This window comes from Barbus barbus (genome assembly GCF_936440315.1).
Source record: "Barbus barbus genome assembly, chromosome: 10".
NCBI classification, from domain to species: domain Eukaryota; kingdom Metazoa; phylum Chordata; class Actinopteri; order Cypriniformes; family Cyprinidae; genus Barbus; species Barbus barbus.
This window is the reverse complement of record NC_136738.1, coordinates 18,124,965-18,239,746: the sequence shown is the minus strand read 5'-3', so window position 1 is coordinate 18,239,746 and position 114,782 is coordinate 18,124,965. Positions and strand designations below refer to the sequence as shown.

The 114,782-nt window shown below is 36.2% G+C and overlaps 6 protein-coding genes across 22 annotated transcripts; 3 read left to right on the top strand and 3 right to left on the bottom strand.

Annotated features, from left to right (window-relative positions):
* Positions 1-5,098: 5,098 nt before the first annotated feature.
* On the bottom strand, positions 5,099-6,394 carry LOC306875614 (NAD(P)H dehydrogenase [quinone] 1-like; the record flags this gene model as incomplete). Its single annotated transcript, XM_079426300.1, has 6 exons — positions 5,099-5,398; positions 5,518-5,619; positions 5,721-5,834; positions 5,910-6,040; positions 6,140-6,307; positions 6,391-6,394. 6 exons carry the CDS (start codon positions 6,392-6,394, stop codon positions 5,099-5,101), a joined length of 819 nt encoding a protein of 272 aa, XP_079282426.1.
* Positions 6,395-6,895: 501 nt separating this feature from the next.
* LOC306875697 (leucine-rich repeat flightless-interacting protein 2-like) lies at positions 6,896-45,080 on the top strand (the record flags this gene model as incomplete). 17 transcript variants are annotated; one of them, XM_079426393.1, is made up of 27 exons in its annotated part: positions 7,114-7,605; positions 20,720-20,806; positions 27,294-27,311; positions 27,601-27,657; positions 28,696-28,740; positions 28,991-29,041; positions 29,208-29,240; positions 29,578-29,646; positions 29,731-29,772; positions 29,938-29,997; positions 30,979-31,056; positions 31,226-31,255; positions 31,941-31,997; positions 33,091-33,168; positions 34,173-34,208; positions 34,323-34,448; positions 34,943-35,014; positions 35,463-35,633; positions 35,876-35,968; positions 36,105-36,197; positions 36,447-36,539; positions 36,818-36,941; positions 41,502-41,551; positions 41,639-41,759; positions 43,460-43,539; positions 43,650-43,754; positions 43,863-45,080. In XM_079426393.1, exons 1-27 carry the CDS (start codon positions 7,516-7,518, stop codon positions 43,968-43,970), a joined length of 2,067 nt encoding a protein of 688 aa, XP_079282519.1. In that variant the 5' UTR covers positions 7,114-7,515. The 17 variants fall into 17 exon arrangements, with proteins under 17 accessions (XP_079282518.1, XP_079282517.1, XP_079282520.1 ...); XM_079426394.1 differs by lacking the exon at positions 33,091-33,168 and having other exon boundaries at positions 6,901-7,605; XM_079426395.1 differs by lacking the exon at positions 30,979-31,056 and having other exon boundaries at positions 7,111-7,605.
* Positions 43,758-79,419, bottom strand: LOC306875699 (uncharacterized protein). The gene is made up of 25 exons (XM_079426400.1): positions 79,225-79,419; positions 69,134-69,263; positions 68,525-68,692; positions 65,362-65,499; positions 64,874-65,025; positions 63,997-64,100; positions 63,652-63,844; positions 62,682-62,813; positions 62,410-62,553; positions 61,938-62,076; positions 61,705-61,858; positions 61,459-61,595; positions 61,125-61,236; positions 60,266-60,329; positions 55,607-55,813; positions 55,346-55,491; positions 55,133-55,251; positions 49,660-49,784; positions 48,863-48,960; positions 48,119-48,255; positions 47,499-47,623; positions 47,236-47,381; positions 46,869-46,971; positions 46,323-46,459; positions 43,758-45,796 (listed from the first exon to the last, which is right to left on the bottom strand). Exons 1-25 carry the CDS (start codon positions 79,237-79,239, stop codon positions 45,676-45,678), a joined length of 3,246 nt encoding a protein of 1,081 aa, XP_079282526.1. The 5' UTR covers positions 79,240-79,419; the 3' UTR covers positions 43,758-45,675.
* Positions 79,420-88,656: 9,237 nt separating this feature from the next.
* On the bottom strand, positions 88,657-94,521 carry LOC306876112 (tRNA wybutosine-synthesizing protein 5). Its single transcript, XM_079427048.1, has 8 exons — positions 93,634-94,521; positions 93,404-93,558; positions 93,252-93,321; positions 92,697-92,741; positions 92,406-92,543; positions 90,441-90,528; positions 90,193-90,309; positions 88,657-89,587 (listed from the first exon to the last, which is right to left on the bottom strand). Exons 1-8 carry the CDS (start codon positions 93,712-93,714, stop codon positions 89,301-89,303), a joined length of 981 nt encoding a protein of 326 aa, XP_079283174.1. The 5' UTR covers positions 93,715-94,521; the 3' UTR covers positions 88,657-89,300.
* Positions 94,232-101,007, top strand: LOC306876113 (m-AAA protease-interacting protein 1, mitochondrial-like). Its single transcript, XM_079427049.1, has 5 exons — positions 94,232-94,563; positions 96,008-96,079; positions 96,190-96,316; positions 96,575-96,728; positions 99,530-101,007. Exons 1-5 carry the CDS (start codon positions 94,261-94,263, stop codon positions 99,606-99,608), a joined length of 735 nt encoding a protein of 244 aa, XP_079283175.1. The 5' UTR covers positions 94,232-94,260; the 3' UTR covers positions 99,609-101,007.
* LOC306876111 (GPI inositol-deacylase-like) lies at positions 100,761-114,400 on the top strand. The gene is made up of 26 exons (XM_079427047.1): positions 100,761-101,007; positions 101,660-101,813; positions 102,077-102,240; positions 103,317-103,488; positions 104,332-104,492; positions 104,630-104,682; positions 104,805-104,871; positions 104,940-105,045; positions 105,167-105,225; positions 105,325-105,408; positions 106,129-106,178; positions 106,399-106,450; positions 106,533-106,610; positions 106,789-106,864; positions 108,150-108,223; positions 108,446-108,497; positions 108,582-108,648; positions 108,778-108,883; positions 108,964-109,002; positions 109,094-109,278; positions 109,437-109,664; positions 110,571-110,706; positions 110,943-110,993; positions 111,084-111,298; positions 111,473-111,577; positions 112,260-114,400. Exons 1-26 carry the CDS (start codon positions 100,876-100,878, stop codon positions 112,399-112,401), a joined length of 2,808 nt encoding a protein of 935 aa, XP_079283173.1. The 5' UTR covers positions 100,761-100,875; the 3' UTR covers positions 112,402-114,400.
* Positions 114,401-114,782: the final 382 nt, after the last annotated feature.

The following is a 114,782-nucleotide window of genomic DNA, read 5'->3' as shown; positions in this document are numbered from 1 at the left end:
CTTGTGGCAACAGCTGACGTTTGAATTACTCTGGATAAACTTATCCAAAGTTTCTTTGGTCATGCCCTCGTCTGCTTCAGTGTCAAGGCCAGGAACAGGAGATCACGTCATCTCTCTGAACAACTCATTCAATTAGTTTAGAAATAATTTTCATTCAGAAATTGCAAGAAAATTTCACAAGTAACTCAAAGAAATGCCAAGTAACACTAAATTAAACATTGCATTTTTAAGTAGTAAGACATAAAGACATAAAAAGTAAGAAATAAAAGTAATTTTCCATGTTTTCAATGTTTTTCTTCCATGTTTCAATGTTTTTTCCATTAATCTTTGTTTTATTTACAGCTTTGAAAAAAATATTTTTTTAAAAGGATATAAAATGGCCTCTTATTACTCTGTTTATATATTTGAAGTTGTTTTTCCCAAACATAAAATATCTCTATTCACTTTCTTAGTCTATTAAGTGTTTTACATCTATTGTGCATTTCCTAGAAGCTACAGTTTTTAACATATTATTTCTAAGTACATTATAATTAATCATGTAAGTTGGTAAGGAATGTGGTAAAGTGGATTATGTTTTTATGAGGTGCAAAATATTTGTTTCAGGCAGAGGGAGCTTGTTATTAATTTAGCTTTTATATGTCTGGGACTTTTCAGAGACTAAAAGGGAGAAAATTAAAAACAGAATGGGTGGGTACACTGGTAGTCCTAAAGACATAATGGGTTTTTTTACATTACAAACAGTAAGCAAGGTGGACAGTCATGATGCTTCTGTGTTTCAACATTAAAATATAATTACAGTTTCTAAAACAGTTTCAATTGATGATTTAACTTTCAATGGGATGTTTGAGGAATCCAAGTTTTAATTTCACAATTACGGCTTAAACACATTTCCCTTATTTTAACATTGTATTGTACAAATATGAACTGGTGACCTTTGAAGTTTTCACACATTAAACCAGTAATTTGTTACATCATTCCATTATTTATATTACTTTTGGGAAAGCAGGAGACATTTACAGTGGTTTGATTGATCAGTTTCTCTCTGGCCAGTTTTAGTTCAATTGTTCTACAGCTCCCCGACCCTCAACAGCTCACTATCTCTAATTGGTTGAAAAACAGCTCAGCTGGTCATATAATATAACCAAGAGGAGCTCCCATGGCAGCAATTTGCTTAAAGTCTTGGTATTTGGTTATACAGGCAGATGCTTTTCTCAAAAGCACTAAACACACAACTCACACTTCATCAGAGTGATGAACAGTACCAGAAAAAAAGTGGCTCTCAGTGTGTCAAAGAAACATGCTGGATGTGGGATGTGTTTGCACTGTGTTGCATGTGCAGATATTGAAAACTGCAAACTTCAATTTCTAAAGAAATAACACACATTAACATAAAAAATTTGGGGCCAGTAAGATTTTTTCAGAAAAAAAAAACTTTTATACAGTAAGGATACATTAAATTGATCAAAAGTGACAGTGAAGATATTTTAACATTTAATTCAAAATATTTCTATTTTAAATAAGCACTGTTCTTTTGAACTTTCTATTCATCAGCATGTTGATTTCTGAAGGATCATGTGACACTGAAGATTGGAGTGATGGGTTAGGATGAAAATTCAGCTTTGTATTACAGCCATTAGATTTGAAAAGACTGAACATTTGATCTAATAATTGCAGCCATGATGAGCATCGTAAACTTCTTTTAAACAAAACCGTAAACTGTACAGTAGTGTACAAAAAGTAATTTCAAGTTTCTTTTAAATATTTAGTGTTGCATGTGCACAAATGGAGTTTATTATCTTAATCTCTTCATTCAGCAAAAACATCCTGTATTTCAGCACACTATTGCTGTTCCATGAATTAACTAAGATCACGCATTCGGGGTGTACATCAAAAAACATCTTTCGCCTCCAGAAAGAAGCACGGCAGTGAAATATGCACATGTGGTGAGTGCCATCGTGTGAGGAAAACAGACTTCAGGCCATGCCATTGTGTTCCAGGTGGTTCCAGTTTCAAGCCTCCCCAGTGTGCATTCTCAGTGCCATGCAGGGCTGAATGCAGTGTGGGGGATGGACCAGCACTCCATCTGACATCAGGAGCTCATGTGCTGGTTATGTTAACTCAATGATATAGATCATTGGAGATGGGAATCTACCCCCCCCCCCCTCCCCCTCCCCCCTTTATTGTGTTACAACTGTGACCACATAAACTTTTGATTTTTGGTCGAGATTCATTGTATGGAAAATAATTACAGAATATCTTCTTTATTGTTCAATAGAAGACAAAAATCAAAAAGTATGGAACACGAGGGTGTGTAATTGATGGCAGACTTTCATTTTCTAACAATAAATAACTGAAATAAGTGAAAACAATAACACTTCTCGGAAGAAATGTTTCCATTATTTGTCAAAAATGTTCTCATCTTTTGTGCATTGAATAATACAAATTACAAATTTGGTATGGCTGTTGTCACTTGATAAAAGATCGAAAATCACCATCAGGATCTATTAAATGAAAGACAGTGCGTAACTTTAAATGACTTCATCTAATAACCCTGTGGACAGAACCCAAAATCATGTCAAGTTTCCACATTTTTCCCAGAAGGACAGTCTCTTTAGCAAGGAAGCTCCTTTGATTTACCGCAAGCACATGGTGGAATACTGTGTGCCGTTTTGAAGTCTCTAATTGGCTCCTTGTTTTGGGTCATGGAAACATGATATAAGTGATTCCTTCTGGATTGTGCATTGAAAACTCAAAACAGAACAATCCCATCATGTGCTTTACATCTAAATCTAAGATGTAATGTATCCATTGTCAATAATTGATCAATTTTGACAATCAGTTTAATTCTATTAGTGGTCTCAGGAAAAAATGAACATCATGTTTTCCAAAAAATTGCAGAGCTCACAAAAAGCCTTATATTCAGGTGCATTAAGGTGCATCACTTAACATGTGAACTATTGTTATATCTGTTCTGTTTTATAACTAACGAATCTATCAATTGTGACTTTCAATATTTATTAGTATTGCACAGTTCTCTCTAAAACATCCTGTGCATTTAAATGCTAGACTTGCTTGTGGTCTGCATGTTAGAGTTTTAAAAATGTCTGTTATGGACCGGCACATCAGGAAAGGTGTGGTGAATGCAAAAACTGCAATACGCCCAGGAGACTGTGCATCAAGACTGTCACCTAAACCACAAATGCTCCCCTTGCAGAGCCCACATACACCGTCTTGACCTGTCAACTTTTCTTTTTCTTTTTTTTGATGAAACTGAGCATTGTTTAAGACTGTGAATTTTGCAGCAAGTCTGTTTTGAAGTCCATGACCATTGCTTAGTGAGAGATCTCTACCAAGCAATATTTATTCCTCTCATTTCTTGTTTAATGTTATCGGGAATGTGGTTTTCCATACAGTTATTTAAAATATGGTTAAAAAACAACAACTTGTGAACAGGGTCAGAAGATAATTTGTTTAAACCATATGTCAACAGAGTCATCAGAGTTTAGCGATGCATTCCAGCATGTGTCAGACAGACGATGACTTATAATCTACTCAAAACTGAAAATAGTTCCTAAAGTGTATTATTACATTTAAGCATTTAGCAGAAGTTTTTATCCAATGCAACTTACAATAGAGGGACCAAGCAATTCATCACAGAGACAATAATATTCATAATTACAATGCCAGGTTTAGTATAAAGCCATTTCGTAGTTTTTTGTTTTGTTTTTTTTTGTTTTAGATATACGATTTTTCTTTCTCTCAGTTTCAGTAATGTTAGTACTTCAGTTTTAACTTATTTTAAGTTAGTTGCCAGCCACCATCTATTTTTTTTCATCTAATATGTATATTTTATTTGAATAAACACGGTTTTAGTTAACATTGGTCTTGAATGGTGCATAACCACACCTTGAACCTGGGATATTTTAGCATAACCTCAATGTCACCACAAGAGGTCACTATGCAGGCCTGAGCAGTTTTTCTGTCTAATAAGGAATGTTTGTAAAGGAATACTGAACTGCTTACTGCACAGTATACACTGCTTTTAATAATGGTATGCAAAATACCACATATAGTATGTAACGATAAATTAAACTGGTAATATGCTACACTGGTACTACATGATTACATTTGGCATATGGTTTATTCTTCACACTAGAGCTGGAAGCAAGAAAACTAAACAAAAAGTAAAATATACTCAGTTTCTGAGATTGCATGGCTACCGGTTTCCAGATTACTCTTGATTACCATTAGGATCTGTTTTAGTTTAAAGTACAAAAATGCTGCCGGATTTCAAAGCATTATCTACAAACATCTGCTGAAGAAGGACATGCCCCTGAGGAATTTCCACAGGAAATCAGTGCACAGCTGGGACAAATACCCTTCGGAGAATAAATGAATCCAATTTAGGAGCCCTGAATAAATGTGCCATATTAAGGTGCTGCTTGTTCTGAAACCGAACAAACACATTTGTTTTTTATATTTGGGGCCTTAGAACTGCTTTGATAAAAGTCCCTGGGGGGGTGGGGGAGAGGCCACTGAAGGAGCAACAAAAGAGAAAACCTTGACTAAGGAGCACAAAATTAAACTTCTGTCTTGGTTTCCAAAAGCCCCAATATTACAAAAGTATAGCTCACAAAAAAAAATAATGTCATTTGGTCACCTTCCTGTTGCCTCAAACCTGTAAGACACTGGTTAATCTTCAAAACAAAGTCAAAATTTTAATGGACTCTGAAATGTCTGTCCCGCCGTTAAAAGGCTAGGTAACCAAGACCGAAAAGAGCAAAAGGCAATCAATAGGACTGGAGCAGATAATCAAAGGCTTGTCGATTTTTTTTTTTTTTTTATCTAAACTCAGGTGTCATTCAAAATATCTTAATTTCTGACGATTAAACAGTTTCTTGGGTTTTTGAACACCACGGGTGAGCAAACGGGTGCACCAACCCTACAACTTAAGATTTAAAAAAAAAAAAAAAAAAAAAAAAAAAAAAAAAAAAGATTTACAATACTCATTCAAAACAGACAATTTATTCAGGTCTACAACTCAGCTTTGAGAATGTTAAACAGACATGGCCACATGAGGGCAGCATTGCATCAGGTCTCACACCCCAGCTTTCATCTGGTTGTGGGGTGGCAGAGGTTTCTCCAGGTGGTGACCCACGGTGAGACCAAAAGGAGATTCAGCATGTTCCTCCTGGACCTCAGGCTTCAGCTGAAAGCCTTTCCCCTTGTCGAAGATGTCTGCAGGTGGGAAGGTGAGAGGTGCCTCATTTAGGAGACCTTGAAGACGAGCACGCCAGCCTTCCAACAGTCCTTCACGAGCCTCAGGAGAGAGATGTGTGGGTGCCCAGAAGATCTGTGGAGCAAGGACCTGGAAGCCACAATAGTTGAGGACACCATTCTGCAAAGAGAGGAAACAGTGCAGAAGCTACATGTTTAACTCAATTCACTCTGCATTCCAGGGTTCGTTGCTTTGTGCAAGGGACAAAAAAATAAAATAAAAGGGGATGATATTCTTACTTGAATTGGCCACAGAGTAACATTCATGTCTCCATTGATCCCATTGGAGCTGAACATGGTCTCATGGGAACCAGTAGTGAAGGATAACATGGCTTTCTTGTCCTGACATGAATTAAACACTCAAATTAGACCAATATTAACAGCCCATTCGAGTTTAATTAAAGAGCAGCCAACATTTGAGGTTTATGATGTGCAGGCCTCACCCTGAAGATGCCCTCACTATAGCGCTTTTCCAAAGTGTATGCATAACCAAGCGTAAGAGCACGGTCCATCCAGCCTTTCATGATGGCAGGAACAGAGAACCAGTACATGGGAAACTTCAAGAAATTGACAAATGGTCAAAGACTAACAAACACCTAAAAAGGAGAGCGAGAAAAAAAGGGAGGTCATACCTGAAAGATAACAAGATCTGCGTCTTTTATTTTCTTGTGCTCATCTAAGATATCAGAAGCTAGTCGCCCCTCCTGCCAGGCCAACATGGTCTCATTTCCATAACAGAAATGCTCTGGGTTCTTGACTGCTCCTGAGAAACAGAAAATAGTGCAATTATGGCCACTAAGCTCTGATAAGTTACTAGTTCTTAGTTTAATATTTTCTAAACAAAACACGACCTCCCACACACCAGTAACATCCTCCTTTGTAGCCGTGGCCTTGAACTCCATTTCATACAGATCAGACACAAGCACGTTACAGCCCTGTTTCTTCAGCGCGTCCACAGCAGCATCTTTAACAGCCGCATTGAAAGAGCCTGCGCTCTGGTGCGCGTAAACGATCAACACTGTCTGTGCAGCTGAAAGAGAACATAAACCGAAGACATTTAATCTAAACGTTGCGAACAAAGGAAAATTTAAATAACAACAAACAAGAACGTACCCATGTTTCTCACCTACAGGACTCAAAACAGCCACTAAACACCAACACAACTGTGAGTGTGAACTGTGACCTGTGTTGTTTTAAAGGGATAACCACCTGTGAACAGCTGAATCATTTTACTGATCAATTAGTGCTGGCAGGCCATCCACAAACATTTACGACAAAAAAAATAATAAAATAAATAAATGAATAAAATTTGTTCATGTTTTTTCAACGGATTAATTTCTTTTATTTCTTGTATTTTTTAAACAATTTTTTACAATAAACTTGCATCGCAGGTTTACGTTTTTACCACTAGATGTCAGCATGCACCAGCTGAAGCTACGTGCAAGTTACATCTATAAAACATACGATAAAAATGAAAAATCGAAATTGATTTGGTAAGTCAATTTAGATAACTAGTTGTTTTATTAACTAACTTTTCTTTCTTTATGGCCGGGTAATGTAGCCTATTTGGCAACAATTTTCTGCTGAGAAAATAACAGCTGTTTTGTCTCCTCATCTTGGGGCAGTTTTTAAATGGGCAAGGATGGAAGATTTGCATGAGACCACGGTTTGAGACCAGCAGTCTGGTTTATAAGACTATATTTTCCCTCTGCTGGGATTTTTGTAATGTAAAAGTTTATTGCGAAAGGTGCACGTGTATGATTTTAAGAAGAGCATGATAATGTTTCTGTTTTTAGCAACAGATTAAAAATAGCGTGCGAGCCCTCAAACCCCCCCGACAGACTCTGAACTAAAGCAAGTGAAGAAAAGTTTTATCTCTGCTGTTATACTGACAATCACGCTGTTAAACGGCCCAACTTTCTAAGCAAACAAACTCTAGATCATTTACAGCCATTTTGGCAGCTCCTTCGAGGCGACACGTGTGTCATAAAACGCGTTTGCGCTCTCAGTACCGGTGACTCTTCAGTCTTTCGCAGTACAGCACTAGGAAGAGTGCAAAACAGACGGATGTAACACAATGAACCGAGTAGTGAACGACACGACGTAGCGTTGCTGTTTTTTGGTTTGAGTCAGAAACTTTCATTTTCTTATGCCTTTTTTGAAGGAATATTTCTCCTAAGGATCGGTTCTCACGCGTAAAGGAGCGTGTTTCTCAGAAGGATTTATTAAAGGTTACCAATGGGGTCTCAAGGGCCAGGACGTAAAAGAACCCCCAGCAAAAATGGGTTGACTGCTGAGGAAGATGCCCTCAACGTAATCGCAAAAGAGGTAAATTAATCTCCTAAGGGTTAAACTAATGTAATGATCTTGATTGCAGATCTGCGGGGTTAAACTCCAGAGGAAAAAACATGACAATCGCATGCTTCTACATCCTGAGTTAGTTTGTTTATTAAACCAAAGAGCATACACAGTTTCACGATTATCTAATTAACATAACAACAGTCTAACTAAGGTAAAGTCCTCGTTTAGGCTCACCAGGACCTGTATTATTTATAATATTATTATTTTTTACAACCTGTAGATCATTTCCTCTCCTGCTAGTCAAGTCTGCTTCCTCTCTGTTTGTTTTTAGTACCTAACTAAAAGTTTCTGTGCTGTGTTGATCAAAGCTGTTGTTTTATTGTATCATGGCAGTAGGCTAATGTATTTGAAAGTGCTACCAGTCTGCAACATAAGCTGGGTTTGATGTGCTGGAACAGGTGCTGGGTTCATGGTGGAGAAAACCTTGATTAGACTGCTTAGGAAGTGATTTTGGCCCAGTTAGGTCTTCAGCAGATGTATAGCCTATGATGTTTCTTCATTGTAGACCCATAGTGAACAGCAATTACTGCATGTGAAGTGCACGTGTTTTCATAGACAGTTAAACTGTAAATGTAGCAAATGTTTCATTCTATTAATAGTAAGAGTCTCTGTTTGACACATCATGCTCAGTAGTTGGCAGGAGAGAGGCCTTCTCACTCTACTGTCTGCATGAACTGCTTTCTCCGTTTGAAAAGTGTGAAATACAGTCAGAGAAGCATGTGTATATTTGTGTGTATGCATGTAAACATGTCTCTGTGTTTACATGATTCATTTTATTTAATGTGTGATTTTTAGGCGAACTTCTTGGTATGTGAATGCATAATCAATAAGCTAAAATGTTTTATAAATAAGTGACAGAGGAAGTGTAGAACTCTGTGGCTGTTGAATAATCATGTGCAAAGTATTTTTATATTCTCATTTTCAGCAACAGGACAGGCTAGCTATTTTTTTTTTTTAAATTGAAAGTTCCCTAACTTAATATTTACCCATTTTAAATGCGCAGCTGTAGCACACTACCATGTGCTCACTTACGAGTTCATCTCTTGTAAGTGAGCACATGGATAAAGAGATATTCAGGTGAAACACCCCCATGTTATCAAACGTCCAATCAGGAGGCAAAATTCAGTTTCACATTTGCATAATTTTAGCATGAACGCTAAAAGTTATTTTCTGATCCAACCTGTTTCTCTTGAAATTGAATTTTTTTGCATAGTTTTTTTGTGTAGTCCCATGTGGCTTTGCAGCAGAGCTTTTGCAAATTTAAACAGCTAGGTCACGCAAGGTCTTATTAGAGCTTCTCTCTGAGCAGGTTTAGTTTCAGTTAGACGATGACGAGATACTGTGGTTTTAACCGTTTTTATTAGTGCTTGACACAATTTCAAGCCTGCTGTAAAGTTTGAATGCCTTCACAAATAAGCTACTTATTTATCTGTTTCTAGGACTTTTTTTAGAGCCATTTTATCATCTTTCAAGTGCCTGTTTCATTATTTACTTCCAGTGTTCCATTGTACCACCTTAACTTACGTGGTACCTGCGTTTGTTGCTGATAGGCTGCCGTCCAACACTTGCTGGTCTCTGACAAGCTGGTATGTTGGCCCTCATGTGTTCAATGATTCTGTAATAAGAGCTTTAAAAATAGAAGGCCCTAAGAGACCAGTTGTTAGTGCAGCTTCAAGACCAGACATGAAGTTTCAGTGGGGCATTACAATGAGCAGAAGTAGGGAACAGAGGCATCTGATAATGGATGCAGTGGAAACACATGCTTATCTGCAACAGTAATCCTCCGTGGCTTGTGCTTTTCTGGTGCTCTATAATGTAGCTAAGCTGTTAAATGTAAGAAAGGGCCACAGCAGAACATGAGTCAGTGAAGGATTTCCTGTAAAACAATTTCAACAATGGCTGCTCAACACTTTGATTCAGTGTTCTGTTTGTCTTTCTACATACACAGATGCACATTGTGGAATCTGGTAAGACAAACTCATGTCATAAATAGATTGTTTTCAGCTGTATGTGTTTGGTTCATAATCACATTCCCTAAAGTTTTGCCACGTACTAAAGTTTCATACAACAACAGTCCACGTTTGACTAGATAAGGCATTACATTTTTTTTTTAAAGGCAGGCCAACACCAGATAAAGGTCTATGACGATTCATGTTGATATGTGTTCTTAACACAGTTTGGGTATAAATCCCATAACTTGTGTCACTGTAAATGCTGATTACAATGGCACCAATTATGGAATTCCAGGCAAAACTGTTTAAGTATACAGTATAAAATGTATGTGAATGCTTTCAGCCAGTACCAAAAGTCACAGAAAAGACATTTATAATGTTACAAAAGATTTCTATTTCATGTTAATGCTGTTCTTTTAACTTTCTATTCATGAGTCCTGAAAAAAATGGTCATGGTTTCCGCAAAATGTTTAGCAGAACAGTTTTTTCTGAAATTGAGGATAATAAGAAATGTTTTAAAACCCCATATCAGAATTATTTGAATAATGACTGCTGAACATTCAGTTTTGACATCAGGAATATTGTTTTATAATAATCTAATACATCTAATACATTTAATTATATTTTTAAATATAAATAGAAAATTGCTATTTTGATTTATAATAATATTTTACAATATATATTTTTGCTTAAATAAATGCTGTCTTAGTAAACGTAAGAGACTTATTTCAAAACATGAAAAAATCAGTAGGCCCTATTTTTTTTAAACCATGCATGTCTCTGACAGATGTCACTTGAACAAAAAAAACGTTTCCTGGGAAGTCACACTCTTTTCTGTGATACCCCTGTTCTCTGTAAACAGCACAATAAATAAATAAATAAATAATAAAGAGTCATTGGAACACCCTGTGCTTTTCGATTATTTTTATCCAGAAAACTAGTCAATTAGAAACGCACTGTTTGTGAACCATTTTGCATGTCTCGCCTGCTTACTGTTTTAGGAAGTGATTCATGGAGTAACTACCCTGTCAGTCTGTGTGATTGTGTGTTTGAGTCAAACATGAGCAAGACAATGGCTTGTCAAAAGCTCATTGGTCACTGTGACTTGCCAGTGTTATTTCAATCAAGACGAGTTCATTTTAAGTCTTTAGAGCAATTAACTCGCTAGGAAGTTGAGCTGCTGGCACGACTGAACCCTTGCGTGTAAAAGAGGCTGGGAAATCGGCTAGTGAGACAGATGCAAGTTGGCAGTCTAAGCACCAACTAGATGCAAGTCTAGTAAAAGTGGGTAAAATGTGATTTAGAGAATGACTCGATTGGTAACTTTATAATGGTTTAAAACAAATGAAGCACTTTTAACTGATGTAAGAGTAGTAATAATTAGCAGGAAGTAGCATGGATAGTTCAAGCTGTTAATAGTGTCAGCTTGCCAGACTGAACTAGTGTTCCCTATTTTATTGTCTAAAAATAAAGAGCAGATATATGTACCGTTAAATAGTGTGGGGTCTGCAAGATTTTATTGTTGTTGTTGCTGGAGATCAAAGGTGACAGTAAAGAGTTAATTGCTGTTTTTTGTACTTTCTATTCATCAAAGAACGGTTTCCACAAAAAATATTGAGCAGCACAACTGTTTTCAACATTGATAATTATAAGAAATGTTTCTTTAGTGCTAAATCATATTAGAAAGATTTCTGAAGGATCATGTGACGCCAAAGACTGGAGTAATGGCTGCTGAAAATTTACAGAATAGATTGCATTTCAAAATATATTCAAATAGAAAAGAATGAAACAAATATTTCACAATATTACTGTATATATTTATAATTTTACTGTATTTTAATCGAATAAATGTAGCCTCGGTAAGCATAAGAGACTTCTTTCAAAAACATTAAAGAAATCTATACCAACCCCAGACATTTGAATGTTAGTGTGAACTAGCTGTTATTGTCCTGTACATTTCTTATTGCTAACAGTCTCAATACTTCAAAATATTATCATAAACTCATTCTTCATTCGTTGGCACCATTTACAGTGTCATCCAATGACTGAGATGGTTAAAAGCCGATGAGGATGCCAGGTTAGACTTTGCGCTCTGGGGGGTGTTTAGATGATTAATCAGAGCTCAGACTTTGGGTTTCGGGATGAGAGCTGTCTGACTGTTAATCTTAAACTCATTGCCCTGAGCAATGATTTTATAGTTCCGCATTCAGAAGAGTCCTCCTGATATCAAAATAAATGATCATGTGCCCTCACACATAAATGGTTTTATGAATACCGAGCACAGAAGCACATTAACACCTGCTTATCACCGGTCCGTGACAATCATAACATTTATCTGCCTCGCTCAGGATTAAGCTCTGAGCAACTTGAGGGTAAACTTGCACTGGACTGTATTCAACAGCTCCCTATTCATGTGAATTTTCTTCAAGAGACTTGTTGCAGAACTGTTGATACAGGTTGAAGCAAGACACCGTAACCAACTCAAATAATGTCTTCACACTTAAGTCAGAGACCTTTTTCATATGCTGACATCTTTCACCAAGAATGGAACCTCTCCATATAAGGACAAGGATTTAGAAAGGGTTTTCTTCCTTTTTCTGATGTCACCAATGGGCCGCTGAAGTTTATCAAAATTGCTTTCCTGTTTATTCTCTGCTGTTGGGACACATCCCTTATGAAGGAGTAATGCTGAGTCTATATTTTTTGTGCTCTTGATGCTGATTGGTCAGGATATTTGTGTATAACCCATGGTTACTCTGATAACTTCTTAAACTTCTGTCATGCGTTTCATGACCAAAAATATTGTCATTGTCTGTGTTACACTTTCTGTTGATATCAAATGCAAGATTTTACTTGGCATTGTGTATGAATATTATTTGTTCTTGTCACAAATTGTTTGGTTATTTTTACACTCAAAAATTAGTCATGGCATAGTTTATCATTAGGTTTTAGTATTTTCATCTATTTGATTTGATTTTACTTGAATATTTTTTTCAAATTGTTTAGCATAAATCTGAATATAATCAGTTATTGAGTATGAATATAGCTGTAGAACAAGTAAGATTCAATTAGTTGAAATGTATTAGATTTATTGATAAGTATAGAAACCTGGTTATTTTGTATTTAAAACACATTGTTATAGTACTTTTACAGAAATCTCATTCTTTTTTCATTTATGTATGACTGCCAGACATTTGTCCCATAAAGTTTAGTCCAAATAGATGAAATTTTCAGGTTAAAATTAGTACTGTCAAACGATTAATCGCATCCAAAATAAAAGTTTTTGTTTACATAATGTTTGTATACTGTATATATTTATGTATATATAAATGCATACACATGCATCAATTTAAGAAAAATTTTATGTTTATATATTAAATATATTTATATATGATATAAATTATATGAATGTAAATATTTTCAAAATATATGCTGTATGTGTGTGGATTCATATATACATAATAAATATACACACACACACACATTATGTAACCAAAGACTTTTAGTTTGGATGCGATTAATCGTTTGACAGCACTAGTTAAAATACATGCATCCTAAAGGATTATAAGTATGTTTTTAGTGTTAGTTCATTTGGATAAAAGTGTCTACTGAAGGCATGGTGAGCCTTTACATGCCATTACATTTTGTTGTTGTTCTTGTTCTGTAAAGTTACGCTCAGGATTACGCTTTGAGCAACTCTGAGAGAAAATTTGCACAGAGAGAAAATGGTCCCTTTTTCATGATTTATTAACTTGGTGTACAAGGTCATGTTGTGGATTTTATTCTGATAAGACTGTGTGCTAAAGTGAAAGGAATGCACATTCAGTCTGATTCAGACTGCTCTATGGTCTCCGATTAGCCACTTGGCGCAAGTTGTTGCTTATTTGACAAATGTAGGTGTGAAACAGCTTAATGTGTAAAAATTCTGTAAAGTTGCAAGGACACTGCTCATTCCTCTGTACAAAGTAATACAGTTCATCTTCTGTTTTTACACTGAGCTGGCTTCAGCTGACTTTGCCATTTCATTTAACTTAAAACATGTTCATGGGCCATATAAGATGCTAAAATAGAAATGTTATTATTTAAATTTTTTGAAAAATAAGTAAAATAAAAAAGAACTTGATTAAAAAAGTACTTTTGTGAATTTTAGGATATCACATAAATGTAGGATAAAATTGGGAACAGGCACAGCAAAAGTGCTTTACTTTCTTCAGTCTGTTGAATTTGTCAGCTCTGGTCGCTGACTCATACTCTTAGGGCCAGATTTACTAAACAGGGCAAATTAGCTTTAGAGCACAATTCCATTAGCGTCGATGGGATGGGAAAATTCTGCGGGTGATTTACTGGCAATGTGCACATTAAAGAACACAGACGCAGCTAGAGCGTTTCCGTAATGACCAGCGCAATCTACCAAGAGCAGCGCAAATTACCGCCTGCTTTATGACATGCTTTTTTGGGGGCGTTAAATAATGGCGCAAATACCAGTAATTTGATAGGGGCAAACGTTAGTAAATCATTTTGCGTGATTCATTTGAATTAGGGGTGTTCGATATGACTATTTTTGATTGTGGGCGATAAAATTGTCTCCACGATCTGCTTTTGAAGAAATATCGTAGTATCGTGCTACAGCCCACATTCTATCAGTTACAGTTGGCACCACCGTCTCTATGTATGGTACTATTTTAACATCAAAAGATGGTTTGCGCTAGCGCAAGCTGTTAGTAAATCTGGCCCTAAATCTCTAAGGAAATCTACAGCATTATTGGCTAGTCAGTGTAAACCCAGTTCACCCTTAACCATTTTTTTGGCCTTAAATCAGAGAGCACATTGAATGACATTAGAAACCAAAGAGCAGTAGATGAGATGCAATTTCACCTTCGACTCATCGCCATCATGCTCTCTCTCACTCCCTCATTTCAACAAGCTGGAGTTTCTCTCACAGACTTGTTCTTGCTCTTAAGTAACTCTGTGGTCAGTGAAGCAAGTGTTCTGTGTTGGCCAAGTACACTAGGTCATATCTTTCTGTGAAGAGCTGCTTCTGTGCGCAGTCATCTGAGACGGGCACGCTAGCATCTCTCAAAACATCACCCTGCCTCAGGTTTCTCAGGGTTTAAGACTGAAGTGTGGCATTTCTGAGTCACTAGCGGCATCTAAAGGGATTGGCAAAATTGGTGAATGTGTCGTATCAGTTATATCATTACTTCTGTATTCTGAATCTTGCATTCGATGATGACACACACAAACCAGGATGAAGATGAGGGAGCTGACTTTGAGAGAAAAGCAAGCAATTTGGATGCTAAAAGAAAAGAGGAAGTCAGTTATAGCTATAGCAAAAACAAAGGGCATGGAGAAATCAAGAGTTTGGAAACCACCAGCAACCAACAACTACCTGATCGGCTGAGAAAACAACAGTAGTTGATGACCGACGAATATTAACCCTAAAAGAAGTGTCTGTAAAATCACCAACAACTTCCAGAAAGCTGGGGTGATGCTCTGACAATCTACTGTCCTCAGGAGACTTTGACACAGAATTACTGATGCTACACAGCATATATATATATACACACACACACACACACACACACACACACACACACACACACACACACATATGCACATCAGCTACAATTGTTTTTTTATATATAATGTCTTAGTTAATACTTGTTCAAACAATCACTTTAGCAAAGTTTGTACTATTTTCAGCTTTTTTTGAAAAATAAAACTTTTGTTTGGTAAATAAACTGTCATTAAAATGTTAATCTAAAAATATATTTTAAAATAAAGAAACAAAATAATTTAAAAAGTAAAGATTCTGAAAGTATTGAAGGAGATCCAATAATAATTCAAGTAGTAACAACAAATGATATTTTATTATGATATGATTAATATCATGTTTTTAAATATATGATATGATTAATATCATGTTTTTAAATATGATGGTTTCATTCTAAACATGGTGATTATCTCTAATATGGACACCCAACATAATTATGAATCTAACCATGTCAACAAATGGAAAAATCAGCCATCTATTAATTATCTATTTTTCTATTATTAATTATTTATAAATTATTTATATCTATTATTTAATTACTGTGTGCCTTTAGCACCAACAGCAGGGACACTTTTTACCCCAAATGCCATACTTTTACATATTCTTTCGTTATTTAAGAACTGTTGCTTTAATTCTTAAACAAAATTTAAATCATAAAGAAGACCTCTGTCTCAAAATATATGCATTCATTTTTTCTCATTTGATATTTAAATCTACAACATTTTAAAAACATAAAATATTAGCCTTTAGCCCCGTTGTACTCTATATATCGCTTTACTTGAGTACTGTATGCATGCAATTTATATATAAAGCGGTGCGATAATGTACTATGCATTTTTAGCTGTTTTACATTTTTGGGTCAGCTATCACATTAACTTAGAAAATGTATGTTTTAATTGTCTAAGGTTTATATTAGATATGATGTATAACCACTAAGTAATGGTCACTTAATCTTATCTTTTTTTCTTCTTTTTCTTTCCCTCCCTTTTTTTGTCATAATGTTTTCCATGCTCGGAATGACCCAAATTTATTTTCCTATTTGTTTTTGTTTTTTTATCCCTACATGGTGATTTCTTTTTTGAGAAAGCTCAGATTTGATATTAAATTCTGTCACAGAACCCAGGGACCTGCTAAAATATGCACCCACCACACACAGATCAGACATTGTTTGGTTTATGTTTGACATGGAAGGCTGGCAGGATTTATGTAAGTGTTGATATGAGCTGACCAGAAATGTGGCAGACATCTCCAGTGATCTCATATGTTCCAGTCTCTGGCTCTTACATTAGTACTCAAGTAAGAAAGACTGTTTATGTCTCATACTGAAGACCGTTAATACAGTGTACATGGATGGCAAAATTATACACATTTTTAATATTGAGCTTTCCACATTTAGATGAAATAAACTGCCCAGGGACTCTCTTGGTTTATATAAGTCATAGTTTTGGAGTTAATAATGTCTCTTTTTGAATGTCAACATTCTTAGTAAATTCTGCTTCCAGAGTCCTGTCCAAAACACACTGAACAAGGAGCAGTTGAGGGCCTCAAGTCAGTTGTGTTGCGTATCTTCGGTTTGTTCCTTTAGCTTTCCGTTACAGCTTGTCTGTTAGCAGTCCAGATGATTAGCTTGTACCCGCTCAGCCTGGCATGCTGGAACAAGAGGCCGTGGGAGAGAGAGATCTGGCCAGCTTGGCATCTCCTTCTGTGGTATTTATGTCAACAGATAAGAACTCTGGGCTCAGATTGTCCTGGCATTCATCAAACTCCCAGGGATTCCTGAATGACAGGCTTGTCCTGCATGTCTACCTTAAAAGGTACCAAACAAGGTGTTTTAGTAAACCTGTCCACAATCATCTATCTGAAAAAAATCCAAAAACACAATAATTCTTCAACTCTATTGGTTAAATTCTAAGGGGCTATTCACACAATGTTTTTTTTCACATTTTTGCTTGGACATTGCAAGGCCTCCAGGCACAGTTGAAAAAAAATGAAGAGTAATGTGCAAGATGCTGCAAAAGGCACAAGTGCAACAGTCAATCTAGCATATCAACATTCAAAAACAATTGAAAAGTAGCACTGTGGAATAAGTGAATGTGTTCTGTCTGAACAGCTCCTAAAGTGTTGCATGAACAAATCTCTTTTTCTAAGCCCTGTTTTCAACCTAAATCTAAATGAAGTGGAGATACTCATATTTGTGATTTGGAAAAAATGTCAGTAGAGCAGCCCTTCATCAGAGTTTCATACATTAACTAATGGCAATGATTGCCAATGGCAACTGCTAACTTTTTCAGATGCTGCATCCATGAAAACATAGGTGCTTCCCAATTTGTGTATTTATGCACTATTCTATGCCATGTTTCAGTGTCAATACTAGTGTGAGTAATGTTCACACACTATGAGGGGGAGGGGTTATTAGATTGCAATGCTAGATGGCACTCTTAGATGGTAGAGTGCATTTTAGGAGTGCATAGTTTAGTGCAGGGGTCGGGAACCTTTTTTGACCAAAGAGCCATTTGTTTAATTTTGGTTAATGCATTTTTCCAAAAGAGCCAAAGAAAAAAAAAAAGTATATGTGTGTGTGTGTAACTGAACACGCACTTTGGCCACTACAACAAAGGAATTGCTGATCTCTAGTCATGTCTAATATTTTGTAATTGATAATTTTTTTGGTAAAGGGTGAGACATCTGGCGAGCCACATGATTTTTGTCAAAGAGCCAGGTGTGGCTCGTGAGCCATATGTTCCCGACCACTGGTCTAGTGCATCATTTGTGACACAACAGACTGTGTACATCCAAGATAGGGCCGTATCTATTACTTAAAAAAATTGCACCTTTGAACGGCACCTTTATTTAAGTCTCGATTTGGTAACTGCTGACAATAACATCATGAAGTAATGTATTCTGTGGCCAATTAGAGCAATTAAACAATTAATTTCTATTCCAAAAAAAAGGTCACTACCAGACAGCAGTGGAACTAGCTCTTCATTCCCGTTGAGAACATCCACGTCACAGAACTTTTATTAAATTAGAGCATTTTGGGTTTATTGATAGAGCCTGCTCCATTTGGGTCATTAAAAATAGCTGTTGAGGAGACAGTGAGAGCAGAGAGGTGTGTGAAATAGGCCAGTTTGTTTTCCACTTCTGCGATAGGAGTGTGTAAATGGTCATGATGGGGGAAAATGCAGATGACCCAGGCTATCATACGCTTACCGTGACTGATATCATGGTGTACTTTGATAACTGCAAGAAGGTAGGCCTTAATATGAGTATGGGATATGATAAAAGAGCTGCTTGTTTTAGTTCAGAGGGGATGAATAGTGCATGTTTTCTTTAAGAATTCTAACCTTTTAGGTGCCTATATGCACATTTTATGTTTTGTTTTTTTGTTTTTTCTCTTGTCAAAACGCTTGTTTTATAGGTAGACTGACATGTACTTCAAATGATTTGGTTCAGTAATATGAATGATTATCTTGTTCATGTAAATCATATTGTGTGCACATGTACATGCCCTCCATATCAGAAAGCAGTGATGGGCGTTCATACGATCAGTGGTTTGTTCTGCTAAAGTGCAGGAAGGGTGTGATGCAGGCTCGACTGTGAATGACTCAGCTCTCTGATTTCCTGCTATGGTCAAAAAAGGCATAGTTTTGGTTACCCGGTTAGTCACGCTGTCATATAAAGTGCATTCATTCCTGAAAGTTTTCTGAAGACTCTATTACCCTAAGAGGTTTAGTTTAAGTGTGGCTTTTTTCAAATTAAATATTATTCAGCATTTTCAGCACAGTCAAAGCCCTGTTGGGTGGTAACTGTTATTTTAAAGAAGCATGTATGCATAGGTGGATTGCTGTGTTTGTGAAAATCATATGTTGACATTAGTGAGAACCTGTTAGAAACATGTTTGGACAGCTGCTTAATTGCTGGGGTTGGCTGTAGTAACTTTGTCCTGGCAGTTCTTCTACACTATTATCTGCCTTCATTATAACAGTACTAACAAGTTCAAGTTGAGCGTTATTGTCATTCCGCTACATGTGGGGACATACAGTGGAATGAAATGTCGTGCCTCGCAGGACCACGGTGCTACATAAATACAGACATACAACAATGAAGTAAAAAAACACTTTAAACCTATACACAACTAACCTACTAACACAACATAGTCACACATTTCCAACGGTCATACAATGTTTACAACTGTAGTGATATTCAATATAAAGGTGTTTCTTGAATTCAGATTTGGATGTTTAATTCGGATGTTGAAGGTCAACTGCACAGCACCACTCATTAAGGATGAGAAAGGTTAAATATTCCTAGTTTATTGTCCTCTGTTGTCCTGTGTTGCTGTTTTAATTTGATTATTTGAATAGTGCTTTGGTTCGCCAACATGGAAAATGTATTTTCAAGTGTGATTGTTTCAATTACTTTCTATATACTACACTACCTTTAAAAAGTTTGGGGATTTTTATTTATTACTTTATTTATTTTTGAATGAATGAAATTAATACTTTTATTTAGCAAGGGTATATTAAATTGAACCGGAAATACTATGTAAAAGTTTCTCCTTCACTATTAAATAATAATAAAAAAAAGTTTCTAAAATTAAAAGCAAAATTAGGCCATCACTTTCTGTGAGAACTACTACAAGAAGTGGTTGAAGCTGTGGAAATATTTATTTTGGCAAAATATTTCTTGAGCATTGTTGCTGGCAAAGGGACACAAGACCTTTGTGGTGAGAAACAGCTGCTTCCTTGGAAAGTTGTGAGACTGTGTTCAGGACGGAAGGCCTCAGTCTGAGACATTAAGATATTATCTGACATTTACTCAGGAACAAGTCATTATGGATTTTTCCAGCAGCTAACAAACACAGGAATTAATTTGAAATCTTGCATGCCCCTTGGAATAGTAGTTCCACTGTTTTAACACTTTCCTCTTAAAACATAAATATCAATACTTTGCTGTGTTTTTAGGAATGTGTGAGTGTTCCAGTCATACCTCTGGTATAAAGATTACTTGTAGTACAGGATTGGGGGGAAAATAGGCAGATTTCAGTTGCAGACGTGGGAGGATAGTGTCTATGATGAAATACTTTTTTTTTGGGGTTGTTGCACATTTTGTGGCGTCATCTGCAGGAAGGAAGTGTGTTCTCTCTCTCTCCTCTCTCTCTCTCTCTTTCTCTCTTCCCCTCATGCCTTACAGGGAGTCTCTTCCTTAAAAGGACTTTCAAAGTGTGTTGAATTAAAGTCACAAACACACACATACATACTCATGTAAACAAACACATTCATAGCATGTGCAGTCTGAGGAGTATACAGTTACAGTACATAAAACCTTATGATGGGGAGGAGATGTATAAACAGGTTAATGTAATCATGTAACCTAGGAAATGTATATATCCTGTGAACCTCCTGTTGAATTTACATTACAAGAAATTTAATAAGAATTAGTTTTTTTATGTGTTGATTTAACTTCCTCTTTTTTTGTGTGTGCGTGCATTTACTACAGTGCTCATGGTCTCTTGGTTATGGTTTAATGACTTTACCTCTCTCTCTTTCTCTGCTTCCCCATCTGCCCCCTGCAGGCTGAAGCCCGTTTGGCAGCTAAGAGGGCGGCCCGTGCAGAAGCTCGTGAGATCAGAATGAGAGAACTGGAGAGACAACAGAAAGAGGTGAAAAAACACAATCACTTAAGGCTGAAACTTAGCCCTTGGCATTGCTAAATGTGATGTTGGTCTTGATTTTCTATCGACTTTTACATATTGCTTTGCAAGTCTCATATTCTAAAAGCTATAATATAATATATATACATCTTTATAGAAACTGCATTTAATTATTTATTGATTAGGGGGCTCAGAACATCTTCTAACATGACAGTGTTGTCCCAGTACATAGATGTTTTGACATGCCCACCAGTAACATGTGACCCTATCCTGTAAGATTGAGATTTGAGGAGGTTTAACTTCTGGAAAAGTCCCATCCCCATGCGCTTACCTGCTTAACTCCATTCTGTTCGTATACTGGATATGTCCTCTTTCACTGGTGTCATAATCACAACACCTACTAACAAGCATCTCAACCTGCATTAGTAAAGTAAACAACCTGCATTACACAATGTGTTGAAACCTTCCAATACAGTTCAAGAGTGTGTTGAGCTGTGGGCCTTTAAAATTGGTGTTTTTGAAAACGTTGTCGCTGATAATATTTATCCAGTCTTGGCCTTAGTTCACTCAAAATATTTTTAAGGTGTTTTCCTATTGAACTGCCAGCGGAAAAGCTTTATCAAAACGGAATCTTTCTTATGGTTTTGTTCACTTGCTTCTCCACAACACTGTCAGCCGATTATGTTCAATTTGTTTAATCTTCATCATGATTGTGGGCTCTGCGCTTTGAAGGACGTGTTTTGGCTGGGTAATGGGGATCAGGGTCAGTTAATCACCCCCTGGGTCAGTTAATTCTTAAGACCTTCTAAGAACCCATATGAACTTAAGCATTTGTTCAGCTAATGCTCAGAAATATTACAGGTTACATGAGCACTTTGGGGTCTTTACAAACTTAAAGACCTTAAACAAACTTAAAATTATTCAATGTTAAATACAGCTTAAGGTAACCCAAAAAATAACGCTCTGTCTTTTACTCATCCTCATGTCTAAATCTGTATGACTTTGTCATTTTCAGAACATGGAAGATATTTTGAAAAAAATTCAACTGCCAGTACAATGGAAGTCAGTGGGGTCCAATGTTTTTAAGACCCCATTTATTTTAAGTGCATGGACAAAAGAAAAACAAATCCCTAAGACATTTTTCAAATGATCATCTTTCATGTTCCACCAAAGAAATAAAGAAAAGAAAGAGGTTTATCTATGAAAATAGTATTGACTCAGGCCCCACTTTGTAAGTGTACAATGACATGATTTAATTTGATTAGGTTGTCTGAGGAATTTGTTCAAATAGCTTAAATGACACTCATGAAAAAAGGCCTGGACTTTATGCTAATTTTGTTGTAGTACCCTGCAGCTTTACAGCAGGTTTTGTACTTTTACCCCCAATTCTGGCTCAAGATTACAGGTCATTCTCAAATCCCTGCTACATTACAGTTACTGTAAGTCTTTACAAACAGACTTTATAGATGTTGAGTAGGGCTGCCACTAACAACTATTTTTATTTCGATTAATCTAACGACTAATTTTTTCGATTAATCTAAACGACTAATTTCCCGCAAAAAAACCCAACAATTTTACTTAAAAATATTTTATTAAACCAAATGAAATCTAAATTTCTATTAAATCCTTTTTTAAAGCAAAAATGAAGTGCAACAGAGTGCAAGAAGCAAGTGTCCATCTCATAGTCCAAATCACAGTTCAGTATTATAGTGTGAGAATGACAACATATCCATGTGTTCTAGTCTACTAATAAAATTATAATCAAAAAACACTTTTTAAAGAAGTATTTACCTGAAATATTATTTACCAGAATTTATTTAGATGAAAAATGTAAATGTGCAGTATTTCTGAAAAAATACTTTTTTAAAATATAAAATCAATTAATTGGGGATGTTTTTTATTATTAAAATTTAATGGAACAATTAAAATGGAATCCAGAAAATAATGGAAAATAGAATTTGGTACAGATAAAACTGTAAAACTCAATTAATTAGGCTTTTTGATTAATAAAATTTAACAAAATAATATGTTAAATATTTTTATTTATAATTATTTATAATCTTTTTTTTTTTTTGTGGTAATAAAAATGGATTTAAGTGAGCAATAGTTTTTAAAATGACTTAAAGTACATATATAATAGCAATGATGCAATAATAATTACTTCAAATAAAGTATCAAAAGCAAGAAATCATATGGTTATATTGAACAAAACTGTTAAAATACATAATGTATTATAAACAATAGAGCTAATGGAGATTACGCATAACAACAAGGCCTGCAGGGGCGCCGACGGCCTGATGATTATTTTTACACATTACTGTTTAATATTGACCAAGCAGCATTTAATTCAAATGTCCACTTAATCTTTAATATTTGGCCATTTCTTTAGGACAGAAATACTACAGCCGCTGTAATTACATGAATATGTGGATATCAAACCGTCTAAACTCAGAGTGAGGGTTTGAGCTTTTATTTTGAAATCACAATGTATTCTCCTGTGTTTGAGTAGATTTATAAATGATTTACCTCACAAACCTGATGAAATGGCGTGCGTTGCGTTCCTAGATGAAGGTTATAATAAACCCAAACTCACAACAACATGCAGAGATGAGTTTGAGACGCTCCACATGTAAATAAGTTTCTGTGTACCTTAGGGATTACCATAATTTTGGCTTCGGTACGATACCAGAATGTAGTACCTCGGTATCGATACTAAATCGATAGCATAGGTGACAAATAACCAGCCTCAAAAGATAAGTGAATTAAAAAAATATATTATTAATAATAATAAAAACAGATTCATATATTAATACCTTTGTATCAAACTGTAACAAAAAACCTAAAGGGAACATAGGTTACATTTTGGAGAAAAAAAAAATAGTCTAACTGAAGTAATAAGATGAAAATATATTAAAATCTTATCTTTTCAGTGCAAACACAGTGCAAACTAAATGTCTACTAAAAAAAAAAAAACCTACCGGAAACATAGGTTTCATTTTGAAGAAAAAAAAAATAGCACTGAGGTTGCGCAATTGATGCAACACATGTTGCTTTATTGTAAAGTGTTATTCTAACAGTCCAAGTAATATTCAAAATCATGTTATTATTTCTCTCTCTCAGATTGTTTTCAGATTTCAGACTCAACCAAAGAAAAAGCATTAAATATAAATCTCACTCTCTCACTTGCTTCATATTAGCGATCAGCAGCGCGGTAGAAACATTCCCTAAATATCATTGATACTAAAATTAATATAGCAAAACTCTTGCTCAATTCATATCCAATTAAAATTTGATTGTATGAAATGCAAGTGCATGTATTACGTGACCAAAACTTCACTGATTCTAGCGTGTCTCACACGCACATTTGCGCTTACTGTATTACATCTGAATGTGCGTTGGGCAGATGTAAATAATAGGTCAAATCAAATCTGAATTTGTGAATGATGCACTCACCTGTCGATCTCTTAATTCTTTGAAAAGATCAGGATGAGCAAGCGACAAATGCTTAAAAAGATTTGATGTGTTCCTGTGGCAACATGATTTAGGCCTATAGCAACGCTTGCATAAGGTCAGTTCCTTCACCTTTGTCATCTGTTTTTTATCCAAAGTAATGCCATATTTCACTTCTACTGTTCTCTTTATTTATTAATTTTGGGTGCACTGAGTTTCATCTGTTTGATCCATCGCGTTGTTCTGTTGTCACATTTATCAGTTGCGCAGCAATTTGGGAAGCACTGCCACCTACAGGTGCATTTTGCAACAGCAGCGTATGAAATACCGAATTGAGCAAAATGATGATATCGTACCGTTTGAAATATAATATATACCGGTATTTTTCCAGTATCGGTATACCGCGCATCCCTAGTGGAGCTACTGTGAACGGAGCCGCTGTGAGAAGCACGTGCTTAACCTACACGCATGGAAATAATTAAAGAGCATATACTGTGTGAACTGCATTGCATATAATTATTTAATTAAATCATTGCGTTTGTGAATTCACAATTATGCTTAATTATGATTTTTAAATGGGTTTAATATATCATGCAGCCTTGGAAAATAGTCTAATAATGTGTTTTATGGATCCTCGTCCGTGAAATGCGCCACTTCCGGTATTTTGCCGGTTAGTCGACACGAGCAAAATGAAGTCGACGATTTTTAATAATCGACTAGTCCCGACGAATCGTGACAGCCCTAATGTTGAGTTATTAATTTGTTTTGTCAGGCTTTTGGTACTATAAATGTTTGTTGCCTAAATGTTCCCCATAGTAAAGAGAGCTGGATTTAACGAAATGGCGACGTTTGGTTCCAACTCATGGATATGCGTATGGTTAATTCTGGGTAATTAGTGTTTATGCACTGTGACTGTTGATGCTGGTTTGCTACAGCTGACTGCACACAGTAAATGGGACATGAATGGCATGGCTTCAGTTGCATGAATTGTTAGTTGCATAAAAGTTATAGATTCCTTAAGATATTTAAGGACATTTGATTCAGTGCATATGAATGAAGTTGCTCAGGGTGCTTCAAAGGTAAATGGACAACCAGAAACCCACACTGTGATACCTGAGCTCAGACGCAACAAACTTATGTAATGAAGATAAACGCAGCCTTTAAGCATACCTGGGTCACACTTGAGAGATTAGCTAGCATTCAGAGTTAAGCCCGGTATGATCAGGAGGTGTGTGTGAATGTTAAGGGTGTGTGTTTTGTGGCATTAAATCTCCAGCCAAGTCTTTAAAAGTAGATTATGAGCTTTCAGTTGTTCCTGCAGTGGGTTAACAGATTCAGTTCCCACTCAGTTCTCACTATCTGGCTGTGATCATTATGCTGATCGCAAACACAATGACTCAAGATTGAAGACGCTGTGACATGAAATCGATCTGGAGTCTTAATCCAGACTTTGTGGAGGTTTGGATTTTATGGCAGACTGTGTCTTTGGAATCATAGAAAGTCTCTGACCCCCTCAGTCCTGAGGTAGATGGGGACTCTTTGAGACTATCAGAACGGCCTGCAAGCGATTAGTGCGTAGAGGGGCTAGGGAAGTGATCAATGGGAGACCCCAGACCCCTCTGCTGAGGAAGGTGAGCTTAAATTTACTAGATGAGCATGGAAAGATAAGATATTACTGACTTAAATGTGTTAATAATTAAGTAATAGATTGTTTGATGCATTTGATTTTCTGTATTAGTTTAACTATCAGGTGATCTGATGAAGTGTATTTAATTCTGGTTTTATTTGTTGACTATGATCTATCAACTTAATGAAGAGTTCTGAAACGGTGTTGTGCTAGTCAAAAGGTTTAGTGTAGGTTCAATCAAGGGTGTTTATTGAGTTTGTGCCAGATGCAGTTTGCATGCCATGGTTATTTATTAGAAAAATTTTTTTTTGAAGAACATGGTAACTTTTCTTCTAAAACCCTAACAATTTCTTAGTTTTTTGGCTAATTCTGTGAGAGTGCAGAAACAAAAGGGTATTGTTGTTGTGGGAAAGTCTCTAATTTGATACATAAGGTGTTAAAGGTAACTCGAAGAAATAGGTTTTGTTACAGGACTGGATGAATAAACACACAAAAACTGGAGCAAATACTCCTAGGAAAACCAGTTAGGTGAGATTCTGTAGGTTTTCAGCAAGTAAGAGTGAAAGTGTTTACTATTGCACTGTGTAGTTTAGAGTATATAATAATTAGATTAAAGTTCTTGATTAAATTATCAAAATATGCAACCAACTCTTAAAGAGATGTCTTTTTCTAGCTAGAAAACTGCTTTTGTATAGGTTTTATCTATTAACAGTGTTTAGTTGTCATTAACAGGAGGTTAGTACATTTGTTAGTGTTAAAATTTACTGTGGTGACCAACCCATAGTTGGATATTTTAAGAATCTTCAGTTTATCTGTTGATGTTATTTTTACTTGAGGAAAAATAATGGACAAGAACACGTACAAAAGTGTATTAGTGTAAACATAACTCTGATACTAGTCCAGTGCTGTTCATTGGTTTGATCATTAGTGGACCAAATGAAACCTTAAACATCAGTGGAAAGAATCCAGTTACCCCATAGACCAGATCACAAGACCCTCTGTGACTCTTGAGTGTTCTCAGATATCTGAACAGTTGCATGACATAATTCAGATGCTTTTTAACTCTGTGTGATTTTTAAAATTCCTGAATGACAATTAATTGATGGCATTGAATTTTGCTGCTTGTTGATCCACTTGACCTTCATGTGTTCTTTGAGTCAAGTGTGTGAACTGCTGTTGTCTTCTCTAGCTGTAAGCTTACCTGTAAGGCCAGGTAACATGGCACTGAGCTGACAGATTGTTAACTTTAACAGCTTTCCCTTTTCGTTCCATTATCTTTGAACACACACTCTTCCACTCGGTTAGCTCTCTTTCATGTCAAATAATCAGTGCCCTCTCTTTTTCCCCTTCCTTTCCCCATCTGGTGGCTTTTTTTCCTTTGCTCATCTGATCCTGTTTTGCTGGCCTCCTGTGATGTAGATTTATCAGGTGCAGAAGGTAGGATCTGATGCTGTAGTTCTACTGTACACAGTCAGGAAAAAGGTACAAAGACTGTCCCTAGGGTGGTGCCATTTCAAATGGTACATCTTTGTACCGTATTTACCACTACAAGGTGCATATTTGTGCCTTAAAGTGTACATATTAGTACGGGTACCACCTCAGTGACAACTTATGAACTATTTTTTCTGAAATACTGCACTTTAATTCCTTTCCTTCTGTTGCATTCTTGTTACATGAACTTCCCTTATTTTTTCTCTCCTCGTTTCTGCTGCATTTCTCTTTTTAGAAATACTATGGACTGGATAACTTGGACAACAAATGGGGGGACATTGAGCAGTGGATGGTACATTCGCTGTTGAGATTTTGTGCTTTTCCTAGGCCTGTAGTTTCATCAGCATGCGACTTTTAAACGATAGGGATTGCAATAGAGGATGTGTTCATGTTCTATTTGTTAATAATTAACATGTTTGATGTTGGATATCAGGGTTGCATGTCTCAACACTAGGTCAATACCACTACATGATTAGCATTTTCACAACTTTTCAACAAATAAAATAAAACTTTGTTCATATGTTTACTAGCATTGTAGATATTTTAATATACACTAACATTCAAAAGTTTGGAGTCAATATTATTATTATTTTTTAAATGATTTTGAAAAGACTTATCAATGCTGCATTTATTTTATAAAAATACACTCAAAACTGTAATATTGTGGAATATTAGAATTGGAAATATTTATTATTATTTTAAAATGTGGTTTTGTGATAGCAAAGCTATTTAAATACAGCAGCCAGTTTTCAGTGTTACATGATCCTTCAGGAAGCATTCTAATATGCTGATTTGGTGTTCAAGAAACGTTTATTATCAGTGTTGAAAACTATATTTTTGTATATTTGTATAGGCTTTTTTTTATGAACAAAGTTCAAAAGAGAAGTATAGATTTAAAAAAAGAAAAAAAAAAGAAATCATTTGTAACATTATAAATGTTTTGATAAATTTAAAGCATTCCTTCCTGAATAAAAGTAAAAATAAAATATTACTGACCCCAAGAATGTCAATGTGATTGAATTGCAGCTTTTCACATAAAAAAAAATAATTTTATTTTTGGTCTTGAGTTTTGTTTGTTTTTTTGTCTTGTACCTGTCCTTAACATGATTGCTCTTGCATCCGTTATTACTGATTTGCATGCTTGCTTTGCATAAACTGCTCAGTCTTGCTTGCTGAGTCTTGTGTGTCTATCTCTTTTACCATTTCTCTTCTCTTCTCTTCTCTTCTCTTCTCTTCTCTTCTCTTCTCTTCTCTTCTCTTCTCTTCTCTTCTCTTCTCTTCTCTTCTCTTCTCTTCTCTTCTCTTCTCTTCTCTTCTCTTCTCTTCTCAGGAGGACAGTGAGCGATATACACGTGTCTCACGGAGACATGCTTCGGTTTGTACCTTTTGTCTTTTAACTGTATATCCTCCTAAACCACTTCCACAAGCACTTCTCACACAAAATATTTCACAAGTTTGTCCTTCAGAAGGAAAATACACTTGGATTTTATTCCAAGTTAAATGACTTTAAGACTTATTTTGGAGCTCACTGTACATATTGATTTGCTGTTTATGTGGTAAATTTTATGTCTTCTAAATTTTGCTTACTGTGGACTCCATCTAATTTTAAATTTTTTTTCATCAAGGTGTCAGATGATGAAGAACGGATGTCAGTGGGGAGCAAGAGCAACATACGGGTCAGTATCAGTGTAACTGTATACGTAGTTTATTTCAAACCTTCTGTGTTGTCAGTTAGAGTGTTTGTTGTAGGTGTATATGTGTGTGCTCGCTGTGTGTTGTCTAAGGTTATAAAACAGTCCAAAATGTTCTTCATGCTGATGGTGGTTTTGTTTGTCTGGGCAGTTGGATTTGGATGCGGCGGGTGCTTATGGCGGGGTAAGAATCTCAGGGTGGGAAATGTTTCTTCAGGCACGGATGTTATGTCATTACTTTCAGGTTCCTGTTAAATTAAAATGAGCGCACATTTGAGTTTTGTTTTTGCACTGTGGTGTGTTTCAACTAAGTATAGCTAATAACTCATGCTACATTTGTGATGTTTTGAAGTGATTCATCAACATTACAAATGGGGGTGTGTCTGTCTTCTGGATTTGATCAAATATGACCATATGAGTCTCTGAAGTGTCTTTATCTTCACCTGCATGTTCACAATCCAGTATTGAGCAGTTAATTCTGCAGTTTTAATCCTACTTCCATTTCCCACCATCCTGTCCAGCTTCCCCAGGCCTCCTCCTATCACTCACATAAGAAGTCCAAGAAAAAGAAGAAACATTCTTCCAAAACCGTACGTTCACAGCGCTAATGCACATCACATGTATGTTCCGTAAAAAGAAGATGTAATATTAATCACGACTTGTCTTTCCCACAGAGCAATGGCTATGACGATGATCTCAGCCCATTGTCTAGTCGGGTTAGTGTGATGATGGTGTTTGAGTATAACTAATATGTTGGTTCACCTATTATGACATCCAGGAGGCTGTTTTTTTAATTCATGATGCAGTAGTGTGACTAACTCAGGTGTGATGTGTACAAATCAGTGGGAAGATTGTAAACTGGACTCTATATTTGTGCGCAGAGCTCCAGACTCAGTGATGAGAGCAAAATATCTCGCTCCTCTAGACTTGATCGGCAGTCGGTGGGTCTCAATCAGACATCGCTTTGTGTGATTAACATGAATGATAAATATATCTAACATGAGTGGATGATTGCCACTGTCTTTGAAAAAGCATGATGGATTTGTTACAAAATAACATGGTGTTTTTTTTGTTTGTTTTTTTGAATGATAAGCATTGGCCAAAAAGTGTCGCCACCAACACCAGGACTTTTAATTTTATATTTATTTATTAATATTACACAATCAAGAAGTTGCTATCTATAGTATAAATTTATAGCTTCAATTTTTATATGCAAGTTATTTATTTCTAATTCGGTAAATGTTATGTAAAATAAATAGAATTTTTTGGAGCATTGTATCACTTTCTAACGATAACAGCAACAGCCTTTTTTTATCTATATTGGTTGACCACTAAAAAACACATTTTTAGCTGATTTGCTGGTATCCCAACCTGTTCAGGCTGATCTGGTTTGCTTGGTTTTAGACGCTCAAGCTGATAAACCATCATGCCAACCAGTTTGGCGGACCAGCTAGAGCAAATAAAATAACCTGAAGAGTTTAGGATTTGGGTAGTTACTTGTAAAATAGTAGATGTAACATGACTAATTAGTATGTGTTTCTATGCAACAGTTGTATACATGTGAATTGTAGCAAAATGAATGAATTTTCACACTAATTGTTTTACCCTAGGTAGTGTTAACATCTTTTTATCTCCAAATTACACTGCCAAATATACGAACTGTGCAGTCTTAACCCTGGGTAATGTCTAAACCGTGCATGTGCAGCATGAAATAAGATCATTATTGCAAAAATGTTACATAAATTATCCTGGGTGTACATTTTTCTAGTGTGAAAAGCCCATTTAGTACCATCCCTGACCTCAGCTGGCATGATGCCCCTGCATTGCACATTTTTCTCCCTCCGTCACTCTGTACATCTCTCACGCTTCTGTCTTCATCAGTTCATAATTCAATCGTCTACATTATTTCCCCATCATTTTAGAAAACCTGCTATTCATCTGAACTGTACAGCAGTAGTTATTCCTCTAAACATCAAGCCCCTTCCTACAATGGCTACCAGGTCTGTCATCTTCATCCGCTCCTTCCATGCTGCTGAATATCTATCCACTGATTAAATCCCCTCTTTCTGTTTTCTTGTATCATTTCTTTTTCCCTGTCATGTCCACCTTTTTTGTAGTTATTCTCCCTCTGTATTTGATTTGAAATGTTCATCTCTCCTGTCTGTTTAGCTATCTTTGCTGCACAGCAGGAAGCACAGGGTTTGTGTTTCTCCTCATATTACCCTCTGCCCCACAGCACTTCCTGTACAATAATATGTGCAGCTCTGTACACACGTTTTGAATACTTTCACTCTCACTCTCATTCACAGCAGGGCATCTGGGGTTATTAGATCTAGGACTGAACTAACTGCTTGTGCTTTGACTTGTAGTCTTTAAAGATGAAGTGTGTGATGGAAATTTGTGTTTTTGTTTAATTGTTTTTCCAACCAGACTTCCCAAATACCTATTATAGTTATTTTACAATGCTTCTTTCCTGGTAGATATTGAAAAATGTCAACTTTTTTTTGTGTGTGTTTTAACCAATATTTTGTGATCCTGTGATTTTGCTCTAAATTTTACATCATTAGCTAATTAGTCAGTTTATGTTTTAAAAGGGGATTAATCCTATGAATACCAATCTCAGCATATTAAACTGGGATAAAAATTAATAAAAATATTGAAAAATTACACGCTTCACCTTTAAAAAAATCAAATTGAACAAAAATCAAATGACGTGATCATCTGAACGTGATGAAAGACTATTGATACACTGTGCATAAAGTAAAATTGAGACTGTGGAGAGAGTTTGCATGCTCACTTGCACAGAGTGGTTATGGGTAAGACTTCAAGGCATGTGAAGGTGATAAAACATTTTGTTTTTCTGTTTATATCTGTCCGTCATCAGGGCTCTGTATATGAGGACAGTCTCTACAGTGGCTCTCGACGCTTCAGTGCTCGTGCTGTAAGAATGATAGAGCTAAACTGTAAATGTGCATGAAATTGTACCCTATTAACCTGTGGATTCAGTTCCCTAACCAACAAGTGTGAATTTTTTTCTTTTTAATTTGTAATATTCTCTCTTCATAATAATTAATGCTATAATGCCACACAAGATATTACTTGTGTATGTTTGAACACATTAAACACACAGGACTGTATGTGATTTAGAAGCTAATGCAGGTCAAAAATGGTTTGAAATGCTTTAAAAAAGGCTTTGAATGTGTTTTGTTAATTCCAAAAAGCTAAGAGTGCTTTATATTTACATTTACATTACCTTTACATTTAGCAGATGCTTTTATCCGAAGCGACTTACAAATGAGGACATTAGAAGCAATCAGAACCAACAAAAGAACAACAACATGCAAGTGCTATGACAAGTCTTGGTTAGCCTAACGCAGTACACGTAGAAAGGTGTTTTTTTTTGTGTGTAGCTGACAATCTTAACATTGTCACATGATATTATCTTTTGATAAACATCAACATTTTTGGTTAAAATTGACATGAATGTTTCAAGGAAATTGTGTATTTTAAGTGTTTTTACATATATTTTAGCAATCATCATAAACTATATGTAAACTATTATATTTCACTAGTTGGTTCAATCGATTTGCCGTACCACAGAACCATTTAAAAAGTACAAATATAAAATTTGGTCTCTCAAATTAATAAATGCATGTATAATCTTAAGAAATGAGCAAAATGCAGTTAAAAATCATTTTAGATGCAGTATGTTACACACATTTAAATGTCAGTTATTTCACGTCAAGCTTGGTCTCTAACAAAGGTTGTGTAAGGCATTGACAGGCATGTATGTTGTCAAAGTGGGTAGTTTTCTACCAGCATGTTTTCTGTTTGAAAATTTGTACTGCTTGTAGATTTATATTTTTACTTTTTCTTTCTTTCTTTATTTATTTTTTGAGAATCTTACAGATGTGCGGTGACTGTATCAGGCCTGAAATGTCTGACAATCTCAAATCCGTTTTGTGTACGTCGTCCCTCTTGCTCTGTCTCTCTGATTCGTCACATTCTCATAGTGTGTGTGTGTGTTCCTCTAGTCCTCTGAATACAGTGGTTTCCCGGGCCCCAGCTCTAGGACTTCGTCCAGAGCAAATTCTGCGTGTGGAAGTCCAGTGGTGAGCAACTTCACGGTCACTGATGCCCAAGTTGCTTTCTCAGTGACCGATTCAGTTACAGCTACAAGCATCCAGTTCATTGGTGCTTTTGCTTTTAATGTCTCATAAATCATGCACTGTGTGAAATCGATTGTTGATGTTTCTAGCTAAATCGGTGAATGAATATGCTTTTAGTCTCTGAGTTTAATTGCTTGATGTTCACCTTATTAAGTGGGGTTGAGTTACTTTAACAGTGTTAGAAAGGACATCTGAGGTGATGTGTGTGTTTGTGTGCATTCTTTCTTTGGGTGCATGCAAAAAACCAACTGTTAAACTTGGACAGTTGAGACTTCACAAATAGCTGAAATACCTCTCGCATTGATATTAATTGCTGCCATCTGATGGTTTCCAGGAGGACTGCAGCAGCTCAGTGGCTAGTTTTATGCGCAGCTCAGCTAGTATCAGTGGCCTCTCTAGAGACCTTGACCGTGTGGTTATTCCTGACCTGCCAAACGTTAATGGGAGGCTGTCTATGGTATGAGAGTGAAATCTCCAGGATCATGTGATTTGTGGTGGTTGACGCCCTGGTTTAAATTGTGTGTGTTTATATGCATAAGCAGTGGCACGTTGAATTGAGGTGATGGTCTGCATGTTAGATGGTCAGAGGTCAGAAAAGTGGTTATGTGCAGAAAACCACAGAATTCTGATGCTTGATAGAAATTTCTAACTGTTAATATTATAATTCAAGGTTATTTTTAAAAGACATATTTACAGCACCCTGTTAATTGCAGAATTGCTTGATGGTTGCATATTGATTATTGATCAAATACTATCATTGTGGTTGGAATCTTTTCAGCTTGACTTGGGCTGATTTTCTTCCTCTAATGAGAAAAACATTTTTTTACTAACTTTTTTGTGTTAACAGCATATCTTCAAGGAACAGCATGAATAAGAATGAATGAATAATAGACTCAGTGGCTTGACTCGATATTCTAATGACTGTGTATCATCTTTTTTATTTACAGGCTGATGACAGATCAGAGCGAGACTACTTGGAAAAGGTTTGTGATTTTTAATTTTTTTTTGCCAAATTGTTTCTTTTTAACCATTTAACCATATTTTCATGATTAACTCTATAACCAAGGGATATGACCTATGACTTGCTGTATTTTTAGGGATCTTCACGAGCATCGACTATTTCTGGTGCTACTCTTACCTCTCTGGGTGGGACGTCCTCACGGAGAGGAAGTGGAGATACATCCATCTCTGCCGACACAGAAGCATCCATAAGGGAAATCAAGGTGTGTGTCCTGATCTCTTTGTCTTGTGCCAGTTTAAATTTACGCAGCAGGTTTATAGAACCACATGATATCATCCCATGATTTCATGGTGTGCTTTTGCTGTTTACATACTGTAGCATAGTATATTTTATAAATATATTTATTTATAATGTAATTTAGTCTGATAAGAACTGATTGCTCATTTTCATCACTCATCTTGCTCACAGAAACAATTTCCATTTTCTTTGTTGCTCAGTCCTTTTCCTAGTGATCTGGCTGCCAACAAAGTCTCAGCTCGAATCATACACACCTGAACAATATAACTAAGATGTTTGTGCGTTGAACTCTTCAGGAGCAGGACTGACCATCTTCTACGATCTGCTTGACTGTTATTTTCTACAGCTTTGTACTTGTTTATTGCACAGTAATTCATTTGAAAGTCTGGTGTTCTTTACCCTTCCATTGCTCTTCCTCCACTGCATCCGTTATCCTTCCTCCTCATGCTTTTCATTTAGGAGATACATGAGCTTAAGGATCAGATTCAAGATGTGGAGTCAAAGCACATGCAGAACCTCAAAGAGCTCAAGGTACATGTCTGGTAAAGGCAGTGCCTGTTAAAATCCCAGCGAGAACCTACTTTGTTTGAGTTATATATGACAGTGCTGGCAAATGAACAACAAATTTTGTGCTTTTTTTTTTTTTTTAACCAGCGAGTGGCTGATCAGAAACATGATGAGATGATATGATATTAGTCTCTGGTTCTTATCTGGCTCTCATCTTGCATGTTTATATGTCTATGCCTGCCTCATTTGCTCTGCCTTGCTTCCGTCTTTGACTTTATCTTATTCTCCAAAACATATTGTTACACATCCCTCTTCATGATTTAGTTTGATTCGATTTTAATTTTAAGGAGAAATTTAGTTTAAAATTGTGTTCAAGACTGATGTAGAGGTTGAGGTATTGTAATGCATGCACAGACAGACGTGTGTTTGTGAGTGTTTGCTGGTTTTAATTGTGTTGTCTGACTTTTTAAAGGATTCCCTTTTGGAAGTGGAGGAAAAGTACCGTAAGGCCATGGTCTCCAATGCACAGCTGGACAATGAGAAGACCAATATGATGTATGAAGTGGACACTTTGAAAGACTCTTTAATTGAACTGGAGGAGATGCTCTTTGAAACACGCCGTGAGCTTGAGGAAAAGTGTAAGGTCTGTACAGTAAGGTGTGCATTATAAGACGTTGCAGTAATGCTTTGTTGTAATACGTTGTCGAACCACTAATAATTGTTAAAATAGTAAGAGCTTTTAATTGGAAATATTATTTGTAATCTTTTTGTCATTTTATGATTGAAATAGAATGGTGTAAAAATGACATTTTTGTACTTTAATCTCAATCTTAAATATTCAACTTAAAGGGTAAAAAAACCACTAAAGGCAGTTTTATATTTTAGGACCTTGAACGAGAGAAGCATGCTCATAGCATCTTGCAGTTTCAGTTCAGTGAACTGAAGGAGACGTTGAAACAGAGTGAAGAACTGCTGACTGTGAGTATTGTAGTATTTATGTCTCTGTGCTAAAACCTGTCTTTTTCAAATGCTTGGCTTATCTACCCATCTGCTTTAACAGCTTTTCTCCTTTCTTCATCTTTGGTCTTCTTCCATGCACAATACCTCTCTATAGGAGATCCGTCAATTACGGCTCAAGCAAGACGGCTATGTTAGGGAGATTTCTGACCTCCAGGAAACTATTGAGTGGAAGAATAAAAAAATTGGGGTATGATCCCTCAGTATCCAACTCCTTTAAAAACTGTATTTGTCATTACCTTCACTGTAAGAGAATTAAAATGTTATCTTTCAAACATATAATTGTAGATTAGCTAGATTCCACATCTGTTTCCTGCTACAATCTGTCTGTCATTGCCAAACTGTTCTTGTTGTCTGCAGCACTGATGTTTTCATTGCTTTCACCTTCTTTTTCTCCTCTTCGCCGCATCTTTGCCAAATCCCTTCTGGTGCTGTTCAGGCATTAGAAAGGCAGAAGGAATTTTCTGATGCCATTCGAAATGAGCGGGATGAGCTTAGAGATGAGGTTGTTCAGCTCAAAGATATTTTGAAGGTATTGATACTTTGCGTGGTGAAACTATGGCTCACTCTTTTCTCATAAAATTTTCCTAACGAAAAAGCTTTATATTAATTTTTAGTAATGTACAGATGCTAAGATCCAGACGAGCCTGATTCATTAACACTCAATCTCTGACTGAATGAACAGAATCATAATCATATTATCTACAAATACATGTTTAAAAAGAAGAAATCTAGGTCCAGTGGAACTATATTTAACCTGAATTTGTTTTTATAATAAGTATACTAATATTAAACTGTTTTGCTGTCCAGAAACATGGCATTGTCCTTGGACCCGACTTGGCCACCAATGGAGAAACAGAGGAAGACGTCGGAAAGGCTGATCAGAATTCTCAAACTGCATCAGCTGAAATCCGAGAGGGGAGTAGTGTACTAGGTAAGCTGCTTTTCTTAGCTTCATTCATTGCATGCTAACATGTTTTAGCTTTGACGCTTTGCATTTTCAGCTTGTACAGCTCAAGCCAAGTCTAACCAAACTGCCTGTTTCAAATACACCATCACATTAACATCTCTCACCTTTTTCTGCTTCCCTGTATCCACTTTGCATATACCGCTAGAATGAAAGTTATTTCTTGAATCCATATTCCAATACTCTGCTGGATGAGTGTTTATACATTTGCTGAAAAAATGTCATCATCCTTGATTTTAAAATCAAGGGAAGGATTTGCAGAGTAGTTTGTTCAGTTCTTGACTTTACTTTGGGGTTTTCTTCTTTGGGACATCCTTTAAGACTTGATTTGTATGGGTTTAAGAGCTTTGCCATGGAGTCTTTTTTCGCTCCTTTCCCTCTTTCTTTTTCTTCTTGCTCTAAACATTTGCCAAATATTCAATGGCTTCTACAGACTTTAACTACTGACACCTCAATCATCTCCCAGGCACTCATCAGTTGAAGGTGTGTAAAGACCAGCAACAAAAAGATTTGGATGATGGGCTACCAGGGAATCAGCAGTTTCCACATGCCCCCTTCAGTTCTGCAAACGCACCTTTAGAATCAAATGAGAATGGAGACCTTGGGGACCAAATGATTCGGGGTGTAGGGCAGCTTGAGAATAGACCTGAAGAACCTCCAAGTTCTGTTGGTGGTGATGAACTCACTGCAACAAGACCCAAGGAGGAGATCAAATCTGAGGCACATATACCAGAAGATTCAAGAGGGAATACAGTGGAATTAGAGTGCATTGTTCACAAGGATGGACATTTGGAGACAGATCAACAAGAGAGTGAATGTGTCAAACCTAGTCAGGTCATCAAAGAAGAAACTCATTTAGAGTCTGTCTCTGGTTCTGTCCATGATGAACCTGATAAACCTGGTGAAACTGTGCTTGATGATGAACCTGATAAACCTGGTGAAACTGTGCTTGATGAACCCAAAGAGGAGCCTGTAGAATCATCTCAAACAGAGAAGCTTGCCAAAACCCAAGGTGCCAGTACTTCAAATAAAAAGAAGAAAAAGAAGAAGAAAAACAAGAATAAGAATAAGCAGAAACAGAGTGACAAGCAAGAGAATTACACAAAGATAGATGACAAGAATGAAACGGTTTGTAGTGAAGACAATCCAAACCAAAAAACGGAAGGTGATCTAGAAGGAAACCATCAGGAGCCCTTAGGGAATGATATATCTGAAACAACGATGAATATAGATGTCCCACATGATGCTAAAAGAACCAGTGAATTGGATGGTATCGAAACGACAAGCACAAATACAAATGCTGATGATGTTCAAGATAATATTCTATTAGTTACAGATGAAGCTGATTTGGCAGGAATTTCTAAAACAATCTCAAATTTGGATTGCCCCGAATCTAGCAATGGCATCCTTTCAGATAATCTATCCAGCAATGTTATCTCTAACCATGCAAACATTATTGATGAACACACTGCAGATTCAACAAATCCTGACTCTGAAGCTGTAGTCTTTAGCTGTGAGCTTTTATCTTCAGAAACGGAGACTTCACTGCCTCATGAACCTTCTGCTCAGTCCATGGATGTTGTTGAAGTGGTTGTTGAGTCCACCAACTGCTCTGATAACATGGAGAAATCTTCATCGGTAGACATGAAGGAAGTGAAGAGTCATCTGAACTGTGAAGTGGAAGAACAGGAAGAAAATGCCCAGAACATTGATCAAGATGCTCATCCCGCTTCCCCTGTAATGGAGAAGGTGGAAAATGAAGCTGAAAGGGTAATCCAGGAACAACCTATTGATCAGCCAATGGAAAACCAACTTCAAGACAGTATTGGAGCAGGATTGAACCAGGAAGAGATTGAGAGGCGAGATGAAGTGAATAAAGAAAACCTTAAAGTGCCTACTGAAAAAGTGTCTGATACTCAAGACAGTATTGGAGCAGATTTGGACCTGGAAGAGGTTGAGAGACAAGATGATCTGGATAATGAAAACCTTAACGTGCTTACTGAAAAAGTGTCTGATACTAAAGACATTATTGGAGCAGAATTGGACCAGGAAGAGGTTGAGAGACAAGATGATCTGGATAATGAAAACCTTAACGTGCTTACTGAAAAAGTGTCTGATACTAAAGACATTATTGGAGCAGATTTGGACCAGGAAGAGGTTGAGAGACAAGATGATCTGGATAATGAAAACCTTAACGTGCTTACTGAAAAAGTGTCTGATACTAAAGACATTATTGGAGCAGAATTGGACCAGGAAGAGTTTGAGAGACAAGATGAACTGGGTAAAGAAGACCTTAAAGTGCCTACTGAAAACGTGTCTGATGGAAGCCATGTTGACAACATTCCTTTAATTGAAACACAGGTTCAGGTTGTGCATGAGGATCACCTGTCTCCCAATGAAGAAATTAAGGAATCAGTTGGAGAGTCAGATTATTCTGACCATGAACCCAAGGTAGAAAAAGATGAGGAGGAAAGAGCAATCCAAAATCAGCTTGAAGTGCAATTGCCTGAAGATGAAGAAGACCTAGTAAAGTCAGATGTGGCTGCTCAGGAGCTCAAGGAAGAAGATGAGGAAGAGGAAGATGAAGGAGAATCATTTGATTTTGATGAAATGGATCTCGAAGCATCATCAGATGCCCCTCTAAAAAACTTTCTAGATCAGCCAAAAGAGGAAGGTACTATTTTCAAAGATGATGTCCAAGAAGCAACCCAGGAATACCAAAGCAATGTCACTGATGAGGACCAAATCCAAAAAGAACATCTAGAACTTGCAGATCAGGAATCAAAGCCAAAGGAGCAGAAAGTTGATGGACAAGACACATACAACCCACAAACAACAACAGTTAGAGAAGGATGTTTGACAGAGGACAGCCAAATCAGCAGTGACGTCAAACCTAATGATCAGCAGCATGATAATTCTGGAAATAAAGAAGATGCATTTGAGGAGCATCGGCAGGCATCAGAAGATGGGACTCTCAGTGAAGGAGTTAATCTGATCTCAGAGATGGAGACCAGAAATGTAGGCCACGAGATGAATATTTCCATTCAATACGAAAACAAGGTGTCAAGTATTTCAGGAGATCAGGAAGTTGAGAAGGAAACCACAGAAAGAAACAAGGAAGAAGAAAGAAAAGAATCTAAAAAAAGTGGGAAAGGGAAAGGGAAGGGCAAGGGGAAAGAAGAATGTAAAATGTCTTAATAGACAAGGACATTGCTGAGTCTCTTCTCAGCATCTTTGATTGAAAAAGTAATTTGCACTTATCTAGGTCCTAATGAAATAATTTTGGGACCATTACTTCAGAGAATCCTAAAATAGCCAAAGTTATCTAACAGTCAATCCCAATTATCAGTCATTGCATCTTTTTCAGCAAACATTTTATACATGTTTTACACCTGATTAACAATACAGAATGAACACTTGAAAGTAGTTCAAACAGTATTTAAAATCCCAAAACGAATTACTCATTAAATTCTATCAGTAATGGGTATAAAGTGTCATATTTATTATGGATTTTTACATGAGCATGAATAAAATGTTTCTCATACTATAATACAAATGATCAGCTTTCTGTCTATGCTGCAGTCATGTTTAGCAACTTCTTAATTTTGGTAACAAAGGACCTGTAATGTGTTTTGTTTAAATGGGTGTTATGTTGTTTACAATTGTGGTAAATAAGAAATGTTATTGTGTGCCAGATTTATTAAACGTTCCTGTAAGGATTTGACTGGCGCTTTGAAGTTACGTTTTGTTTTTACATTTCATTTGAGATACGATTGGAAAAAAAAAAGGAAATATTTTATTCTGTTTGGTGAAGATGGTGTTGGAACATTGAGACAGTGTTTAAGTGAAGCATGTATTTTAAATAAAACTTAATTAAATGTATATGTTTTACACTATTGTTTGAGTTACAGCAGAAATTTTAGTCAGTTAATTTCCCAGCTGACTGAATACATTTTTATTGTATAATGACAGAGGACATTTAACTGCTTCAGATCAGATTGACTTATTTTTAAGTCATGAAAGTTTTATTTTTTAGGACATGAGTGTTACACATTCATTGCATCACAAACCTCAAGTAAGCTCACATGAAAAACACTGTCATGTAATAGATGTACAAATTGAGCAAACGTTAAGAGATTTTGACTACATGAGGCTGAAGCCTCTGAGGTCACTGAAGTTTCTGCATGTTGTCCATCCTCATCCTTCACATCCCAGCATAGGATAGCCTCACTTTTTGCATGCCCCGACTCCTCACCCTCCATGCATTTGGCTCCTCCCACCCCTGGTATGTGAAATCTTTCCCGTCTAACCTTGGAATTTGTTTTAACATGAGAATGTAATATTTGTATTATTGCAAAAGACATGTTTTAGATGTTTAACTGTAGTTGTTAATGTATGAATGTTCCAAAAGTGGTTATTATACTGAAGTGGATATACAGTTGTTTTTCCAAAAAAGAAAACAAAAAAAAAAAACCTGCAAGAAAAAAAATGTTGGTTGTTGTCTAATCTGTTGAACTTGCTTTTCAGAAATTCGCTTGAGAAAACTGGTTGATGAGAGGGAAAACTTAATAGAGCAGGTGCGCTGCTGGCAATTACAGTATTTACATTTACTTTATCTTCATTTTGTGCCATTACAAGCATGATTTTCTGTTTTTTCTATTCAGGTTAAGAGATTGAGAGGTCAGCTTGAGCAAAAGAAACAGAACAATGGTATGGAGGATTCGTCCAGCTCAGAGGGAGATGTGCTGGAGAACGGTGGTGACTCCAACATCATGGATATACAGAGTAAGAATCTGCCTGCACTCGGTCAGCTTCAGGGAAAAAGTTTTAGAAACTGTCTTCAGCTCACAATGTTCATTACATTGTTAACAATCATTTTGAACTGATTTGGTTTATTACCAGAGCACATAAGACCCTCAGCCTCAGATGTTGAGAAATGTGGTCCAGTGTCCTGACATTTTATCCTACCCACCAGGTTGTCCTACCAGGCCTTACTGCACATGAATATTGTCATTTTTCTCACGCTGAACAACTAATTGCTCTATTTGCATTACTGCAAGGATAGGTTTAGGGTTGGGGTAGGTGTAGATGTTAATAAACCATAATTTGACTAATAGCATTTTTCATTGTTGTACTGTCTACTGTTTTAATGGGAGGTAGCAAAATCGACAAAACACCGGGTCTTTTAGTTCTGCTATCATTAAAAATGGCTGTGGTCACTCTCATCTTAAAGAAACCTGGACTAGATTAATCCGTTCTGAATAACTTAAGACCTATATCTAATTTCCCTTTTGTTTCCAAACTGCTTGAAAAAGTGGTTGCTTTGCAGCTACAAGCACATCTCTCTACCAACAATCTTCTTGACCCCTAGCAATGTGGTTTTCAATGCAGGCCACAGCTCTGATATAGCACTGCTAAACATTACCAATGACCTTTTAGTATCTGCTGATTCTGTCTGTATTACTGTTCTTATCTTGCTGGATTTAACAGTAGATTTTGACACGTATCTCATCATAAACTTATTTCTCAATTATCAGCTATTGGCATCACGGCTACTGCTATGTTTTGGTTTATATCATATCTCTCGGATAGACTTATTTTTATTAGTGTTCAAAACTTTAAATCGTCATCTTGTTCACTCTCTCAAGGTGTCCCTCAAGACTTGGTTCTTGGACCTCTCCTGTTCAACATTTATTTGCTTCCCCTTTGTCAAATTATCATTGTCATGCTGATGACCTGCAAATTTACATATCAGGTTGCTCCGCCTCTACTCTTTCACTTAATTCACTAAATGCCTGTATTGCTGACATTAAAATATGGTTACATAGCACATTCCTAAAACTAAACAACAATAAAACTTAGTTTATTGTATTAGGTCCACCATCTCTCTTGAAAAGTCTGAACTGAGTATATCCATTGATGGGGCCTGATCTTATTCCAGAAATTTGGGTGTAATATTTGACTCGTCACTTGCATTCCAATCTCATATTAGTTCTATTACCAAGATTGCATTTTACCACCTCCGCAATATAGCCTGTCTGCGTCCTACTGGCTGTACCAAAGACACTGAAACTCTCATTTACCCCTTAATAACTTCTCGTCTTAATTACTGTTACTCACTTCTCATTGTACTGCCAGCTAAAACGATTACTAGGCTACAGTATGTTCAAAACTCTGCCGTTAGTCATCAATCAAGTCAAAAAGTCTGAACACATTACCTTATAATCTACATTGGTTGCCTGTTTCTGTTCACATTCAGTATAAAATTTTGTTGCCTTCTTCTGATTGTTTTGTTGTGAAACTGAGTATTTGTGTTGTGCTTTCTGGTTTTGCTGCTAAGTCAGTGTGTATTTATATGTATGCATGTACTGTACTATCACATGAATTTATGATTAAAGCTGTTTATGTATTTTCTCCTTGTACAGTGACCTTGAGCTTGGGAAAGGTACTTTATAAAACTTCTTTGTAAATGTTCCTTATTTCAGGGGATGCGAACAGACAAATCAATGACCTCAAATTTAAGCTCGTCAAATCAGAGCAAGAAGTCACAGCACTTGAACAGAATGTGAGTTCTTTTAATATATTTCATATTTAATAATTGTAACTCATTTTACTCTTCTAAAACATGAAATAGTGAAACTTTTGAAGTGTTTTTACTTGAAATTCATGTTGTAGGTCACAAGGCTCGAGGGTCAGGTGACGCGTTACAAAGGTGCATCTGAAAATGCAGAGGTGGTGGAGGACGAACTCAAAGCTGAAAAACGCAAACTGCAGCGAGAGGTACAATAGCCCAATAGCTCTGCTTTTATTAAAAAATATATATACAAAGTTATACTTACATGTACATATAGTAAAATGAATGGCTTGCTCAACTATTTTTCATGGTAGTTACGCTCTGCACTGGACAAGATTGAAGAGTTGGAGTCCAGTAACAGCCACCTCTCGAAAAGGCTTGAGAAGATGAAGAGTGGCCGAGGCACAGCAACAACTCCCTAATGGTTTCAGATCTGTCCCATAATCTGCCCGAATTCACCTTCACTGCCTATCCATTTCCCATTGGGCATTTTCCATCATTCTGCACCTTATGCTAAGTTAATAAAACTATAAACAAGCCCATGAGAACCCCGCTACGTTATATCATGCAACCGTGCCACTTCTTCCTGTTTATTCATTTAGGTTGAGTTCTTCTAGGAGAACCCAATCAGGACTTTCTGAAGGATGCAGGACGACTCTTAGTGTGCTTCATTCAAAAGAACAAACACTAGTTAAAGTTAGAATGGTAATTGTCACATGTGAATGTTGCTGAATTGATTTGAGCGTAATGTGCAAGGCTGCCTGAGATTATTTGAAGGATCTTAAAAGATACTCTTTGGAATTCGGAATGTGAAGATCAGGACAGGTTGTCTAGCTCTAGGAAGTCTGGATGGCCATTTGTTGGTTAAAGACACCTGTTGCTTCACTAAGACAAGACAGATGAGTATGTGTGATTGTGCGTGTTTGATGCTTTCATGTGTTCCACTCGCAAAGATATTTTATTAACACTGAGTAAGCTAGATCTTCCTTATGTATCTGAAGCCAAAGGTTCTGGAGTAATATTGAGGTCTCACAGCTGGTTTTTGCCATGTTTTTATTTTTTTCCTCTGAATAGTCTACAATGGTCTTCCTAACATGCTGTTCCCTATATGTCAGAAAGACTAGTGTGACAAATGTGGATGAATACTGATTCTTAGTGAATTTTGTTGTTGTATTGACACGGATAATTCAACCACCTGACTGAACCGCACAAATCAGGAAGTTGTTCAGGGATTTCAGGTTAAGCAGCAACTTTTGGTGTGGTTGCCTTTGACAAGATTTAACATTTAACAACCTCCAAGTGATGAAAAAGCCTGGAAGATTCAGAACCGTAGCATCCTGTCCAAACCAATTATGAGGAATGATGTTAGCAGAAGCATTAATTGTTGAAAACTTGTAATTACAGCACCATTTATCACCAGCCTGGAAGAGAGGCGACTCCACTCCGTTTACAATGCTTTAAACCATTTGTAGGTTAACTTTATGAAAACTGTATGAATTTATGATCTGAAATAAAATGTCCATTTTAATTTAAGAAAAGTTGTCTGTATACATTCCCCTTACATAATAGTGACACCCATAACACTGGAGAGCGAGGGTACTGTGAACCAAAGAAACTATGAAACTTTCTAAATGTGCGCCATGTGCATTTGTGACCTGAATATAAAATAAAATACAAACATGCATATTTGGAACCTCAGAATACTTAAACATACAGCAACCAAGACCATTTAACACACTTTAAACCGAAATAACAGCAACTCTACCCCTCATACACAAGTTTCCTTGGACATTAAAAAGATGTCAACTGTAAGAAAAACTTTTTAATTTTCTTAAACGAAACTGAAAATTAAGTATTTCTTTGTGAATTAAAGATTGAATCAAAGTTTTTTTTTTTTGGCAGAAACCAGCTTTCATTATAACCCCTCTTGAATAACTTCAAAATTCTAAATTGGATAAATAAGTGAAGATGGATAAACTGAACAACATATGCAGTGGAATTTTGTAATTTCTACTCGTGAAATATAAAAAGCTGCGCCCCACAATCAAAAGAGAATGAATGTGATGAAGAGAATTGTGTGATTATTATAGTGCAGCTGAATCACTGCCAAAACAATATCTACTTTAATTAGGGATCTGTTTCCTCTATCTGGGATGTACGATACTCCACAACAGACTTTTTCATGTTCTTATCCGGAGTAAGATCTTTGCAACTCAGTGGCTTCCCTGTTACTGGATCATTATGGTTCCTGCAAAAATAAGTGAGGAAAAAAAAAAAAAAAAAAAGGTTATCTTTCTACTATACACCTCCTTAATATAGAAGACAACAATAAAACGAGAGACATCCTTTGATAGACACCACCTATCTGAGCATGCAAGACAACATCCTTTTTAATAGCAATTCATTACCATATATGTTCATTACCATATGTTGCTATGGGCTTGTCTGTGGGCCTCGGTCTAGTAAGGAACCCTGTTATTCATGTTCGTCATCACAGTCTTTTGCAAATCTTAGTTTCATTTAGAATGTTGGTCAAAGGCACCTTGATATACCCTAACATTTCCTCAAGGAGTAAACTCACTTTCCCAGATGTTTTCTGTACCTCAATGGTGCAACTCCTCATGAACAGTAAGAAAAACAATACAGTTCCTCTCTGAGCACCTAACTCCGACCTCTAAATGCACTAACACAAATAAATTGTAAACCACTCTTCTGAACAAATATCTAATGTACTGCAAATGTACTTTCTCAGAGACTAATCCATTGAAACTTACTTCTTAAGATATTCCTCAATGGCTCTTCGCTCATACACACATCCACCTTTGGTCTTGACTGGATCAACGAATATCTTCCCTGACAAGGGACATACCAGGTGAGGCGGCACTTGAACTTTGCCCTCACCTATGTATTGCTGAAAATCAGATTGAAACGCAAAAAATAAAAATAAATAATCATTGGTTATTTTTTTATTTAATAAATATCATAAAACAGGATTAATATCCTAACAAATATGTACATATAGGAATTATTCACAATTTAATTTACTACAAGTGTACAGAGCTCAGATTGCTACATTATTAAATGTATCATTTTATCCTGTTGAAATATTTGAGGGGGCTGCTCAAGTACCTTTCTATATTATAATCATATTTTAACAGACTTCAAAAATATATTTTTTCATTTGTGATGATTTTTTCATTTGTGATATTTAAAAATATGATTATCCAGTAATGAAATTAATTGTCCTTAAATTCATAAACATGATTCCTCTGCCAAAATCTGGGCTATATTTGTTGGTAATTGAATGAGAAAGAATTGACCTTTTCAATGGATTCCATGGACTGACATGCGTTTACTGCAGTGTTGTCTTTAGCTGCCTGCTCATAGATTTCTTTGCTAGTCAGGAATTCCTCTGCTAATATGCTGAAGATATGATAGACAGTGGACAAAAATACATGTATTCATTCATTATTTATTGTATCCTTAAGTTTATTACATTATTAAGAATCGGATCAGCGCTAAATAAAGAGATAATGAAATGCATTTTACAATTTAAATAGGCTTTACTCTCTGTTCTGATTATATTAGGTTTGTTAAGTCCATTGAATGATAATAAAAAAAAACTTCAAAGATTTAAAACGGTAATGAAAACAAAAAAACAAAAACTAATGAAGAATAAGAGGCTACCTGTCTAATGGATCTTCTGCCTCTGGGAGTATGAGAAGTCCATATACAGCATCCAAGATCTCTCTCATAGTAACATCAGCCGAGTAGTTTCGATCAAATATGTTGTGGCAAATCCTTCCCACACTGTTGATGTTGCAATGATAAATCTGTACTGCAGTTAAGTACAAAATACTAAGGTGTTCTGCGCTCTACTCTTAATATACAAATCAAAACCGAAATCAGTTTCTGAAAATGACTGTGACACTTCTAAGGCTTAAGGATACAGGAGTATAGAATCGAACAGCAGGTGGTTTCACTGGATAATCACAACCAAACTGACAATACAGCTCAAAGATTCCATTCTCATAGGGGGTTTCAGGCGGTCCTTTCATGACAATCCTCCAAAAAGCTGAAAACATTTAAGTGCATGTCAACAACTTTATTGTACATTTTACTTGTATGTGTAACTTTGACTACATTTAATTAGAGGAAGCAACTGACACTATATCCAAGGATTAAGTGGCAGATACTCAAACCAATTAATGTGTTACCAGGTTTTTGAGGATTATGGCTGTTTATGTGAGCAATACACAAAGAAGCCTCTACCCACAAACAGGAAGTGTAAGGTGGTTAGAGAAATGTACATTTTAGGCTGCATACTGAATAGTAAAGATTAACTGCCTTACAATTAGTCAAGTATCAAAAACATTAGTTTTGTAAAGATGCAAGCAACCTAGTTTGGTGTATGCCCCCAGTTACTGATATTGTTCATTATGATTTAATTATTGATCAAATTATTCACAATTACTGATGCACTTCATTCATGAAAATCTAACAGCAGGAGAAACAGCATGAACGGTCTTATTTTGACCACAAACGTAAAAGCAGATTTAATCATACTTACTGAAATCGGTTTCTGAGGGATACACAGAACAAAATGGATGGGGATCACAGTGAAGACTTTTCAGCTCTTCTATGATCCGTTTATCTTTCTCCATGAAGCGGCCTGACTTGCATTCTCGTATCTTCTTTTTTAGTACACTAATAAGGAAATTAACTGTATATTAGTATGTAGTATAAAGACAGTTAGGCTATCATAATATTCCCTATAATTTAAGATTGTGTACTATGGGAATATTTACTAGAAATTTTAAATAAAAGAACCGTGTTTTTATATAACAATTGTCATCATTTTGTAATCGTAGTAATTTTGCACACAAAAAAAAAAAAAAAAAAAACTTCTGCACTACTTGAAAACAGGTCACATCACTTTCAGTTCAGGTGTTTTGCTTCGTTAAATATAGGGCTGTTTTACTCCATGTCTACAGAGGAGATCCCAAAGATGAGCAATATGGCTCTACATATTAACAACTGTGATGGCCATTTGTCAAGTCTGACATCACATGTCATAGTTTCTGGGTCCAAACACTATTTTAGATCTCAAATGCACACTAACTTTTCAAAAGCTTAGCTATAAATGAACAATATGCCTGCATGAAAAAGAATAAAGGCTTAAACCTGGAAACTGTATTTGATGCGTCACGACTTAAGTGGATCGAGCCATATCAAACTCTTGTTCATGTGTTATTTAAAAAAATTAAAATAAATAGTGGACTTGTGGTCTGAATTTGTGGACAGTCAATAATACTTCTCTGTCCTGGCTGCTTTCTCCGTGATTTGAGCAGGAATCTTCATTTCTGGTCTTTCATCATAGCCATGGGTAGCAAAACTTTTGGTCAAGTCTTCCTATTGATAACAAATAAAACATTTTTTTTCTAATCTAGCTGTTGATAGACATTTTCCACAATAACTGCAGGTATTTGCAGAAATCATTTTTTTTTGCACATACATGTTTACCGACCCAAGTAAAAAAAGTACTATATTTAAAATACACTGATTTCAAACTAAGTATAGTTCAAATCTATCAACATTTTTACATCAGTAAGTCTTGAGCGATGTCAGTAAATAATTAAACTTTATTTGGAGTACTTGTGCACAATGTACATTTCTTGATATTAAGCCTAAAATGTGTTTTAATGTCACCATTGATGAGGATTATATGATCTTTGAATAATGAAGGTTTTTTAAAGGAAGATATTTAAAGTGTACCTGAAGTATACTTGCAATAGCTCCACTTTAGCACAATCAAATATATTTCAGTTCATCTTTAGTTGGACTTCAAGCACTACTTTAGTTCCAATTTAGCAGACTTTAAATATACCAGTTTAGTAAAGTACAGCTGCAGTGTATTTTATTATTTCCATAAATATGTAAATTAATTTGTAGTATACTTAACATGAAATAAATTTATTTCAAATACATTTTAGTATATTTATTTTTCACTAGGGGAGGTTATGTAAAGAGAGAGACTTTCATTCAAAAATATAGGAATATCCATTATCTGTAATGTAAGGTAGACAACAAGTAATGGCTTTCATTTCATACCTCTGTTTGTACGGAAGAAGCAGGTACCCTTGCTCTCTCTGCCCTCAGCTCCATGGACAAGACAGTTTCCATCTCAAACAGCCTTAGGGCAGCTTTTGCATTCTCAGGCTTAAAGCAATAGCCACCTAAAATCAACAGAGAAAGCCACAATGATATGTCAACTAAAAATGGATGTCATCAACAAGTGCACACTCCTTTGAGTTTTTAACTACAGCAGTTTAAACTCAGATTTGGCTAGTGCAAGGAGGCCCTACAGAGGTGGACAGTAGATAAGTATTTTTACTCTACTTTAAAAGTACATTTTTATTTTTATTTATTAAAAAAGTATCTGTACTTTATCAGAGTGTTTTCATCAGAAAACCTTTACTTCACAACATTCCAAAGCATAATATTGTACTTTTTTACTGCACTGTTTCATATTAAATATCATTTAATACTTAATTATATTAGAAATCTAGTACTTTCTTTTACTCAAGTAAAAGTAACAAAGTTTTACTTGAGTACAAGAAAGTGCTACATTTTTAAATGTTCTTAATAGTAGTAATTTTATTTGTCACATACATAATCATACAGAGTATAACCAGCACTGAAATGTAGGTATTATAGAAAAGATACAGCTTGACATGAGGAGAGGGGGAGAAAAAAAAAATAATTCACAGACTATATTCTTATGAGAGTACAGTGTGAGAACAGAAAAAACACCCCAGCAACAAAAAGCACATAGTAACAGGGAAGACACACGACTTGCAACGGGGGATGGGGGGGGGGGGGGGGGGGGGGAATCCAGTTCCGACAAGCAGCCATCCGGTCCTGCAGCCATTTCCGGCACCGGTCAGACCCGCCTATCAGAATGACGGTACAAAGCGGCGAAGGCGTTGGATGGGGGTTTGGGAGGTGAGTGCGTATCTGTATATGTGTGTGTGTGTGTGTGTGTGTGTGTGTGTGTGTGTGTGTGTGTGTGTGTGTGTGTGTGTGTGTGTGTGTGTGTGTGTGTGTGTGTGTGTGTATGTATGTATGTGTGGCCTGGGAAGTTGGCACACTGGCATTCAAATCAAGTTGCCTCAGTCCGCAGATTGTGAAAGCGACACAGCAGGTTGCCATGGAGACAGCCTTGATCAGGACCCCAACAGAGTCAACAACAGCAGGTGTCTGGAAGGGGGGGGGGGGGGGGGGAACGCAAGAGAGTCTAACTGCAGTGCTCTTCCCGGGGAAATTTTCCAGCTTTGACCTTGTCCGAGGTTGCGCTGGTTAGGAGAGCCAAAGAAGATAAGATTGTTTGGTCTTCGGGCGAGTAGCCGCATTCCAATTTCACAGCTACTCTCTTAGTCCATTTCTGGTCTCCAAATCATCAATTTTCCTTTAACCGTGAGCTTCTCCGTGATGGTATCCATATTGCGGTTAAGTATTAAAGGCAAACAAAACTTTCATTTATGAAATGTACTTCAGTAAAAAAGTAAGGTATGGAATGTAGTGAAGTAAAAGTTTTCCAAAGAAAAACACTGATCAAAGTACAGATACCTTTTTAATTTTCTTAAGTAAATACTTCACAACTGTCCAGTCCACCTTTATAACATCCAAAATGTAACATCTCATCCCAGGACTCATTCCCCCAATCACCGTAGGGAGTCATCTTCCGACTCCACATCCACCATTTACTTCCGGTTTCTTTTTTATATACTTTATTTATATGGATCGCAGATCCACAATGGCCTTCATAATAATATTAATTCATAATTATTTAAGAAATATTATAATCAAAGTTACATTTATGCATGTTAGAGAATAAGTTGAATATGGCTTTTTACTCTCTAAGAAGCTGCTCTCATTGTGTGTGTGACCATGCACGATAAGGTTTAGGGCTGAGGCAACTTTGAAGATATGTGTTTCTCTGCGTATTTGTGTTAGTATCTGTCTGTACAGGGAGAAGCTCAGACAGTCCAGGACAAACATTCAACTGCCGATGTCCAGCGTATCAGATATAGGTCTTTGGAGAGACGTATTGTGTCGGACCTCTGATCACTCATCACCAAAATAGTGATCAGAAGACATGCTTCAAGCTTGTGTCCATATGTGGAAATTGCAGACCTGCCAACCTTTAACGGGGTGGGGTGAGGGGTTCATAGAGCTTTCATTTTTTGTGAGGAACTGCTGTGGGGCATGGACTCTTTTTGGTTTCTTTTTAGGTCTGCTACTCTCTCCCTGTCAGTGTCCTCATCCGATGTCATGTTTTTTTTTTTTTTTTAGCTGCAAGGCATGAACACACACACACACACTTTTCTGTCACCGAGCACATAACTTTACACTACTTCGCCAACTTAAATGCCTGGTGAATAGGCAAGCTAGCTTGAAAATTATGTAGTGTTAGGATAACGTTATTCATGTTAAATATTTCCCAAAAGGTCTGCTCTCAGTCACATACTACAGCTGCACGATTCTGGATAAATTGAGAATCACAATTTTTTTTGTGCGTCTCAAACAGAGATCAAGATTCTCACAAAAAAAATAAAAATAATGTGTGACAAAATATTATTGCTGCAGTCTATTTAAAAGTGTTTAATTTGAACTAATTATTAAACCCTTAAATTAATATGCATTTATAATATATTTAGTTATATTAAAATTATGAAAAAGTGGTTTGAATGAATGATTTAATGTCTCACTCATAAATACTTCACTTGTTTCTTTACTGGATGAATCAGCGTTTTTGAACGAATCTCTTGATTCAAGTCACTTTTCGCTGCCTAGTGGCGAAACAATGCACTCGACACCAACGTTATTTGAAGCGCCAGTTAACTTTCAAAAAGTCTATTTTGATCGCTACCATAAACAGTAGGGGTGTGCATTGGCACTGCCCTCACGATTCGATTCGATTACGATTCACCAGGTAACGATTCGATTCAATTCGATTCTCTGATGCATTGCGATCCATCAAAATTCTACTGCACACAAGGCAAATTTTTCATCAGTCATGAGGCAATACAAGCAGATATTAAACAACAGATTTTATTGGCTGCTATGTGTCTCCTGTATCTTTGACATAAAAGTTATTAAATAAAATAAAATGTAATTAAATAAAATGGTACAGGGTATTGGATACGGCATTTTCAAACCTGAAAAAGAAAACAATCAAAATCAGTGCTTTCAGTGCTTTGAATGAGAAATGTTTCTCTTCTCTCTGCTTAAGAACCATTTGAAATTAAATAAATAGAGCAATAAAATAACAGCCAACTTTTTTCAGCAGTGAACAAATATTTTTTTTTTTACACACAGTAAAATAGCAGCTCTAAGACAGGCCACTTCCTGAAGTCCTGTGCAAATATTAAAATAATAAGTAGCACTATTTTAACAACAACCACCCAGGAATAAAAATATTCAGTGCATCAACACACAGTAACCACTTATTACTGTGAAACTTTTTTCAAGTAGTAAAGTGCAAACTATTCTCAACAAAACAGCAGCTTGGCAGCTTTAAGACAATGGCAAAATATGCCTGCCCTGATCCTACATCACATCAACTGCATAAAACAAAATATCAAGATGTGAAATACAGTAATGTAAACCAAAAATAAAGTGTGTAGGCTAGCCTACTACCAAATTTGTGCAAACAAACAACTTCTTCCGTCCGAGTTCAACATCACCATCATCAACAATCAGTTTCAGAGTGAGGAAATGTATAGTTTAACCTAAGCCTACATCATAACTTCTCACTGTTTAGCATTTGGCAGATTTTACACACCGCGTAAGACTTGTCTAGTTTCCTATTCACTTCATAAAATCCAAAATGTGCCCAGATGTCCGCTTTCCAAGCTTTAGGCGCGTTTTTAATAACCCGTCTATCGCGGTCATCTCCCTCCGCCTCAGCCATCTTGCCCGTTGTTGTTGTTATTCCCCCGGAACCGGAAGTATTTGAAACTTCACAACTTTATTTTCCGCCAGAAAATAAACAGTGACATAATCGATTATGGCACTTTGCCGCATCGATGCTGAATCGTTCATGCCCCGCATCGCGATGCATCGCCGAATCGATTATTGTTGACACCCCTAATAAACAGTGTTTATATCTGAACTAGATATAACTTAACTTTGATCCCAGTATTTCTGTGATAGTATTATTTCTGTATTACAGTAATTTATATTGTGTAGTTGAAAAGACTGTTTGTGAAGCTGTTACCCAAACATGTTAACTGTCTGTTCTGTGTCAGCACATTGAGGTCAAAATGCGTGCCCGCTACACAAAATGCATACAGGTTGGCTGGTCTGAAATTGTCCAAGTTTATCTAGGTTTTGGAATCAATCAGAATTTTGCTGATTATTTTTTTTTGCTGAATATTGACGCAATTAGCAACCTCTGTCAGGCTATAATTGTGGTGATTTTTGTATTGTAAAGCAGAGCGGCCTACGAACTCCACGCAAGTATTGACGCCAACTTCTGTGGATGAAACTGCAAACTATTTCTTCAGTAAAATTTTTTTTTTAAAAATCGCAATCTGACTCCTGGTCTTTGTTCATCACACCTGGTCCATGGGTTTTAACTGTTATTCCCCAATACAGTAAACCATGCTGATGCAAAGCATTACCAGTTCTACAGCCTTTGTTTCACGATTATTAGATCGCATTCTGTTAATGATTTACCTTGCCTTTTCTGGATCTGGATTAATGTTTTAGATTTGTTTGTTGGTGGAGGGTCTCGTGTTATTAACCTCTACATTACCCTGACCACAATTCCCTGCCTAAAGTTTGGATTTGTCTGTTTGGTGTTTGATAATCAAACGTCTTCACATGGACTCTACTGCACCTACTGCAGTCGCAAGATTGTTACATAAAACTGCCTAATCTGAGTCCTGTGGAAACATCTCAACTCTGGCATTATCGTACCAAATGGGTAGCATGGTGCCTGAAACTCAACGTTATAAAAACTTGCAATATAATATTGGGAAAAATGTAAAGTAAAATTTTAGTTTGCATACATTTTATAGATGTTAACAAATTTATTTTTTTCCTTAATTTACAGATCTGGGATTTTGCTGTAGTTTATTTTATTGCCCTCAATTTTAGGTAATTTGTTAATGTATTGTGCTGTTGTCTGTATTGTGCATTTATTGTTTATCTGTATTAGTCTGGGCCTTATGGCGTCTTGATTGTTGATTTAGCAGATTCTAGACCATAGCTACAGTGCTGTTCTGAGAATTGTGTACTAATACAGTCACACTATTGGGTCAGACTGGTTTTATGTACCAGGATGTTCAAAAAAGCAGAAACAACTTTTATTCTGTTATTTACAGAAATACTGAAATATTTACTTAATTTATGAAAAAAAAACCTTTATAACTTGCCTTATAGGTTTGATAATAGTTTGACCAAACATATCTATAAAATAGACCCATATAAAAAAAAAAAAAAAAAACATTAGCATTTTGAGTTAATTTTGTGCGTTAAAAATGAGTATAAGAGAAAAATGTTAATACACACAAACCTGTTACATAGCTGATTCCATGTAAAACAGTGTTATCTGCCTTGCCAACAATAATTGCATCGACCACAATATTGCTGGCCATCAAATTTCTGGCAATGGTGACTGGATTACTCATGGAACTGTAGATTAGACAATAAATGTTATCCATAATCATTTTAGTTGGTGTAGTAACATTTTAAGACCATCAATTCAAGTAGTACAGGAAACACACACCTGAAATCGTTGCCATCTGTCAAACACAAGATGCGACATCTGCATGCTGGAAAACTTTTCTTGATATCGTCAAGCTCTGAGATACCACGAACAAGTGCATCATATAACCTAGTGTACCCAGATGCTTCAATAGCATGCACTTGCTCCTACATGAAAAAGAATAATATGCAATACATTGATTCAAAAAGTATACAAGTGGCATTTATCACAAATGTTTTTTTTCCTTTAATTGAGATAATGGTGTAATCAGGAGAAAAATACCTTGAAGGTTTCCAAATTTTCTGTGAATTTAAGAAGAGTTTTAACTTTGTCGTTAAACATCACAAGGCAGATGACATGCTGAAAATCATATGACATGCTTCGGTTTGAAAAGCTGTCAAAGATTTGCTTGACAGCATCAATGCGCTTCATCTGACTGTCCGTGTCATAACATTCTTCCATCATTGAAGAACTTGAATCAAAGAGCACCTGATAAAAGAATTAATGTATTAATTTGAATTAGTAACTTGTTTTTCAACGTAAATTATGCACTCTAAGTTATATAAGGATGTTTTAATGATTACTTTATGAAACCATAGAGCTTTCAAACAATTCAACACTTCATGCTTATAAGCAGGGCCTAAAATTAACACTCGCCAAGCGCCAAATGAGTGTAAAAATCGGCGTTGGGGAGTAGATGTAACAGTGTCAGTCGCCAGTTGGCGGGTAAAACTTTTACGAAATATAACAATGCAATGTAGAGAGAACAACAGTTAGTTTTTAAAGAGATTCGCCATTTCTGACATAAGCGAATAAAATTATCTTTTCCAAAGACAAGATCATCATGATTATAGCTGTTCACAAGCGACAAGAGCGAATCAAATAATAGATACAAACGGACTGATAAGGTCAGCGCAGTGTGATGGCCCGCTTGTCCCTGTACGGTTCTTATAACTTTTACCTGAGAAGATTTTGCTGCTTCATTTCGGAAGATTTAACTTTTTTCTTCATAACCCGAGAATGTGGCAACACATACCTGGGGTTACGCCGCAGAAACGGTGCAATGAAGTAGGCTATAGTTTGAAAGTTTGCTCTCCTCATTTGGCTGTACACAGACGCAGCCGCTTTAGTGCACCAGTAGCACTTCAAAAGACGAAGACACACACAATTGTCAAAATATGCGGTTTTGGCAAGTTACCTCGTAAACATAGTCTTAAATGAGTTATAAAGTCTTAAATGACCGTAAAGAGTTGAGAAAATAGGGTGTCAGATCCGCGTCGTGCCCATCAGGTTTAAAAGAGACAGCGCTGATTTTAAAGTGAAGCCTGCTGAAGTCTGTCATTGATGTAAATTAAAGAACAAAAGAAAAAGAGAAATCACTAGACTGCTCTAGTCGCTGATTAACTTTTGTAACTGAATAAAGATTCATCTGTATAGTTTATGCATATACAATTTATAGTTTATGTGAAGATGGTTTTAAAATCACTTCATATTTCAGAGCCTATTAAATGTTAAAAATAATGGCTTTCAATTATACTGTAATGTTGAATGGCTATAATTAATAGGTAAAATTGATGGAAAATGCATTTAATAGAGACACCAGTAGCAGTATCGGTATTAATGCTTCATTAATAATAGGCTACTTTGTAAAAAGATGCCATTAAAAACATTTAAAATATACTATCTTTATGTTGTTTCTCCATTAATTTGGAGGTGCAATGTGAAATTACGACAATATAAATATGCGACAAATCATGAGTACAGAAAAACATGTGATTACTTTTTTAAATAGATTGACAGACAGCACTAATGTTAACCTTTTATAGATTTTAAATTTCAATTTAATTTCTAATTTTATAGAAGCCTCAAAAAGAGATCAAGACGGCCCCGACCCCCTTGGCCCCCTTCAAATTTTCTGTTCGATAATCCGGCCCTCAAATGAAGCTAATTGAATAGCCCTGCTCTAATCCGTTAACATGGGTGCGGGACAAAATACGCACCACATACACTGCAAACTAGGGGTGTGCGATATGACGACTTTTGAGCGTGGGCGATAAAAATGTCTCCACGATCTGCTTTTGAAGAAATACGCACATTCTTTCAGTTGCAGTTCTGGCGCCACGGCACTGTACAACGCTACATCCATTCAGTGTTAACTCAGCGTTAGACTTACATTCACGGGACACTGCACTTATCCGCAATCACAAAAGTACATTATTTGTGTGTGTTTTAAAGCCTTGCCGGTTAAGCTTGCGTATTTTTTTCAGCGTGCATGTTAAAAAATGAGTGCATTCACACCGGGAGCAGGAACAAGCGTCAAGCAGGAGCGTCGCGTGAGCAGCAGTGCCGCGATCTTTTCGGCGCCGAGTCCATTTTTGCTGCGACACTTACGATGAATTAAAGTCACAGTGCATTGTTTTTGATCAAAATTGACCTGATTAACATTAAAAATAACAAATTTCACCATAAAATCATGTAAATGTGTTTCGCGTTTCACAATCACCACATGCAAAAATAAAATGCACGAAAATACATCACTTTTTTAGAAATAATAAAAAAATTTTGTTTAGTTATACTTTCAACCCCAACACCTAGTCACACACACACATACTCACACAAACCATGTTGGCTGTCATGTATGTTTTGTTGACCCTGGTTACTCTGTATTTGATTTGTCACCTGTAAATAGCATGTTTGCTATCTCACAGCATGTCTCACATCAATTCACATCGATAATTACTAAACAATAGACGCACCTTAATACAAAATAAATAAATAAACAAACAACAACAACAGTATATACATAAGCACACAGCTACAGTGCATGAGTCCTTTCTATTTTCCAGAGGCCAATTTGAATCCCCGATTCTGATTTATTAAATTTTACAGACTGATACACAAAAGATTTTACCGCATGTAACATAACCAATTCAGTCTAGCATATGCAACTCTAAGCCTTCTGTTAGATGGCAAAAATGAATATTCCTCATACAAAATGTGAGAAGGGTCAGACATAATTTTTCCTGACAGGGTTAGCAATGTGTGTATACACATCTTGAAAACTTGGCTCAAGTTTATTGTGTAGACTACCTAATATATGTTATTTACATATGTGTGTTTGGGACAGAGGGGAGGAGGACACGGTCGGATCACAGAGTATGCTGGCCATATCATACATCAAAGCACATGGCACATAATATGACAAATGACTATACTCGTATGTACTGCATGCAGTAAGCCGCGGTTCAGCTTGAGCCCGTACACCTGAAGCGCGCAAACTAAAAAGCCTGTCTAACAGCGCCTGATTACTCAACTAAGTTCTTTTGAGCTAATACTGTCAAAACACACAAGATTTACATATATACTCAGTTGGTTATGTCTAAAATGAAAGTAAACAGTTGAGAGAAAATGGATGCTGCAGGTCTTAAAGGGACAGAACTAAACATGCTGCTGACTGTAATTAAAGGGATAGTTCACCCTAAAATTTAATTTCTGTCATTATTTACTCACATGTTGTCCCAAACCTGTATTAAACTTATTTCATGTGCTGAACACAAAAATTGATATTTTGAAGAACGTGGGTAACCAAACAGTTGCTGGTCCACATTGACTTTGATAGTAGGGGAAAAAAATACTATGGAAGTCACTGTGGACCTAATAGCATTTATGTTCAGCAGAAGAAAGTCATTCAGGTTTAAAACTAATTTTGAGTGAGTAAATGATGATTATAAATATAAAAGACAATCGACAGACATGTGAAAGAATTTTTATTCTTTAATGTTAAAAACAACAAAGAGAGAAAAATATAACTCGCTACTCTTGACTGAAAAAATAGTTACTTTAATAAGAATCAATCTATTTAGTGTTTTATTTTTATATTTGTTCATTCAATTTCTTGAATGCTCCTGGTAAATATGCCTATTGTACCTAAAAATAAAACACGGTTTTATTTGTATATTATTTGTATCTTTGTTCTTATTTTTTAATAACAAAAGATAAAATGATAAAGATTTTAATCTTTGCCCAGTTGGGCGTAAATATCCACCATTCTTTTTTATATTCTGTTACCTTGAAAGGATTTGTCTTTATTATAGGGAAATTAGTGTGGCTGTACTGCTCAGACAAAATAGTAAAACCAACATGGCAAAGAATCGTGAAATCGTGATATTTCTAAAAACAAAATTGTGATATATTTTTGCCATATCACCCACCCCTACTGCAAATAGAGTATGTGTGAAACAGGTGTAACATGATGGACTGCTCCGTTTGCCATTAAAAATGTGGTTAAATTATGTTAAATGGTTAAATATGACCCAGTGCTGGGTAAATATTGGACAGAACACATGCTGGGTTGTTTTCAACCAACAGTTGGGTTAAATGTTTAACCCAAACTTCTGGGCAGCAACCCAACCGCTGGGTCTAAACAACCCAATTGCTGGGTTCGTCCATATTTTACCCAGCACTGGGTTGTATTTAACCCAGCATTTTTTAGTGTACACAAAGGACAAGAATCTCAACGTTTTTAGGACAAAAAGGACAAATTAAAAACATTGTAAATAGGTTTAGTCATTGTAGTTGTAATAAATGCCTGTTTTTGCAAAAAGAGTTTCATGGCCGGTAAAAAAAAAAAAATGTTTGGCTGGTAAATTTTAATCAGGTCACCGGCCATTGGCAGGTGTGGCAAAAAGTTAGTTTTAGGCCCTGCTTATAAGTGAACATACAAAAATAATGATTTCATATCTGATTAAATAAGTCTATTAACAGTCTTTAGCACCTTTTATGTGAACTGGCTATGGGAAAAGAAGCTTTGTGAAGCACTGTGACTTTCCTCAAGAAGTAAGCGTGTACCAAACTGCTGTGCCCTGGCACAGTTAGGGATTGTAGCCGTTTGAAAGTGTAGAAAACAATTACAAAAACTTCTAGTACTTCTCTAATACTTACCACAATTGCCTCTTTGGGGGTTTTACTGACTTCAACAGTGTTGTCAGTTCTGGTATCATTGAGTCTGAATGGGTAAAATTGGAAAAAGGAGAAAGTTATTTGTACAATTTGTACTGTAAACCCTACAAATATGTAAAATCTTAAAAGAGCAGCTTAAGTCAATTTGAAATCTTTTTTTTAATATAAATATATACACAAACACCTAGCTGATCAGCTCATTTAAAAGGTTTTCAATGTTTTTATTGTTAGATGTTTAAATCTGCTATCTTTGATCCAAATTATTTGCAGTTTATTTGTAAAACAATATGCAGAATCCTATGGACCTTTTTCACATTTCTGGTTTCGCGGCAGCAAAGTCATCACAGTTGGGTTAATTTGAAGATAGGTGAATGAGAGTACCACAAATGTATTTGTGCATTCACATTTGATCAAATAGCAAAAGAAAAACTCCACAATAGTGTTTTCCATGAATTTCAATAAAAGAAAAAAAATATTGAGAGAGACTGATAAGGGCAGTCAGAAGAGAGAACAATGTCAAATTTACCATCCTTCCCATAGACGCTGCATTAGAAACACCCTCACATTATCGTTAACTAGTTTTGTAATTTGATGCAAAGGTGATATAATACAGTGTTATAATAAAAATGAAAAACTTGAGGATTTATAAAGCTGATTATCATTAAACGCGTCATCACAGTCTTGTGAAAAGGGTCCATTGGTAAAATCGGCAGTAAAATACCCTATTAATAAATGTTTAAACTGAATAGGAAAACTTAAGTTTACTCCGGTGAATTGGCATTTATCAAAGTACTATAATTACATAGCCCCTGTCTGTTATTTATGGGGAAAAGATACTTACATTTTAGCCAGATCATTCACATTTTGTGTGTTCACACTTCCAGACAGACAGTCGTAAACCCAAATCTTAAAGGGGTCACCCTTGTCTTTGTTCAAGTAAACACCTAGATTATCTATATAGATAAACAATGTTAGATCAGAATTGTTAAAGTGACAACACTGATATATTTTGCTAATATAAACAGGAAAAAAAATCTTATCAGGTTTTTAACACTTCGCAACCGAAACTTATATGCAAATATCCTATTTATGTTGTTTATTTGTTGTATATTTACAGTATAATCAATTGATTAAACAATCTAGCTATTAGCATTCAAACAATATAGAAATTGAACCTTCACTGAGATACACCAGCAGAGGACCCTCAGTTCCCATATTTGCCAGTTGCAGGGGTGGTGTGACCATCAAGTGACTGAACCGTTTGACATCCTCAAACATGTCTGAAAATGTTTTCTTGTGTTCAATCTGAAAGCTTTAAAAAGGCATTTTGTATAAAAATGTAATATTGTTTTACATATCCAATATTATTAATAAAATATATTTCTCAAATTATAGTTTTAAGACTCCTAAATATGACATACTTGCAACCTTGTGGGGTGCTGTTATAAAAGATCCACAATGGAAACCTATCAAACGATGGCGGAAGACTAAGCAAAATTTTCTCGATATCTGTAGCTCTTTGGATCGATGACTCCTGTAGATTCACCTCCTCACAGTTTGGAATTTTTACACCATCTAAAATAAAACCTCACATTATGGATGTGGTGATAAATTGAGATGATGGTATAACAAGCATCTTAGTTCCAGCTTTTACCTGTGATTTTTTCCAGTATGTATGACCTGTCAAATACTTCTGGTGTCCCTGGTACTCTCACTGGCTCAGACAGTCGCTGGCCAGTAGGATAAGCTTTCAAGGAAATTGTAGCATAGATCTCCAGATCAGTACTCTCATTCTGAATTGAAAAAATTAAAATAAATTTAGTGACTTAATGTAACAATGTAAATCTAGTATCTGTGAACATAAGACCAATACAGTGTATTTTTCTTAAGTGATAAAGTTTTTTTGTACAATATTAATAAATATGCATTTTATTTACTTTTTCTTTTAAAAAATTGTAAAGTTCATGTGGTCATTTAAGATGCACATTACAGTCTGGTTATTGGGAAACAGGCTGCAGTACTTGTACTTCATGCTACCGGAATGAAAAATAGTTCCTGAACAGCTTCTGATCTGATTTATGAAGTGCTCTTTCAAGAAAAAAAAAAAAAAAAAAAAGCAAACATACCTGTCCTTGAGTAATCAAGTAAGCCCAGCAAATATTTGCATATTCAAAAACATCACCATCTTCAATGACCTTTGGGCCTGATCTTTCATTAAGACCTGGTAACAACTCTCGGAAAAGAAAGTAAAGACCCTCAACAACAGCAATCTGAAACGAAAATATAAAAGATTTATATATTAACTAATACTGCAATGACAATTCACTGTATATCAGTGTGTGAAACTCAACCCCGTTCTGTGAATTATTTGCACGCTTTATAATATACAATAACCTACCTTTTGGTTTCTAGTTACATGCAAGTTCCCACAGATCATTTGGAGTAAACTTTGAGCCAAAGCATTGCATGCACTCAGTCTCCTAATATATGCAACCACTTGCTTAAATTCATCTCCACAGTGTCTACGTTTCTAAAGAAAAAGACAAAATATTGAATCTTACCAATAGTTGCACTGAAAAATAAAGCAGTAAGTTTTATCTGAATTTTGGGTCCCACTTTATATTAAAAGTGGCCTTAACTACTGTGTATTTAAATTTAAATTAATCATTTGGCACAATGCACTCCATGTACATGCATGTTTTTACATTGTACTAATATTTTTTAAAATACCTATATGTAACTACATCTGTAATTAATTTCTGTAATTACATTTATAATTAGACTGTTAACCCATCCCTTACACCTTAACCCACCATTAAGCCGACTCATACCACCAAACTGCCCGTAACCTTACCCGTATCCCACCTTAATGGCAGCAAAAGTGTTTTGCAATACAATACGACCACAATAAGTACATTGTACTTATTTTTTTGATGCAAGTACATAGTTAAGGCCACCTAATATAAAGTGTGACCGAATTTTGCAGCTGCTGGCCTCAAATCTGCTGTCAAAAAACAATTATTGGTAATTACATTAGTTGTGGACCAGTTGGCTCCACTATTCTCGTGGTTTGAGTACCGATGTGTCCATAGATACAGATGATCATCTTATCAGGGTGAATGTCTCTAATGACATCAAAAATCACCCAACATCTAAATGCATAAATAAATGAAACCGCCTTTCTAATGAGCAAAAGCTATAAATGTAGCTTCTACTATATAAAAACCAACCAACCAACAAGATTGGCCACAGTTGTTTATTTTTATTTTTTATTTTAAGGTTTGAGCTAAACTGCAGCGCAATATAGATCTAAAAATGCAGGTTTAGGGGTAGGGTAAGGGGATAGAAAATACAGTTTTTTAACATACAATGGCATAGAGCGTTGACAGAAAAACACTTAGGCCTTTCTCCGTTTGCTTCACTGAGGGTCTGACATCTTTTTGGAACAAAAGACTTTGACTTGGCTTCTCATTATCAAACGATGACAGAGAGAAATGTAGAATTGAATCCTCTGTGATTCCAAGCTCATTTAGTTTGTCAACATGATTATACTCTTCGCCTCTGTGGAAAAAAACCCATAAAAGACCAATTTAATCTTGGAAAACAATACTGAAAGATTTTTGATATTTTAAACAATATAGTAAATCAGAAGTAAAACAATAATTAGCATGAGCATATAATTATGTAATCTCATTAATATGATCATCAGTGACCTGATGTGAAGAACTGGTGCTGGTATACCACTTTCAAGAGAAAGGCGTAGTGTCACATCCCTCAGTGTATCACTTTCGAGGTCAACTTTGATTTCAAAGTCTCCCTATTGAACAAATATAATAAAAACAAGATGACTGATGTTGATGTGTGACCATGGACCACAAAACCAGCTATAAGGATACATTTTTTGAAATTGAGATTTCCATCTCAAAGCTTTACATTGATGTATGGTTCGATACAACAATATTTAGCCGAGGTACAACCAAAAAAAAAAAAATGAGAAATTTGCCTGTAAAGTGGTCCACGTTCTTAGCAACGCATATTACTAATCAAATTAAGTTGACACATTTATGGCAAGAAATTTACAAAATATCTTCATGGAACATGATCTTTACTTAATATCCTAATGATTCTTGCCATAAAAGAAAAAAATATTTTGACTCATACAATATACTGTTGGCTATTGCTACAAATATACCTGTCGCATATATATTTCAGATGGTTGTAACACAGGATAAGATTAACGCATCTGAAAATGAGTCACATGGATGAAATGACCAGCATGGATGAGCACCATCCTCCCAAGGTGATTGGAGAAGTGGTAAATATATTTGTACAAATACAAAAGGATTTGACTTTTGGGTTAGAATTTGATTCAGTATCATGTTAAAAGACAGAATGTAATGGGTAGATTCTTCTGTTTACATTTGATGCATTACACTGTTAATGGAAAAAGCAAAAAAAATGTATAACATCCATCCTTAGTTCTTTTCTACCATTGACATTACATTCCAATTGTGAAATTTATAGGTTTGTTTTGGTGAATCATTAGATTTTCAATTTTTGATTAAGGTCATCATACATCAGTAGCAGTACCTGTAACATTATGTGACAACGGATGACACTTGGTCCGTCATTTCTGATGTCGGCCTGTCTTTGTGTCGGTGGTAACTCTGTTAAATTTTCCCTTGGTGTAAATATGGCATACAGTTCACTCCCACTTGCAATATGTCTGTCATTCAAAGACCCTGTAATAATGAAGATATAAAGCATGCAGAGAAATTAAATTAGTGAACAACAAGCAGAATTGCTTTGATCTGGATTTCTGCATTGAATATTTTTTAAATGTTGCCTGATCTTAAATTAATTCACAATAGACGATCTGACTAAACGAATAACACACAAAAAATTGTTGTTTTTTTCCCACATTTGTACTGAATACAATGAGTAATCATTATTTGATTTTCTGTAGCTGCTTATAGACTTTTAACCAAGACATCACATTTGGCGTTGGAAACAATTGTCTCTACATTTGAAATAAAACAATGTTTGAAAATGATCTTCAAAAACATTCGAACACCTACATGTGTTGAAAAAGGGGTCGTCAGTCAAAGGCATACCATCAGCAGTGTAAAGGCATACAGACATGTTTCTGTCAACCTTGTTTTCATGGCAGATTCGCAGCATTAGATCCTCCACTGTATTTTGTGAGGGATCTATACCTGCACAATGATAATGGGACAAAAAACAATCATTGTAAAACTGATAGTTCTGGTCCTTAATTATGATTGGCTAAACTAGGTTTAAAGCTATTGTAAAATACTCTATACACACACATACCTGTCACATTATAACAACAAATTATTACATTTTTGTTCCCTTCTGAAGTGAATCTACGACGCGGCGTCTGGAGTTGATGCTATAGGGATATAGATGCTATAGTTGATGCTACCAATGTCTGAACACGTGTACCAAACACACCAGTTCTATTGGCAGTCTATGACATCATGAGCTATAAGAAGAGAGTATAAGAGGGCACCTGCAAAATACATCATTAGCTTTTTTGTCTTCAGGAGCAGTAGCAAGTGTTTTCGGCAGTGTGCGCAGACGTTTCATTACACCTGAGGACACACAAACTCTGCGTGATGTGTCTTGGCCTAGAGCACACGTGTGCAGCTCTCGAGGGAGCAGGATGTGCACACTGTGACAAGTTCATGGCTCCATTCACATTTGTCAGGCCCTGTGAATGCCGAGGCAGAGTGCTGGCTACAGGGTTCACAGGTTGAACTTGCTTAGGAGGTGCTGGCCAGTTCCCGGTCTCCTTAAGCCAGTTCAAGCAATCTGCTTAATCTGGAGGCATGCTCTGCAGGTTCCTCTGATCCAGCAGAAAGCATGTTGCTGATGTCTTCCAGTTCTGAAGAATCGGAAGCGGTTCTTCCTGACATACACTTAGTGTCCATCATTAAATGGGTTATTATGGGTATATAATTTGGCAGTAGGGAGCTGACCTTTCTATTGCATCTCTTTTACCAAGATATCGTACCAAACTATTTATATTTTTTACTTTAATAAAAAAACACCTTGCTTCATTTCCCATCCTTCACCGAATATGAGTAAAGTGAAAGTGATGTGATGTGAAGCCAAGTATGGAGTCCCATATTTGGAATTTGTGCTCTGCATTTCACCCATTCAAGTGCACACACACAGCAGTGAGTATTGAACACACACCATGAACACAAACTCACAGAAGTAGGCAATCATTTTTACCTGCCCTGCAAGGGAGGGCGGAAGGTTGTAAAGGCCAGGGCTTCCCTTGCATTAGAGCATCAAAGCCAAGATACCTTCTTTTGCAATTAGAGAAATTGGGCTCTACGAGTGGCTCCAATAAGCAGTCTGAGTGTCAAATTTTTGCAGGCATTCCCCATAGCATAACTCCAGATGCCTCATCTTGTTCCCCTTCTCAGGACACCATGGTTAGTCGTAACCTAGATGTTTGTGTTTATTTCATAAACTCTTATAAAATGGTTACCTTACAAAAGCAGGTCTGAAGGTAAATAAAAGAGCTGTTGATTGAATAAGTACGGCGTTTTCTTTACTCGAGAAACTATTTATAAAGGCTAATGTTTTTTTTTTGTTTTTAAGGAGCATTTGTTGTCGAGTCACAGCCAAATAGCTTGTGCGAAGCGCTGAATCTTTTATAATATGATATTTTGGGCAAATAACAAAAAACTGAGCGCTCACATAATGACAGAAAACTGTATAACCGGAAAGTTCACAAAAAGGTAAATGCCTCTGATGTGCCGGTAATGACGGGAAAAAAAAACATTCGCTGGTCAAAAACTTTGTATTTGGTGAAATGTTAATATAATGACATGCAACGACACAAATAAACGTAGCCTATCTGTAGGCCTATACATTTCTATGGGAACACTATACAATAAGATTTCATTAATGTATTAACTAACATGAGAGAACAATGGACAATACATTTATTACAATATTTATGAATCTTTGTTAATGTTAATGAAAATACAGTTGTTCATTTGTAGTTCACGGTGCATTAACTAATGTTAACAAACAACTTTTTATTTTAATAATGCATTACTAAATGTTGAAATTAACATTAAGATTACAAAATGCTGCAGAAGTATTGTTCATTCTAAGTTCATGTTAACTACACTAGTTAAGTAATATTAATTAAATGGAGTTTAAGTGTTTACCCTTTGTATAAATGTATCTGTACAGCAGGGATACTCAAATCTGCCTCGCGAGACCCACTTTTCTGCAGAGTTTAGCTCTAACCCCAATCAAACACACCTGAGTATGCCAATCGGTGTCTTCAGGATCATTAGAAAATCACAGATAGGTGAATTTGATCAAGGTTGGAGCTAAACGCTGCAGGAAAGTGGATCTCGCGAGCCAGATTTGAGTATCACTGCTGTATAGCCTACAATAAAGCCACAATACCAACTACCAATAGGCGGTTTCCGGCTGACAGCAAAGATTTATTTTGCCTTTGTCACAATGAGGTAAATCCAGCCCTGTACATGATACTGATTTTTGTTAACAAAGTTGTTTGGAACAGCGGTTGAATAAACAATTAACCTGAACTATTATGCCTGTCTGTCTGCTTGACTGACAGTTTTATTGATCACTGAGAGAGCATTGACTTGGTATGATGCTGGTTCAATATAAAAGTTAATTTTTTAAAACTAGCTTCGATGTAGTAAATCAAACATGCAGTTACTGTAGCTTAGCTTGCTACATTTCCCAGGGCTGTAGCTTTAGTGTCGTGAAGCTTCATTTAATGAAGAGTAACTGTTAGCTTCTCACTACATTTTCCAAGTAGCTTGCCCAACACTGGTGATACTAGGGAAATTATTGACTTTTATATGATACATTTCTTGTGATGTTCCTCATTTTTTCATCTTGGAACTCATGGTAGATCCGTTTTGAAAGGTTTATAATGTTATTTGTAAAAAATATTTTCTTTATTTTGAAGATGTTGAAGGAGACCATTACATTTGAAGACCTACTGTTCCTCAAGTTTTGAATCAAAACATTTAATTGGATAGAGGAAGTCAAGCCCTAAATAAATCTAGATATGTTCTTAATATCAAGTATGATATGTATACTTAAAGCAAGCATATGCATCTTTTGACATCTCTCAGTGCCCTTATTACTGTAATTGTCTTTTAGAATGAGAAACAACATTCTGTTTATGAAGTGTGAACTATAAAGATTTACCAGTGATCTCTTGTACCCCAGGACATTTTGGAAATCGGTAGGATATACGAAATGAATTAAGCGACTTCATTCCGGGCATTCCTCGCATCTCCGGAACTGGTGCATTGCCAATTCTTTGCAGGTAAGCAACCATATGTTCATACCGGTTCCTCTCTGCTTGTGAAAAATCTTTTAACAAAACAAAAAGAAAATTACATGTAATATTCAATACGGACGTGATTGGTTTCATGAGAACTTGGAGGGGAGAGTGGGGTAAGATGCCAGTCAATATTGTAAGTTGGACCTCCTCCCCGTTTGACCATTTAGGAACTGCCAATCATCCTATCTGTGATTATCTTTGAGAGAAGACATGCACGTCCAATAATTTTAGACTTATTACAATCAAATATAAAATAGATAAATGTTTTACTTGACAAGGCATTTACCCCATATGGTTCAACATACACTGACATAGTCCCAATATAATGCACTTTTGTGCTAATAGATAAAGTGGTCTTTTTTGAAACCACCTTGTATAATGTCATGCATTATGATGTATCAAAATAAAAGATATTAACAGAACAGATTTAAGTTAGCCAAACAATAACCATTTAAGAATAGAACTCATACCCATGCTTTTTAAGGTCACATCATTGATGCTGTCAAAAAAATCCAGTTCTTCTTCAATCCCAAGATCAATGAATTTTTTGTAGTATTTATCCAGTCTGAACTTCTGAAGTAATTTGAATATTTTATCCATCTGAAACACACATGAATAATATAAATCAGTAGGATTCTTTCTATTAACAATATATCAAAAACATAAGTTTTGTGCAAAGGTTAAGAAAGCAGTTTTATCTTATCAGAATTCTCGGCCTGAGTCCGAATGAAGTCGGTGTCTTTTTTTTCTCTCTCGCTTCCCCATTAAACAGCTGCTTTGCAGCTATTAAAATAGTCCAGTTTTGTTTTTATTGGCAAAGTGGTTATATTTTGTTTTGTTTCTTTATTAGGTTAATTTAGAAAAATGTTTCGAAAAGGTTTTATTTTCGAGTTGATCGCGTTTGATCAATTTAGCCTTCTCAAATCAACACCAATTGCCTAAAATACAAAGTTGAGTCTAAGACTGCTTGATATGGCAAAAAGCATAATCACAATTATTTTGGTCAATATTGTAATCACAATTATTTAACATGATTATGAGTGGGCCATATGACCAAAACTTTATATAAGTAATTAATATATTAAATATAGATAGTGATACATATCAAATATATATTTCCTGTAAATAAGGTTGCTATGACATCTACATTGTAGAAACCAGCAACTTCACAATTCTTGGTAACTATTAGTAACAAAAACAAAAAGTCCTCAAAAGTATTGAAAGTAATTAAACTGTCAGTCATAAAAAAAAAGAGCAAAGGACAAATACAATAGAATAAAAAGATAGGCCTACAAATGAAACAATCTGTGCTTTAAAGTTTTTTTTATGCAAGTCTCAAGCAGTTAACTACAAAAATAAATAATCAAATGTAAAAAAACAAAACAACAGCAGAGTCTTCCCTGTAAGAACTAAAATTTCTTTGTTTCTTAATAAAGCTACAAAAGTCCTTCACTCAAGAGCAGTGTGTGATTTTGAATTTGTCTTTTGTTTGATAAATATTAAGCATACAGTTGGCAGCAGGAATATAGCCTCACAGATCCAATTTACCGTTACGCATGTATTTTCTCTTAACGTTCATTTATTACATGACCGACGAAGGTTTACATGAATAATTACCAAGCACCGCATTTTAACATTTAGGCATGCATTTGACCATTTAGGCGCGCACCTTGAGCTAAAAGATGACTTTTACATGTTAGGTGTTCTGTTCTGTCTCTGAGCGCATCACAGAAATCCTGAGGAGCAGTGCAAGTTGTCTTTCACGCTTTTAAAGACATGCAAAAAACTAATATACTTAAATCAAGCACGTCCCATTTTGCAAACATCATGTTACATGATTTTACTGATTTGCACGTGAAATTGGGATTTTATGGAGGAACGAAAGCGCACTGCTGGAAAGGGGGTGGAATGGGGCGCAATAATGGTTTCATCTCAATTATTGTATTTTCATAATCGTTGGAGGCCGTTTTTTTTATTAATTGCACAGCCCCAGACGAGTCATTGACGTGTAAGGATTTGACAGCCAATTTTAAAATACAAATGTTGTGTACACAAACTCATAAAAAATTTGAAGTGTTTAGTGTTTTTTTCCATCTAGATGAATTGGCAGTAGCCTTAAATGTCATGTGGTGCGACCATGATTTATATTAAAATTAATTAATTTCCTTATGCTTAAAGGGGTGGTTGATTTTTTCTAGGCTTGATTGTTTATGGGGTGCAGTCAAACATGTGTTCATGCTTGGTTTTTTAAAAAAAACGCTTTATTCTTCACATAATTTACCTTTATTCCACACCTCTTTGTCCCGTTTCTGATAAACGCTCCTATTATTTCCTGGTTTTATGAAGCTTCTCCCTCAGAAAAGGGGCGATGGGCTCAGATTGGTTAGCTGTCCCAGTGTTGTGTCCCAGAGAGGATATTAGCGAAGAGGATCGGGCAGAACCTGTGCAAGCACGGCTTTTAATGGTATGATTTTTTTGTTTGTTGGTTCATACTTTTAGATACATATTTGTAAATACTACTGCTTCTGTTGGCTTTTAATATACAGTTTTATCCTAATTAAAGCCTTAATACAGCACAGCAACCGCACGTGTGTCCATGCATGCATGAGAGCGAGCGAGCGAGAGCGAGAGAATGTATCGGCTCTGATACTGGGGATTTGTGCCGGATCGGGTATCGGTCAGATGAGACTGATCCAAATCCGATATTGTGCGTATACTATTCTGTGTTATTGTTAAGCCCCACTAAAGCAAAAACACATTAGAAAGCACCATAAAGTCAAAGTCCAAATGTTCTGAAGCCGTTCCATAGTTTAATGTGAGGTACAGATAAATATTTAAGTCGTTAAATTAAAGTTCACAAATTCTTCTCTCCGATGCTTCTGTCGGTCTTCCTCCGTTCAGCATTCAAACTGTCACGTTCGGTCAAGACAGTCAAGACGATGAAACGCTCTCCAAGAGCGCTCAATAACTGAGATTTAAAACGGTTAAACGAAAAGGATCAATAAACTATGCACAGATTTAATAAGCTACACACCAATATCTGTTTCCTTTGTGCTTTGAACTTCTCTATGTGGAGCTGTGCGCTGTGACCCCGTGCTGTTTCAAGCGCATCATTCTGCGCACGGGAAGCCAAGCTCTTTGTGCCACTCTCTATTGGAGTTTTTCCTATTATAATGCTTTTGCGCAATGAAATATTATTTATAGCGTTTCTTGTTCTGTCCTGTCAAGGCTATTAATAATCTAATGTATAGCACAGTAATGGAGGCAGCAACATATATGATAGATAGCACTGCTCTACCATATGTCGCTGCCTTCATTGTGCTATACATTTAAAATAAATGTCTTTTAATTTTGTAGTTTATATTTATAAATAAATATATTTACTTGGTTTTCATTAATGTATTTTACAACAATACAAAGAGCAATGTGTAACTTTACCAGATATAGACCTTCGCATATTCACTTTTATTTGTTCCCCACTAAATAATGTTATCACTAAATGTTTAATTTTATAAAGTTGTGCACGTGTGATTTTTCTAGAATAAATTTTGCTGCTAAATTATCCACTAATCTAATTTATAATATTTTTTGTCAGATTATGAATGGGCCTGTTTACACCTGGTCATTTCATGCGTTTTCGCTGATCGGATATCTATCTGATTTGTTAAAACGTTTCAATTCACACATGGCCACAAAGTCGCAAAACGGATATAAATCCGATCTTCAATTCCTGCGCTATATTTAAATGTAACGAAGTTCACGTCAACGAAATCAAAAGATAAACGCTACATTTTATTTTTTTAAATGACAGCATGAACATCTTTCTTACAGTAGAAAATGACATCTGGAATTTGTGCTTGACTGCAGGGTCAGAATTAACATGCCTATGGAGAGCGTTTTTAATTTATTTGTTTTTTTTTTTACTTTGCTTGGCAGTGGAATCTGGTAAATTAGATTAAAATGATTAATAAATAAATAATAAATTAACAAATTACGGTTGGCCAATGTCTACAAAATTGGCATCGAATGACGTCTACAGTGAAACATCGCGATGGATTGGGGGAGATGGGGGGTGTTCCCGGAGCGTCCATATTCAGAAAGGCACGGAAAACAAATAACAATTGCCTGTTACATTACAGTACATAAAATTTCACTTCAAGTTGAGCTTTGTCATTCCGCTACATGTGGGGACATACAGTGGAACGAAATGTCGTGCCTCGCAGGACCACGGTGCTACATAAATACAGACATACAACAATGAAGTAAAAAAACACTATAAATCTATTCCAAACTAAACTCCTGCAATATTTTAACTATAAGTATACTAACTAATATATATATATATATATATATATATATATATATATATATATATATATATATATATATATATATATATATATATATATATATATATATATATATATATATATATATATATATATATATATATATATATATATATATATATATATATATATATATATATATATATATATACACACACAAACTAAAAAAAATAAGAGAAAAAAAATAAACTATATGAATGTTTCACATAAATACTGTACATGTGCAAAGAAACATTTTAAGTCAAGCAGCTGGTTGGGGAACAGTGCAGGATGATTTGTAGTGCATGAGCATGTAAACATACATATATTGCTGAGTCTACAGGTGGTTTGTACAGGCCCACTCACCTGTGTGTAGCACACTTCGAATTGCACAAAAAAAGTTCCATACAGTTTTTTTCTTTGGTGTGGTAAGGTTTGTGGTGGGGGTGGTCCATGTTTCAGGAGGTAGGGGTTTGCATGGGGTTTCAGAGGGGGGCGGGGTGGTTTGAGTTCAGGGCTCTCACAGCATGGGGGAAAAAGCTGTTGAGCAGTCTGGCGGAGCGGGCTCTGATGCTCCGGTACCGTCTTCCTGATGGTAGAAGCTGGAAGAGACTGTGGGAGGGATGGGTGGAGTCCTTCACGATGCTGTTAGTTTTGGATGGAGGATGGAGGGGAGAGGGGCACCGATGATCTTTGCAGCTGTGTTCACGGTCCGCTGGAGGGTCTTGCGGTCAGCAGCACTGCAGTTCCTGTACCAGACAGTGATGCAGCTGGTCAGCACACTCTCAATGGTGTCCCTGTAGAATGTGGTGAGGATGGGTGGAGGGAGACTTGCTCTTTTCAGCCGGCGGAGAAAGTGTAGGCGCTGTTGTGCCTTTTTGGAGAATGACATGGTGTTGGAGGTCCAGGTGAGATCCTCTGTGATGTGCATCCCCAGGAATTTAGTGCTGCTGACTCTCTCCACAGTCAAGCTGTCGATGGTCAGTGGGGGGTGGTCAACGGAGTTTCTCCTGAAGTCCATCACAACCTCCTTTGTCTTCCCCACATTGAGGGACAGATTGTTTGTGCCACACCATTCAGCCAACTGTGCCACTTCCTCTCTGTAGTGCGTTTCATCGTTGTTGCTGATGAGACCTACCACTGTTGTGTCATCAGCAAACTTGATGATTAGAGAGTCCAGGATCCAATTACAAAGGGAATTGTTAAGGCCCAGCAGGTTTTTCTAGGTGGGTAAGAGCCAGGTGGAGGGTGGAGAAATGACTTACCACATAAACAGAGTAAGGACAGATGACCGAGGATGATGGTGAATGATTTGCGTGAGGACCACTGACAAACATCTAATCTTGTAAAATGTGTGTAAAAGTACTGCCGCTCCATAGTACAAACAGAACGTGCGATCGTGAATCTCGAAAGTGAAAGTTTGTACAAAGATTAAACAAACCATCTGAAATTACCCAAATTACATAAATCTATTCCAAATTATTAGGGATGCACCGAAATAAATTCTTGTATACATATTATATCATCTATATTTTTTAGTTTTAGTTACTTTTTCTTATTTGTAAGTCGCTTTGGACAAAAGCGTCTGCTAAATGACAAAAGTAAGTAAAGTAAGTAAGTAAAGTATAAATACCAAACATGGTTTTTTGGGGGTTTTTTCTCCATGTATTTGGCCAATTTTTTGTAAAAAATAAATAAAAACAAATTGCAATTTTTGAGACCCCTTCTTGAATCAGGCATGCGATTGGCTAAAGACAAAAAAGAAGGAAAACTGGACACTTTGAGCAGCAAATCAACATATTAGAATGATTTCTGAAAGGTCCTGTGACACGGAAGACAGGAGTAATGATGCTGAAAATTCAGCTTTGATCACAGAAATAAAATAAATACATTCGCATACAAAAGTTATTTAAAATTGTAATATTTCACAATATTACTGGTTTTGTATTTTTTACTGTACAAATAAATGCAGCCTTAAAGACTTTTTAAAACACAGCTTTACACTGAATGTCGGGAAAGAGTTTACAACGAAATAAGTAACATTGCATTTTTCTCCACCACTGCCGATTTATGGTCAAGTCGTACCACAGAACCATACATAAGCCTCACCATACATTACATTGACTGGAAACTTCAAAACAAATGCCTATACACTTCATATTTTCGAGGAGGATCCACACCGGTGAAATAAATCGCAGGGGGTTCATGTTGGGGTTTAAAAGAGTCAAGTCAAGTATGTATGACGACCGACAGTGGATCAAATATGATCAAAGCACTGCAGCTGAACAACTGGACAAACCTTGGATGTTTTGGACACAGGCTGCACAATGCCATTGGTAAGTTTCAAGATTATATAGCCTATATTTATTATGCTTATCATAAAGAAAAAAAATACAGCTCACGTCATGCAAGATAAATCTGTTATAATCTAGAAATCAGAATCAGATTTATTGCCTAGTACTGTGGGTATACACGAATTGAGGGGGGATGCGGGAGGATGGCAGCAGCGATCGCAAATATTCTATTAATTTTATACAACAGTGCAGAGCAACACTAAATTAAACTGTTTTTAAACAAATCAAGTAAGCCAGTGATTCAATGGTCCATTTATAAAAGTCACTAGTTTCGTTACTAATTAAATAAGTCGTTTTGACCAAATCATTTGATTTGAATGATTCAATAAATAAAACAAGGACCTGATGCCACCTACTGGCGGTTTTGTCGTCATTAGGTTATCTAAAAAAGGCCTCAACCAGCCAAGGTGCCAACACAAACACTAATATTTTGCTGAATGTTTTTAATTATCATTATTGACAGCAATCCCCTCCATTTCAGGCCCTAGACAGAAAACAACGTATAAATCAGTTCAATAAAACTATTTTTTTTTTTTTAATTGAATAAAAATGTGTTAAAAATGACTAAAATAATTAAAAAAAATAATACAAGTACTAGGTAAAAATGAGGGCAGTGTAATTCTTCATAGATGTAAGATGCGCTGCACACACTCAAATATTTGCGTTGTACTGTTCTGGAACAGTGTTGTAAATACAACTTAACCACTGATTTTTAGTTGCGTACTCATTTGAAAGGCCAAACAAAGTACTTCCGCTTTCACAATGAAAGTACATGGCAGCGGCAACTACAATACTACAGCAAGAATGAAAGTTACACCCTCTTTCTTTGCGTATACATTTGGGCTGTGTTATACAAATCTTCCCACACTGTGACGTAGACATGTGGGGGCATGTTTGAATGAGCCGGTTTAGAAAGGTGTGGCAGAGTCTTAACTTTTATAAAGAATATCTCTTTGGGTTTGAGACTTTAAACTTTGCAACTTAACAGATCTTATATATGCACATAAACAGCTTATATCCTTATACAGGGCTCGACATTAACGCTTGTCCGGGACAAGTGAATGTTTTGGACGGGCAAGTGAAAGAAATTTACTTGCCCAATCGGTCAAGTAACTTGAAAAAGTCAATACCAAAAACAACAATAACTGCCTTTATTTATAATATAGCCTGTGTTATAGGGGTGTGCAATATATATCGTTTGCGATAATTTCGTAATTGTTGTACGAGCGTATTGCAAGAATCAAACAAAACACCTACAGAGTGCACGCAAACATCACGTAAAGTCGTCTAGGTTAGACTAGCTCGTGTGAGTGCGTTTTTTCGCTGCATGATTCAGTATTACAATGCATGAAGAATGATCAGAAAATTCAAGATATGGGAGCAGAAAATTTATATATTTATATAATTTCATATAGTTTCACACGAAGATCGAGAGCCGTTTTTTTTATTTGCTCCAAAAGCCATCATGATTACAAATGTGATTTTATAAGAGTTCAAAAAACAAGGTTAACATTAAGAGACTTACGTTTTAGACACCATATTTCCTGTTTTTGCTGTTTCACCAACAAAAATAATTCCAAACACAACCACAGCACTGTTTTGAGTCTCTGAGCAACATGATGGGGTTTTGTTCCTGAATGAATCAACCGTTTAAAAGATTTGGTTCATTCGCAATGATTCACTTCTTAACAGTGACTTGATGCCACCTACTGGTGGTTTTAATTTCACATTTAGAGTATTTTTTTAATTTCAAATATCAGTTTTCAACGTTTTATGAATCAGAACAGTATTTATTCATTTGTAACTGCAGATTAAAGCATTCCACGTCCTTCAGAGCTGCATTAAATATCTATTTCACTTCAGATGTCGTTTCTGTGTTTCCTCTACATTGCAAAGATGAATTTTGTTGATACTGATTTCATTAGTTTGGTACCAGCCCAAATGTCTTATTATACTAATTGTCTGATTAAATTGAACTAATAAAAAAAAAAAATAAGTTTGAAAATTCATATAAAAAAAATTAGCATTCTATTTTTAAGTTTAATATAAAATAATTGTATTTGTAATTAATACTCCCTTTTTATTTTAAAATAACAGTATTATCAGACTTTATTTTTTTCATTATTTTATTAAAAAATAAAAACCTTACTAAATAAACTAAATGCGTTTTGTATAGCTACAATAAATAATTATATTTATAACTCAATTTCTTTTTTTTTTCTCTCGGGGCAAGTAACTTTTATACTCGGACAAGTAAATTACAAATTTACTTGTCTGAAGGACAACCACATGAGAATGCTTAATGTCAAGCATAATATCATATGTCCAAAGACAAAGGAAAACATGAAAATGCATCATATGACCCCTTTAAACATGCTTGGCTCAGAAGTTTTTGATCGATAAATTCATCATGGTTCATTCATGGTCTGGCTTTTAAGTTAACTTTTTCACTCACCAATCAATCTGGCTACAAAATTTTTAAGTTACCAACCATTCATAACTTTTACTAGCCAAAATACATATAAAAATAAATAAAAAATATGGAAACTCATTTGCTCATCTTTGAGCACGATGCTAATGGTCTAATCAGATTCAATGATCTATGCTAAGCTATGCTAAAAGTGTTTTAGCCAGACCCGGAGATCGGCTGAATGGATTCGAAAACGGTAAAATTCAACTGTTTAGCTCTTGGGGAGTTGGAAAATGAGCCCATTTTCAAAAAAAGTGGAGAGTTCCTTTAAGGTTTTTACTAAACAAATTTTTTCAGTCCCGCGCCCACAGAAATGCATCTTATCTGGTCCCTCTACCGCCAGCGACATTCATGTTTTGTCCAGCTCCCGCCCGCATTAAAGTAATCTATAGAGATTTTTTTCTGTACATCGTAGAAATTGACATGGTTCTGTAACATCTCCTAAACTTCACAACATCCCAGCATAAACGCTCCCGATAAAAATATTTCTTATTTAGGCTAAGCATCAACATTCACAAACCACTTATTTTTAACAGAAAAAACAAGCATGGGCTGCTGCCAGCATGGTTAGGCATGGCAAAATGCGAGCAGCGCTTCCTTTATCATCACTAAAAGCTGACATCTCAGTTCATCGCCATTTCATTATGCTCTCTTATAACACAAATCTTTCATAATGTCTACACTTCGTGTATTAAAATGAGACGATTGGTGAGTCACCTCTGATTGGCCATTGCGTTCCAGAAATCAACAGCCGAGTCTGTGATTGGCTACATTGTGCAACCCTTTAAACACGTGTTATAAATAGAAACTCTGCCGAGCTTTAGCATGTTAATCATTTTAATGTTAATATTAGTTGTTCCTTTTGTTTTAGTGCAACAGATAAATAGTTTATATTTTTTACACATTTCATGTTTAGAACATTTCTATTTTGCGGGAGTCCCGCAAATAACTTTATTCTCCCGCATCCTGCGCACACACACAAGTCTTCCCGCCCGCACCTGCACATCGCGCCGCACCCTGTTGCGCTGGGTCCCGCCTACAGGTCTCTACTTTAAGGGTTAATATCAATTTGCAAATCTGTGCAGATTTGGATAACATGAACTTCCCCAATAAATTAATTAGTGAGCAATTTACGAAAAGTAACCCGCCAAAATTGGCTATTGATTTGACAGCGTTAATGTTGTCAATTGTTAATTTTTAAACCCTGCATGGCTGTATTTGTAGACGGTACGGATTCATTGCTAAGGCTTAAATTTAATTTGAGTCGGGGTATTCTATATATATTTTTTAAAGACTGATTTATGTTTGTTTCACTTTTCTAAAATTCAACACTAGTTTCAAACGCGCCTGTTTCATGTCCTTACGTAGTAAACGTAACATTGAGAAAATACAAATGTATGTTTTCTTACCTTGTCAGTAGACATCACGGTGCTGAGATAAATGAAACCGTGTGGACTCTTTCCGCAGCAGAAGTTGTCATAAACTTCTCTAGTGGTGTAGCCTACCTTCCATTTGCTCAGCCGCGAGGAAACGAACTATCCACCTTTTTTTCCCGGCACCATGATGGATTCTAGCTACTAGCTTCCGTTTGAGTGCTCTCGTGTTCCGGTGTTTAGTGCGCAGCAGCGCTGGCTTATTATTAACCCTCTGATGCATGAATTATTAAATCACAAAGTAATAATTTTTACATGTTTGTTTTTACTTTTAAACAAGTTAAAAATCATTCCAAAAGTTTTTGTCAATATATTATCTCCATCTCCAGTAATTGCACATCATTATATAAAAAATATATATTCTCTGAATAGCAACATTAGTATGGAAGCCTGTTTTCACTTCAGAGTAAGAATAGATTAAAAAAGCTAATAGTGATAATAATAATAGCAAAATTCTGATTTTTTCTGGAAATTTCTGGTTCTAAAACCTAGATAAACTTAGACAATTTCCACATATGGACACAAGCTTGAAGCATGTCTTCTGATCACTATTTTGGTGACGAGTGATCAGAGGTCCGACACAATAAGTCTCTCCAAAGACGTATATCTGATACGCTGGACATCGGCAGTTGAATGTTTGTCCTGGACTGTCTGAGCTTCTCCCTGTACAGACAGATACTAACACAAATACGCAGAGAAACACTTATCTTACTTCAAAGTTGCCTCAGCCCTAAACCTTATCGTGCATGGTCACACACACAATGAGAGCAGCTTCTTAGAGAGTAAAAAGCCATATTCAACTTATTCTCTAACATGCATAAATGTAACTTTGATTAATAATTATTCAATAAATATTATAATTAATATTATTATGAAGGCCATTGTAGATCTGTGATCCACTCCTTCAGTCCCATGTTTTAGACCGGTGTAGGGTCCAGTCTGGTCTACCAAGTGAGGTCACTACGGAAGGTGGAGTGGTGACGCATGTTTTCCTGACTGTTCACAATTGTCTCTTCACCCCATCATGGACATGCTGGATATTATTTAATCCAGTCCCCATGGTAGGGGCTCTCCCAACCCTTCCACTCACAACAGGGTGTTGACGTCATCCTTCGTCAGCTGTTGCAGGCTGTTTGTCAGCTTCAGTAGTCGCATCTCCTCCTCCATCAGATTCACAGTCCTGCAGGCAGATTTAAAAACATAGCACAGACAACAGCGGACCAACATCCACAAGTAAGCGTAAGACAAGCAGTCCTACGAATCCTCCAAAAGTGTACAACACACATTTTATTACTCCCATAATCAAGTCCTCTGATGCTGCAACAAAATCGTTCCAGGCTTCTTCTACAAATTCTTCTACAGAATCTGTCACATCCGTAAAAATCGCTCCAACCGTAAATGCAAACATCCACACTAACGCTAAAGCAGTGGGTTCTTTAGGATCTGACAAAAACGGTGACCCTGTCGATCAAAGCCATACAGAATTCAAATATTCATATCTTGCGAACACCTCAGTAGTCTTAACCTGTCATTAATCATTAATATACTTCTCGTTAGCCCACTGGGATTTCAACTGAGGGTAATACTCGGTGGCTGATAAGTCTAATCACCCTGTTTAGACTTATCAGGGGTGTACCACTCAGGGCCAACAGCATGGACTATCTTATGGTACAGACAATAACCTAAACTCAACCTATAATGCAAATTTCTTAATTCTTGAACCGAAGGAATGGGCCTTAAAAACTGACAAAGTTGTTTTTCCCTATCAAACCATTCATCTCCCATAACAACATCAGATACCTGCAGCCACATGTAAACTTGATGAGGCTGGAAATCTTTCCACAATAGATCATCAATCGTCTGGGGTTCTTGCATCGTAGTTTTCCTACTGGCAATAATTTCTAAACACAAGTGAAACACATTCAAATGCATCCACGCAGTGACATTATAGACCATCGAGGTGGGGTTATAACACTTACTTTCAAGATGGTCATGTAGTTATTCCATCTTGATAATGGATTTTTCAGCTAGTAGCATAGCAATGTCATTTTGTAACAAAAACATCAATTAACAAAATTAGCCCAATAATATATGGTACATATTTCTCAACTCCTATGATTACTTCTTCAATGGCTGAAACAATTCTTCTATCTGTCTACAGCCTCTCGCAACCCCTGCAAGCATAATTAAATATCTTTTCCCTTTAAGGACTAAACTGGAACTGAATATACAGAGAACGTAGTGCAGTGGTGGCCTTCATGGCCTTAGACGAATGTCTTTACATGTCTTATACAGCTACGATGGCTTTTAGTTAATTTGGTCATATCAGAAAATGAACTGATAACAAGAAAACTACATATTATTCTCTGGAAACAGGGCTAACTGAATAAACACCGTTATTACATTCCTGACATAGGTCAGACCCTCAGTCACCTCACAGATACCAAATACAGACATTGTCTATAACCTAGATACTAGGACTGGTTTTACAAAAACTATTATTGCCAATCCATTGCATAGTTCAAGAAGAGGGACTGTAAATCCACTCAATCATTCCCCCATTAGAAACCATGTTGGGGTTCAAAACAAACTGGTAGTCTAACTTGAAATAACCCATAAATAAGTAAAACCCAGATTAAGCCATCTTTAAAAATAGTGTGGCAGGGTGGAAGAATCACGCAACAAGGGGAGCTCAAATAAATACCCCGGAGGGTGGGTTTATTGATAAGGTGCGGTGCTGGGTGCAGGCGGCTGTCTGAGGTGTAGTGGTGGTCTTCTTGGTGCAGGTGCTTCCCAGGGCGGTGCGTCGGTGCGGTGCTCGTGGCGTGGCAGGATCGGTCACTCGCTGCGGTCTGCAAAGGAGAAGAGTAGCGCACATTAGTCTCTCAGCTCGCTCGGAGATCTCTCTCCCCGTCTCTCAGGCTCTCGCGGCTTATCTGGCCGCGGGCGAATGAGTCTCAGGTGTGGCCGATCCTGCCGTGATGAGCGAGTGCAGTCCTCGGGACTCTCGTCACAATAGAAATAAAATAAAACAATTCATATTTCCACTAAAACCTAGAATAGTTCCTAATTTGTACTTAATAGTCCTTTTATTAAGTTTTACTTTCACCACAGATCCATTTGCAATCATCATAGACCACATACAGCGCTGTTTGTGTTATATTCTTGTGTTCTGTATATGTTTGTCAGAATGGTGCGTGTCTTATTATTCTAAAAAACACACTGTGAGACCGTGAGCCGTGAACTCAACTGCTGCTTTACTGACTCTCAACAATTCTCCATCATTGCACACGAAACCCCGAGAGCAATCAACCCACGATCGATACAACATATAAGTCAACTTAACCTAACACAGAGTATCAAACCAAATAACATAAACCTAGACTTGTCAACATTTGGTCGAAATGACATCGTAAGTATCAAAGTGTATAAATTCTAAAACAGAACTTACTTGTTTACTTCTTGTCTTGCATGTATTTTTATATCATGACATTACTGTTAATCATACTCTATGCCTAATTATTATTTTAATGCACATCTTCTCACTTATCATACCGTATTACTGTACTCTGACTAAATTAACAGCATATTCAGAAGCAAATTCTCAGGACCTTGTGTAACAGTCAATTTGGGCCTCACTGTCTTGTCAGTTATGCTTACAGGTCAGCTACCTGCTCAAAGTCTTAAAAACCCTTCATTCATATTTGTCATTTGGCAATGATACTCATTAAATCAAAATTTTTATAAACTGAGCAAAAACAGACAGATTTCACAATCCTATCAAACAATACTATTGCTCAGATCTAAATGTGCCAAATATTCATTAAAAGACATCCTCAGTTCCTGTAAAACAGTGTATATTATCAAAAAGCCCTATCAGAGTTCACAATAATTATCTTAATTTGATTTGACTTGACAGGTGTTCATAGTTACATAGCTCCTATTGCAATTTTGTTGTTCATAACATTAATTTTAGTTACTATATTTAATTTCATTATAACTGCTTGTCACTGTATTCCTCCATAGCCAGCAGATCCAAAAGTTTTTGTTAATTTATCTCTATTCTACATAAACCAAACTATTACGTCACTCAGACCTTGAGGACACACACAACAGACAGCCCAGCTGCTTTTGACTTTAACCCATATTACCTAAACAGGATTCACTCCTTTGTTTTTTCCAGCCTTTCTTTATGTGAGGGCTCTCTCTCTGGATAATTTGGTTAGTGACTAAGCCAATGTGTCACTGTTTCTCTGCTGTCAAGTCTAAAATATTTACCATTCGAATAACAAAGCATTAAATTGTTTAATTTTAGACCCTCAGTTGAATTTAGGCATGGGTTTTTAATCCATTATGAACGGCAATCTTCTTTTTTACAAATCCAAATCAGATAAACACTCTTAAACATATTAATCCAGAGAGTGATTCAAAATCAGCATTATAAAGGCCAAAAGAAGTCATACCTGTAGCAGACAGAGCTGGATAACCAATCTATACTTACCAGTGTTCGGCATTCTACACACGCAAATATATACTAGACACATGAATATTGAAATTCAAGGTTTTCTTTTCGTGTCAACTCGGATTTAAAATGAACATTTTCCTATCAGTTTTACCAAGTTTGTACGTAGTCTCTTAGTTTGCCTGTTCATTAAGGATTTTTATTTTGAGAAAAATACCGGAAAGTTTTGGCCTTCTTACAGTTCCCCCCTTAACGATGCTTTTAGGCCTATCAAGCATCCGCTCAACTCCACTACCATCTCACATATAACACCTCCCTTCTGGGCAGGTGGCGGTGAACCCCTGCCTTAGGTTGTCCTCCCCTGGCCAAAAGAGGATCTTACCCGTCACTGAGAAATCACCTCATGCACACTGGTAACCGCTCTTTCCCGTTGCAACATCCTCGTCAGTTTTCTTCCAGAATCCGGTATTTTCTGCAGCTGAGGAAAGGTGCACTCAAGAACCATGAGAGCCATTGACACCACCTACTAGTGTTAAAACATTGAGACAGGTTAATCAGAGCAGTATTTAACTAAACTAATCATTAAAATCAATTGGATATCTTCAAGCCATCACGCTAAGATTACTCAGTGAATTTAGATATCACACCCATATTGGCCCTGTATGATGGTGGAGACTAAAAATAAGACAGATATGATACTGGTCATAGAACAAGCAGCAATACATCTTTTTGACTATTCAAAATCATTACTTCTATAGCTCAGCATCCTGATTATAAAGACATCATGTCTCTTCAACAATAGCCCCTAGATTGTTATTCATTATTTTTAAAACTTCTTATTTCTTAAATGCATTGGGCAGTTGAAACATTTAACTACTAATTGCCCTCTTAATGCTTAAGATCTGAACTCCTTGTATCATGTCCTTTGACATCTCAGTGTCTATTTGACTGAAAGCACTGTGCTCAGGACTGGTAGCAATGCATTTTCATTAGCTTTTAACATAATTTCATTGTACTATTGCTTTACATTAGCCCAGCTTAAAACTTGTCAGAAATGACATGCGTTTCTTTATCTTTGTATTTTTACTTTATTTTTGCAATTCAAACGTTAGTTCTTTTGCCGTCCTTTTCAGTACATTTACATCAACTTGCACTTAGCCATTCACTTAGTTCTGGCTATGACTTTGGAATTTCAACAATGGTTTTAAATCTGTCAAGGGTTATCTGACCCAGATATGTTACTTCCGGTTGTGCTAGCTGTGCTTTCTTCAAATTAACTTTGAAACCTCCGTTTATGTTACTTACTTACTTTTGTCATTTAGCAGACGCTTTTGTCCAAAGCGACTTACAAATAAGAAAAAGTAACTAAAACTAAAAAGTTACAACTCTATAAATACTATCTACCCACATATTTAAGAAAATAAAGAAATTAAATAAAATTGACACATGCATATAACAACAACATTTCAATAATAAACATATCAATGAAAAAATTAAGTAAAAAGCGATACTACTATCCCTTGCCGGTGTCCCTGCCCGGTGGAGTCGCACGGTAGAGTCGATGGTCTTTACACTCTTTGGTCTTCACACTAAGAGGGCTTCACACGACGACGATAATAACCTTTATTATACCAATCCAACAAATGATCTTGAACTTGTTTACAACATAATCATCTCATATGCAAACAATAATTTTTCACTGGAAATTTGCATTTGGCTGAGATGCTGAGTGGCTGAATTTTTGCAGTCTGACAATAAAATTAGTCTTTTGCCCAAACATCAGTAAATATAGAAATGACACATTTCCACTCATAACACGTCTCTGTTACTTTCACAGTTTAAGCCGGAGTCATGGTGGGGGAAAGCATGAGATAAAAAGTTTTTCCAAAATGCTACTGCCAATTTGTGTGCCTACAGTCTTTTCACCAACCCAGAATTCTGTTCAATATGCCTTGTCAGGGCTTTCAACAATGATATAGGAACTAGAACAGATTTATGATATCATTCTTTATCATTTAAACCTTCTATGCACAAAGAATCAGATAAAATCATTGCTCAGTTAATTCTGGGATTATTTTTAACAAATAGCCACTTTACACATCCATTTTCACTGCTATAACATCTACAGAGAACAATGAGGCTTCATTGTCTTTATCTCGCAAATGAAGGAGGAGAGCTGCGAGCAAGGCCTACTCCTGTTGTTATAGACTTCACTCCAGAGCCACTTCACAAGATGGCCGACACACCAGAGCATCCAGCCATTATGGCTACCACATCCGAATCTCCAGCTGTCATGGATGTCATTCCACAGCCTTCAGCCATCACGGATTTCACTCCTGTGTTCCCGGTTATTGTGAACGTTGCATTCGAAGATGTTCAGGCATTCCAAAGACACTTGGGGCTGATCTCCAGTTTGGTGGACCCACCGCTGATTGCGGCCAGAGCAGCTGGCATCTCAAGGGCCTCAGCACTGGTTGTCACAGAGCCTGTTCCATTTCATGAGTCTGCTCTGGAAGCCACTCCAGTCTGGGAGCCCTCAGAATTCACTCCAGAGCACGCTCCCACCCAAGAGCCCGCAGAGTCCACTCCAGTGCTTGCTCCAGCCCGGGAGCCCTCAGAGCCCACTCATGAACCCGCTCTAGCCTGGGATCTCTCAGAGTCCACTGCAGTCTTCGAAGTCTTGAGCCTGATCCAGCCTTCGAGTCTGCTCCAGAGTTCACTCCTGTCTTTGAGTCCGCTTCTGAACCTGCTCAAGTCGATTGTCTATTGATTCGACTCGGCACGGCTCAGAAAGGCACAGCTGGGTTTGTTTCTCCACTGCAGCTTAGAACTGCTTTAGAGTGGGCAGGATTATTCATGTCGTTATAGTTGCACCCTCTCTTGCCATGACTCCTGAAAAACTTTTTCATTCTGCATCACTCCATCAAGCTCTCGCTGGATCTGCTCCTTGGCTATCAATGAGAGAAACGTCTGTACTTCCTCAACAGACAACGAAACAGCCATTTTTTGGTTGTTCAAAGAAAGGTGTGCTCATTCAAAACAGTTGCGTTTGATCCTTCACTGGCTGTGGTGATTTATATCTAGCGGGTCTGTTGTGTCTCGTGCCGCAAGTAATTTTTCCAGTTAAAGTGAGTTCATTGGTGATTCAGTGATGTCATCATCCAGTTCAGCTCTCTTCCAATAATGTCTGTGCAGTCAGCCAAGCGTCCCCAAATAAGCAAGCCAAAGGCGACAGCAGCAAGGACCCAAAACTCCAACGGTGACAGAAATTGAGTAGAAAACCTTGAGAGAAACCAGGCATGGCGTGGTTTAATTCTAGGCTGCAACACAGGTCAGACTGAGCAGAGGACTTTTCTGGTTCTCGTGGCCAATGAGGTCTTCGGAGGGGATCTGTCTCTGGTGCTCATCTAGCGTTCACAACAGCGGCGCATGACATAATTACCATTTTAAGTAGCCGTCGTACCCACAATCTCTCTGCACTGTGTAAACAATGAGTAACGTATACACGTGACAGATCGCTTCCGCACATGCATCTATTATGCCAGAGCATGCGCCGGCTGTTGTGAACGCGCTCAGGACAGTTGGACATTGTGGTGGAACAGAGGTAAAAATATTATATAAATACTGTTCAGTTTCTTGCACCGACTGATTGTTTTTTGTCTTAAGACCTAAATGTATCGTCAAGAGCCGCAGGGTTTAATTTGGTTTTGTCGGTGTATGTTTTTTTGACTCTCAAAGCCGTGGGTCCCATTGACTGCCATTATATGACTGACAGACTGCAACGGTTTGAGTTAAAAATCTTCGTTTGTGTTCTACTGAAGAAACAAATTCACCTACATCTTGGATGCCCTGGGGGTAAGCAGATAAACACACAATTTTCATTTTTGCATGAACTATCCCTTTAATAAGTTGATAATGGGTGTCCACTGTAGAGGTCAGTGGTGTCTACTGTACAGATATTAATCAATATTTGAATGTAATGAATATCTCTTTGGGTTTGAGACTTTAATCTTTGCAACTTTACAGATCTTATATATGCACAAACAGCTTGTAACACTCCAAAGACAAAGGAACACATGAAATCGCATCATATGACCCCTTTAATAGACTTAGGCTACATAAACAGCTAAGGAATATGCTACATTTAAAGGTGCGGTGAAATACAAATTCTAACAAGCTCAATTATATAGCAAATATATAGGTAACATTTAGACAATGTACTATGATTTTTATTATTTATTGTTACCTTGTCAAGCAGATATCCCACGCTGTCGAGGTAAATGAAACCGTGCAGGTGTGGACAATTTATATACTCAGACCTCATTTAGGTTTCAGTTTTTCGAAAAGGGTGGAGCTATTGAGTCCAAAATCAGGTAGCTATAGAAAAATAAATGGTAGCCTACTACGCGATACACAAATCATATAGGCTATTCACTAATTATTAAGGTTCGCTAGCTGATGCACATATAAAATTACTGGATTAATTACTTATAGGAATAAAATTAATTACAGGATTGCTGCGATTAGCTATCACAACTGATGTTGAACATCTTTTATTTTTAAATGCATAAGCTATTTATTTATTTGTTTCATTATTTATTTATGTGTGTGTGTGTGTATGTATGAGAAAAATTAAGTGTGGACATTCGACTGCATGTACTTTATGCCAAGGCGGAGTGAAAAATACAAGCACTTCTGTTTCTGATACCAGTGACTGCTCATTCCAACAATGACCAGAACACCCACCCCCCCCTCCCTGTAAACTGCTGGAGGGGGCCTATAAAAGTTACAGAAAACAAAGGAGAATGTAATGTGGGCAAAAATAAAATCAATTGATAGTAACATATAATTTGTGTCCCTGCTTTAGAAAAAAAAGCCTTAGTAATCGGTGCTGAAAGAGATGAGTTTTAAAGTGCTGCCATGAAAACAGTCTAGGAGCGAGATATGTACGCAACTATCAAACTTTATTAGTATGAGTCTAAATGATTTAGTAATGTTAAATAAAATAAATGAATTCAGTGTAGAAAGATGAATGACAATAAATATATGAAGACATTGGTTCTAAGAAGCACTGAACTGATCTACTATAGGTAAATCTGTATGTGAAGACACTGTACTACATTTCAATTAAATAATGATAATAATGATAATGATAATAATAATAATGATAATGATAATATCATAAAATAGAAAATAGAAAACCAACTGAACAATTTGGTTACACTTTATTTTAAGATGTCCTTGTTAAAGTGTAATTATACACTCAAGTACGGGTTATTTGCATGCAATTATGCATAATTAATTGTTATTATAATAGGTAATATTAAAATGTAATATGTTATTATAATAAGTATATGTAACGTGTAACAAGGACACCTTAAAATAAAGCGCTACAGAACAACTGTTACAGAAAGCCTAACTGTGTGCTAATAGTTACTGCACGTGCTCCAGAACGGTTGATTTGAGAACAAGATTTAAACCAGCGGTATATTAATATATTTAATAATTAATGTTTTGGGAAAGAAACTAAAATGTCTTTATTGTCATTCTCAAACACTATAGCTCCATTTCAGTGTAAACAGTGAGAGAACTATGCTGTGTCTAAGTTTTCCTGTGATGCCTCCATAGTTTGCCCAAGGTAGGCCCGGCTTTGAATCCGCAGCACCATACGACGAGCATAGAAATCCCGATAATCAGGTGGCAGCTCTTCCAAGATGCCTAAAGTCCTCTCTAGTGACTGCAGAGCTCGAGAGGCTGCTACTGGGTCTTTGTTTCCATATGGATCTTTCTTATCATAGCTCTCAGGTGGCAGATGTCTCCAGAACACGTTGACACCAACTCCAAACTGGAGAGCCAGGGTATTGTGAAACCAAAGTGCTGAGGAAATACAAACAAAACTAGTATTTTTCTGAATGCAATTCAGCACTACTTCATGATAAGAGCACACTTAGTTCTGTCATGACAACTCTCGGAGGGATTGGCATGGTAATGCACATGACAATGTTAATGTATTTGGTCTTGGTGGAATAGATCTGCTAAGCTGCTGCTGCGGCAGAGCAAGTACCGAGACTTGCTACTGCCAATACATCTGCAACATGCAGTGAGCATTTAAGAAATACTGCTGCTGCAAATATAACATACATGAAATAACCCCCATATAGCATACATGAATCACCTCGTAGCAGATCTATACAGGTGGAGCGTTTCTGAAGCACGCTGTGAACTGCACTAGCACTAATCATATATTTGAATGTTGAGCAGAGATCTTATTGCCTAACGATACAGGAGAGAACCAATCAGCTGTGCCATGTGATAATGATGTCATTAGGTCAGACTGAGTTAGACCTATCGGACTGTGCCATCTAGAGTTTCATGCCAGAACTCTGTATATGTATGTGAGGTTCACAATGTTGAAAGTATACAATTCTATAATGGTGGTGTGATTATGTATAACTAGTTGGTCTGGTTTAAGAATAGAATACCTGGAATGAAGAGCAGGTCTCCTGGTTCCAGAATACACTCGTAGCGACTTGCTTTCACAAACTCAGGATAAAGCTGCAGATCAGTTGTGTCAATGTCCAAAACTTCAGACTTGTCCCCTAAAAAATAAGTCACAATTAAAGTTACAGTGAATTAGCAAAATAACATTCAGATGAAACTTTACGCAACTTTACTATATGTATGTGTTATGTATATAATGCATATTGACAGTCATTTTGTTAAGTACTACCTGTGAGGTAGAGATAAAGGGCATCTTTGGGGCTGTACAGAACAACACGCTTTCTTCCTGTAACTTGAGCCAGAAGGTTGTCCATAACCTGATGGTAACAAGAGGTTAAAATAACAAGAATTGTTAAAAAAAAAAAACAAATATATATATATATATCACATTGATGCCAAACTTCTGAATGCCAGTGTAGATTTTAGCCCAAAAAGTTATAGATGTTATTCATTCAAGATGTTAATAGAAGTAGAAGTACTATGCTAACTGTGGTATGGGTAAATTGAGCAATGATGAGAAAGTTAGTGTAAATAAAAAAAAACACTGTTAACAAGGTTGGATTTGTATACTTAGTGTGAAGAGATATTGCATAAACAAAGACATTCAAGTCACCAACATTTCATTAGCTTGTCTGCAAAAAAAATAAAAAATAATTATATATATATATATATATATATATATATATATATATATATATATATATATATATATATATATATATTAGGGATGTAACGATTACCGGTTTGACGATAAATCATGATAAAATTCCCCACGGTTAGTATTACCGTTTCATATTTTAATTATCATTAAAACCGTATTTGATTACCGCGATCTGAACAACTCACGATAGATAAATACTGTCCAGCATAAAGCAGAGTGTAACAGTCTCACGAGCGCACAGCAGCAGAGTTTCATTCTGAGTGAAAACAGAGCGGAAAAGCTGGGATGTTTTAAAAGAGTGCTGAGGGAATTATACAAATGAATATATCAGTGAATTAATTATATGACTGTACCTCTGAAGGATCTGACTGTCTTCAGAAACGATTCGATGGCATTTTGTTTTCATCTTAGCTCCATGTAATACCTAAAGGAAGTGTTTTTAAACACAATACTGCTTTGTTCGCGGAGTTCACGGGAATCAGCTGTAATTCAGCTTTTCCATATAAAGCGCCACCTGCTGTCAGAGAGTGGATTTACAGACACTTATTTACATTCAGCCTGTGTGCAGTTTCTGTCTGGCCAAAAAACGGACCAAATTTGCATGACCTATTTAAAATAAATGTACATTTTAACCGGTTGATGAAAAACAAGCTTATGTGGATTCTACACATTTAAACAATTCAGATAAGCTATATAGAATTATTTATGGAGCAGATAAGTGGATAGAGAGTTGGACTTGTAACCTGAAGGTTGTGGGTTCGAGTCTCAGGTCCGGCAGGGATTGTAGGTGGGGGAGTGAATAACCAACACTCTCTCCACCCTCAATACCACGACTGAGGTGAGACCCCTAACCCCCAACTGCTCCCCGGGCGCCACAGCATTGACTGCCCACTGCTTCGGGTGTGTGTTCACTACTGTGTGTACACTTGGATGGGTTAAATGCAGAGCACTAATTCTGAGTATGGGTCACCATACATGGCCACACACCTCTTTCCCCCCTCCCCTTCCCCTTATTAATCAATTATCATTTTGACTTAACTCTTTTCTTTAAAGGCTAAAAAGTGAGGTTTACCTTTATATGAAACTTTTTCAAAGCTTTATTTGAACATTTACATTATTTATTTGAACATGCTATTAAACTGGTGTCAGTCAAGTTGTCATTTAAAATCCAGACCTCATTGGTAATGTTATTGTTTTAGTGATTATGCAAACAAAGTCATTTTATTTGCTGTTTGTTGATTTTTAAGTATAAAACTTGGTGAAGTGATTTATGTATCGGCACTTTTTGAACATCTCCAGCACATTTTAACAATACCGTGATAATACTGATAACCGTGATAATTTTGGTCACTATAATCGTGATGACAAATTTTCATACCGTTACATCCCTAATATATATATATATATATATATATATATATATATATATATATATATATATATATATATATATATATATATATATATATATATATATATATATATATATATATATATATTGACCAGTGTCCCCCATAGACATAGAGAACTCACATCGTAGTGTGTCCACAGCTGCAGACCAGGGGAACTGATGCGAAAGACACTGGAGAAAAACTGCTCTGGCTCAAAGAACTGTGGGATATGGAAATCCTCTGCCAGCTCAGGGAACTGCTTCCTTAAATCAGCTGGTTCCTGAAAGGGAAAGGAATCAATATTAATATATTCAAAAATTTATATTACAGGCATTTTACAGTGAACATGCTGCCACATTGCAGCCTATATTCATATGAAATTCTACAGTCCAAAACAGGCAAGATGTTCATTACTAAGAGTAATTTAAGCTACCTTACGAACATCTTCTCCAAGTGAGCGCAAGTAGTAGCTTTCATCCTGTTGGGAACAAGAAGACCTATTTCAGCAGTTTTCAACCTGCGGGCCACGACGGTCATAGTAGGAGGGCCATTGCTTATTATTAGTGCTGTCAAACGATTAATCGCATCCCAAAAAATACGTTTTTGTTTGCATAATAAATGTATGTGTTCTGTGTATATTTATTATGTTTATATAAATACACACACATACACCATATATTTTGAAAATATTTACATGTCTATATTTATATTAATATAATTTATATTATAAATATATTTAATATATAAACAATTTTTTTTAATGAAATATATACATGCATGTGTATGTATTTATATATACATAATAAATATACACAGCACACATACATATATTATGTAAACAAAAACTTTTATTGTGGATGTGATTAATCGTAATTAAACTTATACATACAAATTTAGCATAAATGGCACAAACTATTTGTCAAATAGAATGTAATAATCAAAAGAATAAAAAAAAATACTTTAAAAGGTACTTTTTAAGATAACTAACCTCACTAATGAAGAAATCTGAGTGCTTTGCCTCTGCAGCTCTCTGAATGAACTTGTCAAATGGCAGAGTCCTGAAATACAGTTAATTGTGTTATGCTTCCACAGTTTTGTGTTGGGCTAAAGCATTAAGGATTCATGTTAAATCACACACACCTGTACACAAAGTTCTTGTGCAGAAAGTCCATCCTGGGCTCTGGGGACACATGCACTTTGACCTCGCGGTCTCCCCCCTTCTGCGCGAGATAACTCACCGTCCACGCGCGCACACAGGGCCCCAGGGGCACGCGCTTCAGAACCGCTGGTCTACGCTAAACAAAACACGTGTGATTCATTTACCACAACACGGCAATAAATGGTTGTTTAATATATAATACACGAGTTACCAGCGGATATATATCCCTCAAGAAAGTCTCTCTGTCCACATCAGTGTACACGGGCACCTCCAGCTTTTCCTGACAATCCATTTCTGACAGTTTAAAGTTTACTCTCCACTCGCTGCCATCTGCTCCATTCCGCCTTCCTAAGAATATCTGGTGAAAGGAAGTCCGACTCGTTCTTGCGAGTCGACTCTTTTAAACAGTTTGATTCAAATAAGATGAGTCTCTGTCCTCTGAACTAAATCATCCAAATAACCCCACGTATACATATATTGTTGTTTATTACGTTTTAAGAAGTGTGCTTAAACCATGGATTAAATGAGTAGGTGAGTTGTTGACCCGAGAACTCATCAGGCCAATTCTGTCAATTGATTTAAGTGAACCGACTCATTCGTGAACAAATTAGACTTAGCTACTAAAGGCACGTCTTTAACGTATTCTTTATACAAACAACAGACATAGTATACATTTGATTAAGAATTTAAATAAAGAGTGAGTCTGCTTTGTCTGAAAAATACTGATATAGTGTTAAAATCTTTTATAGACATCTATAAATGTGGAACTGTTGTCTCTGTAGGATGTTGTCAGTCGGATTTCCATATCAGATATGCCGCTGAGGATGACGGGAGAAAGATGGCGCTGCCCCTACTGAGGTGCTGCAGCTGTAACAGGCCCGGTTCGATTCTGATCCGGTGCTTTACATCGAAGTCATTTTTAGCGAATCGGTCCAGACGACTCGCCCCCGTGGCGTCTGCCGTGTGCGACGCTCGCCAGTACAGCTCTGAGCAGGGGAGACACAAACAGAACCAGAAGGTTGTGGTTGTTGGGATCCCGAACCCCTTCATGTGGTTCCGAACCCGCATTTACTTCTTCCTCATCCGAACTTACTTCGACAAAGAATTCAGCATTGAGGAGTTCACGGAAGGAGCCAAACAGGTGGCAAAGCGTTATGTGATAGAAAAACACAATGTCAGTTATGACCGTGCTTGTGCTGTAACGTTAATAGTCGTGGACACATTTTAATGCCTTAATTTTATAATGGTCATTTTTCTGTCTTTTAGGCATTTTAAATTTGGTTTAATGTTATGAACCTTCAAATTTGAATTTTGTTGTATTTGTTTATTTATTGTAAGGATATGGGAAAATGATATTTTTAAAGTCTTAAATCTAAAAAAACCCTCAAAATTAGATTTTTTTTATTTATCATTTATTGGCTGATAATGGACATTTTAATATGTTTGCTTCTGGTTGTAAACTAACACTCAAAAATTTTAGAAAAGTAAGATTTTTAATGTTTTTTTTTTAAAGAAGTCTCTTCTGCTCAACAAGCCTGCATTTATTTGATCCAAAATGCAGCAAAAGCAGTAATGTTGTGAAATACTTTTACTGTTTAAAATAACTGCTCCCTATTTGAATATATTTAATTCCTGTGTTCAAAGCTAAATTTTCAGCATCATTACACCAGAATCCGAATCAGATTTATTCACCAAGTGTGCGCAAACAGACAAGGAATTTGTTGTGGTTTTTAAGAAGCTCTTGGTACATACATGCATACACCAGTCTTCAGTGTCACGCAGTCCTTCAGAAGTCATACTAATATGCTGATTTGCTGTTCAAGAAACATTTTATTATTATTATTATCAATATTTAAGAGTTGAGTAATTTTTTTCAGGATTCTTTGAATAGAAAGATTTAAAGATAAGCATTTATCTGAAATATTAAGCTTTTTTTTTTTTTTTTTGGAGGGGGATTATAGAAATTAATCCTTTTATTTAGCAAGGATGTTTTAAATTGATCAAAAGGGATGATAAAGACATTTGTAATGTTACAAAAAATGTATATTTCAGGTAAATGCTGTTTTTCTGAACTTTTAATTAATCAAAGAAACCTGAAAAAATGCTACTTGGATGTTTTCATCAATGATAATAATAATACAATTTTTATGAGCAGAAAATCAGCATATTAGAATGATTTCTGAAAGATCATGTGACTCTGAAGACTGGAGTAATGATGCAAAAAATTCAGCTTTGAAATCACAGGAATAAATTACATTTTAACATATTCAAATAGGAAACAGTTATTTTAAATAGTAAAAATATTTCAAAATTTTACTGTTTTGCTGTACTTTGGATCAAAAAAATGCAGGCTTGGTGAGCAGGAATGGCTTCTTTAAAAAAACATAAAAAATTGTACTATTCAAAAACTTTTGAGTGATGGTGTATATGTGAACTGTGTACAATAGTCTTTAGGATTTAAACATGTTTTAGTGTGTAAGTTTTAGCAATTAAAGCGAACAGATTTTGTTAAATGGGAAAGCTTAACCAATGTAGTTTGGAGTTACATGATCACGGAGATAATAAACTCCTCCTTTTACTCTCAGGCTTTCTCACAGGTATCAAGATTGCTGTCTCAGTGCAAGTTCGAGGCTCTTGAGGGATTAGTAGCTAAAGATGTAAGTACATGAAGATACCAATCGCTTTTATATTATATTATTAATATTATTTACCTGTTTAAGGTTATTGATTTAATTTGGAGTAATTAATCTGATATTCCCTCCCATAGCTAATAGGGAAACTTGAGGAAAAATGCGCTCAATTGCCTTTGACCCACCAGAGAGCGCTGTCAGCTGAGTCTGAAGAGATCATGTACACAACAACAGGAGATGTGGGCATTTACTATGATGATAGCGGTGAGACCCTATAAGCTTCATACCACGCAATATTCGCCCAGGTAATATCTTTAATTATTGTTTGTGGTCGTGTAATTTAGGAAATATAAGCTTTGCAATCAGCGTATTTATCCTTTTTATCAGACTCTTTCTTACGCCTGACAAATGTAATGCGTTCATTAAGTTACTATTTAAAAAAAAAAAAAGATTGTGTGACGTAGACCATAAATGAATATGTTTGCTAAAAACATAATTGTGGTGTTTTCCCGTTGCTTCCAGGGAGGAAATATGTAAGTATTTTGATGCGTTTTTGGTACTTGACGAGTGCCAGACTTCCTGATGAGAGTACGGAGGGAGCAAGAATATTCCAGGTTACCATTGGTGGAGAGGGAGAGAGACCAGAGACCAAGAGATTGCTGACAGCCAATTATGAGTGAGCATTGCGATGATTCTTTTCATTGTCATAAGTATGTGCACATATGCATATGCATGCGCATACATACATACATACAGTTGAAGTCAAAAGTTTACATGCACCTTTCAGAATCTGCAAAATGTTGACTAAAATAAGAGGGATCATACAAAATGCATAATGTTGTTTATTTAGTACTGACCTGAATAAGATATTTCACATAAAAGATGTTTACATATAGTCTTTAAGAGAAAATAGTTGAATTTCTAAAAATGACCCCGTTCAAAAGTTTACATCTCATTGATTCTTAATACTGTGTTGTTACCTGAACGATCCACAGCTGTGTTTATTTTGTTTAGTGATAGTTGTTCATGAGTCCCTTGTTTGTCCTGAACAGTTAAACTGTCTGCTGTTCTTCAGAAAAATCCTTCAGGTCCCACAAATTCTTTGGTTTTCCAGCATTTTTGTGTATTTGAACCCTTTCCAACAATGACTGTATGATTTTGAGATCCATCTTTCCACACTGAGGACCACTGAGGGACTCGTATGCAACTATTACAGAAGGTTCAAACGCTCACTGATGCTCCAGAAGGAAAACCCATGCATTCAGAGCCGGGGCATGAAAACTTCTTTTTGAATTTGAAGATCAAGGTAAATTTAACTTAATTTGTCTTCTGGAAAACATGCAAGTAGCTTCTGAAGGGCAGTACTAAATGATAAAATATGATATTTAGGCAAAACAAGAAAAATGTACTCATCTTCATTCTATTCAAAGGTTTTCATGCCCCGGCTCTTAATGCATGGCTTTTCTGTGTTCATTGTTTACTGTGTTGAGACTTGCTGAAATCACGTTTGGTCTCATACTGTATCGCGTATCTTGTCAGTGTCTGCACTTGGTTGTCCATTTTTTTTTTGTGATAAACAGGAAAGTGGGTCCAGCTGAATTCAAATAGTGATTTGTTAGATAGGTATAAAAAAGGTTATTATACCACGGCAGCCGTCGTGTGAAGACCGAAGAGTGTAAAGACCATCGACTCTACCGTACGACTCAACCGGACAGGGACACCGGTAAAGGATATAAGTATCGCTTTTAATTTTTCCTGTTTCCTACAACTTGTTTCAGTTTTTATAACCATTTCTTACTATGTGTAAGTAAGTTGTTGTTGTTTTAAAACGTGTGCTAGGCTCAGTGTTGCTGTCTGTATAGGTTGTATATTCAGTTTTAGTTTGATTTTAATTTTAGTACTTCATACTATATGGAAATGAAATAATATATATATATTGAATTTATTTTTATATGTGTGAATATGTATATGTGTGTGGCTGTACATACACATGTAGTTGTTTTTTGGTGTTTAGCTTAGTGTTATGTTAGAAGCATTATTATACACATACCTTTCATTGTTAATATTTTGAATAGTTTTTAGCTTATTTTTTTGTTTAAATTTAAATGTTTAGTATTGAAATGTTGTTGTATGCATTTGTCAATTTTAATTTCTTTATTTTCGTAAATGTGTGTATAGAGTATTTAGAGTTTTGACTTTTAGTTTTAGTTACTTTTTCTTGTAAGTCACTTTGGATAAAAGCGTCTGCTAAATGACTAAAAGTAAGTAAAGTGAAAGTAAAAGTAAGCATCAGTGAGCGTTTGAACCTTCTGTAATAGTTGCATACGAGTCCCTCAGTGGTCCTCAGTGTGAAAAGATGGATCTCAAAATCATACAGTCATTGTTGGAAAGGGTTCAAATACACAAAAATGCTGGAAAACCAAAGAATTTGTGGGACCTGAAGGATTTTTCTGAAGAACAGCAGACAGTTTAACTGTTCAGGACAAACAAGGGACTCATGAACAACTATCACTAAACAAAATAAACACAGCTGTGGATCGTTCAGGTAACAACACAGTATTAAGAATCAATGAGATGTAAACTTTTGAACGGGGTCATTTTTAGAAATTCAACTATTTTCTCTTGTGGACTATATTTAAACATCTTTTATGTGAAATATCTTATTCAGGTCAGTACTAAATAAACAACATTATGCATTTTGTATGATCCCTCTTATTTTGGTCAAATAATGAACATTTTTGCAGATTCTGAAAGGTGCATGTAAACTTTTGACTTCAACTGTACTATACATACATGGTCAAAACAAAATGTATTCGGACACCTTCAACATTTCTCACACTATCACAGTTGATTCGCTGATTTCGAGTTAAACTGTGAACAATTCAGAACAAATTGATCTTGATAATGTCAGATAACTTTGATAGAAAGGCATGTAATGAATTAGGTTGAATAGCTGTCAGCTGTTAAATATAAGTACACAATTAGATAAAACCAATTTAGTTCAACCAATTACCAAGAAATGCTTAATTTTGTTGGTGTAAAAAGGTCACATTAGTATTTACAAAAAAAAAAAAAACATGTTCAGGTCAAAGTGTCTGAATCATTTTTGTTCCCAAATTTTTATCAATTTTACTAGAAGTCCACTGTATGAAGAATTTTTGGGTATAATATGTCACGGTTTACTCTATTTTGGTATCCTCACTTACATAAATGAACTGTAGTGTCCTGCACCCACTAGTAAAAAAATATCAACAATTATATCTGGTGTCTGAATAACTTTTGGTTTAATTGTATATAGGTTCTTATATTTTTATTACAGTTTAATTTAACTATACATATTTAGAACAATAGAAAACTACAATTTTAATACCTTGAGTTAGGGTCATAGAAATATCAGTATTATGTTATAACTGTTGTAAATTATAATATAAACAGAAGTCTAACATTTATGTCTGTCTTGTTTTCCTTTTTTGGCAGATTCCAAAGGGAGTTTACCCAAGGTGTGACTCCAGATTGGATCATCACGAGAATAGAGCACTCAAAACTTCTTGATTAAGTGTGTTTAACTTGGATAGGAGAGTTTTTTTCATGCTTTTTTCATTTAATATTGCTCATCATGCCAAAACATGTAGGCTCAATTCACTAGCCTTCACTGGAAAAAAAAAAAACATGCTGAAATATTGTCAACTCCACGTATTTTCCATGGGCAATAGAAGGTTATAAATGCTGATTTGCTGTATGCTTTCAGTGTTTCATCTTACTGATTTCATATTAACTGTTTTATTGTTTGTAATTTATGGTTTGCTCGTCGTTGATCGGTTTGGTCATTGAACATTTTTTTTTTTTTTTAGCTTTGTATAATGAGTTTTGGGGTGAAGTTGACTGCACATTGCGCAAACTGTGCAACTGAACTGTAAAACTTTAAATATACAAAAAAAATCAGGAGAAAAAAAGAGCAGTTCTTTAGTATTGAAGCCACAACGACCGCTGCCTGGATTCTTTGAAAGACAGGCTCATAAAGAATGAACTGATCAGTAAGTTTTGTAACGGTTTTATCAAAACTTCCATGTTATGTAAAACGTTTTAGTGCAACAAAAAAAGTAATAAAATATCATAATTCATAAAAATATTGTACATTTTTATTTTCCCTAGAATACTATAAATGGTTAGTAATTCTAATGAAATCTACTTATTTTGTGACGTCATTTACAGTACAGAAAAGAAATTTGGAACCAAATCCTATCCTATCATTGTTATAGGATTTTATGGCAAACCAACTAAATCCAAAATAAAATCACCAATGCTTTTACTGTTCATTGCTCAAGTAAGTTACAGGGAACATACAAAAATATGCAGGGAAATTGAGATAGAAAACCAACTAATATGATTTTTAATATTACTTACTAATATATCCATTATAGTAAGACATATAATGGAGACATAAAAGTGTACGCACAATATGATATTTGATGTGTAATTATGCGCGATGCAGGCACTAAGTTCCCTTGCTTTTCAAGATGACACGACGGACCATGAGTTTCCCCGCCTTTCTGCGTTTTAAAGAGTAGAAATATTCCACGATGATCCCACCGTTCTCTTGCCATCCCGCCCAATGTCAATTTTGATTGGCCAAGCCCAGAACCTATTGTCCCTCTCCATTGGCTACTCTCCTGTCTGCGTCGTGACATCGTTCCAGGGGCTGCGTGACAGGTCAGTAGGAGGTTTCCTATAAATTTGAACAGGCGGTGTGGGTTTACAACGAGGAAAGCGGAGACACGGTTAGAATGAATTTGTAAATAAAATCAAACAAATCTTGTAGAGACATGAGACTCGCTGTATACGCGTTTTGCGTCTTTGCTCTTGTGCTTTTGCTCGTGGGTTTGCGGGAATTATTGTTTGGTTTCGGGGAGAACCGTTGCAGCATGACATACATGTACGAGTACCCACAATACCGAGTGAGTATCACTGCAAACACAGTCTGTATCACTGGGGATTCTTCACACGTGTGCTTTGTAATTCACAAAATGCATCATTTCTTCTAATTAGAACAATATTACTAGCTCACAATTCACTGGCAGGCCATGCATCAGTTCCTCATACCTGTTGTTTTGGCAACAACAAACATTTCTTATCAGCAACATCAGTCCTTATACAATATTTCAATGGGCAAAACCTTTTTAACCCTCTGGTATCCACCACTTAGTGGTCACATTTGTGTTTTTTAATATTTATATTTAAATGGATTTATGGTAAAAGACCCTATTCGCCTGAAAAAAAAAAAAAAATATATATATATATATATATATATATATATATATATATATATATATATATAAATAAATAAAAACAGATATTAGGGAAAATATGTCATTTAGTTACTGAAGTGTTTGTTAAAAACAGGTCTTTAAAATCATATGTAATACCATGGTGTGACCACTTGCTGGTATAGCCTAGTAGTAGAGCATTGCGAGTAAATCTCAAAATGAAGGTCTACCTGCCATACATTCAAACCTGAACATGCTTTTAAAGTGTTGTTTGTTTCAGGGATCCTGTTCTACAACTTGATTTGCTTGTGGTCTTGCATTCTCTTCACCTGTATGTTTGCAGCGTGTGCAGCTTCCGAAGCGTGTCGCACGCCAGTACCCATCATACGGGCTGTATCTGTATGGAGAGGGCGCATATGCTCAGGAGACCAGGGGCCTCAAGCTCACCGGTGCTCCTGTGCTCTTCTTGCCTGGGAACGCGGGCAGCTACAAGCAAGGTGAGATGGAGCTGCTTTTTCTTCATTATTTCAGTCCACACATCTTACACATGTCATGCCATGCAAATAGCTTGGTTTTGTTTACTTTTTCTTTAAAGGAGGTTTTGACTGTTGGATGAAAAAAAAGAACCTGTTTGTTTGCTCAATCTTGATCCTCCTTCTGACTTTTTCCCCAGTACTTATGAAACATTCAGGTTGTTCACTACAAACAGAGGGCAACAGAGGTGAGATCTCACACAGAGATGTTATACTCTCTCTTGCAGCTCGTTCTCTGGGTTCAGTGGCGTTGAACCTGGACAGACGAATCCATATGAACGTCTTCACCATTGACTTCAACGAGGAGTTGGTGGCCTTCTATGGGGGCAGTTTGCGCAGACAGACTCAATTTCTACATGAAAGCATCAAAGCCATCTTGCGCCTTTACAAGGTCAGAGGTCAAGGGCATCTTTTTTCATTTTCCATCCCTTTTGTCGCTTTACTTTCTTCTCATTTCCTTTCCATCCTTTTCTGTCCCTTTGTTAGAACTACAGGTCACAAATTAGTTTTATACTTTCGTTCATAGTATACACACTTGGTTCACTTGGAGCACTAACAGTAATGATTGCAATTATAAGGAAGTATTAGTTGTGAGTTGATGGCACACAAAATATTGGCCTGTATGTTTATAATTCTTCAAGGTTGAAATGTACTACAAAGCTATTGCACAGATTTTCAGTCTGGAGGAATCGATGCTAGTTGCATAGAGCCAGTCTGCAGATTTTGGGCAGTCAGAGTTGGCAGATATCACAGAGCATTCTTCCAATATTTCAGCATATTTTATACATGCATGCATATGTGATGTGACTAACTTTCCCTTCAAGGTGGGTTTTAACTTGCTCTACGACTAATGAAACTTTCAGATTATTCATTGCAGATGGAGGAAGAGAGATTGTGAGAGCTCATTGCAACACACAGACAATGCTGAAATCCTGTATCTTAACATAAGATTATTGCATTAGCAACACCAGGGTCATGGGCTAAGAACGGATAAAATATTTACTTTGAAAAAAATGAGTTGTAGACTCTTATGTTAAGCTAAATGCATAAATATAAATGTAAAATCACATAGTTTATGATGGGTACTGACTCTGATTTTTAGCTTCAGACTAAAACATGTTTTATACTTTGAGCCAATTTTAGAGTGCATATTATTCTTATTTGTCATGCGTCTCCTAGCAACAAGGCACATGCTTCTGCATCTGTTGTGCTTAAACTGTGTTAAAGTCTGGTTGTGTTTGATCTTCAGCCATCTATGTTGATGTATGATGCCAGTTTTTTTCTGTAACAATTCACAAAGTCTAGCAAATCTATGATGCCTATTGTTTCAAAATCGGTGTAAAATTTAAGTCATGTAGTGTTTTCTAGCCTTTTAGTCACTTAGTAATTGAACCTCATTGCTATTAGTAGGTCATCCAAATCCAAACCCAAACCAATGATCTTTCTTCTGCATTCCCATGGCTGCAGTACCGTCCAGACCCTCCCACAGGTGTGGTTCTGGTGGGTCATTCCATGGGTGGAGTGGTGGCAAGAGCGTTGTTCACCCTGGCCCGTTTCAACCCACGCCTTGTCAGCCTCATCATCACCCAGGCCTCACCCCACCAGGCACCTGTCCTGTCTCTGGACCCGTATATACTGGGTAGGAAGAAACCTACAGAGCGACATAAATATGTACAGATGACTTGTCTGAGAGTTTTGAAGCTAAATTACAGTTCAAAAGCCTTTTTTATTTAGAAAGAAATTGCAATTTTTTTCGCAAGGACACATTAAATTGATAAATGTAACAGTAAAGACAATTATAATGTTATAAAAAAAATCTATTTCAAATAATTGCTGAACTTTAAGTTCATCAAAGAATACTGAAAAAACGTGTTAAGCAGCACAACTCTTTTCTACATTGATAAGCAGTGCTGTCAAACGATTAATCGCATCCAAAATAAAAGTTTTTGTTCACATGGTGTGTGTGCGGTGTATATTTATATATAATATAAATTATATGAATATAAATAAATATTTTCAAAATATATCATGTATGTGTATTTATATATACATAATAAATATACACAGTGCACACAGATATATTATGTAAACAAACATTTATTTTGGATGCGATTATCACGATTAATTGTTTGACAACACCAGTAATAAGAAATCAGCATATTACAATGATTTTTTTGAAGGATGGTGTGACACTGAAGATGAAAATGGCTGCTTAAAATTGAATTTTAAATTGGAAAACATTTATTGTAAATGTAGTAATTTTACATTATTATTATTATTAATTTTATTATGCATACATGCAGTCATGGTGAGCATAAGAGATTTCTTTCAAAAACATAAATACTGCCCCCATACTTTTATAACAATAGTTTATTCAGAAGGTATAAACTTTTGTGTATTTGTATGTTACACTTTCTCAGTTTGATTATGAACATGGAGTTTTTTTTGGTGCCCTAACATCTGAATTGCGTGTCTGTGGTAGAGTTTTACTCTACAGTCAGGTATCACTGGGCCACACATGCTGAAGACCTTCGAAATGTTACCGTTCTCTCTGTGGGTGGTGGTTACCTTGACTTCCAGGTGCGCTCTGGTTTGACAGCACTGTCCTGTCCCATCGATGACCTCAATAAGATGTCAGCAGTGGTAGGTATACTAGCCATTAAAGTTTCAAGTTGAAATATTTAACTAAAGATCTTTTTATTTTTTATTTTTTTTTCTCTCAAGCTGAACTTGATTTGTTTCTAATGTCCTTACCTTGGTGTTTTGTGAATTGGTTTTAGGCGACGGCAGTTCCCCGAACCTGGCTTTCCACAGATCACATTTCCATCGTTTGGTATGTTTTTGTATCATAGCATTGATTCATGAAAATGGAGAGAGAATTCAAACTGATGGTTAATTATTTTGCTCTTAAGCCTCTTAACTTCCTAATGGCTAATGAATTTCATCCTTTATAAGGTGCAAGGAGCTGGTTCTGGCAACAGTCCGGGCGTTCTTCGACCTTATTGAACTTGAAACAGGGCAGGTTAGTCATGTCCTAATACAGTGTGAGTGTGGGTTTAAGGTGTTTTTTTGACTCCTGTTTCTCTTTAGTTCACAGAGAGTCCTGAGAAGCGAATGTCAGTGCTGAACTATCACTTCTTTAGACATCCAGTGCTGCAGCCTGGAGGAGCACAGGATGCCCCTGTCACTTTCTCAGGTCTGTGTTTGTGTGCACATGTATATTTATAGGCTTATCAGTTTTCATCACAGCTGGAAGATCATATCTGTTTCTCCTTTTCTTGCTATTTATATCTGAATCTATTCATCCATCCTTCCAGCTCCTCCTGAGGCGTGGAAGGAGGTCAACACACTCCGTCTGTTCTACAGTGCCCCCAAGGTGACAATACATTTCATCGTCTCAGGCAAAATTATGCCAGCAGCGTCTCTCTCTCTCTGAATGTTGCACTAATGTAAACCATCCTCCAACTCTTGGCAGGAGGCTCAAGTCATGTACTTCCTGTTTGCACTCTCCAGTCGAAGGAAAGCCTATAGTCACTTCCACTGCCGCAGTAATAGTATGGTGAGAGACCAACAGCATCACACCCAGAAAACTTTTTTTCATTTAAATGTAACATTTAGATTTAAATGTCACTAAACATTTGGTGAAATTAGGTCTGTTTAATAGCATTCATTTTAAATCTCTTTACATGGGGTCCCAGTTATGAAGAAAATGTGCATTCAAATGTATTTTAATGTAAAAATTCTTATGTTTTAAAACTCTAGTCAAATATTATGAAGCAAAGTCATAATTGCAAAAAATATATATATTGTTATATTAGTGCTGGGCAACGATTAATCGTGATTAATTGCATCCAAAATAAAAGTTTGTTTATATAATATACATGTGTGTTATGTGTATATATAAAAACACACGCATGTATGCATTTAAGAAAAATGTTGTGTATATATTATAAATTATGAATCTAAATATATACAGTAAATTCACGTAAATATTAAAAAAATATATACTGTATGTGTCTATGTATACATAATAGATATACACAGTACACGCACATATATTTTATAAACAAACTTTTATTTTAGATGCGATTTAATTGTTGCCCAGCACTAATTATTATATAATAAGCAAAGTGAGTATATATTTAGCAGGAAAGTGCAGCTTTTCCATTATGCAGGCTATTGTCCAAGTTGTGATTTTCTTTGTTCCTTGTGACTTATGCTCACTGTGAATGTTCTCAGCCGTTTTGAAGAGCTGTGTTTGTCTGTACATGTTCAACAGGTAATGACCAGCTGGCTGTATGGCTGTACACAGATGAGTGGCTCAATGTGGTGAGTAAAATAAACCACATAAATTCCTCTCAAAAAGAAATAGTTACCACCAGGCTCATACAGAATCTGCACTCGTAAAGTTAGCACATTTTCCAAGTCTGGTGCATTGCACACATGTTGATCCATACCATTAATATGGACTCTTATTTATAATGTAAATAGTATGTTATATTATTTGCTTTGTAAATTGCTTTCTTGTCTATTTTTCCCCATTACCCAGTGTTCAGGCAGTAGATCTCTCATCTCACGCAGAACTTCTTCCAGCCTATAAGGTCATTCTAGTTTATTCAGTAACATTATATAGCTACATTTAAAATAAAAATTGATGTAAAAATGGTCTGGATTTCTTTATAGGCTGTTACAGTGAAAATCAGCGAATTTTTGTCTGTCTCTCATCTCATTATTGATGCCTCAAACCCCAGTGGAACAAAGGTTAGAAGTTAACTTAGTCCACATTATCACATTTGTAATGAGAACTTGCATTACAAGACAGACCACATTAGCAGACATTTCCATTCTTAAAACATGCATTAGATGATTTATTTCCAAATAATTTGCAATGAGCTCAATGTTTTAGATGCTTTCTAAATGCTTGATTGTCTGATTGTAGTTTATATTGGAGTGTGAGCTGCAGAGAGAGGAGAGCTTGACTGTCTCAGTGCAGGTGCCTCATGTGCTATCCTTTGGTGAGCCACTCAACTGCATGCTTGTTTGCATTTTACTTTCAAGGCATTTACCAGATGCTGTCATACAGAGCAGTGCTTCTTAGTTGCCCATTCTGCTTTAATGACAGCTGTATGAGCTATTTTTACACATTGTTAACGTAAAATAGGCCTGTATAGAACAATGTAATCTCATACTATCATTCATTTTTTTTTTTTTTTTTTTTTTTAAATGTTGTTTATTGTATGTGGATGCTTTAAAGGGGTCATATGATGCTTTTTTTTTTTTAAAGATCATTATTTGGTGTAACAGGATATGTTGACATGTTTTAATGTTAAAAAAACACTATTTTTCAAATACTGTACATTATTATAAGTCCTCTATGCCCCGCCTCTCTCAAACACTTAGTTTTCTACAAAGCCCCTCCTTCCGACAAGTGCAGTCTGCTCTGATTGGCCAGCTGACGCAGTGCATTGTGATTGGCCGAACACCACAAGCCGTGTCGGAAATGTAACGCCCCTTTCCATAATCGTGAGCTTTAGCTTTCAAATTTATAGTAAAGACAGTAAATAATGTCCTTAGTTTTACCATCAGTTAAAGCCCGAGAGGGGAACAGAGTCACGTGACCGACACAGTAATGAAGCTCGTATGTGTTTGCACACAAGCCGCGATTGTGACCGTTTCTCCCTCTGTCACACACGCGAGCGCACACACACATTTACACACACACACACACATTTACACACACGACGCACAAAATTCCGCATTTAAACAGTCAATAGTAAATACTTAAACAATAACAAAACATACAGTAGCTGATTCAGAAGCACCAGATTGTCATAAAGTCAGAATTACCACCTCTCCTAGGTTCACGAAACGGTCGTCCATAATGCGTTCCTGTTCTGTTGCAAGTAATCTTAACGATACCTAAATGCATCTACTTTCAGAAATTCAAATAAAGTGCTTTTGCTTTCACCTAGAAACACACAGCGTCTCCCTGTCATGGCTGCATCAACACTACTGCGGTTACTGAAACGACAACTTCTTTCTTTGCGTGAACATTTCAGCTGCATTATGCAAATATTTCCACATCTTGACGTCAAGATGTGGGGGCGTGTTTGAACGAGCCGTTTTAGGGGGGCGTGGCAGAGTTTTAACTTTAAAGAATATCTCTTTGGTTTTGAGACTTTAGTATTTGCAACATCAGGGATCTTATCTATGCATGAACAGCGTGTAACACTCCAAAGAGAAAGGAAAACTTGAAATCGCATCATATGACCCCTTTAACTTGTATGTGATGGTTTGTAGGTCTGACTGTTAGTGACATCAGCATTAACTCCTCTGGACTGCTACATACACTACAGCTGCAAGACTTTCATCAGGTGATCCCTTTGAACCTCAGATTCTCCATAGAATTTATTCCTCTATTTTTTTCAGATATCCATTCATAGGAAAAGCTTTTATAATGGTACAAATCCCATAATGGTCTTTAGAATAGTTCCTTAAGTTGATGTTCTATTCAGTAATCTGTTGCATCCTTACCTTTAATTAAAATAAGTCATGTACTTTAAGCATAATAAAAGTGAATTTGTTTGTTCCTTCAGGTCTATCAAGCTTTCAGAATAACAATCATGAGTAACTGCAAAACCACTAAAGGTAACCAGTTATTCAGCTTCATCTGCCAGAAATGAAGCATATGGTGAATTAAAAGACTGATGCTGTACATGCTGTGTTATACAGACAGACTGCCCAGTGTGTACAGACTGAGGGTACCTTGGTTTCGTGAAGACTTCTTTGATACGGCAAGGTAGAAAAATACTTGTCATTAATCACCCAACTTTCCTCCGCTCTGGGTTTGTGGCAGAATGCTAATGGTTGTGTTATGACTTGACTTTTTTTCTTTTTTTCTTTTTTTTTTTTTTTTTTTCCACCAAAGTATTCCTTCGGTATCTGACATCTACAGCATGCTTCACACCAGCCGCCCAGACAACGCCTCCAGTGCCCTCCTGCAGCTCCACACTGCCCCCAACTGCCAATACAATGTATTTCATCCACATTTGTTGTTTTCTCAAAGGCGAACTTATTAGTTATCAGCAAAAAAAAAATTATTTTGTCTTTATAGGTGTCTATTCGGACTTCGTTTCCCAAAGTGCTTGGGCAGGTGTGCTTACATTGTGGTATTTCATTTGGCATGCTGTTACCTTTCAACCGCAGAGTATTCCTCAAATTCAAAAGTAATTGTTTTTCTTTAGATTCTGCGTTTCTATGGTCCAGTTCTGCCCGTTTACTCAGCTGTAGTGCTTCTTCTGATGATCAGGGCTCAGCTGAGCTCCATCAAAAGATCTGGACATCCTGCTGGAATGCAAGAGTGCCTGAGTAAATCGTTACAGCTCCACAAACTGGAACTGCCCATCCTCCTGCTGCTGCTGCTGCTCAAGTGAGTCCTGATGTACAAGCTCCTTTATTTATTTATTTTTTTTGGGGGGAGGGGGCAGTGTTCAATTTTGACAATACAAAGAAATTTTTACCTTTGAATTATACAGTTATAAAATGTTTACAGTATATATCTATTTTTCCCCTATTATTCTACCATAGGCAGAGCTGGTTTCAGGATGTCTGGTCCTCTCTGGGTCTCCCTGCGGTGGATTCTCTTCTAAACTCTGTGGAGGACCTATCCCAGGATCCAAAGGCCTTTGTGCAGGAATGGCCCCGTATAGTGTCCCCACTGCTCTGTGTGCTCTGTTCAGCCATTGCATTCTGGGGAAGCGCAGTCCTCAGAGTGTTTGTCTTCCTCCTGTCCTTTTTTCTTGCTCCACTGCACAGGTAAAAGTGGTAATAGTAAGTGCCATTTGTAGTAGCTTTGTAGTAGTAGGTACTCTAAATAAATGATTTTTGAAGTGTTTTATCTAAATGTAGATGTTTTGATCCAAATCAAACATCAGACAAAAATGAACACTTGTCATTATGTGAGTTCAATAGTGCATTCTTTTTAAAGAGGTTTCTATTTCAAATAAATGCTTTTCTACAAGCTTTCTATTTATCAAAGAATCCTGAAAAATGTATCACCGTTTCCACCAAACTTTAAAACAACTGTTTTTAACATTGACTATATATATATATCTATCTTTTTTTTTTTTGAGCGACAAATTAGCATATTAGAATGATTTCTGAAAGATCATGTGACACTGAAGTAATGGCTGCTGAAAGTTCAGCTTTACTTTTAAGATATATTAATATTGGAAAGTGTTTTTCAATTGTATTAATATTGTAGTAATTTGATCCGATAAATGCCTGAGAGATTAGAAAATCCTTACTGACATAAACCTTAAAGGAAGAGTCAAAAAACATTCAGTGCACGTGCGAAAAGGTTTTGTGGATTTTCTTTAAGCATGGTCTATAAATGTTAATTAATAATTTTATATAAATATTAAGTCAATATTTTAACATAATTCAGTACAGGATACAGTATTGTACTGTGGTTACGGGATATAAAATAAAGAGCCTTCCTTGTATATAAAGTATGTACATTTTGATCTAAAGTCCTGATGTTGAATTACCCCCAAAAAAAAAAAAAAAAAGAGTATGTGTGTTATAAGTTGTAACAACCACCCCAGTGCTGTTAATAGATGACAGTTTAACTTTTTTCCATAGAATCTAGTTAATAACGGTTTATGCTGGTCTTTTCAGAAATGTTTCCGTGTGTGTGTGTGAGTCTGTATTTGTCTGCAGACCTTCAGTGTCCCGGGATTGTGGTACGCTTCGTCTTCATTCTCAGATTCTCCTGATTATCTTTTTAAGTGTGCTGGGAGGCGTCACATGTGGAGCACTGGCTCTTATGGTCTCCTCTCTTCTCCACCTCTACAGGGTGAGTGATTTGTCCGTTCTTCGCCAAGGCCTTTCATGCCTACTCCATATAATGTTGTGTTAATGTTGCTAAGAGGTGATCCTGGAGAGATGTTTTTTGACCTTGTGGTGAATGCTTGACTTAAGATATTCCTACTGATGCTTGTAATACTATAATATTTCTACTTTTTAATTTAAATGTATAGTTTTCTCCATAATGATTTTATTCTCTTGTGATTTTTATTTCTCTTTGTCCAGGTGCTTAGATTACAGATGACAGAGAGGTCACTGAGCCACGCGTTGAACCTGGTGTGAATGTCTTATTTTACATCAATTTTTTACTTTCTACTTGGCTTACAGTACCTGTAAGTTCAAACTGTTTTGTTTTTGTTAAACCAGGCGCCCCAGAAAGCTTCACAAAAATCAGAAAATGGTTTCCGTGCCAGTGATGGTCACAGTGAGGTTAAAGAATGTAACGACAGCCCTTTACTGACAGAATCAGTGCTACAAGACGTCAGAGATGATCTGCAGCTCCACTTTAGTCTGTCCATACTGCTTATTCTTACCATGATGCTCACCGTCCCTTCCCTTATCCACTGGAGGCACAATCTCAGGTGATCATCATTTAGAGTATACATTCGTTAGATTTATTTTCCTCTGCATTTCTCATGCAAGTTACTAAAGTACTGCAAGCAAGTTCTACAAGAGATCAAGTGCCTGAGAGTGAAGAGAAGGTAATCTACATCCTCTAAGAGTGATTTTTATTTGCACATGTTTGTCTTTTTCAGATATTGGGTTCATCTGGATCCTGACCCCTGCTGGCCTCACGTTGTACCCCTGCTCATCAGCTCTGTTCTGCTCATCAACTGTAACACGGATACACTCCTGCGCAGGTTTGTTAGCATTTCTTACAAATGTATTCATGTTATTTATTTTAAATAATTTCAAATAGCCATGTTAATCAGTGGCACTCCTTAGAATGCCTAATATGGCCATATCAAAGAGCTTTTTTCATGATGTTGCTTAATTGTAATTTGAAATCTTCATAAATATATAGTGAATATTATATTTAAATGCATACAAACTGTTGAAAGTTTAGGGTGGGTAAGGTTTTTTGATAAATCTTTTGTGCATTTATTTAATCAAAAATACAGTAAAAACAGTATTTTAAATTGTTATGTTTCACAATATTGCTGTTGTCTATTTTAAAATGTAATCTATTGCTGTGATGGTAAAGCTGAATTTTCAGCAGCCATTACTCGCATGATCCTTCAGAAATCATTCTGATTTGATGCTCAAGAAACATTTTTATCAATGTTGAAAACAGAATTTTTGTTGAAACTGTGATTCTTTGATGGATATGAAATGTAAATAGAAATATTTTATAACATTTATATTGCCTTAACTATATTTTGATTAATTGAATGCACCCTTGCTGAATAAAAGCATTAATTAAAAAATAAATAAATAAATAAATCTTACTGACCCCAAATGTTTGAGCAGTAGTGATGCCTGGAAGTCTGTTTTTACAAGTTCTAACAATGATGTCTGTCTGTGTTTGTACTTGTATTACAGCAAACTGATGCTGAATCTGACGCTTCGTCTACTGTTGCCGCTGTGTGTGGGCATGCTGGCTTTTTGTCCGCTGCACATTTACAGAGTCACGTATTTCCTGTCTGCAGCTCTGACACTCTTGGTCTGTTCTTGCTACTTTTGACCTCCCTACAAACTTTAAACGTGAGTCTGCACTGAGATTAAACCAAGACCTGGACTTTGTATAAATTCAGACCAGACTAGACCAAAACAGCCTTAGAACCCTTTGTGTGTTCAGTGGGATCACATGGACTAATGACATCAGTGGACCAGCACCTCTGGAGTCATGTGACTTGTCATTTGTCATCATTTGTAGCTTCTGAACAGGGTTTTATACTTGTTAATGGTGGTATGTCTGTATTCATGAGCAATACCTCTTGTTCGTAAGGCTAGTTTCCCAGACACGTTAAGCCTCGGCCTGTACTAAACTAAGTCTAAGACTGTATTTAATCAGTGTGTGAGAAACTAGCCTGCACTGGTGTGTGTGTGTGTTGAGGTGTGGGAGTCTATATGGCTGATTTGGTATTAATTCGTCAACATGAATTCATAATTGATGGGGATACACAAAATATATTGGTATAATTTCAGTCGTCAGTGGATATTAGAGCGTTTTTAAGTAATCATTTCTTTATTAATTCATCGGTATCCGGTATTTCTCTTCTCTTATTGCACATTATAATTTTGGGATGCCTAAAATTCATTTGTAGAATTTCAAAAAAGCAGCTTTAGGTGTTTAATCAGCTTTTCTGCAATTCACATTTATGTGTGAGCGTGACTGGATCTCTTTGCCTGTTCTATCTTCGATCTGTCATTTCTGCCTTAAGCCATTTAGCTTTGAATGCACATGTAATGCCTGTAGGTGCTGGAGTACCTCTGTGTTAGACAGATCACTTCTTATTAACAGCCTTTTGCATTAACCAAAGCTGGAAGGAGAGTCTGAGTAGCATAACATTCCGTCTGGAGGTGTTATCAAGTTTCGTGAGATGCGTTCGCAAACCTGGACTGACAAGCAATATGATAATTCATTTTATATCGGTGTGCACAATTTGTGGTGTTGAAAAGACATCATAGTTACCTCTATGGTTATAACCTGAGACAAATTGTTAGAAACACTGCCAGTCACAGTAGCCATGAGATTGTTGCTGTCTGCACAGCTTTTTTTTTTTTTTTTTTTAATTGTAATGTTTGATGAATGCTTCTGATGGTGTGTCTGTGTTCCTCACATGTTTCTCAGCAGCATTCATTTGATCTGCTCATGACTCTGATTCAGGATCGCTTGCCTGAAAGCTGAAATTATGCTTTGTCATCCTGAATCGAATGAGAGAACGGTGCCTTTCTTGTGATATGCCCCTGCTTCTCTGATTCCCATTCACAATTTAACCTTCTCTTCATTGAGGACGGACGTTTGTCAGTCAGTCCATCCAACTAGTCTGATATTTAAATCAGACATCCTCCTCTCAGAGGATGTACTTGACCAAAAACACTCACATATGGCACAAAATTGTGTCTTCTGCACTGTGAATGTACCTGAATGTGTGTGTGTGTTTGAATCATTTTGCAGTGAACTTTGATGTTTGTGTTTTTTATGCTGTTGCAATCTTGCTCTGCCTCATGCTAAATTTGAGGTGTTTTTGTGAAAGTGTGAAAGGCTGCCTTTTTTTTTTTTTTTTTTTTATCAATATGATTGTGACCGATTGTTTTCATTGGTGTTCACTGTGATGTGCCACAATATTTGGAGGACAGGATCTGATTATGTCTCAAAGCAAGAACTGCTAATTCAGGGCCAGATCTGTCCTGATTATGTAACAATGAAGCCAAACGGATCCAACAGCAACTCTTTAACACTGAAGCAATGACAGCAATGTTTGTATTGATGCTAGTAAGGCTTCTGCTGTGAAATCTAATGAAGAATTTGCTCATTTGTTTAATAGACTGTTATATGGTTAACAGCAGCTAAATATTAATAGTAAAGACCCTAGAGGAATGTGGTTTTTATAAATACACTACCATTTGAAAGTATTCAGCAAGGGTGCATTAAATTAATAAAATTTGTGTCAAAAGGTGTCAATTCAGTTTCAATTAAATGCTATTGTTTTGAACTTTATAGTGATCAATAAATTTAGAAGAAAAAAGAATCTCGGTTTCCACATTTTAAACCGCACAACTGTTTTCAACACTCATGATGATAATCCAGAATATTAGAATGATTTCTGAAGGATCGTGTGACACTAAAGACTGGAGAATGACTGCTAAAAATTCAGCTTTGCCTCACAGGGGAAAAAATACATTTTTAAATGTATTAAAATAGAAAATATTTATTTTAAATTGTAATATTTCACAATATTACTGTTTTTAGATTAAATAAATGCAGCCTTGTTGAGGATAAGAAACCTTTAAAAAAAAAAATCTAATGTTATTGACCCTAAAGTTATGAACAGTATTGTATGCCATAATAGGTGATTTGAATTGATTAAAACAAATTTAATTGAAATTTATGTATGTTGA

Excerpts from the sequence above, each read along its gene's own strand:
- LOC306876113 (XM_079427049.1), top strand. The coding sequence starts at position 94,261 with ATGGCGCTGCCCCTACTGAGGTGCTGCAGCTGTAACAGGCCCGGTTCG. Across the intron at positions 94,564-96,007 it reads TCACGGAAGGAGCCAAACAG|GCTTTCTCACAGGTATCAAG; the intron begins GTGGCAAAGCGT and ends TTTTACTCTCAG. Across the intron at positions 96,317-96,574 it reads CATTTACTATGATGATAGCG|GGAGGAAATATGTAAGTATT; the intron begins GTGAGACCCTAT and ends CGTTGCTTCCAG.
- LOC306875699 (XM_079426400.1), bottom strand. Across the intron at positions 55,492-55,606 it reads AAAATTTGGAAACCTTCAAG|GAGCAAGTGCATGCTATTGA; the intron begins GTATTTTTCTCC and ends TTTTTCATGTAG. Across the intron at positions 46,972-47,235 it reads GCAGAAGATCCATTAGACAG|CATATTAGCAGAGGAATTCC; the intron begins GTAGCCTCTTAT and ends TCATATCTTCAG.
- LOC306876111 (XM_079427047.1), top strand. The coding sequence starts at position 100,876 with ATGAGACTCGCTGTATACGCGTTTTGCGTCTTTGCTCTTGTGCTTTTG. Across the intron at positions 106,451-106,532 it reads AACTTCTTCCAGCCTATAAG|GCTGTTACAGTGAAAATCAG; the intron begins GTCATTCTAGTT and ends ATTTCTTTATAG. Across the intron at positions 108,884-108,963 it reads CCCCCAACTGCCAATACAAT|GTGTCTATTCGGACTTCGTT; the intron begins GTATTTCATCCA and ends TTGTCTTTATAG.
- LOC306876112 (XM_079427048.1), bottom strand. The coding sequence starts at position 93,714 with ATGGATTGTCAGGAAAAGCTGGAGGTGCCCGTGTACACTGATGTGGAC. Across the intron at positions 93,322-93,403 it reads CACAAGAACTTTGTGTACAG|GACTCTGCCATTTGACAAGT; the intron begins GTGTGTGTGATT and ends ACTGTATTTCAG. Across the intron at positions 92,742-93,251 it reads CAGATTTCTTCATTAGTGAG|GATGAAAGCTACTACTTGCG; the intron begins GTTAGTTATCTT and ends TGTTCCCAACAG.